The sequence below is a fragment of the Vitis riparia genome, chromosome 9 (genome assembly GCF_004353265.1).
Source record: "Vitis riparia cultivar Riparia Gloire de Montpellier isolate 1030 chromosome 9, EGFV_Vit.rip_1.0, whole genome shotgun sequence".
Classification (NCBI taxonomy): Eukaryota; Viridiplantae; Streptophyta; class Magnoliopsida; order Vitales; family Vitaceae; genus Vitis; species Vitis riparia.
The window spans coordinates 7,382,633-7,493,713 of NC_048439.1; the positions used below are offsets into that span (position 1 = coordinate 7,382,633).

A 111,081-nucleotide genomic window follows, 5' to 3' on the forward strand; every position below is an offset into this window, starting at 1 on the left:
AATCTCATAATGCTTTGGTGATCAAAATACTAACAAAAACACCAAAACTTACACATTTTGATTAGAATTGATTGAAAGGGGCCTTAACATGCTAATGGGGTTAAAAGGCACAAACTACTACTCAAAAGTGTTTAAAAGGATTAATTAAAAGCTATCAAATAGCACTTTTTGAGTAGTAATCAACCACCATCAGTCAACAGGAGATAATTTAAAATAGGTGAATAACGTTGCTGAGGTCTAATGTTCCTAGAAAATCTGCGAACTTCAGCTACAGGTGTACTCAGATCTACCTGTGAATTTACATTCTCCTTATCTTCTTCATCTCCTTTTTGGACAGTACTTCCAGTCAATTCATCTAAGTTGACAAACTCAGATTTCTTTTGATCTATCTGTGTAACATCTAACACTACAATTGACCTGTCCTTGTACATAACCTGTTCATTAAATATCACATTTCTACTTTTGATGATTTTTCTGTTTTGTTCATCCCAAAACCTATAGCCAAATTTCTCATCACCATAGCCAATGAAAAAACATATTTTTGACTTTGCATCAAGTTTACTAAGAGCATCAGAATCAATATGAACATAAGAAACACAACAAAAAACTTTTAAATGTGAAAACTTCACCTCTTTACCGCTCTAAACCTCCTCAGGAAGTCTGAACTCCATGGGAACTGATGGTTCTCGGTTTATCAGGTAAGCTGTTGTGCTAACAACATCAGCCCAAAAAGTTTTTGGTAGTCCAACATGCAACCTCATACTTCTAGCACGCTCATTGACAGTTCTGTTCATGCGCTCAACCACACCATTCTACTGTGGTGTCCCAGGAATGGTCTTCTCCATCCTAATTCCCTATGCAGTACAATACTCACCGAACCTTCCATCTATGTACTCTCTTCCATTATCTGACCTCAAACATTTTACTTTCAAACTTATTTCTATCTCAACCATGGCCTTCCACTTCTCAAAAGTTTCAAATACATCAAATTTATTTTTTAGAAAATAAACTCGTACCTTTCTGCTTGAGTCATCAATAAAAGTAATGTAGTATCTTGAACCTCCAAGGGATACAACTGGATAAGGCCCCCCACAAATCAGTGTGTACTAGTTCCAATTTTTTAGCATTCGGTGTCCTGCCAGTTTTCAAGAAGCTCACTTTTTTTTGCTTTCCTAAGATGCAACTTTCACACATGTCAAAATCAATAGACTTTAATTCTGGTAGTTTTCCTTTTGACAACAGCATCTTCATTCCTTTCTCACTCATGTGACCAAGTCTATGGTGTCATAAGCTTGTATCAGTTCTTGCATTAGCAACTGCAATTGTGTCTCTTGGACATGAGGTCATATACAAAGTACTAGTCTTCTTTCCACGAACCAATACCCTAGTTCCCTTATAACCTTCCAAGTACTACCAAAAAATAGTATTGCATGTCCTTCATCATCAAGTTGTCCAACAGAAATCAGATTCCTTCTCAGGTCAGGAATATGTCGAACCTTCTCTAGTAACTAAATAGACCCATTGGGCAACGATATCCAGACATCTCCCAGACCCACAACATCCAAGGCTGAACCATCAGCCAAATGCACCTTACCAAAATCACCTGTAACATAATTCTGTATGATTTCTCGGTGTGAAGTGGTATGAAACGAAGCTCCTGAATCTAAAATCCAATCATCAAGTGGACTGTCTACTACAAGAAGTAATGCATCTTGTACCTCTTCTGTTATAGCATTAGCAGAATTATCTTCATTCTTCTTCTTAGGACTTTTGCATTGCCTTTTAAAGTAACCTGTTTTCCCACAGTTCCAGCATTGTACTTGTTGGCTTGATCTAGATTTACTTCTGTTCTGATTAGAATTTCTGGATTTTGATCTACCTCGGTTTGAATTTTTGTCATTACATTTGCCTCTTGTCTCAAGATTTAGGGCAGAACCAAATCCTAAGGTTTCGTCTGCACTTCTCCGGCGTATTTCCTTAGCCAGAATTAAATCTCGTATATCATTGTACTTGAGCTTTTCCTTTCCCATAGAATTGCTTACTACCATCCTCATTGTCTCCCAATTGTTTGGCAAAGAAGCCAAGACGATCAGAGCACGAATCTCATTATCAAAATCAATTTCTATAGACGACAATTGATTTGTGATTGTATTAATTCATTCAGATGTTATGCTACTGATGCATTCTCTACCATCTTCAAATTGAACAATTTCTTTATCAAATGCACCTTATTGTTTGCGGACGGCTTTTCATACATACCGGACAAAGCCTTCATCAAATCTGTTGTGGTCTTCTCCTTTACAACATTGTGTGCAACAGACCTAGATAGAATTAACCTAATAACTCCTAAAACCTGTCTGTCAAGAAACGTCCATTCCTCAGCCTTCATACTCTCAGGTTTCGTCCCCAAAAGAGGCAGATGCAATTTCCTCCCATAAAGATAATCTTCAATCTGCATTCTCCAATACGCAAAGTCTGTGCCATCAAACTTTTCTATTCCAGACGCCTTTCCTTCTTCCTCTGCCATTGTTCCCACTCAAACCTAACCCTAGGCTCTGATACCAGTTGTAGGAAATTAAACCGAATTCCCATCCTGTGAGAAACAAAAAATAGAGAAAACAGATGCCAAAGAAAAAACAATCACACGTAGAAGACCGTATTTACGTGGTTCGGCAATTTACCTACGTCCACGGAGTTGCAGAGATATCACTATTATCAGGGAAGAATACAAAGTACAACCATAGTGGCTACAATATTTTCTCTCTATATATAACACAACAACCACACTACACTAAAAAACCCTAATTACAAAAGGTGGTTCCACAATGGGCTAAACGGGTCCAACAAGCCTCAGTAAATATAAGTTATACAACAAGGAGGAGATGATGGAATATAACAAAATGAGATGAGAATGGAAGAGGATACAAATGGTGAAAATAAGAAAGATGACAAAATGGAAATCTCTCCACATGGAGATGTTCTTAAGCAAGTGTTAGTGTTACAATATTTTTTAACTTGTGTAAACATTAGTGTTAACCCTTATATTATCATGTTATTAACCAACATTCTTATATATCATTAGGTTGATGATGAAAACTTAATGAATATAGATAAGGCTTTTAAACAATTGAGGACATAAGTATTTGATTTGTGTAATGATGGAAGTAGTAGTAGTTGTAAAAGTGTTTTCAATGAATTTAAGGCTAAATACACAACATTCAAACAATTATGTTTTTGCTTCAAGAGAAAAACATTTGAGAGACAAAGGGAAGAAAAAAAAAGTAACATAATTTCATGAGAGAGATCTTTGGAAAAGAAAGAAAAAAAAAAGAAAAAAAATAAAGATTATGTTGACACTTTTTAAATTGACAAGTACTTGAAAGAGAACTTGATTGGAAAAAAAGAAAGAAGAATCTCATAAATCATTAGAAAAAGTACACCTCGTTCATGAAGAAATTGTTGATTTATTGCCACTTCCAATGAAAAGGCAAAACGATGATAATGGAAAACTATATATAATCACAAGATGTGTATTTTTTTTTTTTTTTTTATGAATACTTCTTCATTGCATAATACATACATGTGTATTAATTAAATTTTCCTTCTTAGGAACTATTACAATCACTATGTCTTCTTCTCAATCACGTAATAAAAACACGTGCGTCCAAGGAGAGAAAGTTAAGTAGATTCAAGGTATCCCCAATTGTCCAAGATTTAGTGAAGATGAAAAAGAGTAAACCATGTGAGGTATAATACAACTACTCACATAACATTTTCTTGTTTGTCAAACATCATATTTTTAGTTAATATTTATCTGTTGTTTTCCATATAGTCAATCCCTTGTCCATTCGAGAAAACGTAGTAGATTCACAATCACTCACTATATTTGAATCTCTTGTTGGTGATTATGTTTTCAATAAATCATTGCTAATAACATTTGTAGTATATTTAACATTTTTAGTAAGCTTCTTTTCAATTTTGATCATGAACGTGGAGTTCGAGGGGATTTCAAGTCTTTTTTATTCAAGACAAAATTTGTTAAATGTAATAAGTATATATTTCATTCATATAAATTTACTGCTTCATTACATTTCATAACTATTAGTACACTTATTATGCACCATAGGTGATAAATCTTGAAGCATGCAAGCTTAATATTTTTTAGAGGTAAATTAAAAGGGATATGAAGTATAAGATGTTATCTACTGACGACATTTTAGTAAGCTCATTTCTTTGTTGTTCAGGTATATACAAAATATAATATACTAATGTTTATCTTATTTTATATGATCTACAAATGATTTTATATGGGAATCATGAAACTATTTTTAATAAAAATCATCTGTTGTGAGTAAATACATTACTGAATTGGACGACTGTGAGAAGGTTAGTAATAATTTCCAGTATCTTATTACATATATCAAACTTAGAGCACATGTTGTTTTTCAGTTGAATAAAGTTTGATAATATAAAATTTTTCCTCCTTTGCAGCTATACATTCCAATGCATGACAATTGTCCCGATCATTGATATTTATGCATAATTAATTTTGAAAAATGTAATATCCAAATTTTTATTCTTTGTCTTAAAAAAATTGGAACAACTTTCGATATAATATAATGAAAATAATGATATAATTTCAAACTATATTTTTCCTTTTTTTTTCCTTATATATTGCACATTTTTTAAACATTATTAACACTTTAATATTCAAGTAGGTTCAATTCTATCAAACGTTCTTCAAGGTTCATGAATTAGGGAAAGATGTCTTCCAGTATCGCACTAATTGACCATCTTAGGTTCCAACTCAAGATAATGGGGCAGTTATAATATGTGAATGATTATAGTATTGTTTATTTGAGTTATAATGATCACACTCTTTTATTAAAATACTTTTCCTTTATTATATTTTTATTAGGTGGAATTGTGAAATCCATGTGATTAAACACATGCAGACATTAGAGTATTTGGATCATATGAAGGCCTCTACCATAACAAGTTCCTCTCAAATGTATTGGCAAATAGCAATTGATTTAGTGCTACATGAGGGAAACAAAGAAAATGAAAGGATTTTGGCTACTATATGTACAAATACATCCACAAGAGCAATAAGAAGATCGTTATTATGAAATTTGTTTTTCCTTTCATCTTTGTCATTTTTATTTCCATATATGGTCATCTAATTGCATAGGAAGAATTAGAAACAATGGAAGACCATATAGGGTTTCTCATAGGTAGTAGTATGTACCAATTGAGGAATCCTCTACCGATAGACCTTAGGCAATCCTTTAGTACACATAGAAAGTGGATTATGACTTGGTTAGTCGAGGTTAGTAAAGAATTATCTCCTACCAATTATCAATTCTCAACTTTCTTTTATTTTATTCTAACAATTATGCAATAGTATCCTTAAGATTAATTATCAAGGTTTTGAAAACTAAACTAGACCAATCGGTTCAATTGGTCAGACCATCGACAAGAAGCCTTTTTTATCTAATTGTCTCATTTGAACCGTTCAGTTATTGAACTAACCACAAACCACCTAAACCAACAATTGGACCAGTGAATTGGATGAACCAAATGGTTCTTCAAGAACTGAATGGTTTAATGACCCTCATTTTCCCATTCAAAATTACCCTCTTAATCGTTGCTCTCTAAGTCTACAACATTCACCTCTAGTTTGCCAGAAGGGCAATGTTGGTGACTAGCTAGCGTAGTGAGGCTAGGCGGGATGGTGAGAGAAAATGGATAGTAAGAGAAAGAGAGAAAGATATTGTGACCTATGAGAGAAATGTTGAAATGAAAGAAGAAAATAGGGGTGTTAGCCAAAGTGGTGTCAATAGTGGTGTCATCGACGATGACCGACAATAGTGGAGATAGTGAGGGTCGATTGTGATGAGGTGTGGTGGGTATAGTGAGGGAAAAAAGAAGAAAGAAAAGAAAGAGAAGAGAGAAGAAGGAAAAAGGAATAAGGGAAATGATGGTGGTTGCTAAAAAGAAAATATAGGTCTTTAAGACTTATTCTAAATTAACGATGAGGATTGAAGCTTAAAAATGGAAGGTGCATATTGGTTCTCTAAATATGGGTATAAAAGAATGAGCTTGGACCTTAGGCCAAAGATGGATAAAATAAAAAATAAAAAAAAAACCAAAAAACATAGAAAATGAAAAAGCCTAAAAACCAAAATTAGAAATGGGTTTGAGACAATTTTTTATGTATATATATATATATAATTTAAATATATTTATATTTATCTTTATCATTTAATTTGACATGTGAAATATAAATAAAATAATATTAAAAAAAATTAATTATATATATTTTAAATTTTTTATAATTATTTTTTATTTTATATAATATATAAATTATATATTTATGATGTCATCAATTCGACTATGATGCAACCACTAGTTCAACAAGTGAACTGTGAATCGATAACTTTTTTGGTTTAATGACCAGTCTAGTTTTAAAAGCATTGTTAATCATTAGCCTAAGTTATAATGAAAGAAAACACAAATCCCCATTTTGAATTAACCTAAGTTATTTGAATAAGGAATAAAAATAACCATGCACATCATTTTCATGCTGAGTATTGTTTAGGTCCACACCATGACATTCTCTTCCAACAATTTCTTCATAATGTTTAAATTGTTGTACTTGTACATTTACACTCCATGGTTATAATCTATACCACCAAGTTCATTGCCAATAATTTTAGATTATTATATAAAATACTTATCAAAATGTGAGAATGGTACATTTGTCACTTGACTAAAATCCATAAACATGTTAGGTAGGTGATTCCACATATGTTCCATTCTCATTCCCTGCATTTCCACATTTTAAGTCATGTAAATTGAGGTATTTTAAAAGTTTATTAAATCAGAATGGAAGTCAATTGTACATGACCTATAGTCGAAAAGATGTCACATGAACAATTCCATGATTCCATTTGAATATGACATTGGGAGGACAAGTTTGTTTCCTGCACCATAAGCATAATGCAATCTAAACCATTATGTTAGTTAGATATCTAACTAAAGATAATTTTTGACATTTACGAGCAATGGATAAAAGATTTAACATATCATATCATCATCGTTAATAGTACTAGGGATCCTAAATTGTGGACACTTTCAAATAATGTAACCCATTCTTTTTCATTGACTACATTGTCTTACTTTTTGAATATATGATGTGATTTTGCTTGGATATGCTTTAGTTTTTATGCTTTGTTGCTAAATTTTTCACTTTCAAATTAATATTATAAAGCTCCTTTATTTTCATTGTTAAACTTTCAATTTCAATTTTTACTTGTAGAAGACAAGTAGAAGATTATGAAACATAGTAAGAGAGTTTTTAGTATGTAGAACTCAATGGACCATATCGTATCATTTTCACAAAATGGTGACTTCAGATTAGACTTTGCTAACTTTGTCCACTTCTTCAAAGTGCATGAACTAGGAACCTCTTTCAAATGTTCAACCTTCATAACAAAAACCATGTGAGAAGAAGGGATGTCAATTTACTCAAACATCATGCAAGAGCATTTTAATGTTACTATCTCTAGCCAAAATTGAACTTCACATTTAGAGTTTGGGTGTCTAAACTTAGATAATGTGTATGTTCAAATGTATCATTGTTTATTACTTCATTGACAAAGAATAACTTTGTATTCTTCATCTTCTTGTGAAATTTGAGGAACGATTCCTTAGTGAAGACAATAGCAGCATGATTTTCAAATATAGTTCATTTGGTTGAAAGAACAGGTGAAGAATTGTTAGTCTCAAACTCTACTTTGGCCTCGTTATGGCTTATTCTTATTATCGCTCTATCAAATTGTTTTACAAACTCATAAAGTCTCAAATGAATTTTCAAGAATCAATTTAGATAAACATTCATATTCTCACACCTTTGTGTGCTCCTTATTCCTTAAAAAAAAAAAAAAAAAAAAAAAATTCCCCACAAACTTTTTCATTTAGCATAAAGCTTCATAACCCAATGATCTTCATGAAGACCTAATTTTCCCACCATATCATGCCAAGTGGTCGAAATCTCAAGGATTTCCTCTCATGAACATGCTCTTTGTAAAAGTTGATGTGAAGTCCTTAATATGCACATTCATGAATGCATTTCATTGGAGATGTCATGCACACAAGCGATAACACCCACCGGGAAGGACTTTTTTTTTTTTTTTATCATATTACGCATTGCTTTATCCCCATTAGTTACAATAAAAATAGGTTTCTTGTTCATCATTGCTATAAAAAAATGTTTCCAACATGCATTCATATGTACTAATACTTTCATCAATCAATAGCGCACAACCAAACACTAAAGTTTAGTAGTGATGGTTAACACCAACCAAAACAACAAGTTGCTTCTCATATCCATTGGTCCGATATGTTGTATCAAATGCCAACACATTTCCAAAACAAGCATAATCCAATCAAGAAGTAAAATCGGCTCAAAACAAGTTTGCTAGCCAACTTTCTTCATCAACATTGAATCGATATAAAAGGAAGGATCTACGTTTGTCTTCTCACACAAGTAATTCAAAGCCTTTTGTACATCATCATCTTTGATTTCAATTCTACACATTGCATCAACATGATTGTATAGATCTTTCGATGTGAGACCAACATGTCTATGTCCTTCTTATTGTTGCATCATATAATCCATAATTTAGCTAGTTATAACACCAACTTTATGCATTGCATGAAGTTGAACCTTATTCGAATTACTTATTACCTGATGAGATCGAAGAAATTATGTATCAATTGCATCAACCAAATGATGATTATGGTCTCTCCTAAACTCTTTAACAATCCATTTTTCTAATTTTCTACTAAAACCAATACGGAAAGCAACTTGACAACCAATTCAAGTCAATAATCTTGGGTCACATTGTCGATTTTCATTTTGAAAACACTTTGCCAATCGATGTCCTTCTTTAGAACATACCCAATTTCAAGAAATGCTATCTCCATTCTTATCTCATTTCAAGTCATCTTTTCAAACACTAAATCCGGTCACTTTAGCGAACATGTTGTGAAATGTTTCTATTTCATCTATACAATTGAATTCTAATTTGCACACTTTTTCATCTGAAATATCATTCAACACCTTCTCATTCAAATTCTGTGTCATGATTAGAAGTTCCACCAATATATGGATCCTCATGAATTTCATCTTCAAGATCGGTTACAAATTCTTGTGTCTTTCTTTTCTCAATGTTCTATAGTATCAAATAAAATTTTCAAAATTAGAAAATATTACAATTTGGCAATATTACATTAATGACCATGGAAGGTATTTCCATGGTTTTTGGTTGGCCACAAAATATTGGTTCTTTAGCTGGTGTAGTAGCTAGCGATTGCACTTTAGCTAGAGCAAGCGGATTTTAGCGGTCGACCGGTATTGTCACATATAAGAATATTATTTATAGTGGGTAGCGACTAAGAAAAAACTTGACCAATAGAGTTATATTGGTTGACCGATATTATGACATATATTTTCCTTAGATGTAGTGTCTAACAGTTGAGAAAAAACTTAACCAATAGTACTATAGCAGTTAATCGGTTTATGTGACCATGAAAATGCTCTTGTGGTAGTGACGGGTTGCTAAGTTTTCTTCTATACCGATCGAGAAATATTCCCAACCAGTACATACTACCAGTTTTGAGTTCATTTAAATAATATATATATATATATATATCAAATTAATAAACAATATGCATTTGCAAACTTGAACACTAATAAATACCAAGATGTAAATTATAATTGTTAGGACACTGAGTCTTGTTTATATATTGGAAATTTTATTCCAATTTATGTTTGGTCATAGAAGTATTTTTAGATAGTAACTTATTATCCATTAAATATCAAGGATTGTTGTTCATCCAACTAAGAAGTCACAGGTATGTCGAAAAAGGTTTGACTTATGGCATATAAAGCTTATTTGAGATATAAAATATTCATTATCATTTTTGAACTTAAAATGTTTTAAAATGATTTTTTCAAAAAGCAGAGGCCGCTCAAGCAATCTAAGTCCGCTTGAGCGGTCATGATAGTCTTACTAAGTTTGGAAACATATTTTGGATGAATTTCACTCAAACTCTAATTTGGAAACTTGAGATACCGAAATCCTTATGGCTTTTGCCTATAAATGCCACCCTTATAACCCTTTGAGAGTTAGAGATCAAAGATTGGAAAGATCATAGAGATCTTAAAGTGTTGGGAGACCTCTTATCCTTTAAAGGTACTCTTTGCAGAGAAAGCCTAATTTGCTACACCATTCTCGTTCTCTCATTCAATGATTTGATTCTTTGAATTGTTGGTTGAAGATTGTAATCTCTTCGAAGGGACCGAAGGATCTATTAAGAAACAACAGGTAGTTGTTATGTCGAGGACGTGGATCAAGTTGTAAGTACTGGAGAGTAAGTCTTTAAGGTAAAACGATCAAGTAAATTCTTATGATTTGATTTCAAATAGTGGATTTAGATTCGTAGGTCTCAAACCTCGTGATTTTTTTATCTCCACAAGTTTGTGGGGTTTTTTCACATAAAATCTTTTGTCTCATTGTTTATATCTTTTATATTTAATATTCTGTTTGAATTGCATAGAACAAGTTAATTTGATTATCCCTGATATTTTTTAGGGCAATCCTAAAAGGTTCATATTTATTTATTTTTGCTTATATTCTGATTAAATATATTAAATTAGTTGGTTAATTAGTTGTTGAATTTGTTAGGTTGGTTATTCTGGTAGTTATTATTATTTTGTCTAACATCTCATAGGAAATAATTTAGATATTAATAATTATATTATTTTATCCCTAACCAATTACAAGGTATCCCTATAAAAGTTAAAAATCATATTTTTATTTATACCTAAATATTTTGGGTATAACCATTTATTTGTTTGGGACATCCCAGATATATCTTGGGGTAAGAAAAGTTGGTTATAATAAATAAATATTGTTTTAGGGATATTTCAATAATAATAAATTTAACATTAGGAATGATTTATTTTCCCATATTTAAGGTAAGAGATAATTATTATAAAAATAAATAAGTTACCCATCAAAGATGTTAGCATATGTATGGCGAGACATTAATCTTACCTTGATAATAAAATTTTCAACTTTAAGATATCTTCCCTCACCAAAAATATCTTATAATTTTTCCATTCACCACTTTATTTTGAAACCTTTTTCTTTGACATTTTCCATCTCCTCTAAAATCTTTTTCATTGTCTAAACTACTAATCAATTTATATTGGTTGGTAGACGAATTAAATAGTGTTTTTAATATTCTATCACATTTAGCAAAAAATATCTAAATAGGTACAGTTGGTTGTTGTATATACTACTTTTAGTGTATTTTGTTAGGTGACATCAAATTTCAAATCTAAACAAACGAAAAAAAAAAAAAAGTTGTGGGTTCATTGGTAATGAGAATTTGTAAATTTTATTAAATTATTTCCATCATTTAGAGTTGGTGGAATTTATGCCTAAAAAATTTTGAAAACCAAAAATACTAAAAAATAGGAAGGGTGCAAATAAATTAATAATACAATTTCAATTAATAATTAGTACATCACCATTTTAATTTGTAATAGTAAATACTTATGTCAATTTATTTAATTTATTTTTCTCAAGGTCTTAGGTTTATCATTTTATATCATAAAATAAATAGTAGCTTCTCTTTCACAAAATTTTTATTTTTACAAAATATTAAACATTTTTCAAATTTTATAAAATTATTTCTAAAATTATATAATTGGTTGTCATAAAGATCATAACTTTTGTAGTTGCATGGGATTATAACTTTTATAAAATTATTCCTTTAGAAGTATATATATATGTATGTATATATTTGCCTCAGCTTTACATGTGCTACTTTACTATTGGTGCAAAATTATTAGGATAGAGCCTTTAAAAGCATGACATGATGTAATAGGTTTGAGATTTGTTATTTATTTAATGATATTCCAGTTTTACTTTTATTTATCCTTATTTCATATATTGTACTGTATAAGCATTCTCACATAATATCTTTTACATTGTACGTGATTTGGGTGTATTAAGAATTGCACAAAAGATCCAAGTTACGGGTTCCTTGCAAATAGATGACTTGGTTATAACATGTTCGTGGGTCTAAGCAACTCATTAGAGGTTGTAATGCACCACCTCCTTATTAGAGGGATGGTTCGCCTTAGCTATTGAGATGGGTTTCTCATAGTGAGTGGACTAATGTGTATAGTTACACATTGAATATGACCTATGGTGAGTCATGACTTAAGACTATCAAGTAATCATGACCTTACCAAGTTGTTTCATTATGTTGTTGCTCAACCTTAAGAAAAGATTGAGTTTGTGCTAAAGTTAGCAATGACTTTAACCTACAAGTGAGATCATAAGTTGATTATATAATCCTTATGGATTGTGTCACTATTGATGAAAGTCGATAACAATAAGTATTTTCAATAGAGGCACCATGATATCTCATGGGATTGACACAGAGTATCCTCTTTAGTGATCTAAAGGAAATCCCTTAAGTGGAACTTGACATAGAATCTTTGAGAGTTAAGACATGTTAGTTTAATACACAATATGAGGATTTGTAACTCTGGGATAGTAAAGATAATCTTGAAAGGTTGATAGTTTTCACCTTATTAGACTATGAACACCAATTCATAGAGAGACTAAACACAATAGATAGTAGGTCACAAACTTGAGCATATAGTATCTCATTCTTATTTACATAGGATACTAAAGTTTAATGGATTCTATGTAATAAGATATTGGATCAACTTCAGAATTGGATTATGAGGAAGTCAGTACTCCTATGGGTCCTAATGGTCCTTGCTTTAAACTTATATACCTTATTGGCATGGGTTATGAGAGTTGGATTGACTTTAAGTTTATTTTTGTGCATAAAGACATTTTGGTAATTACGTAAGGTTGCATAAGGATAAGTGAACAAAGTCTTTGGATTAGATTAATTGATTAATTAGTAAACCTTGTTGAGTTAATTAATTGATTAGAACCCAATTTGGGTTAGATTAAGTGATCCAAGCCCATATGGGCTCAAGTCACTTAAGCCCAATTAGGAACCTTATAAATACCCCATAGTTTGTGTGCTAAGGAACGAGGTTGAGTCATCGGGCGGAAGATCATGGGTTTACAAGACTTTTGATAACATCAAGTTGATTCTTCAATACTTGGGTTTAAGGTTTTGAACCATCCAAACCTAAAGGTTATTACTTTAACCCTAAAGATCAATTTTATTTTATTTTATTTTTTAAAAAAAATGGTATTACTTCTATTAATCAAATCTAAGATGCCAACAAAAATGGCGGTACGATATCAAAAAGTAAATTTCGATACCATAGAACAACCCCACATACAAAATGGTTCAATGGCAATCTTGATCTATGTCTATTGTTTTCAAACTTCAAATCAAGTCAAAGATTCCACCATCTTCAAGGCTTCAAACCGAAGATTTCATCATCTTTAAGGTTTCAAATCGAAACTCTTTACACTTGATATATCAATTCAAGGGAATCTTCAACAATCAACCCTCAAAAGATACCACACCTTTAAATCCTTTCACAAAGTTTACAATTGAAAAACAATAACTCAACAACATCCTAGCAACAAACTAGACCAAATAACTATAATTGAAAGCTAGATTGCTCTATTAGCATTAAATTAGGTCTAAGCGCCTTATATATAAGTTTCGACCAAAAAATAGTCATTAGAGCATATTTCAGAACTTTAATTGATTAATTTTAAGAAACACTTTTTATTCTCTTATAAACACTTTTAATAAAAACAGTACCAAACGTACTAATCCATTTGGCAGTGATTCTATAAAATACTTTTAATCTTTCTAACACTTAAATTTTTTTATCATTCAAATGTTAGAAATGTTAGAAACGTTTTCTAAAATCACTCTCAAAAATACTATAAAGCTTGTTCACTAACCTTAAGTGACATAAGACACTTAGAATTCATTTGGTAGTGGTTTTAGAAAACGTTTTTAGCTTTTCTAATACTTAAATGACACAAGTTTTGAAATGTTAAAAATGTTAAAACACTTCCTAAAATCACTACCAAACATACTCTTACAGGTGATAAAGACACGGCTATTGGGAAAGGAATAGCCCCAACTGATTGATACAAGACATAGATATTGGGAAAGGAATAGCCTCAACAGGTACCGGTAACTCAAACGATTGAGCTGGGACGCTCAGCCGAAGAACACTGCCAAAAGGGATTTCACGCCAATTGACCAGTCCCCCGGCCACTTTGAAGTTTTGATGATTTTCAATATTATATCTCAAACCCAAGGGGACAAATTGGCAATGGAACTCCTTACCAGGCTTGAAAAACCGTTTTTAAAAGCACTCCTGACATATTTAGCTTAGGTTTTTCTTCAAAATATTTTTTATCCAATTTTCTAAAAATACAAAAATGATTTAAGAAATTTGAATGAATCAAGGTGCAAACAAATGGATGCAATATAACACGAGCCTAGTGCACCAATCAACGTCACAAAAACATTTCCTAAGAAATCTTTAATCTGCTGTTATCCTCATCATGCGTTGATTAATCTTCGTTTGGCCCTTAATTTGATGAAATTCTTCAAAAACTAAAAATTCAGGAACTTTTAAGCCCATTAGATTAGATTAGATTAACCTTGTTTTGTGTTCATCAAAATACGACCCAAGAAGCCTTGGGCTAACAGACACTATTTATTCCATGAACAAAATAAGCATAGCTTCACAGAATTGCGCCTCGTGCTACTGAGTCAAATAGCAAAGCTCCGGAGCATCTGGGCAAACACATCATTCTCCTGGTTCTAGATACTCACCAAGAACTCACAGTTTATTAAAATGTACCATTGTGCAGAGAGTATAACAAAATGAATGAATGATGGAGAAGGAAGAGTTACATAATTACACTGCCACCTCTAATCTTAATCTTATCATCAAACACAATCTAACTGCACAAAACCTGCATAATTACCTTGCTATCTCCAACCTCAACCTCATTCTCTCGGCCCTTGGCCCTCAGCCATTACTGAGAAGAAATGGCCTGCCTTCCTCCTGGTTTTTGCCAGTACATCACTTCGATATAGCTTCTGGGTTGGAGAGGAATAAATCTGAAGTTTCTCTGGGCAGAGAGCAAGCACTTCCTTTCCAACTGCAGAAAGGAAAATGTTTAGAGAACCTCCATCTCATTTCCAGATACATGCATTTAAAAAATATAGCATCTGACTCATACTTCCTAGAACAGTTGATTCATTTCTGTTGGCCGATAAACGATTGAACATAGACCCAAAAGCCACTTCATGTCTCATCGGAAGGTCCGGTACTGGTACGATAACTTTACCAGAAAAATAACACAAGTAATGGAGTTAGGCAAAAAGAGAGGCAAAGGTGATGACTTTGATAGCTTCAACTTTCTGAATCAAAACCCAAACCAAAATCATATACATGTGGAGTTTCCAACTCGTGAAATTCAAGCAAAGAGTGCAGAGATTCCAATAAAAATGCACCACACACACAACTTGAAGATATCATGTGTTAGATGCCCCAGAAATCCAAAAGATGCCGACCTCTTTTTATTTTTTAGCTCTTCCTAATCCTTCATCTTTCCGTGTAAAGGCACCAAAACTTTAAACATATCCACCTCGTAGAGTCTCTTTTAGGTATTCATATGCTTCCAGATTTCCATAACATAGCACTGAAACACCATCAAAAAATAATTTGTCCTATGTAATTCTCAAGAATATGGGAAATACCAATTCCTCGGAAGAAAGTGGATGTTTGTTCAACCCAAGTCAAGTTCTTGTCTTCACATTCAACCTGCAAAAGATTAGTTCAATGGAAAAATATTTTTGTATCAGACTACTACACACTGCAAAAGCACAGATTAAAGCAGCCCTCAGTATGAGATTGAATAAAAAGAAATGGATTTAGTTACAGGATCTTGCACCTTCATATTTTAAGTTGTTCAGGCTTTTCTTCGACATTGTGAACTCTATTCAACGATTCATCAAATGCTTGCAATGCAATCTTGTAATGGTCTAGCGAAATTGCCCCTTCCTCCACAACTTGCAAGGCACTTCTATATAACTGATTAAACCATTGCACTCGGTCAGTGCCATCAACATTATTGGAAACATGATCAGGAATATATAAGCGCTTGTAATCCTTTTTCCATCGTGACAAAATGTACTTGGAAGGTATCTCCTCCACCCCATTGAAATTAAGTACACACAATGCATGCCGACACAAATACCCATAAAAATTAAAGCAACTGCAAATGCAACGAACTTCTGCTGCTGCTCTATTGTACAGAACTTCAAAATCCCTGATCTCCCTCCTATTCCCCTCACCTAGAACGCGCTCCTTGACCAGAAATATTATTATCGGTCCATCAACATGCAGCTGCGTTGTACTAAAACAAGAATACATCTCCTCCACCTCGAATTGGAACTTTTTAAATATTTCTCTTGTGTACACCTTAGAGAGTTGCAACTCAAAAAAGCATCGAGTTTTCAAGGTGGGGCCTGAGTTTCTCGACTCAATATCAGCCAGTGCTTCTTCCTTGTGCTTCTTTTGCAGGGCTAATTCATATTTATCAAGAAATTCTTTCAAAGGAGTCTGTTTGTGCACATATCTATCAAAAAAGGGATTCAGGGTCTCACCTGGCTGTGAAGAAGACATTCCAGCAAAATGCGTGTCTTTTAAATAAACTGGAGCCCATCTAGCTCGATCTTCAAACAAAGACCGAAGCCACTCATGATCACTAACTGCAAAGCGCTGAATCAAAAATCCCCATGCTGATTCAAATTCAATCACTTTTAAACTTTCATAAACTGCTTTAATTAGTGCTTTTCTAATTGCATCATAGTTACGCAGTCCACCCAACTTCTCTGGAACCTTTTTCATGATATGTGACAAACCAAAACGATGATGCGATCTTGGAAACACCTCTGCAATTGCATTCTGCAAAGCCTTGCATCTGTCTGTAATAATAGTCTGTGGAGTCCTTCCAGACATACATGTAACCCATGCTTTGAACAGCCAAACATAAGATTCTGACGTCTCACCCGCAAGTAGACCACATCCCAGCAACACAGACTGGCCATGGTGATTTACTCCAACAAGGGCCACAAGTGGGATCTCATATTTGTTTGACAAATATGTGTTGTCAAAAAAAATCACATCACTAAAGTAACCACATGCAGCACGAGACCTAGCATCAATCCAGAACACATTCCTCAAACACCCCTCATCATTTAGATCCATCAAGTAAAAGAAGTTTGGATTCGTCAACTGCATACGGCAGAGATAATTATAAATGGCTTGTGTATCACCTTTTTTAAGGTTCAACTGATTGGGATGATCAGAAAAATTTCTGACTTCTTTCACATTTGAATTTAAGCTGGAATTACCTCCTGCATCAATCACAAGGGCTCGGTACAACTTGATTGTCCGCACTTCTGCATCCGAATTTGACTGCAACTTCCTTTTGGTTCCACTGCTCATCTTCTTCATTGACTTGTAAATTTTTGCACCTAATAAGTGGTTGTGCTCAAGGGTAACTTCGAGAACTCTCCACCTTTTGGAGTCAACTAACCTCATCCTTATCATTGCAGGACAACCAGTTCTTGTTTCCTTCCGTAAGCGATTGACATCTTTAATTCTTTTGAAACCCTGGCTACTGCAACAAAGCACTGCACCATATTTTTCTCTACTATTTCTCTTGAACCATGAATTTTTCACTCTAACACGAAAACCCACCTCCTTGGCATAGCAATTATAATAGTTGTAAGCATCATCATATGATTCAAATTCCATACCCACAGCAGGTGCAACAAATTCTTTCCTTCCTTGAGTCAAACCATTTTGAACAACTAATTCTGTTTTCTCACCATCTCTTTCTTTCTCAGTTTCATTGCCTTCACCACTGGGCACTTGCTCACTGCTGAGAGAGATTTCTTCCATCTGAATTAAAAACCAAACACCACAAATAAATAAGTCTACAGAAAACGGTTCTGAGCACAAATTAGAAAGATGATGGAGAGTAAGAAGCAACTCACAAACCAAAACCTTTGTCCCAATATACAACCTTTCAAGGCATAGGATCACCTTTTCAGTCAAAATATCTCATCATATAACATGATGTTGTCCCTTCAAATCATAATATGAAATCATAACTGCCAACCCAAACGTTTTAGTTCTGGTTCTACATATTTTCATTAATTATTACATATGGTTCTAGTCAAGGGTGTGGCAAGGCTTTTGGTAAAATATATGCTTATATGATTTTTTTTTCATTAGAAACAAAATAGTATTAAATATGGATAAAGAAATACATAAGAAGAATATGGAATCCTCCCCAAATTTACAACAAACTAATAAAAAATTATTAAAAGTTCCAATATACTAAGGAGACCTATACATCAGTATAGTACCACATGCAAATATACACTTCTATGTAAATATCATATTTGTACTGAATGGATCCAGAAACCACTTTCAAAACCCCACTTCAAGAAATCTTTATGAAAACCATAGCTTAGGTTGCACTCATGTGAGGACTTAACCCAAAACCTCAAGCAAAATGCCAGGAAGGAACATGTCCATATGCTAGTTTTTCATGTTGTGCTGGTTCCACTAACTCAAAAGCGAAAACAAATTAGGTTTGAATTGGTTATTATAAAGATCTGAGGCTGTTTCCTTTCCATGCCATTTCCCAATAATCAAATTCAACACAAGGGGCATTTCACAAGATAGTTTAACTTAAATGGAACATACCCCATCAGTCATTTTATTTAGATACATCTTACACCAGTGGTGATAAAGATTCCAAACCCAGAAAAGCACACATCCTACATAGCAGTTTAGCAGTATGGTATGTAAGCTTGAGGCTTGGCTCAGTATATGATTCAGAAGGGCAAACTCAAGAAAAAACAACTTCTAGCTTAACTTTTATTAATGAGCAGCATCAGCATGATAATCCTGAGTGTCAGCCTGCATTCCAAACTCCCAACCCATCCGTTAAACCCATAGAACTGCTTGTAAGTCTCACAGGCACAAGCCTGAAACTACACAAAAGGAGGTGACAGCTAAATACTATTGGTCCAGACACCCAGTGGTCATCCACCTTAAAATTTTATATAAGTTCCTACATCCTGTCCCTTTTCCAGTCAGTTTATGTAACTTCACCTTTTTTCTTTCTGCTTTTATTTTTAATATATATTAGTTAGGCTAACAGGTAGTATTTCTTCCATTAAAGAATCATCCAGATCTTCCATAACAAATTTGCAATGAAAGTGGTAAAATTTCCGACCTAATTCAAATAGACTTAAGCCATTTTATGCAATATTTGCAAAAATAAGCCGTTTATACACCAAGTTTCATAGGAGAAGCATTTTGGAAAAACTAGCATTAAATTTGATTTTATTATCCCTTTTTATTTATTACTTTTTTTTGTTCTGCATTCAATTGGGAAAACAGAAAGACAAAAAACCCTTTCTTCATTCAATAGAAAACACACCATCAATAATCAATTGTTCTTTCTCTTCTTTTGCCTCCTGTTAGTCATCAGTCTATTTCACATAGCAATCTTCTAAGAAGGCTTCACTAAACTCTCCTATTGTGAGCTGCACAATTTCACAGGACCAAGAAGGCCGTTGAATCCTCGAGAACAGTTGTCAGAGGGCGCAGACAGCTTTGAGGAATTGCAGAATTATGTAATTCTTATCACATGAATCAGTTAAGGAGACTTCTCAAATCTTTATTAAACCAAAATAACCTAAAACATGAAAGGGCTCAAAAATCTCTTTCCTTTTCTATTACTTTCCTCCGTTTTCTTATCAAACAAACAAAGAATTCACCACCCAAACTACAAAATCGAATAAAATTTCGCGTCAAAACGCGAACCCTAGAAAAGAAAAAGAGCATGAATAAATAAATCGATACGAAGGAAAAATCTACAAAATTGAGAGAAATTATGTAAGTTGAAGAGGAATTTACTGTGATTCTGAAGATAGGATCCAGATACGAGGATCCGTCAACGAGAGATTTCACGGTGGCACCGGAATCGGAGTCCGAGGTGGAGCAGGGGCCGGAGAGTGGTGGGGGTGCGATGTTGGAAGCACGTGGCCAGCCGGAGGATTTTTTTTGGATTCGAGCTCTGGCTAGAGTTAGTCCAGTGGCATGGCCTTTGTGATTTTGCCACGTCAGCATCAAATTAAACGTCGTATCACTTATACTTTTCGCCTCCCATATTGATTTTCCATGTCATCAAAATAAATATTTGGGGACTTCATTTAGGCAACGGGAAAGGGGAAATAAATAAGAATTGTGGAGAAAAGGGAGAAAAAAAAAAAAAAAACTCCAAAGAAAGAGAAGGAAAACAAAAATAAAAAGAACAAAAAAATGAAAATAAAAATTAAATAGGGCGAAATAATTTTTTTTTTTTAAGATATTAAAAAAATTGAAATTAAAATTATTTTAATGGTAAACAATACAGTTATCATTTTATGATATTTAGGGTCTTTTGAGCATGTTTTTTTAAATTTGTTTTTAAAAATTATTTTTTTATTTTTTTAAACTTAAAACCCGTTTTTAAAAACAAATTTTAGAAAACGTGATCAAATAAGATCATATTTTCTTTTGATTTTTAAAAAGTGATGGAAACAACTTATATTTATTCTCTAAAAATTATTTTCTATTTTATTTTATTTTTAAAAATTATTTTTTAAAAATAAGGATCAAACAATATCAAAAAAAAAAAAATTTAATTTTCTATTTTTAAAAATAAAAAACAAATTTTAAATTATGCAACCTAATTTTAATTGAATTAGGAAATGGAAAGTTGATTGATTATTTTTTGTTTATTTATATTCAAAATAGGAGCTATAAACCTTTTTTAAAATAAAAAATATTAATAAATTCTAGATAAAAAAAGAAAATTAGAAAAATGAGGGAATAAATTAAATAAGGGAAATTATGTAGCCATACACCAACTACAAAAAATATGAGATTTTGAAACTTTATTTTTTCTTTTTTAATTTTGGTGTAAAATGGGAAAAAAATATTGTCTATTCATGCACTCCAATAGTGCTTTCAAATTTGTTCCACAATTATAAAGGACAAAAGTACACACCAATTTAATATCACCTATTGACAACTACATATGTATAGACCCCCTCGGGAGTAGGGCTCCCTTTTTTTTCCTAACCATCTCGAGGATGAACTGTTGGGGCGGCGAGAGAGGACTGATGCGTGGGTTGCTTTGGGCGGCCAGATGGGACGGAGAAGGGGCTGCTTTGGGCGACTAGAGGGGACTTACGGAGACAGCTGCAGAGGAGGACGAAAGAGGGAGGCTGGAATTTGAGAGTGGCGTCTGAAAACAGAGCGAGAAAACTAAGTGGAAAAAGAGGTGGGAGAAAAACAAGGATTGAGAGAGAAAAAGAAAGAGAGTCGGGTGGAGATCTTCGATTCCAGACTGAGGGACTTTTAGTTGGGAGAAAAACAAAGAAAATGGGGATTTTTCAGGGGCTTTTAGGGGAGGATTTTGGGGAGCTGGAGTGAGAGCTGAAGAGGGAACGAACTTGTGCTGTGGAGGAGAAGGTAGCGAAATACTAGAAATCAAGCATCAGGTGTAGGTATACTTCATCTTCTTCCATTTTTGCATTATTTTCTTCCATCACTTGTTGACATTTGAAATTCATTTTGATGATTAAGGATGGTTGTTGGGTTTCTTCTATTTTCTTTCATTTCCATTTATAGGGAAGGCATTTAAGCTGTGTTATTCAAATTTTAGTTGGTAGTAGGTAATCTGGATTTTAGTGGCAACTTTTTATCATCTTCCTAGTTTTCTATCAATGAGAGTGAATGAGAGAGATGGCCTGGAGTGCTGCTACACGCACCTCAGAACGCCAAACCTCACAGCCAAACCTTGCCTTCATAAAATAAAAATAAAATAAAAATAGAAGAAGGAGAAGAGGAAGAGGTGGCAGAAAATATGATCAAAGCGATGTTTCCATGCGCTCCAGTTCAAGGCTCTGCACTGCAGCAGATAAGCTAGTTTGTGCGCATCTGGACCTTTCGTTATTGATATTCCTCATGGGTATGTTGAAAATGAGGGCAACATGTGTGAAATGAAGGCTCTCGGAGCCATTAATGGTTTTTCTTGCTTGGGAATATTTTATGGCAGTAAAGTCGATGGAGGACTTTTGATGGGCCATCCATGGGGCACATATGCCCATACACCTTTTTTAAGCCTTTATGCTCACACGTTTTCACCAAAAAAAAATTTTTTTTAAATTAACTTTCAAAAATTTTGGATCTTTAGTCACTTCAATCTTCAAATTAATTTTTCAAAAATTACAATTTCCAAATTCAATTTTTTTTTTTAAGGATTCCATTTTCAAATAAATTCCCAAATTTTCATTTTTTAAATTTAATTTTTTTAAACCTCAATTTTTAAGTCTAATTTTCAAAACTTTAATCTTCCAAAATTATAATTCTTAAATTTAATTTTCAAAACTCCAATTCTCAATTAATTTCCAAAATTTCAATTTCTTTCAAATAATTTCCAAAATTCCAATTTCCACATTTATTTATTTCATAATTATTATTTTCGTTATTATTATTATTATTTTATTTATTTATTTATTTATTTATTTTTAAAATTCCATTTTTAAATACTTTTTCAAAAGTCTAATTTCCAAATTCAATTCCCAATTTCCGAAATTCCAATTTTCCAATTTCCGAATTTAATTTCAAATTTCCAAAATTCCAATGTTCACATTTATTTATTTAATAATTATTATTTTCATTATTATTATCATTTTATTTATTTATTTATTTTTAAAATTCCATCTTTAAATACTTCTTCAAAATTCCGATTTCCAAATTAATTCCCAATTTTTGAAATTCCAATTTTCCAATTTCCGAATTTAATTTGCAATTTCCAAAATTCTAATGTTCACACTTATTTATTTAATAATTATTATTTTAGTTATTATTATTATTTTATTTATTTATTTATTTTTAAATTTTCAGCTTTAAATACTTCTTCAAAATTATAATTTCCAAATTCATTCCCAATTTTCGAAATTCCAATTTTCTAATTTCCAAAATTCCAATGTTCACATTTATTTATTTAATAATTATTATTTTTGTTATTATTATTATTTTATTTATTTATTTATTTTCAAAATTCCATCTTTAAATACTTCTTCAAAATTCCAATTTCCAAATTCAATTCCCAATTTCTGAAATTCCAATTTTCCAATTTCTGAATTTAATTTCCAATTTCCAAATTTTCAATTTTCACATTTATTTATTTGATAATTATTATTTTTTCTATTATTATTATTATTTATTTTTAAAATTCCATCTTTAAATACTTCTTCAAAATTCTGATTTCCAAATTTAATTCCCAATTTTCGAAATTCCAATTTTCTAATTTTCTAATTTAATTTCCAATTTCCAAAAATTCCAAATTTCACATTTATTTATTCAATCATTATTATTTTCGTTATTATTATTATTTTATTTTATTTTATTTTATTTATTTATTTTTAAAATTCCATCTTTAAATAATTCTTCAAAATTTCGATTTCCAAATTTAATTCCCAATTTCCGAAATTCCAATTTCCAAAATTCCAATTTTCACATTTATATATTCAATCATTATTATTTTCGTTATTATTTATTTATTTATTTCTAAAATCCCATCTTTAAATAATTCTTCAAAATTTTGATTTCCAAATTTAATTCCCAATTTCCGAAATTCCAATTTCCAAAATTCCAATTTTCTCATTTATATATTCAATCATTATTATTTTCGTTATTATTTATTTATTTATTTCTAAAATCCCATCTTTAAATAATTCTTCAAAAATCTAATTTCCAAATTTAATTCCCAATTTCCGAAATTCCAATTTTCCAATTTCCGAATTTAATTTCTAATTTCCAAAATTCCAATTTTCACATTTATTTATTATTATTATTATTATTATTATTATTTTATTTATATTTAAAAACTCCATCTTCAAATAATTTCCAAGATTCCCATTTTCATAGTTCCAATTCTCAAATAATTTTCAAATTTCAAATTTCTTTCAAATTTAATTTCCAAAATTCCAATTCTTAAATTTACTTTTCAAAACTCCAATTCTCAAATAATTTGCTAATTTCTTTCAAATTTAATTTTCAAAGTTCCAATTCCTTAATTTAATTCTCAAAACTCTAATTCTCAAATAATTTTAAAATTTCCAATTTCTTTCAAATTTAATTTCCAAAATTCCAATTCTTAAATTTAATTTCCAAGACTCCAATTTTCAAATAATTTTCGAGACTCCAATTGTCAAATAAATTTCAAAATTCCAATTTTCTCTCAAATAGTTTTAATTCCACTCAATTCTCAAATAATCTTCTGTTTCTCTTGATTTTATATAAATACGAATGCAAATTTTCATAATTTCATAATAATGGAATTTGTGAGACTAATTCGTGCAAGATATATTTGGCTTTGGTGGGGGCCCCACATACGAGTTTTCTCTTCTAATTGTCAATTGTTATGCTTGATGAATATTGCCTAATCTTTGCCTTGCTCTTTGATATGCATGTGATGATTTTATATTTGAGCTAACCCTGTTTCCATGATAGCGCACTATTGATTGTTGTTAAGGTACGCTCTCACTTCTACTTCATTTATTTATTCGTTCTTACACTTGATTTGTTTCGTTATTCAATCATTGTATTGGTGACCATTGATCTCCTAGTTAATTGTCATGCTTGTTTCACCCTACTTAGTAGAGACCCGTTTTTAGGGACTTAGAGAGGTGCTTCGGTCTCTTTACCATACCTTCCCAATAAGTAACCTAACCCCGAACCTGACTTGAGTTTTCACAGACCTGTTTTTCTACGTCAAGAGTCACACTTAGGGTTTTTCTTTCTTATTTTATTTTCCCTTTAAAAATAAAACAAAAATAAGTGGCGACTCCAAGTATTTTCTAAATAAAAAATAAAAAAATCATATTTCACATTAAATAAATAAAAAACGAGTTTTGTCATCGAGTGGAAAAGCATCGAGCAAAAATGCAGGGTTCACAAAATGGCGACTCCACTAGGGATGCTAGAGGGTCAAGCTTGAACTTAAGATGAGGCAAATGTGGCATTTGATGGGTCGATCAGTGGGTACTTATCTCTTGATTACACATTAAGAGCTCTTGATATCATTGGATGCATATTTGGTTATCATATTCATTTGGGACATTGACATCCTGATTATGATGATTGATTATCTTGTTTATCTTACATTATGACTTTGATCTTGTCATGATTGTTCCGCTCACCTCACATGTATAGACTTATTGTTGTATATCATTTGACTTGACGTGTTGATTTCCTTGCTTGTATATTGTCTTGATCATCTTTGAGCATACTGTCTTTATCACTTTTCGTTTTGTGTTATGTATTCTTGTCATAGCTTGTGTGTGGTCATGGATGATATATATGCGCTTTACTTGACTGCTTATTGCATGACCACCCTTCTTCTATGTGATTGCATGTCGTTTGTCCGTGTGGGCCACATATCTATCCCCTTACCTCCAACCCTCTGGTTTTCGATCATTTCTTTCATTTTGACTCTCACTTTTATAAGTGTGAGGCCTGGTGTGTGCTTGTTTCTCTTACCGAGCTAGAGGTTAGGAGTAGGGTCTAGCGACGGACTATATCGATGTTTGGGAGCATTCTAGAGGAGACCGACACATTGATGTTGATTGGAGTCCGATCGTTGAAGACCTGTATAACCTAGAGCTAGGTTTCATGGATATTTGTGCGACCCATATGTTTTCTCTTATGCTTTAGCTTCATAGGGTTTTCGGATGCACCCACACCACTAACTGTGCACTCTAGTCGACCACTAAGTGTTGAGAGTTTTGAGAGATTTCACCGTAGGAAACCCCCTATTATGTCGAGATAGTGCATGAATGGAGGTGATGACCACCTTGCATGGAAGCGCCTTGTCTCTTCGGAGGCGTGCAGAAGGTTGCGTACAGTCGGAGGGTATGATCGTTTCTGCTATGGATCTTTTAAAGTCCACCTATCTCCTTTTAGAGCCACATTGACCTTGTAGGTTGAGTCTTAGACCTTTCAATCAGGATTTCCTTTCCTAACACGTGGGTGCATCTGTTGGTTTTCAAAGCCGGTTCAGTAGTGATAGGTTTAGTTACCTTCGTAGTAGTCTCTTATATATCTGCTCAGGATTGGATATCAGTTTGATTACTTTTAGGTTACCTTCTGGCATATTTGATAGACTTTCCTTGTAGAGCTTCCCTTACCCCGTATATTATCTAATATTTCCACTATTGTAGGAACATTGATACGTTCAATCTAGATTCGACTTCTTGGATCTGAGTTGGGGGCAGATTGATCAGAGCATTTGACCCATCAGACCAGAGATTAGATCAAAGAGATATGGATTCATAGATAGTTACCGTTGACCAGTTTGTTGCGGCCATGGCTTCGATTCAGGAGGCTATAGCTAGCCTCGGTCTGAGGCCTAGGAGGTCCCGCCTCATGATGGCCCCCAGTATGACCCTACAGTGCCACCACCCTCTTCACCCAGTCAGTCAGCACCATAGGTTATACCTTTCACTCTGCATAGCTAGACCAAGGTTGCCCCGCCTCCTGTTATCGTGCCCACCTCGACCTTAGAGGACCCACATGCTCGCATGGATAGGCTTGAGCAGAGGTTGAGGTAGTTGAGGACTTCAGATAGAGCTGTTACTTGGGAGGATTTTGATGGAGCACCAGTGACCAGTTTATCGGCCAAGTTCAAGATGCTAGAGATCGAGCGATACATAGGGATTGGATATCCCCGCATCCATTTGAAGCTTTACAGTACGATCATGAGGGTCCATGGACTGGACGAGACCCAGATGATTATGTTTTTCCCTATGTCCCTGAGCGGTATGGCACAACGATGGTTTACTTCATTGGATATATCACGCCGCCGAACTTGGGATAATTTGGCCAATAAGTTTTTTAGACAATTCGTATTTAATACTGTCATTGACGTCTCGATGAGAGAGTTAGAGGCATTGAGACAGAGACCAGAGGAATCGGTCACCTCATTTATCTCCCGCTAGAAGGAGAAGATTTCGCAGGTTATTGATAGACCATTTGAGAGGGATCAGATCAGCATGATTATGAGGAGCTTGCAGTCTCGATTTGCTAGGCACTTGATGGGATTTCCTCATACAGATTTTGGATCTTTGGTACAAACCTTATATGGTATAGAGAAGGGCATAGCCAGAGGATTATAGTCCAAGTCTTCTCCTTTTAATTCGAAGGGGAAGAAGCCCTTAGGATGATAGAGACTAAGAGATGTGAGTGCTATCGGTTCAGTAGGGCTGAGACCTCCTAGACGCTATCAAACAGTTGGGAAGACTTCTGGACTCTACTACCCACCATCGCCTCGTGTATAGTATAGGCCACGGGCACCTCATCAGTCATATGATCAAACCTACATGCCTCCTGCATTGGCACTGCCTCACCACACAGCACAGGGCATAGAGAGGCCTCATGTTTCATATTCTGCCACAGTGCAGCCATGTTATACAGCACAATTTGCTGCGAGACCTACGACATCTTATCCCAGTCTCAGATCTCAGCAGACCTCTGCTCTTTTTGCTTTGAGGACACAGAGACAGTTTTCACAGTTAGGCATTTCATTGAGTCAAGCTCTTCCGAAGCTTACAGAGGCCGGATTGTTGACAACTCTCACTCCCAGACCACCACCTCAGCCTATTCCGCCTCAGTTCAGGATAGACCTACACTGTGTGTATCATCAGGGACCAAGACATGAGACAGATCGTTGCACTGCTCTGAGACACACCATTCAGGATCTGATTAATCAGGGTGTGGTCCACTTGGGTCAGCCAAGTGCAACCACGAACCCATTACCGACTCATACTACACACGCGGTTCCCCCTCCGACCGATAGCATGCACTCCATCGACTTCGCCGAGCTTGACGATTACATCCACATGCTGAGTTGGGATGAGTCAAAGACAGAGCCCATAGTATCATACGAGATTTATGAGATAGGTAGAGTGACTTTGGGCCCTCGGATGTCCACACCATTCAGACTGGTCCTTAAGGCAGCATCAGTACCGACGACCACTGTCGAGCCATTGACTTTCCCACATTACAGTGTTCGGACTCCATTTGTTTTGATTCCGGATGTTGATGAGGTTCAGGCACCGTATGTTGATGTTTCTCAGACTTCATATGTCGATGATGTTCACACTTCAGATGTACAGTATGTTATCCGTGGGGTAGAGTGGTACGACAGTAGCCCCCCACAATCGTCAGACCTGTGGAAGAGACGTCCTCCCAAGATGAGGTTAGGAAAGAGGATGATGAGATTCTGAGGCAGTTATAGAGCACACAGACTCGTATTTCTATTTAGAGCTTGCTGGCATCTTCCAACACTCACGGAGACGCATTGATTCGAGCATTCAGCTAGATCAGAGTCGAGACTACCACCACCCCGGAGAGATTGATTCACATGGTGACGGTTGGCAAAGCCACTTGCATAGTATTCTCTGATGATGACTTGCCATTGAAGGGTTAAGACCACACACGTCCACTTTATATATCTGTCAGTTGTTCAGGTCGTTGAGTCACATCTGTCCTTCTGGACAATGGCTCAGCCTTGAACGTCTGTCATCTGGCCACTACCATCGCCCTTGGCTATGCACCCTCTGACTTTGGTCCCTCCACTCAGACAGTTAGAGCATACGACAACACTCCGAGGAAGGTCATGGGCACTCTAAAGATTGAGTTGTTGATAGGTCCGACTACTTTTCCCATATTGTTCCAGGTTTTGAGGATTCCTACGTCCTTCAACCTGCTTTTGGGTCGACCTTGGATTCACAAAGCTAGGGCTATTCCTTTTTCCCTTCATCAGAAAGTGAAGTTCATTCATGATGGTCAGATTGTCATAGTGCAATCTGTGAGAGATGTGTTCATTTCTGTTGAGCCAATGCTTCAGATTAGTCATAGTGATGACGACTTATTTTTGACTGGATTCACATTCGACGAGGTACAAACCCTGGAGATGGAGGATTTTTGCCAAGACTTAGTGGCTATGTTGTTTGACTAGCATGGTTGCACGGTGGTGCTCGATATGATGAGGAGTATGTCTTATCTTTCCGGCATGGGATTGGGGCAGCATCAGCACGGGCCTAGTGAGTTCATGGCTATCCCTGATCACGATGTACAGTTCGAACTCGGGTTCATCCCCACTGAGGTCGATTACATATATATGGCGCGATTGCGCAAGAAGAGAGTGAGGGCTTGACTGACTCATACTCTGTTTGATTATCATGTTTACCCGTACTTCTTAAGCTTGGAAGATTAATTTGTGAGTATGTCGAAGCCACAGACCCATTCAGACGGGATCATTGGGGGACTCAGCACTACTCAAGAGGCTGAGTTTCAGCACCTTGTCCATCAGCTACAGTTGAGTGATGGAGCACCTAGCACTTCGACATCTGCGTTGGCTACCCCATCATCTCCAAATCGTAAGAGCCTTATGATGCTTTATTTCCCGGATGAGATTAACAAGCACGGAACGTTTGCCTAGATTGGAGACATAGTGGATGGAGCTATCCCACATGACGAGTACGTTGATGAGATGCTCGCGATGAGCATGAGCCAGATTGATGGGATGATTCAGCCCGAGCTCGCTTCACTATTTGATCTTTTCGAGGTGTCCACTATCGAGGTTGCCAAGGAGATCCAGACTACCCTTGATCTGGAGTTTACAGAGGATGATATAGTTGTTGATGGTTTATTTGATGCCCTTATTGGCCTAGTTGAAGGAGCGTCCGACTTTGTGGACCCACCTCTTTCCTTTGATGTTTTGTCGGGATCTGTCTCCCGTTCTGATGATGTTCATGACTCTTCATGTATGGATTTGAGCATTTCTGAGTATTTGCCTGTCTCTCATGATATTACTTTATCTGCACCATCTTCACCCACATCACAAATATTTGATATAGATGATGAGATTGCACAACCCGATTCAGATGATGACTCATCTTCTGCTTCTGATTCAGACCCCATTGATCAAAGAGTTTCACTTGCCACAGGAGACGCTGAGATTGTTGATTTTGGTACAGCAGACCAGCCGAGGGAGCTAAGGATTAGATTGGATTTGTCTACAGATGAGAGGGATGGCCTCGCCCGGTTGCTCAGATCGTATTTGGATGTTTTTGCATGGTCCTATGAGGACATGTCGGGCCTTGATCCATCCATAGTCCAGCATCACTTGCCACTTCTGCCCCATGCCAGACCAGTTAAGCAGAAGTTAAGGCGATTGCACCCTCGTTAGAGTTTGCAGGTGAATGAGAAAATCCAGAAGTAGCTCATTGTAGGATTTCTATCTATGGTCGAGTATCCTGAGTGGCTGGCCAATGTCGTCCCCGTTCCCAAGAAGGACGACAAGGTGAGAGTCTTTGTTGATTTCCGATATCTCAACAAGGCCAGTCCTAAGGATGATTTTCCTATTCCGCGCATTGACATGCTAGTTGACAGTACGACAGGTCATTCGATGTTGTCCTTTATGGACGGATTTTCCAAGTACAGTCAAATTCTAATGGCTCTAGATGACATGGAGAAGACGTCATTCATTACCGAGTGGGGTACTTACTACTACAGAGTGATGCCGTTTGGTTTGAAGAATGCAGAAGCTACTTATCAGAAAGCAGCAACTAATCTATTCCATGACATGATTCACTGGGATGTTGAGGTTTATGCAAATGACATGATAGTGAAATCCCGAGATAGAGTAGATCACCTAGCAGCCTTGGAGAGATTCTTTAAGAGGATTAAGCAATTTAGATTGAGACTGAATCCCAAGAAGTGCACTTTTAGAGTGACTTCTAGGAAACTGCTAGGATACCTGGTTAGTGAGAGAGGTATAGAGGTAGATCCAGATAAGATCAGAGCCATCCTTGACATGCTTGCGCCTAGGGCCGAGAGAGAGATCAGAGGCTTCTTGGGTAGACTTCAGTACATCAGTAGATTCATTGTCAGATTGACAGACATCTGTGAGCTTATTTTTCGACTCTTGAGGAAGAGTCAACCTACCGTTTGGGATGATCAGTGTCAGTGCGCATTTGAGAGGATCAGAGAGTACTTGTTGTCACCTCTAGTCTTAGTGCCTCCTACACCAGGCCGTCATTTACTCCTATACCTGTCGGTTTCAGACGTAGCCTTGGGTTGCATGTTGGCTCAGCTCGATGATTCGGGTAACGAGCGAGCTATTTATTATCTGAGTAAAAGGATGCTAGATTACGAGATGAGATACGTCATGATTTAGCGCTACTGTTTGGCATTGGTTTGGGCTACTCGGAGTCTGAGACATTACATGACCGAGTATTCACTGCACTTGATATCTCGTCTAGATCCCTTGAGATATTTGTTTGATAGGTCTGCTTTGGTCGGACGACTCATGAGATGGTTAGTACTTCTGACGGAGTTTGACATTCATTATGTCACTCAGAAGTCTATCATATGGAGCATTGTTGCAGATCACTTAGCCTCATTACCAGTTTCAGATGGTAAAACGATTGATGATGATTTCCCAGATGAGGATGTTGCTGCTGTGACTAGTCTGTCAGGTTGGCGCATGTACTTTGATGGTGCGGCTAACCATTCTAGATACGGGATAGGTGTTTTGTTGATATCCCTTCACGACGACCACATTCCTAGATTAGTTCGTTTGGCATTCTCAGATCGACATCCTGCCATGAACAATATCGTTGAGTACGAGGCTTGCATCTTGGGATTAGAGACAACTCTTGAGCTTGGGATTAGACAGATGGAGGTGTTTGGTGACTCCAATCTGGTATTGAGACAAATTCAGGGCCAATGGAAGACTAAAGATGTGAAGCTTAGGCCTTACCATGCATATTTGGAGCTACTGGTTGGGAGATTTGATGATTTGAGATATACACATCTGCTTAAAGCGGAGAACCAATTTTTCGATGCCTTAGCTACTCTAGCTTCCATGATAGATATTCCTATAGATACCATTTTTCACTCTTTACTGATTAAGTCGAGATATGTTCCTGCTTACTGTTGTTTGATTGACGATGTAGAGTTGGATGATGGCTTGCCATAGTATCATGACATATACCATTTTTTGAGACTTGGCACATATCTTGAGGCCGCCACGGCCAAGGATAAGAGAGCATTGAGACAGCTAGCCGCCCGATTTGTGATATGTGGAGAGACATTGTACAGACGATCAGCTGATGGGATGTTACTATTGTGCTTGGATCGTGCCTCTGCCGATCGAGTGATGAGAGAGGTTCATGTGGGAGTTTGCGGACCACATATGGGAGGGCATATGTTAGCCCATAAGATCATAAGGACTGGCTATTTTTGGTTGATCATGGAAATAGACTGTTGCCAGTTTGTTCAGAGATGTCCAGAGTGTCAGATTCATGGGAACCTCATTCACGTACCCCCTTCAGAGTTACATGCACTGACTTCACCATGGCCATTTTCAGTGTGAGGTATAGACATTATTGGGAAGATTTCGCCGAAGTCTTCCAGTGGTCATGAGTTCATCTTGGTCGCCATTGATTACTTCACGAAGTGGGTGGAGGCTGCTTCGTATGCGAGATTGACATCATCTAGGGTCGCTAGTTTCATCAAATCACACATTATTTGTCGCCACGGAGTCCCTCATGAGTTGATTTCCGACAAAAGAGTACATTTTAGAGCAGATGTTAACACTTTGTTATAGAGATACCGTATTCAGCATCACAGATCGTCTGCGTACATGCCGCAGACTAATAGAGCAGTAAAGGCTGCGAATAAGAATATTAAGAGGATCTTGCGGAGGATGGTCGAGACTTCTCGGGATTGGTCAGAGAAGCTCTCTTTTGCATTGTCGACTTATCGGACTTCTTTTCGCACCTCTACAAGAGCCACACCTTACTCCTTGATGCATGGTATGGAGGCAGTGTTACCGGTTGAGATTGAGATGGGTTCATTGAGGGTAGCATTGGAGTAGCAGATTCCAGAGGCAGATTGGGCTTAGGCTCGATCAGACCAGCTCAATCTCCTAGATGAAAGGAGGTTGAGAGCAGCAGACCATGTTCGTGCTCATCAAAGGAAGATGGTCCGTGCATTCAAAAAGTGGGTTAAGCCTAAACTATTACAAATAGGTGACTTGGTTCTAAAGGTCATCAAGGGATTGATCAGAGATCCCAGAGGGAAGTTCAGACCCAATTGGAACGGACCTTACTTCATTAGGGAGTTGACCCTAGAGGGCGCCGCATGGTTAATGGATCTAGATGGAAACCGATTCTTGGAGCCGACCAACGTGGATCAGCTAAAGAGTTATTATGTTTGAGACCATGGTCGCAGGATGGGTGGTCATCATTTCGGTTAGCCATGTACCCTTTCACCCTTTTTATATATAGACCATTGCTAGCCCATTGAACCTTGCATGTGCGTTATAGCTTTTCTTTATTATAGCCTTGCTCGTTTTTTTTGCACCGGGGTGGGGTCTCTTTAGTGTATGCATGCATTGTTTGGGAGTCTCATGAGTCTTGGACCTATAGGTGCATCTTTCTCTTATTATTTTTTCCTACAATCACATTACTGCATTCCATCATATCTCATTGGTTGTGTTCTTCATCTCTTATTCTTTATTCTATCTACTGCTTGTTTTGCTTTATATTCTCTTCACCCTGAGTGTTGATCTTCCTCAATTCATTGCATGGAGGATAGTCACATCATTCCCGCTATCTATTCTACGGACACTGGCTCAAAGATTCTTAGTTTGAGAATGTCATCTTGTCAAAGAGAGTTTTTGTTACCTTAACACTTGAGAGTGTGTCTATCCATTATTGATATCATCTTTGGGGCTTATTTTGTTCATGTTCAGGGTGTGTACTGTAGACCCCCATTTAGGGCTCGTTTTTGTGCAGCCCAATTTTGCCAAGTGTCATGATCTCAAGGAGCCACGTGTCCATGCATGGTTGGTTGTTGAGGAATCAGATTGGTGCTTTTGGAGTGCCAATGGAAGGGTGACACGTGGAGGAGCATTCTAGAAGGTTCCTGCAGGCCGTTAGCAAGAACGGATGAGAGAGAGGAAAAGGATTCTGCAGAGTAGTGGGGACTTTTGTTGGCTATTTCTGCAGGGATTTGTGAGAGGGGCAAATCCGGGAGGAAAAAGGGATATGGGCAGGTAGTTTGTTTTAGGGAAGGCTGCAGAGAGCTTTTAGAGGAAAGCTTTTTGTTTGGCTGTGGGGGGGAGGTATTCGTTTTTTTTTTTTGAGGAGGCTACCAGAGGGAGCTTTGGAGGGGAAGTAGAGCTTTTTGTTTGGCTGTGAGCAGAGAGCTTTGAGAAAAGGAGCTGGGGTTTGGTTATTGTTTTTGGGTGAGAAAGAGCAACTGGAGGAGGCGGCGGAGAGGTGATTTCTAGGCTACTGGGGAGAGGATTCAGGAAAGAGGAGAGGATTCTGTTTGGAGATATTCTCTGGTCTTATATTGCTGAGAGAAGAACGTAGGAGATTTTTGGAAGAAGAGGAGGTCCTGGAACTTGAGGAGGGGTATCTCTTTCGCTTTGGAGAGCAAGAACTTGGGAAAGAGTATCTTCTGGTACGTTTGGGACGGCTTCTTGAACTCTTCTTACTCACCTCCTGTTTTCCTTCTATATTACATCTTCTCTAATCGTCTTTGTTTTTCTTCTGATCATTGGTTGATTGTTTGGGTATGAATGTGATGCTACATTACTCTCTTCTCGTATTTGTTTATTTGAATATGGTTTACTCTCATTTTGATATTGGTTTCAAACTCTCCTGAGGCACTACTAGTCTGAGAACCCCTGGATTCTCAATATGAAAAGGGATCCCACCTAATGCTTGGCTCACTTTGTTTATTCTGTTTTGGGTATACTATGTCTTGTTTTGCTTCCATCTCCAATCCCGATATCTTAATCGATATCCTTGTTTATGGCTCATATTTCTGCATCTCCTTTGAACTGTTGGTTGTGTTCTGATCTGTGCTTGAGGAGAGAGGGTGGTGCTTTGGCTATTTGCCGCAAACTCGTGATTCCCAGCGGATGGGATGCATATACATGCTACTTTGGGTTATGGTTTTGGCTGGCCGATGTGTGGGAATTATAGCTGCAGAAGTAGTGTTCAGTTGATCCGGTTTATCTTTCATGGAGTCCTCAGGCGAATCAATTTCTCCTTGGCAAATGGGGTTGTAAGGAAAACGGCAGATGTTCCCTTCGAAATCGGGCTTTAAATGGTAACAGGGTGCCTATTTTGGAATAAACCACGTCCTTTAGTGGTTGTTATGCATCTGGGTTTGCCTCTTGTTTTGTAGTCATGGCCAACAAGAGAGTGTAGTGTTGCCATGCAAATCCCCTGGGATTGAGCTTTTTATTTTCTGGAAGAGTGACTCGAGGGTGAGAGGTGAGAGAAAGCTGAGGGAGGTGAGAAGGAAGCATAGCAGAAGAACAGAAGAGCCTGCTTGCTCATTTCTGCAAGAAAGAAGCTCTTCTAGGAGAAGAAGTTGACGCATGGGAAGCAGGATCATCAGCATCAGCATAGAGGCAGAGGATACCCTAGGCCAAGAGTTGAAGGAGACACGGCGTGCTGTGCCTGAGAGCGGATGATTAGGAGTCCGTACTTTCTGTGAGGATAAGAAGCAGCAGGAGAGAGAGGCTGAGGGCACTCAACCTCCAGCACTGCGCCGCTGTCAGATATTGCCGGCTTGTACTACTGCTGCAAAACCCTACAAATTCCGCCACTCGTTTTGTTGCAGTTCGGAACCAGAAAGCACGCAAATGAAGGAATCAGGCATGATAGAGGAACAGCTTGGGATGGACGGTGAAGCCCAGGAGAAGCCGGAGACCACGTGTGAGGCGGCGAGGATGTTGGGCTCCAGCAATGCGGTGGTGGTGTTCAGCATCAGCGGCTGCTGCATGTGCCACGTGATGAAACAGCTGCATTTTGGTCTTGGAGTAGGACCCACTATCATGGAGCTCGACAAGGAGAAGTATGGCTCCGAAAGGCAATCCGTCCTGTACCAGCTCGCCGGCGGCCAGCATTCTGTCCCGGCTGTCTTCGTAGGTGGCAAGTTCTTAGGCGGTATCGAAACTCTCATGGCTTGTCACATTAACGGCACTTTGGTCCCTCTCCTGAAAGCTGCCGGAGCTCTCTGGCTATAACTTCATCATCACCGGAATATCCAACTCCCATTACTAAAATTTCCCTATTATAGTGGCCACCTTTGATTGGGCCATCTTTAGGACACGTGACTCACCTTATATCTTCATGCATGTTTTCAAAAAAAAAAAACATATTTTCAAAAAGAAAATCTCACTTTCAGGTGATTTTAAGCCTTAATTTTTCTTTCTCTTGTTTTTTTAAATAAATCTAGTTTTGATAAATCAATTCCAATCATTTTCCACTAATCATGCATCTTTTACGTTATTATTTATTTATTTATTTATTTATTTATTTATTTTTAATTTTTATTCATATTTTCATTCATTTCACCTTTTATTATTATTATTATTATTATCTTCTTTATTATTATTATTATTATTTTATCCTTGTTGTTTTTAAAATAATCCCTCAAATCCCAATTTTCAAATAGTTTTCCAAATTTTAAAATTCTTCAAACAATTTTAACTTCTTAAATTTTTCATCCTTAGACACTTTTTGTGGTTCTAAATACCTTATTTTTTAAATAAAATTTGCCGCCATTTTTCTTCCCGGCAAGCCTTTTTCACATGTTATTTGATTTTTTTTTAAATGTTTTAAAATAAACAAAGATTATTTTCCGTAATTCCGAATAATAGAATTTATGGAATTAATTCATGCAAAAATAAACGGGCTTTGGTGGGGGCCCAACATCAAATTAATTTTCTTTAAAATAAAATTGAGTGAAATGACACATGCGCTATTGATGATTTTGTATTCAGTTTAGTGACATGTATGCTATATCTTGTGATCTTTATTCTGTACTAATCTCATTTTCATGATAGCGCGTTGGTGTTTGCTGCTAAGGTACACATTTCCTCTCACTTTGTCCATCTCTCATGCATGCTTTGATTCTCGGTGTGTAATCATGTTGATATTCATTGATTTTCTCATTGATTTCCATATCAACTTCATCTTATTAGTAGAGACCCGACTTTAGGGACTTAGAGGGGTGCTACGGTCTTTACCGTACCTTCCCGATAAGTAACCTGACCCCCGAACCCGATCCGGTTTTTCACAGACCGCCTTTTCCAAAATAAGGAGTCACACTTAGGGTTTTTCTTTCTTATTTTGTTTACCCTTTAAAAATAAAACAAAAATAAGTGGCGACTCCAAGTCATTTTCAAGCAATAAATAAAAATCAATTTTTCAAATAAAAATCGAGCTCGCCATCAAGTGGGAAACACATTGAGCTCGAAATGCGGGGTCCACAGTACATTTATATATATGTAAAAAAAAATGAAAAAATGAAAAAAAATGAAAAAAAAATGAATGAAAGAAAAAGAAAAATAAGCACATGTGTGTATATGCATAGCATTCTCCATCATTGAGCATGTATATTGATATTTGAGGGTCATTTTATCAAGTATGTTTGTTGGTGAGAGTTCGTATGTGAGCTTTTTGAGATCCTCTTTTTTTTTTCTTTGTATTCACTTTGTCGTGTATTTTGAGAGTGAGATGAGTGCCCTTCTCTTAGGAGCTTTGGGTCATTGTCACTTCCATCATTACATTCATTGCAGATGTGACTTCACTTCATGTTGGATTTGAGTGGATCATCACTCCTTTTTGTACTCTTTGTTTCACCATCATTCTCATTTTTGCTTTTGATTCATCATCTTCGTTTCACCCCTTGTTCGTACCTTACAGCGACCCATTTCGGGTTTGATACTCCCTTTACATCATCATTACACATCTCATTATCAATTTGATTTGCTTCATTGCCTCATTATTATTATTATCTTCACATTGGGCATTTCGAGTCTATGTCTCACAATATTTTCTGTACATGTTGCATTTCACACACGAGGGCATGGGTTTTGATCATTGGGTATTTGAGCCTAGTTTCCCTTCATTTTTGTTACCCTATCACCCTAGCCTACATTACGTCTCGTGTCTTAAGACCACCCTAAGGCCATGGGATCAAATGTTGTCTTCGACAGCCCCTACTTGGATAGGTATTTGAGATTTGGTTGATATTTAGATATCATCATGCTTCTTCTTCTGGGAGACTCCTCTTTGATGTTTAGATCTGATTCAGTTGTGCATATGGATGATCGGGATTACCCATTTGATGATAGATGATTGGATGTCACCTGTTTTTCTGATCTATCACACATCTGATGCCCTACTAAGGCATATTCTGTTTCGAATGAGATTTACAGATCTTCATGGGGTTGCATGCTTATCTCCACTTACGAGGTACACACTGAGATGAGGACTTGTTCGTTATTTTATCATGATCCCTTGGTAGAGTCTTTCTTGAGCCACCCAGCCAAGCCCGTATTTTTCGACATTTAGATGTCGTCATACTTCTCCTTTAGGATACGTCTCTTTTGATGCATGGGTCCGATTTAGCTGTGGATTTGGATTACGAAGATCAAATACTTGATGATGGATGATTTCATGTCATCCGATTTCTGACCTACCATATATCTGATGCCATACTAGGGCATATTTCCGTTTCGGTTGAGATTTGTAGATTTTCATAGAGCTACATGCTCATCTCCACCTACGAGATACGCGCTGAGATGATGACCTATTTGCCATCTTATCATGATCCCCTAGTGGAGCCTCTCTAGAGCCATCCAGTCATACTCATATTTTTCGGCGTTTGGTTGTCATCATGTTTCTCCTTCTGGGTTATGGATTTGGATGACGAGAATCGCGCTCCTGATGATAGATGACTTGAGGCTATTTGATTTTTCCGACCTATCACACATCTAATTCCATACTAGGGCATATTTCCTCTTCGGTTGAGATTTGTAGATCTCCATTGATTGGCATGACCATTTCCAATTACGAGATGCACGTTGGGCTGATGATTTGATTTCATTTTACCTCGATCCTCCTATGGAACCTTTCTTGAGTCATTCGGTCAAGCCCATATTTTCTGATGTTGTCATGATTCTTAGATGTAGAAATCTCAGATGCATAGACTCCTCCATCATCATTTCAGTGGAGTACAGGTCGGATCTCCTATACGTCCCCATTGAGTCATTCTCAAGTTATCAGGACAGATCGGATGCCCTAGTTGCTATATTGGGGCATATTCCTCCCTCTTTCAATTGTGGAGATGATTGTTTTCTCGGAGACTTGTTACAATCCACATTACTCAGTCGAGAGATGTTTATTCACATTGATGGTCACAGTCTCGATGATGTTTGCCGAGATGAGCCTTCAGCAGAGCACGACCTGAGAGGTTTGACTGCCCCACTATCCATGACTCTCCAGTAGATTGAGATCGTAGTAGTTACCCTGGCGAACTATTCTCTTGTGACTCCCCAGTGAATCATTCCTTAGATACGATGACCGATTTCCCCTTAGTTTTGGTGTTCAGAGCCATCATCACCACCGCATCTCCAATTTGGCATTCAGAGCCGCATCTCCAATTTAGCGTTCAGAGTCACTATCCCTTCTCAGTTTAGGCGTTCAGAGTCACCGTTTCTTCTCAGTTTGGATTTCAGAGTCACTATCCTTGCACAGTTTAGCGTTTAGAGCACCGTCTCTTTTCAGTTTGGAGTTCAAAGTCACTATCCCTTCTTTTAGGATTTTAGAGCCCTTTTTGTTCATTTGTTTGGTTTGAGCGAGTTTATGTTTTTACTAGCGTTCCTTTGGGGGTCTCTTTTGTTCTTCAGTAGAGTTCACTTCATTCCACTCACTATTCACACTTTCTTTTCACTCTAGTGTTCATATTCCTTACACTCGTGAGCTCTATTGAAGATGGGCATATTTGTAGACCCCCTCGGGAGTAGGGTTCCCTTTTTTTTTTTCTAACCATCTCGAGATTGAGCCGTTAGGGCAGCGAGAGAGGACTGATGTGTGGGCTGCTTTGGGCGGCCAGATGGAACGGAGAAGGGTTGCTTTGGGCGACTAGAGGGGACTTACGGAGATAGCTGCAAAGGAAGACGAAAGAGGGAGGCTGGAATTTGAGAGTGGCGTTTAAAAATAGAGCAAGAAAACCAAGCGGAAAAAGAGGAAAAAGATGTTGGAGAAAAATAGGAATTAAGAGAGAAAAATGAAGAGAGCTGGGTGGGGATCTTCGGTTTCGAACTGGAAGACTTTTAGCTAGGAGAAAAACAAAGAAATGGGATTTTTCAAGGGCTTTTTGAGGAGGATTTTGGGGAGCTGGAGTGAGAGCTGAAGAGGGAACAAACTTGTGCTGTGGAGGAGAAGGTAGCGAAATACTGGAAATCGAGCATTAGCGCTTAAGCGAATCCCACTAGATGTAGTCCCCGTGTACTTTATCTTTTTCCATTTTCACATTATTTTCTTCCATCACTTGTTGACATTTGAGATTCATTTTGATGATTAAGGATGGTTGTTGGGTTTCTTCTATTTCTTTTCATTTCCATTTATAGGGAAGGCATTTAAGCTGGGTTATTCAAATTTTAGTTAGTAGTAGGTAATCTGGATTTTAGTGGCAACTTTTTATCATCTTCCTAGTTTTCTATCAATGAGAGTGAATGAGAGTGGATGAGAGAAATGGCCTGAAGCGCTGCTACATGAACCTCAAAACGCGAAACCTCACAACCAAACCTCACCTTCATAAAAAAACAAAAAAAAAAAGAAGTCAATGGAGGACTTTTGGTGGGCCATCCATGGGGCACATATGCCCATACACCTTTTTAAAGCTTTTATGCTCACACGTTTTCACCAATTTTTATTTTTTAAAAAATTAACTTTCAAAAATTCTGAATTTTCAGTCACTTCAATCTTCAAATTAATTTTTCAAAAATTACAATTTCCAAAATCAATTTTTTTTAAGGATTCCATTTTCTAATAAATTCACAAATTTTCATTTTTTAAATTTAATTTTTCAAAACCTCAATTTTTATTTTTAATTTTCAAAACTTTAATATTCCAAAATTATAATTCTTAAATTTAATTATCAAAACTCCAATTCTCAATTAATTTCCAAAATTCCAATTTCTTTCAAATAATTTCCAAAATTCCAATTTCCACATTTATTTATTTAATAATTATTATTTTTGTTATTATTATTATTTTATTTATTTATTTATTTATTTTTAAAATTCCATCTTTAAAAACTTGTTCAAAATTCCGATTTCCAAATTCAATTCCCAATTTTCCAATTTCCTAATTTAATTTCCAATTTCCAAAATTACAATGTTCACATTTATTTATTTAATAATTATTATTTTCGTTATTATTAATATTTTATTTATTTATTTATTTATTTTTAAAATTCCATCTTTAAATACTTCTTCAAAATTTCGATTTCCAAATTCAATTCCCAATTTCTGAAATTCCAATTTTCCAATTTCTGAATTTAATTTCCAATTTCCAAAATTCTAATGTTCACATTTATTTATTTAATTATTATTATTTTCATTATTATTATTATTTTATTTATTTATTTATTTTTAAACTTTCATCTTTAAATACTTCTTCAAAATTCCGATTTCCAAATTCAATTCTCAATTTCCGAAATTCCAATTTTCCAATTTCCGAATTTAATTTCCAATTTCCAAAATTCCAATTTTCACATTTATTTATTTGATAATTATTATTTTCATCATTATTATTATTATTTATTTTTAAAATTCCATCTTTAAATAATTCTTCAAAATTCCGATTTCCAAATTTAATTCTCAATTTCCGAAATTCCAATTTTCCAATTTTCGAATTTAATTTCCAATTTCCAAAATTCCAATTTTCACATTTATTTATTCAATCATTATTATTTTCGTTATTATTATTATTATTTTATTTATTTATTTATTTTTAAAATTCCATCTTTAAATAATTCTTCAAATTTTCAATTTCCAAATTTAATTCTCAATTTCCGAAATTCCAATTTTCCAATTTCCTAATTTAATTTCCAATTTCCAATATTCCAATTTTCACATTTATATATTCAATCATTATTATTTTCGTTATTACTATTTTATTTATTTATTTATTTCTAAAATCTCATCTTTAAATAATTCTTTAAAATTCCGATTTCCAGATTTAATTCCCAATTTCTGAAATTCTAATTTTCCAATTTCCGAATTTAATTTCCAATTTCCAAAAATCCAATTTTCACATTTATATATTTATTTATTATTATTATTATTATTATTATTATTATTATTATTATTATTTTAAAACTCCATCTTCAAATAATTTCCAAGATTCTCATTTTCATAGTTCCAATTCTCAAATAATTTTGAAAATTCTAATTTCTTTCAAATTTAATTTTCAAAATTCCAATTCTTAAATTTACTTTTCAAAACTCCAATTCTCAAATAATTTGCTAATTTCATTCAAATTTAATTTTCAAAGTTCAAATTCCTTAATTTAATTCTCAAAACTCTAATTCTCAAATAATTTTAAAAATTCTAATTTCTTTCAAATTTTGATTTCCGAAATTCCAATTCTTAAATTTAATTCCCAAGACACCAATTTTCAAATAATTTTCGAGACTCCAATTGTCAAATAAATTTCAAAAATCCAGTTTTCTCTCAAATAGTTTTAATTCCACTCCGATTCTCAAATAATCTTCTATTTCTCTTGATTTTATATAAGCACGAATGCAAATTTTCATAATTCCAGAGTAATGGAATTTGTGAGACCGATTAGTGTAAGATAGATTTGGCTTTGGTGGGGGCCCCACATACGAGTTTTCTCTTCTAATTGTCAATTGTTATGCTTGATGAGTATTGTCTTGCTCTTTGATATGCATGTGATGATTTTATATTTAAGCTAACCATGTTTCATGATAACGCACTATTAATTGCTACTAAGGTACGCTTTCACTCCTACTTCATTTATTTATTCGTTCTTATGCTTGATTTGTTTCGTTATTCAATCATTGTATTGGTGTCCATTGATCTCCTAGTTAATTGTCATGTTTGCTTCACCTTACTTAGTAGACCTGTTTTTAGGAACTTAAAGGGTGTTTCGGTTCTTTATCGTACCTTCCCAATAAGTAACCTAACCCCCGAACCTGACTTGGTTTTTCACAGACCTGTTTTTCCATGTTAGGAGTCACACTTGGGGTTTTTCTTTCTTATTTTATTTTCCCATTAAAAATAAAACAAAAATAAGTGGCGACTCTAAGTTTTTCTAAAAAAAAAAAATCATATTTCGCATTAAATAAATAAAAAAACGAGTTTCGCCATCGAGTGGGAACGTATCGAGCTAAAATACGGGGTCCACAATGTGTCATTTATTTTTATTATTTCTCTCACATCAATATATCTCTCTTACCACTTGTCATGTTCCCATTTTTTTTCATCTCCTGCCATCATAATCCATTATCACCTATTATAGTTTTTATTATTATTTCTTTTTTTTCATTTATATTCTTTTTAATATGCTCGTGTATTTTCACATAAAACTTCTTTAATTTTAAATTATTTTTACTCTCTAATTTCTCTATATTTATTGACTTTAATTATTTTTTGACATATTAAACTTAAAATGATAATATATAATAAATAATTAATATAACAAATTAAATGAAAACAAAATATATATAATGGACAAAAATGAAAATAGTATCCCACAAATAATAATGATTTTAAATATTAATTATAATAATACATTTTATAAATTAAGGTTTAAATTTAAAAATTCCATTTTATTATTTAGAAGTTTATGATATAAGATTTTTTATATTAATACTAAACAAAATATTTATTTATTTTGTAAATTCTATCACATGTAAAAGTAAAAATATCATTGTAAACTATTTTATTATTTACATTATTTTTCTTTTAACTTTCATTTTAAATTTATCATATCAAAATCACAATAAGTGATGGTGCTTTTATCATTTTTCTTATGATTTTAAATTGATTGTGGATCTAACCTTTTTTTTGGTTAAAATCTTTAATTTTTAATTAAAATAAAATATAAAAGAAAATATATTTTTCATAAAAAAATTGTAATTAACCTTTTATATTAATTTCATAAAAAATAGGTACATCCTTAAAAAAAAAAAAAGGTAAATTAATCCTTAGGAGAACCGACTATCATACTTATCATGGTGTATATATTCCTTTGGAACCCTTGATAAGTAATTGGAGGTATTTGCCCACCCCAAAAAGAACTTTGGGATCCTAGGTATATCCATTCTTAGAGGAACCAAGACCCCTATTTTCATTTTCATGGTTCATATATTCCTTTGGGGACCCTTGAGAAAGAATTAGAGGTTATTCCCCACCCTAAAATGGACATCGAAACCCAAGGTACATCCTAAAGACAATTTGGTACATCATTTATAAAATTTGGTACATATTTCATAAAATTTGGCATATCCTTAAAACAATTATGTACATCCAATCCATGAGTTACCAGGACCTCTATATTATTACCCGTGGTTTGTTTATTTCTTTAGGGATCTTTAGGAAGTAATTAGAGGTCGTTCCCTACTCCGAAACAAACTTTGGAACCCTAGATACACCCTTAAGGAAATTTTGGTGCATCGTTAAGAAATTTTGGTACATCCAATCCTCGGGTTATCGAGACCCCTATCTATCTTCCCATGGTCCATATTATCCTTTGAGGACCCTTAGGTAGTGATTGAAGTTCATTCCCCACATCAAAACAAACTTTGGAACTTTTGGTACATCCTTTACAAAATTTGGTACATCCTTAAAAATATTTGGTACATACTTGAGCTATTGAAACCTCTATCTTATTACCCATGGTCCGTTTATTTCTTTAGGGATCTTTGGGAAGTGATTGGAAATCGTTCCCTACTCCGAAATGGACTTTGGAACCCTAGGTACATCATTGAGAAAATTTGATACATCCAATCCTTGAGCTAACGGAACACTTATCTCCATTTCCATAGTCCATTTCTTCCTATGGAGACCCTCAGGAAGTTATTGAAGGTCGTTCCCTACCTCATAACAAACTTTGGCAACATTGGTACATCATTTACAAAATTTGGTACATCTTTCACAAAATTTGGTACATTATGAAGGATGTACCAAATTTTGTAAAAGATGTACCAAGGGTTCCAAAGTGCATTCCGAGGTGGGGATCGACCCCCAATCACTTTCTTATGGGTTCCAAAATGAAATCATGGACCATCAATGTTCAAATTGGGGTCCCGGAAACAATAGGATCAGATGTACCAAATTTAATGAAGGATATACCAAAATTTGTGAAGAATGTACCAAGGGTTCCAAAGTGCATTCCGAGGTGGGGATCGGCCCCCAATCACTTCCTTACAGGTTCCAAAATGAAATCATGGACCATCCATGTTCAGATGAGGAACCCAGAAGCAACAGGATCAAATGTACGAAATTTAATGAAGGATGTACCAAATTTTGTGAAGGATGTACCAAGGGTTCCAAACTGCATTCCGAGGTGGGGATCGGCCCCAAATCACTTCCTTATGGGTTTCAAAATGAAATCATGGACCATCCATGTTCAGATAAGGGTCCCAAAAGCAATAGGATCTGATGCACCAAATTTAATTAAGAATGTACCAAATTTTGTCAAGGATGTACCAAGGGTACCAAAATGCGTTCCGAGGTGGGGATCGACCCCCAATCACTTCCTTATAGGTTCCAAAATAAAATGATGGACCATCCATGTTCAGATGGGGGGTCCCAAAAGCAACATGATCGGATGTACCAAATTTTGTAAAGGATGTACCAAGGGTTCCAAAGTGTGTTCCGAAGTAGGGATCGGCCCCCAATCACTTTTTATGGGTTTCTAAATGAAATTATGGACCATCCATGTTTAGATGGGGGTCCCGGAAGCAATAGGATCGGATGTACCAAATTTAATGAAGGACGTACCAAATTTTGTGAATGATGTACCAAGGATTCCAAAGTACGTTCCGAGGTGGGGATCGACCCCCAAAAGCTTCCTTATGGATTGCAAACTGAAATCATGGATCATCCTTGTTCCAATTGGGTTCCCATAAGCAATTGGATCGGATGTATCAAATTTTGTTAAGGATGTACCAAGTTTTGGGAATGATGTATCAAGGGTTGCAAAGTGCGTTCCGAGGTGGGGATCGGCCCCTAATCACTTTCTTATGTGTTTCTAAATGAAATTATGGACCATCCATATTCAGATGGGGGTCCCGGAAGTGATAGGATCGGATGTACCAAATTTAGTGAATGATGTACCAAATTTTGTGAAGGATGTACCAAGGGTTCGAAAGTGCGTTATGAGGTGGGGATCGGTCCCCAATCACTTCCTTATGGGTTCCAAAATGAAATTATGGACCATCCATGTTCAGATAGGGGTCCCGAAAGCAATAGGATCGGATGTAACAAATTTTGTGAAGGATGTACCAATGGTTCCAAAGTGTGTTCTGAGTCAGCCCCCAATCACTTTCTTATGGGTTTCTAAATGAAATTATTGACCATCCATTTATTTCTTTGGACAACCTTAGAAAGTGATTGGAGGTCATTTCCCACTTCAGAACGAGCATTGGCCCCTTTAGTACATCATTTACAAAATTTGGTACATCCTTAAAAAAATTTGGTACATCCAATTCTTGAGCTATCAAAACCGCTATCTTATTACCCATGGTTTGTTTATTCCTTTAGGGACCTTTGAGAAGTGATTGGAGATCGTTCCCTACTTCGAAACAGACTTCAGAACCTTTGGTACATCCTTCATAAAATTTGGTACATCCTTTATTAAATTTGGTACATCCGATCCCATCGCTTTCGGGACCCCATCTAAACATGGATGGTCCATAATTTCATTTTGGAACCCGTAAGAAAGTGATTGAGGATTGATCCCAACCTCAAAACGCACTTTAGAACCCTTAGTACATCCTTCAAAACATTTGGTACATTCTTCACAAAATTTAGTACATCTTTCACTAAATTTGGTCCATCCGATCCTATCATTTCTGGAACCTCTATCTGAATATAGATGGTTAATAATTTCATTTAGAAACACATAAGAAAGTGATTGGGGGTTGATCCCCACCTCGAAACGCACTTTGGAACCCTTGGTACATCATTCCCAAAATTTGGTACATCCTATCCTATTGCTTATGGGGACCCAATTGGAACAAAGATGGTCCATGATTTCATTTTGGAACCCATAAGGAATTTTTTGGGGGGCGATCCCCACCTCGGAACACACTTTGGAACCCTTGGTACATCCTTCACAAAATTTTGTACATCCTTCATTAAATTTGGTACATCCGATCCTATCGCTTCTAGGAGTTCCATTAGAGCATGGATGGTCAATAATTTCATTAAGAAACCCATAAGGAAGTGTTTGGGGGTCGATCCCCACCTCAGAACGCACTTTGAAACCCTTGGTACATTCTTCACAAAATTTGATACATCCTTCATTAAATTTAGTACATCCGATCCTATCACTTCCGAGACCCCCATCTGAATATGGATAGTCCATAATTTCATTTAGAAACCCATAAGGAAGTGTTTGGGGACTGATCCCCACCTCGGAACTAACTTTGGAACCCTTGGTACATCCTTCATTAAATTTGGTACATCTGATCGTATTGTTTCCAGGACCCCCATCTGAACATGGATGGTCCATGATTTCATTTTGGAACCCATGAGGAAGTGATTTGGGGTTGATCCCTACCTTAGAACTCACTTTGGAACGTTTGGTACATCTTTCACAAAATTTGGTACATCTTTCACAAAATTTGGTACATTCGATCCTATTATTTTCGGGTCCCCTATCTAAACATGGATGGTCCATAATTTCATTTAGAAACCCATAAGAAATTTATTAGGGGTCGATCCCCACCTCGGAACACACTTTGGAACCCTTGGTACATCCTTCACAAAATTTGGTACATTCTTCATTAAATTTGGTACATCCTTCATTAAATTTGGTACATTCGATCTTATTGTTTCACGACCCCCATCTAAACATGGATGGTCCATGATTTCATTTTGGAACCCATAAGGAAGTGATTGGGGGTTGATCCCTCCTCGGAATGCACTTTGGAACGCTTGGTACATCCTTCACAAAATTTGGTACATCCGATCTTATTATTTCCGGGACCCCCATTTGAACATGGATGGTCCATCATTTCATTTTGGAACCCATAAGGAAGTTATTGAGGGTTGATCCCTACCTCGGAACTCACTTTGGAATGTTTGGTACATCTTTCACAAAATTTGGTACATCATTCACAAAAATCCTTCACAAAATTTGGTACATCCTTCATTAAATTTAGTACATCTGATCCTATTGTTTTCGAGTCCCCCATCTAAACATGGATGGTCCATAATTTCATTTAGAAACCCATAAGAAATTTATTAGGGGTCAATCCCCACCTCAGAACGCACTTTGGAACCCTTGGTACATCCTTCACAAAAATTGGTACATTCTTCATTAAATTTGGTACATCCTTCATTAAATTTGGTACGTTCGATCTTATTGTTTCAGGACCCCCATCTAAACATGGATGATCCATGATTTCATTTTGGAACCCATAAGGAAGTGATTGGGGGTCGATCCATACCTCGGAACACACTTTGGAACGCTTGGTACATCTTTCACAAAATTTGGTACATCTTTCATTAATTTGGTACATCCGATCTTATTGTTTCCGGGACCCCCATCTGAACATAATTGGTCCATCATTTCATTTATAAACCCATAAGAAAGTGATTGGGGGTCGATCCCCACCTCGAAACACACTTTGGAACCCTTGGTACATCCTTTACAAAATTTGGTACATCCGATCCTATCCTTTCTGGGACCCCCATCTGAATATGGATGGTCCATAATTTTATTTAGAAACCCATAAGAAAGTGATTGGGGGTCGATCCCCACCTTAGAACGCACTTTGCAACTCTTGGTATAACCTTCACAAAATTTGGTACATCCTTCATTAAATTTGGTACATCCGATCCTATCGCTTCTAGAACCCCCATTCAAACATGGATGGTCCATAATTTAATTTTGGAACCCATAAGGAAGTGTTTAGGGGTCGATCCCCACCTTGGAACGCACATTGGAACCCTTGGTACATCCTTCACAAAATTTGGTACATCCAATCCTATTGCTTTTGGGACCCCCATCTGAATATGGATGGTCCATAATTTCATTTAGAAACCCATAAGAAAGTGATTGGGGGCTGATGCCCACCTCAAAACGCACTTTGGAACCCTTGGTACATCCTTCACAAAATTTGGTACATCTTTCATTAAATTTTCTACATCTGATCCTATCACTTTCGGGACCCTCATCTGAACATGGATGGTCAATAATTTCATTTAGAAACCCATAAGGAAGTGTGTTTGGGGGTCGATCCCCACCTTGGAACGCACATTGGAACCCTTGGTATATCCTTTATTAAATTTGGTACATCCGATCCGATCGCTTTCGGGACCCCCATCTGAACATGGATGGTCCATAATTTCATTTAGAAATCCATAATAAAGTGATTGGGGGTTGATCCCCACCTCGGAACGCACTTTTGAACCCTTGGTACATCCTTCACAAAATTTGGTATATCCGATCCTATCGCTTCCAGGACCCCCATCTAAACATGGATTGTCCATAATTTCATTTAGAAACCCATAAGAAAGTGATTGGGAGTCGATTCCTACCTTAGAACACACTTTGGAACCCTTGGTACATCCTTCACAAAATTTGGTACATCCTTCATTAAATTTTGTACATCTGATCCTATCGCTTCCGAGACCGCCATCTGAACATGGATGGTCCATAATTTCATTTAGAAACCCATAAAGAAGTGTTTGGGGGCCGATCCCCACCTCGGAATGCACTTTGGAACCCTTGGTACATCCTTCACAAAATTTGGTACATCATTTATTAAATTTGGTACATCCGATCTTGTTGTTTTCGGGACCCCCATCTGAACATGGATGGTCCATAATTTCATTTTGGAACCCATAAGAAAGTGATTGGGGTTCTATCCCTACCTTGGAACGCACTTTGGAACGCTTGGTACATCCTTCACAAAATTTGGTACATCCTTCATTAAATTTGGTACATCCGATCCTATTGTTTTCGGGTCCCCCATCTGAACATGGATGGTCCATGATTTCATTTTGGAACCCATAAGGAAGTTATTGGGGGCTGATCCCCACCTCGGAACGCACTTTGAAACCCTTGGTACATCCTTCACAAAATTTGGTACGTCCTTCATTAAATTTGATACATCCAATCCTATTGTTTTCGGGTCCCCCATCTGAACATGGATGGTCCATGATTTCATTTTGGAACCCATAAGGAAGTGATTGGGGGCCGATCCTCACCTCGGAACGCACTTTGAAACCCTTGGTACATCTTTCACAAAATTTGGTACGTCCTTCATTAAATTTGGTATATCTAATCCTATTGCTTTCATGACCCCTATCTGAACATGGATGGTCCATGATTTCATTTTGGAACCCATAAGAAAGTGATTGGGGTCGATCCCCACCTCGGAACACACTTTGGAATCCTTGGTACATCCTTCACAAAATTTTGCACATCTTTCATTAAATTTGGTACATCCGATCTTATTGCTTTTGGGTTCCCCATCTGAACATGGATGGTCCATGATTTCATTTTGGAACCCATAAAGAAGTAATTGGGGGGCCGATCCCCACCTCCGAACACACTTTGGAACCCTTGGTACATCCTTCATTAAATTTGGTACATCTGATCCTATTATTTCCGGGACTCCCATCTGAACATGGATGGTCCATGATTTCATTTTGGGACCCATAAGGAAGTGATCAGGAGCCGATCCCCACCTCGGAATGCGCTTTGGAACCCTTGGTACATCCTTCACAATATTTGGTTCACCCTTCATAATGTACCAAATTTTGTGAAGGATGTACCAAATTTTGTAAATGGCATACCAAATTTTGTAAATGATGTACTAATGTTGCCAAAGTCGATTATGAGGTGGGGAACGACCTTTAATAACTTCCTAAGGGTCTCCAAAGGAAGAAATGGACTATGAAAATGGAGATAAGTGTTCTGTTAGCTCAAGGATTGGATGTATCAAATTTTCTTAATGATGTATCTAGGGTTCCAAAGTCCATTTCGGAGTAGGGAACGATCTCCAATCACTTCCCAAAGATCCCTAAAGGAATAAACGGACCATGGGTAATAAGATAGAGGTTTCAATAGCTCAAGTATGTACCAAATATTTTTAAGGATGTACCAAATTTTGTAAAGGATGTACCAAGAGTGCCAAAGTTCGTTCCGATGTGGGGAATGACCTTCAATCACTACCTAAGGGTCCTCAAAGGATAATATGGACCATGGGAAGATAGATAGGGATCTCGATAGCCCGAGGATTGGATGTACCAGAATTTCTTAACAATGCACCAAATTTCCTTAAGGATGTACCTAGGGTTTCAAAGTTCGTTTTGGAGTAGGGAACGACCTCTAATTACTTCCTAAAAATCCCTAAAGAAATAAACGAACCATGGGTAATAATATAGAGGTCTTGGTAACTCATGGATTGGATGTACAAAATTGTTTTAAGGATGTGCCAAATTTTATGAAATATGTACCAAATTTTATAAATGATGTACCAAATTGTCTTTAGGATGTACCTTGGTTTCAATGTCCGTTTTAGGGTAGGGAATAACCTCTAATTCTTTCTCAAGGGTTCCCAAATGAATATAAGAACCATGAAAATGAAAATAAGGGTCTTGGTTCCTTTAAGAATGGATATACCTAGGATCCCAAAGTTCTTTTTGGGGTGGGCAAAGACCTCTAATTACTTATCGAGGGTCCCAAAGGAATATATACACCATGATAAGTATGATAATCGGTTCTCCTAAGCATTAATTTACCTTTTTTTTTTAAAGATGTACCTATTTTTTTATGAAATTAATATAAAAGGTTAAGTACAATTTTTTATGAAAAATATATTTTCTTTTAATTAAAAATTAAATATTTTAACCAAAAAAAGGTTAGATCCACAATCAATTTAAAATCATAAGAAAAATGGTAAAAGTACCATCACTTATTGTGATTTTGATATGATAAATTTAAAATGAAAATTAAATGAAAAATAATGTAAATAATAAAATAGTGTTACAATGATATTTTTACTTTTACATGTGATAGAATTTACAAAATAAATAAATATTTTTTTTAATATTAATATAAAAAATCTTATATCATAAACTTCTAAATAATAAAATGGAAATTTTAAATTTAAACCTTAATTTATAAAATGTATTATTATAATTAATATTTAAAATCATTATTATTTGTGGGATAATATTTTCATTTTTGTCCATTATATATTTTGTTTTTATTTAATTTGTTACATTAATTATTAATTATATATTATCAATTTAAGTTTAATATGTCGAAAAAATAATTAAAATCAATAAATATAGACAAATTAGAGAGTAAAAATAAATTAAAATTAAATAAGTTTTATGATAAAATGTACGAGCATATTAAAAAGGATATAAAGGAAAAAAAGAAAAACAATAATAAATACTATAATAGGTGACAATGGATTATGGTGGCAGGAGAGGAAAAAAAAATGGAAATGTGACAAGTGGTAAGGAGGATATATTGATGTGAGAAAAATAATAAAAATAAATGACGCATGTACTTATTAACAAGTGATATTTATTAAAGGGACAATTGTGTTTTCAACTCATATAGGCTTGATAATTAAAGTAAGGTTCTCCAACCACCCATAATTGATTATAAGGATATGAGATAGTAATAGACAAAAAAGCCCACTTGACTCATTTTTTGTCTTTATTCTACCACTCTTCACATGCCACTATTCTTTCTTATTTAACCATTTTTTAATTTTTCATTATTTTTTTAAACTCTTTTATAAATAATTGAAAAATCAACATTATTTTTTATTTTTAAATTATAAATAAAAAAATTATATTAATGATTCAAATACTATTTTGGAAAATACTTTCTAAAAAAAATATTAATTTAAATAAATAAAAATTATCTTTTACATTTATTTTTATCTTTTACATTTTAGAAGTAAATAATTTAATGATAAAAATTTATTTAAAATAAATATATTCACTATTTTAATTTTTTTATACTAAAAAGTATTTTAAAGTTTTTTTTTTACTATTATAAAATAAAAAGTTTAATTTTTTTTTAATCTTCTTTCTTCCTTATTTTAATAACTTTTTAAATATGACTTTTAGTAACAAGTTATATGAAATATTACAAATTTGTTTATTAAGGATTTTTTTTAATGATTTGAATTAATTGAAAATTTATTGAAATAAGAAAAAGAAAAAGAAAAAGAAAGAGGATGGATGGAGAGTTTTTATTTTAAGTATTCAATTAAAATGTTTTCATATGACCTAACTTTCGAAGTGGATTATATCAATACATAGTAGAGATTGAATTTTTCTTATATAAAAGGGTTGAAATGTATATTTACTTATTTTAGATGAAAACAAGTAGTTAAAAATTATATAGATTATATTTAAGTTTGGTTTTAAAATATTTTTCTAGTTTTTATTTTTTATTTTTTATATTGTCTCTTTTTGAAAATATGTTTAATTAAAAAATAAAAACTATTTTTTAAAATGAAAATTGAAGACCTTGTTTAGTACTATTTTTTTTATATGAAAATAAAAAATAATAAATTTTATTTATTCATTTATACTGTACAATTGTATTACACTAACTGTACAAAGGAAATGTACTAAGTGTACAAAGATGTACAAGGCTACCCTTTGTGAAATATTATAATCGATTATGGGTCATTCCTTTATTTTTCTTATCACTCACGAATTGTACACATATGTCATGCACTTTATTTAATTCCAGCATGGAAATTATGATATTTTCCCCAATAATAATATTTGGAGAAAAAAAATTGACCTTAAATCATCTACCATCTTCTCAACTAAATCATTGGAAATATGGTTAAACACTTCTACGTGAACACATAACTTAGAAGTAATATAAAATTTGTGTCATTGTACAAGGGTATTACACTAACTGTACAAAGGAAATGTACTAATTGTACAAAGGTGTACAAGATTACCCTTTGTGAATGATTTTAATTGATTCTAAACTACTTTTTTATTGTCCTTGCCACCCAAGGATTATATACCTATGTCATGTACTTTATTTAAGTTTCACATGAAAATTCCAATATTTTTCCCAATAATGATATTTGGGGAAAAAAAAATTAACCCTAAGTAATTAGTTTTAAAATTAAAAATATTTGTTATAATTATAGTTTTGAAGATTTCATGATTTTTATCTTATTACTTTGAAAAAATTGCTTTAATAAGAAAGTATTTATTTTAATGGTTTTAAATATTTAAATCTTTATTCAAAAATATTTAGGATTCGTGTGAAGAGCAATTAGGTAATTTTGGAATGGAGAAATTTTGAATATTTTTGAAGACTTTAATTCGGTCAATTATCCTATTTACACTTTCAAAATTATTTTCCAAAAACTAATAAACACCATGTGTCTAAATTGCAAGTTAGAAAAAAAAAATTAATAATTTTTTATGAGGTATTTAAAAAGTATTTATTATATGTTCTATAAATTTGAAAAAATATAATATTTGATGATATCTAATTTACAAGTTAGAGTAAACAAATAATACTAATATTTTATGAGGTGTTTAAAAATTATTTAATATATATGAGAAATAATATAAGTTTGAAATAAAGAATGATATTTATTATATATTATGTAAGTTTTCAATGTATTTAAAAAATATTTATTATATATTATGTAAGTTTGAAAAAAAGAATAATATTTGATGAGGTATTTAAAAGTTATTCACTTCAAAAATACATTTGGTAATAATAATTTTTAACCATTTTTCATATTTGATGAAGAAAAATGATTCAAGTTGGTTCCACTATTAAATAGGTGAGAGAAGGCAAAAAGAGTCAAAGAGAGAATGAGAAAGGTGAGGTGATTGGTTAGTTTTTTCATTTAATAGTCAAAGGTATTTTAAGGATTTTTTAAAGACAATATCTTTACTCTCAATTTCCACTCTTTTGTTAAGTGTTGGGCTTAAATATGAAATTTATATGGACCATACATTAATTTTTGGTTTTTCCTTTATTAAATTGATGTGTACTTTGTCCTTTACTTTTGAAAGTAATTATGAAACACATTTGAAAGCACTATTGGAATGTATAAATATACTACTTTTTCCTATTTTACACCAAAATTAAAAAAAAAAAAAAAAGTTCCAAAATCTCTTTTTTTTTTTTTTGTAATTGGTGTATGGTTAGATGATTTTCCCTAAATTTTTAAATATATCAACAAAAGGCATGAACTTATATATTTAAAAATCATTTGAAAATTTTTTAAATATGAGGATTTTTTTTTATTTTTTTATTTTTGATATCTTAATTTTTTACCTCCTAATAAACTTATCTTAATTGTTCAATAAACTCAAGAATAAATGAAAGGGGAATTAAATAAGAGAGACCAAAAGAAAAGAATATTTCAACTGCATATGACCAGTTCAGCCTTACAGAAAGGCTTGCACCACGGCTAATTTACAAGGCCTCATGTACAAAAAAAAACACCTCAACGAAGATGAACAGGCTGTAAGGACAAAAGCAAAAGGCAGTTTCTGGGCACGCATGGGCTGTGCTTCACTGAAATGATTCTGGAATTGCAGGTCCCAGTAAGAAATTCCTCTGTTCTGTAATGCCTACAATGACTGTAGAGCAAAACCTGAACCCATCACCTTCCCAAAAACTTTCAAAATCATTTCACTGAAGCACCCTGAAGCTCGCCCAGTGAGCTTCGCAGACAAAAGACTGAAATAACAATCGATGCTATCATGAATTTACAGCTTAATATAGAAATTTAATCATACATGCTTGTCTGCTGCAAGTCGAACCTTATTCAAAGATTCTTTAAATGCTTGCCAAGCGACCATGTAGTGATCTTGAGATGTCATACCTTCCTCGACAACTTGTAATGCTCGTCTGTACAGGTGATCAAACCACTGAACTGGGTTCGTGATATCAACATTGTTGGAGCCAAGATCTGGTATGTATAGACGTTTGAAATCTTTCCTCCATCGTGACAGGATATATTGAAGTGGGATTTCTTCCAGACCATTGTAGTTGAGTACACACATTGCGTGTCGGCATAGATAACCTTTGAAGTTAAAACAACTGCAAATGCATCGAACCTCAGCTCCTGCTTTATCATACATAACTTCAAAGTTTCTAACTTCCCTCATATTTACATCACCTTCACGTTCTTTGACTATGTATGTGACTATGGGCCCATTAACATGGAGCTGTGTTATGCTAATACAAGAAGACATCATCTCAATCTCGCCTTGGAATTTCTCAAATATCTCTTTTGTGTATACATTAGAGAGCTGTAACTCATAAAAGCATCTTGTTTTCAATGTGGGGGTTGAATCTCTGGACTCAAAATCATCAACAGCTTCCTTTTGATGCCCTTTTTGTAGAATAAACTCGTACATGTCAAAAAATTCTTTCAAAGAAGTCTGTTCATGCACATAACCATTGAAAAATGAGCTCATGGACTCACCCTGTTGAAAAGTGGACAACCCAGCGAAAAATGTGTCTTTTGAGTAGACTGGAGCCCATCTTTCTCGATCTTCGTACAAAGTTCGAAGGCATTCATGACTCCTGATTCCAAAACGCTGGATCATATCTTCCCAAGCCAGTTCAAACTCATCAATTTTTACAGAGTCATAAACTGTTCTATTCAATGCTGTTCGAAATGGTTCATTTTCCTGCAAGTCTCCCAATTTCTCAAGAATTCTCTGCATGACATGTGACAAGCAAAGACGATGGTGTGCCCTGGGAAACACCTCAGCAATTGCACTCTGCAAGGCCTTACACTGGTCTGTAATGATAGTTTGTGGAGGGCGTCCTGACATACATGTAAGCCAGGCCCTAAATAACCAGATGTATGTCTCTGGTGTCTCATCCGCCAGCAACCCACAACCCAGTAAAACAGGCTGCCCGTGGTGATTTACTCCAACAAATGCCAAGAGTGGAATTTCATATTTGTTTGACAAGCACACTGTGTCAAATGCAACCACATCGCCAAAGTACCCGTAGGCAGCCCTAGACCTAGAATCAATCCAAAACACATTCCTCAAATGCCCATCATCACTGAGATCCATCAAGTAGAAAAAATTTGGATTTGTTAGCTGCACCCGACAAAAATAATTATAAATGACTTGTGCATCTCCCTTTTTAAGGTTCAAGCGCTTGGGCTGATCCGTATGATTATTAATTTCCCTTTCACTAGAACTTGAGTTTCCATAGCTCATTGCATCTAAGGCGGGTGTTCGATACAACTTGATTGTTCGTACTTCTACATCAAGTGTTGGCTCCACCTTCCTTTTGGCCCCAGCATCCATCTTCTTATGTGACTTGGAATTTTGAGCCCTTTCGGGATCAAATAAATGGTTGTGTTCTAGCTTCACTTCGTCCACCCTCCACCTGTTTGATTCCACTAACCTCAACCTTATCATTGCCAAACAACCAGTTCTCGTTTCCTTCCTTCGACTATTTGCTTCTTTAATTGTTTTAAAACCCTCACAATTGCAACAGAGTACTGCACCACGCTTCTCTTTGCTATTACGTTTTGTCCATGAGGATTTCACCCTGATAGCAAATCCCAGTTCTTTAGCATAGCAATTATAATAGTTATATGCATCATCATATGACTCGAACTCCATCCCAACAACTGGTGGGAGATAATTCTTCCCTTGAGACATGCCATTCTCTCCATCAACTATTCTTGTATCAAAATCTGTGACATTTTCATGGTCATTGCCTTCAATCTCAAATACTTGCTCACAATCATTGTCAAGATCATTTCCTTCATTCTCAAGCACTTGTTCACACTCATTCTCAAGGTCATTGCCTTCATTATCAAGCAGTTGCTCACTGTTTTCAGAATCTTCCTCCATCTGGAATAGAAAAGAAAAAAATATCATCAATCCCAGAAAAGGATAGCATTAATAGGATGAAGCAATAAAAAAAAAAGCCACAGAAACAAGATATATGAACCAACTTGCTAGCCTTCACAACTTTTTAATAATATTTTGCACAGAAAGTAGAAGAAGAAAGCTGTTCAGATAGATCTTTAAGGCAGCTTGGGGACAGACCAGCTAAAATCTTAGAGGCAGTCCAATGCTCACCATATACTACATTGATAATTTACTAGCACGTGCAACCATACAAACAATCTATGGTGGCTGGTCACTCGGATGTGATGTTACAACAAAATTCTGTGCACTCACTCTGGCATCCATATGAATTGGACCAATACCAACCACTCATGCTGGCCTTTGCTGAGATTGGACCCATCTGTGACAGAAGTTGACTGAAGGAGAAACGGGGTTTAGGCATTCCATCACAGGCTGCCCATAGAAGAAGTATCACTCAAACTTAAATCATCATTTGTTGACTTAACCCCTACAGAAAAGGATTATTAAAACCTAAATTGATAACCAATTTCTAAAATAGAGGATAATTAAGGTGTCATTTGGATACACTTTTTTTTTTTGGTTTTTAAAATTAGAAAATGATAGTAACTCATATACAAAATGAAAGAAGCTTTTTTATACTAATCTTAAAAAGGTAGTGACTTTTAAAAACTACTAAAAAAATTGAGGCATTAAAAAAATTTTACTATCTTAAATTTTAAAAAAAATTAACAATAATTTTTGAAGGCATAAGTCCATACTTTTTATATAAGAGTCACCATATTTTATATAGAAGTTCCTGCTATTTCTAATTTTATAAAAAGAAAACAGGGAGTTTATTCAGACGGGCACTAAATGTGCCAAGTGGACCAGCCTGCCTAAAGAAAAGGAGCCATGTAGAAGCCCTGGAACACCTGTAATGCATTCAAAAATGTTATATGAACTTTACAATGTGTTAGAATCAATGTTTGTGTGTTTCCTTTCTGGTCATTGCAGTTCTCTAAGCTTCATTTTATTATTTGTACTATCTTGGGAAGGATCTATGATTCTAAGTCTTTCAATGCTACTCTTATTTCAATTCTTCTACTTCATGCCAAGATATAACAGCCCCTTTTTCATAGAAATTAAATTTAAAAATAATTAGGCATTGACAGACAACCTAATAGACTTACCCTTTATTTGGTTCTTGGAAAATTTAAAGGGAAATGCAGGAAAAGAAAGTAGAGAGGATAAATAGAAGCAAAACAAAGTGAAGGAAAATAAAAAAAATATACATATTTAAAGTTAATAAATTGTTTTTATTTGTTTCTTCAAACTCATCTCACTTAATTTTATTAATTTTGATTGTATTTGACTTTTTGTTTTGCATTTAATCAACCAAATATGAGAAAACCATTTTCCCTAACATTTCCTTTTTTCTTTCATTAGTACTTTCTGGCTATGAAACATAGCCTTAAATTTCACTGCATTGAATACAAACACTGCACTTGTGCAAGAAGAAATCGCTTTTCCCCTTAACATCACAAGTTTGGGTAGCAGAAAAAACGAAAGGAAATGAAAATGATTCAAGTTACTTAAAATTAGATTACTTTCTCAAGCCACAACGTTTTCCTTTCCTTCCCTCATTCTCTCCTGGGAACAGCAGTGCCTTAGTGCACCTACTTAATCTGGATTAAAAACTATCAGTTTTTTTTTTTTTTTTACAGACAATTTTTTCTCATCAGAACTCAAATGCACCGTTTGGTTGCTGAGAAAGTGTAGGAAAAGAAAAAAAATTAAAATTTTGAATTTTAAATTGCTCAAAATGAGCCAATGCAGCTGTTGAGCTTAATTTAGTCAATTTGTTAATTATCTTGGAAATTAAACCAACCAAAAAATAAAACATAAAAAGTTCAAACCTTCTCATCTATTCTGTTTTCTTCTCTCTGCTTTTCCCAGCAGCCAAACAGACGGTATGCTGTTTTCTACTCATCAGAGTTTACCGAAATTGAAAATGGTATCAAAAAGTAAACCCTAAAATAGAGTGTACAGAGTAATGATAATCTCACACATAGAAACAGGAAATTTGGGAAACAGTAGGGAAAAACCAGAAGAGATCAGGAAGGGCTTACAGTGATTTCGAGATTTGGGTTTGGCGAAAGCGGATCGTCGCTCGGAGAAAAGGTGCTACCGTCGGTCATGGTGGCATAGAGGTTCACACGCCTTCTGTCAACGTAAGAGAGGTTAGTTTTACCCTAAGCTGCTGCACTACTTCTTTTTTTTCAGTTTGAGTCCTTGCATTTTGTTATATTTACACAATGGGTTTTTTAAATTTTAAAAAGCCCAACTAAGACAATTTTTTTTTTTAACCGAATGAAAATTAAAAAGAATTTTAATATTAAAATTAATTAGAATTAAACATAAAAAATTTATATTTAATAAATGATTAACTTTTTCAATTTTTTATCATTCATATAAAAAAGTGGTGATTTATTGTATTAAAAAAGAGTTAATATAAATTAAATGTAAATATTTTTTTATGTAATTATCTCTTACCATGTAATTAAATTATTAAGAAAAAGTGAATGAAATAATATTAGCTAATAAAGAACTTTTATTTTTGTCTAGTTGTGTCATATAATAAAAGGCGGTACACCAGGAAAAAAAAAAAAAAAAACACTTCAATATCCCATTTATGCAACAGATAATTAAGTATTATTTATCGTCATAATTTCTTAGTTTTGAATTTTATATATATTAATTAACTAAAATAAAATTATTACAAAAGATTAATTTTAATTATTGTGTATTTTATATAATAATCAAATATAAAATAAATATAATTTTATAAATAAAATTATCAATATTTTTAAAATAAAAATACTTATACATGTATCATTATTTCTATTATATCATTGAATACATCCTTAGATGAATTTCTATAAAATGTACTTTTAAATTATGAATATTATTATTAAATGTCATACATTATGTCACACATATATCGATTTATTTAATAAAATAACCTCAAAATGTCTATTATTACTTTTTATATCATTCTTAGAAAAAAAATTTAAAAATTTTCATGAGTTTTAATCAATTTCCATCTCACCGATAATTTATGTTAGAATATCCTCTAATACTTCCTAATATATCTCAACGTATCAATAAAATCAAGTTACCAACATATTTGTAAAAACTGATATTTTCATCCTTAGTTCTAATATAGGCTTGGAGTTGGTAGTAATCCCAAGCTACTTCAAATTGTCCATGAAGTTTTAGCTTAACCAGAACCGATGTTCAAAGCACTTGATCAATTTGGAAATGAGGTAAACTAAAAAGTATCATATTACCCGATTCAATCAAACAAGAATTTCATTCATCATTTTATTTCAATATTTACTAAAAATATGATATTAATATATGGAATATTGAATGCATATCTTGTACTCTTTCTAGATGTGAAGAAAGGATTCAGTGATCGGGCGACAATCACAACTAGATCACAAATGGTCCCTAGTGAGTGTTATTTGTTAAAAGAAAATTAAATTTATTATTATTATTATTATTATTATTATTATTATTATTATTATTATAGATTTATAATGTAAGTATTCATACCATCAACAATTTGGTTGTAGTTGAATAGTAGTTCATGCATGAAAACCATACGTGTACATTAAGGAAGTTGGTCATCAAAGTTTTATAACAAACTGTACCATTTTCCACCTATGAGAGAAATTAGAGTATATTCACTCTCATCCACACAAAAGAGCGAAATCATTCAGCTTAACCCCAACTCCAACAATTAGTTTTTTTGTTATTATAACATGAAACTAAAGCAACACAATATGGAGACAAAAAATGATGAAGTTGTTGGGAAAGATTACCTTGATCTCCTTGACATTTCAGTGGGTGGATAAAGAAGAGGAGAATCAAATGCTCCAATGGGTCATGCCTTTACACTTAGATGATGACATTAGAAATCTTGATCTGTGAGTTACCACTCATGCTCAAGAATTAGGTGTTGATGTTGAATGAGTGTCATTCGAAAAGGTTCATAGCGAGAGTTTCAACAAAGACATAATGGATTCATTTTAGGAAGCATTAAATTCCCAATCTTCGATTAATTCCATAAGTGTTGGACAAAGTAGTAGACGTAGCACTATTGATACTTCTACTTCTGGTTATGATGTTTTAAAAAGAGGTGGAATTGATGATGAAGGTGATGATAATGCAGGAAATGATGGAGGGGATGTTGGGCAACAACAACAAAGTCAATGTCCAAGAGCTTATTCACTTAAGAAGACAATTTCACGTACTGCACACAAAATAAAGACAGTGACTCTAGAAGATTTGGTCCAAGTGTAGGAGCTATTAGGAAGCTGTATAAAGGAAGAGAATTGAGGATGACACCATTTAACGAGAACTAATTTTCAACTAGTTTTGAGTCCAAAGTATAAAGACTCAATTTAGTAACTCATTGAATAAGACTAATATTTATCCTCCTTATATGATGGGTTATAGTCAACTTCCTCAAAATTATGTGATAGGTTTAAGTTTAACCGATGAAAACTATGGTATGTCTAACTATTCTCCTTCTACACAAATGTTATACCACATTCCATATCAAATGTAAGGAAGATTTGAAATAATCATATAAGTGCACCTCCAATATCCCATCCATGTAAAGGTAGCGGAGATGACTCAAGATATCAATGCATGACATGTTGAGAATTTTTAATTGATACTATCGAGACTCGATGAGTTGTTACCAATATTGCCTCCAATAAGATGAAAATCCTTCATGAGGCAGCAAGGAAGACTCAAGATACCAATGTCTGACATGTTCAGATTTTTTAATTGATACTATTGAGACTCAATGAATTGGTACCAATATTGTCTCCAACAAAATGGAAATCCTTCATCGAACAATTCCATTGAACCACATCGATTATCATTTGAGTACTAAACAATCATTATAATGTAATATATACAAAATATTAATATTTAATAAGATCAAACCTTTAATGTAACTTAATAATGAATGTACACTTACAAAATTCATATTTCTTATTGATCAACGCAATATAATTAAATTTAATATTACAAATTATATCATACATATATCAATTTATTTAATAAAACAACTTCAAAATGTCTATTATATTTTCTATATCATTTTTAAGAATTTTTCCAACATTTCCATGAGTTTTGATCAATTTTTATTTCATCGATATTTTGTGTCAAAATATCCATTTATATTCCCCAATATATTCGTAAACCAAGTTGATGACATATTTGTCGAAACCAATATTTTTACCTTAACCTGAAATCATGTTTTCATACTTGGAAAATTGATCAACATGAACCTATATGCCACCTGTGGAGGTTGATGAAAAAATCCAATCTAACATGACTAAAATGAGAAGCAGGGTATCATATATTTGCTATTGTAATTACAATAAGCTTCCTAAAAGCTAGCTAGCTACACTGTTCAAAGAGGAGAATATGTCTCCATCATTTTTTGTTTTAACAAAGGAATTAAGCTTTGGTAAGAAGTTTTTTGCTACTATAAGTAGTAGGATAGCATCTGGATCTCCTATAAGATGAAATTAAAACCAAGGAAATCATCTCAACTTCCTAGTGATTGGCAAAGCACCAAGAATTCTTTAGCCAACTCCCCATATGCAGTTTGTATTACAATAAAGGGCATGCTCCTCATATATTGAAGTCCAAATCTGAAGCCAATATGAGCTTTTTTCACCCCCTCAATCTACTTAAAATCAAATGAAGTGGAAACAAAATTATTGAAAACTTAGAATGCAAGTCAATAAAATCTTCCAAGAACACGGTTGCCATCAGATCAGTTCAGGTGATGCTAACCTTTTGTGCCCATTTTCATTATCCGTAAGAATGCTCATTGCTCATTACATCTTGACCTGCAGATTGCCTTCTTCCGATCCACAGGGGAATTTCTAAGCCACTACTACTGCAACTCTAGAGAGCATGAAATTGCCACATCTCCTTCATCTCAACATCTTAAAGGAGGGAAATCATAAAGGATAAGAGTACTTGAATTGTTTGTGTGTTGTACAATTCAAACCAAAAAATTATCAACAGATGTCTATATATAGATATGATCCCATAAAAATGCATGTTGGGGACAATGAAATTGAATTGAATAAAGTCAAACAAGCCCATGAATGAGAGTGCATCCATTCCATTTGCATTATTTCTCCTTATCATCTTAAATGCACAAAAAGGAATTTTTACTTGATATAGGGCAATATATTCACTATATGAAGTGCAGCAACTGCTAAAAAATAAATAGAAATAAAAATTTTAAAAAAATCCTGCAGTAACAGAAAGTTCTAGCACCACTGAACTGTCTTTCTTCTTTTCAATAGAGGCATCAATGAGGTAAATATTAAATAAGGAAATAAGAAATGAACAAGTATGGTCTATATCAAATGCTAAATAGACAACTAATGATTTATTCATCATTGCTAATTTTCTAGTTTTATACATCATGCTTTCCCTTCCAATACAAGTTGATTGGTCAATGGACATTGAGCAAGAGCCTTCTAAAGGAATATCCTTTCAGCATGACTCCTCTTCTTGTTGCAAAGTGAAGACACTCCTCTTTTTGTTTGTTGGGACTTGCAGAAAAGTGGGGAAAGGCTACTTAAAAAAATAAGATAAACATCCATATTTTTCTCTTAAGAACCTAATGTTCATTAGTTCCAAGGGTGTAAGTCCATCCTTATTCCTAAATGAGATAAATTATTTTATTCTTCTTTAATGTAGTATGGATCGATATTATGGGCACTAGCCTCACTTTCTCCCACATGCCTACCCTTATTGCATCTTTTCCCTTGATAAAGTTATCCCCACACATCAAATGATAACATGAAGCCTGAAAGCCTTACTGTGCATAATAGAATAGATATGAATATAGACAAAAGTGACTTTCTGTATCTTCTATTATGCCATTATCATTTTCAAAAACCATAAAAGTTGACTAAAGGAGTAATGGCAAGAATAAGGAAAGTAGATAGGATTGGTCAAGGAAACCTTTGATCATACATTCGAATAAAAATATATTAAACAAGCACCTAATAAAAGGTGGCATATTCAACATACAGATTAATCATACAAGAAACAAACAACAAACAACAAACAACAGAAGAAAAAAAAACCCATTGTCCCCAAAAGATGGCTCAACCCAACCCAAACCTATTAATAAAATCTAGAAATAAAAGAATTCCATCCCCAAGAGATATATCTCATAATGAGGCGATTTCAAAAAGATAACTTTAAGACATAGGCCTGGTCGCTCTATCATAAAAAAATCCTTCAATTCCACCTTTTAAATAAGCTCCAAAAAGATACTCAAAGAGGCCACTTTTCACACTTTCCAGTTGCATCCTTGAAGTTTCCTTTGCAACTCAACAGTCTCCTTCACTCAAGAATGAACAAGAAAGCAGTTTAGCAACTTCTCTTCTTGTTTGCCAGCCCCCACCAAAGCAAAAGATGATTAAGAGTAAAGCTATTTTCCCAAGCAAAGAGCATTATATTTGCAGGCACAGAGCCAGAAAGGAGGAAGAACTAAAAGAAAAGGGTTGTGTAAAAGGGATTTAGTAGTGAAACCACAATTTAAACCAACCTATCTCCTTCCTTTCCTCTCTAACCCCCAAAATCCTGAATATAATAAAGGACTCAGCTATCTCAAACTTCCAATCAGCTAACTCAGATTTCCAATCAGCACAGCTGTTTTTCACCAAATTGGCAGCAATACTGAACAGACTCGGAAACTAATCCTTCAAAGTAGACTCTGTCATTGCCATATATACAATGGTAAAAGAGGGCAGACTACCTACAGGATAAACAACCAAAATGAACTTGAAAGATCCTCACTGATACATGGTTTACAAAATTTTCAATGTTGGTATTCTAGGGTTTCTCCACCTCTGGGACCTTTCTCAATTATCAGTTCAGGAATGAACCTTCCATTGCCGTTGCAGACAGTCTCTGCGCATCTGAGAGATGGGAATTGGAGGGACATGATTTTCAAACTTTGGGTCCCGCCGACCAGACTCCAGCGGGCCATACGGACCATCGTGCTGGCCCAGCCCATGCAAGCCCAATTGGCAGCCTAGCATGGCTCCTTAACCCGTTGGCCATTGTATCCTGTGCCAATGGACTTGTTAGATAATAATAATAAATAATAATTTTGATCTTTTTTTTTTTTTTTAAATGTGATCTTAATGACTATCATAAGGGGTGCAACTTGGGTAAACTTGCCCGTACTCAACCCAACATTGGGGTGGGATTGGACAATCATTTTCAATACTCAAGTTGAGCTTGGGTTAGGTTTTTTCAATCCGAACTTAATTTAGGTTGGATTTAGGCTAAAGTTTGGACAACCCGAGCCTAACCTGAACCCAATTTAATGTTTTTTTTTATAATATTCATAATTTATCTTATCATATATAATAATACTCATTTTTGTTTTCCATTTTTAAAAAAAAATATCAAATTATATTATATCATATGTTTTTTATTATTTTTAAATAATATATAAACTTATGTTGATTTTTTTATTATTATCTTGAAACTTTTATCATATATTAAAATAATATTATAAATAGATTTTTAATCATGCATCCCTACCTATCCAAGTCTAACATGAACAACCTAAACTCAACCTAAACTTAAAAAAATGATATTAGATTGAACTTGGATTGCATACCTCAGGTTAGAGTTCGGATTGAATTAAGTTCAAGTTTATTATTTCTTAATTCAAATTAGGCTCAAGTCAATTATTAACTCGATCAACCATCCAAATTGCAACCCTAACTATCACTGTTAAAATAGCCAAATGGTATTGGAATTCCAATAATACTAGTTAAATGCTTTGTATATACACCATTTTTATTGAAAGCACTATTAATAATCCAAGCTTCACTGCAAAAAAAAAAAAAAAAAAAAGAGTAATAAACTTAAGTCTTATTTGTGTACCAGCAGAGTAGAGTAGCAGCCAGGGGCAGCATTGACGTAAAAAATGATTTTGGTCAGAGAATAGGGATAATGCATATGTAGTTTATATACATTAGAAGACATGAATAAGCAGACAAACACATTGATTAAGAGCGCCTTACAAAAAAAAACAAAGAAAAAGAAAAAGCCACAACTGAAAACAATCTATACAAGGAAAGGTTTTGACCCCCAAGGGATGATCCCAGCCCAATCAAAAATTTGAATTTCTGTTGCTGTGGTCTTCCATAAGCACCAAAACACGCAGAGGGGTCATGTTCCATTTCCATATTCTTCTTCGTCTTTTCTGCAGTTCTGACTGACTTTGGGAATAACCACCAAAAGTCAGTATTTGGAAGGAGTACACACCATTTCACCTGATGAAATAGAATAAGCAAAATAAATTATGGATGGTAATATTCTAAATTTCTAATAGGCAAAGCTTATATATGCGAAGGAAAAAAGCTTTAAATTTTTCATGTCTACCTTTAACTGGTGCTCAAGACTGTATAACCAAGCATTTTCCCATTCACACCAGTTGAAAGGACACGCTACGCGGTGAAAGTTACTACTACATGTTTAAATACCACAATCAAAAAATCAGTTTACATGATCTTCGCTCTCTATGTCCAACTTGCAGGCTGGCTTAGCCTTTGAATTTTTTATTTTTTTTATGACCGAGGAACCTTCAATGGCAAAGCCCTTAGAACTCTTCATGGGGATCCAAACTTTGGGGTGTTGACAACCCTGCAGCAACCAACACCAGATAAATTCAAGGTATCATCAGTGACAGGATTCAAACCTAGGACCATGTACCAATTACTGGGACTACACTTCCCAATATTCACCCTGACCAACTGGATTACCCTGGCAAGTAACCACAGTAGCAGTCAAAACAGCACTAGAAATCTAGCTGCCATTCACAGAAGCAAACTGTGAATCAGAGCATTTTCTTATCACATTCCAAAACCTGTTTGCCAGGACAGGTCTAAAGCCTTTTTTATTATACATCTCTTTTTTCCAAAAGCAACTCAACAAAAAATGGAGAGCATTAAAACTTCTCTAGAAGAAAAACAGATACATGGAAGCCCCTAAGAAAATTCGTCACCTTGCCCTCTTGACCATCAAAAAGCTAAAAGCCCAATCCATCTTAAACTGAATAATGAAATTATGTCTCCATGAGCATTAGCAAGTGCACATAAAAATCTAAGTCCTATTTGTTAACTATTCTCCAAAATAGGTTTCTGTTTTTCAGGGGGGAAAAAAAGGAAAAAAGAAATCAGTTTGGCAATCAGAAAACAGAAAATATATTCTAATTATAATCAGTTGTTTTATAAGGGTTATTTTGATATATAATGGGACAAATATGAAAAATTACTAAAAATAAAAGTTGAAAACATTTCAAGTCTCCAAATAGACCTTTGTTCTAGAAAACATCAGAGATTTTTTTCTGAAAAACTGTTCTCAAAAACCATATTTGAGAAAGGTTTTCGAAAATGTTCCCAAACAGACCCCTAGCCTCCAATCCCCTTCCTGAGACCAAGGGACTTTAATTTCTGCCTCCAACATGTCTCCTCCAAATTCACATGGTGAAACCCCAACATTGCTAGATCTTCCACCAAAAGATTCCCCCACAAATCTCCCCATCCTAAAATTTGATCTCCTCAAGAGATTGAGCTTTAGAACTGCCACATCCTAAATAGTTCCCAATTACACTTTTCAAGAACTTCAATCTGGGCCATCATCTTTCTGGAACTAAGAGACTTAGAGATGCGTGGAAATCTGTAGTCAACCTCCCAATCTTTTGATCATGCTCTATACTCACCCATCAAGCCACATTTTTCAAATCTAAGCAGGGTTTTAGAAGAGCACAAACTGCAACAATCAAGGAGGGCAAGCCTAGGGTTGAAAAGCCTCCCTAACCTTCTACCCAGATAAAAGCACATCACCTAGTAAGTCCATCAATTTGAACTCCTCTAGAAAAAATGAAAAGCCTCTAATAGCAGCACAGTCCCCAAACAGTTATTCCTTTTTTGAGGAAGCAATCAACAACAGTCACCTCCAATTGACCACAATTCATTCCATAACCCCCAAAATGAAGCTAAGAGGGCCATATACACCAGAAAAAAAAACCCACACAGAGCCATCATCATTACATCTAAAATGACATGACATTGAAAAAGCATCCACTTCTGGTCCAATAATTCCAAGATCCTCATCCCATAATACCACAATGCCCCCTGCAGAGTCCTGGGCATCCAAAGTGCCCCAACCCTAGAACAACTCCACCCCATACTCCGAACCACTCCCTCAAACATACATACCACTTTAGTTGCCAGCTGACAAACCAAGTGCATTTTTTTGCCAAAAAGCTCTGCACAAACTTTATTATGCCCCTAACCACATGTTCTGCAACATGATTTCTATTCACTTGATCAAATAAAAGGTCTCAAGATGATTAAGTTTGTACCTTCTTTTGAAGCACTCATTTAGGTGTGGAAGGTGCACGGTGTTCCAGAAACTTCCATGGAGGCTGCAGAGCATTTGGCAAAGGAATCCCATTTTCAAGTATGCCCTTAACCCACTTAACCTTGTTTGCAAGTTCCTCCAGATCCAAAATTGCAGCTTCTAGTGTGTCAGAGTGCATGGAATTCAAAGCAATGCTTCCATCAGTTCCCATCTTCCTTGAGGACCCACTATTACCGCATCGATCTCTTCCACCAATGGTCCTTTCTTCTGAAGTATATCCAACGTGTGAAGTTGAAACACTATCTGAGGAACTGGTTTTTCCAATGCACATATCCCCTTTGTGCAAGTCCATTTTTGTTTTGAGTGTCTGCTTCCTCTTTTTGGAGTCAGCAATGTTAAGAGGTTGCTCAGTCATTTCTTTTTCTGGAGAATGCTCCAATCCATCAGGAGGTGGTGACGAGCAATCAGAAATATGAGAAGAGAAGGATGGGTTGAACTTAACCGATGACCCAGCCCTACCCTGTGAATCTGTTCTTCCTTCATTTTCAGCAGGAACTGCACCAACAATGATCCAATGTCAAGCAAGTAAAGCTCATTTATGAAATCATGTATCTAAAATAAAAAGTAACATAGCAGGAAAAACAGAGACAGAGCTAGCTAAAGATAGTGATTATGACTAACGTTTATTTCAAAAAACACATTATGGTAGAAGTAGATATCTAAGATCAAGAAGTAACATGAGCATAATAATGCATCAAAATGACAGACCCTATAAAGAGTAAATGTTTAGAAAATCAGGTATTATTTTAGTTCCATCATTTGATCTACAGGTCAACCAACAAACTAAAACCTCCACATGATTCTTAATATTATGAGCTTTGTAAGGAATCTAGGAATATTGTTTATCCTTAATTTAAATATTAATATTTATCTATTTATTATTAGTTTGAATTAGAGTAGGAGATAGAGTTTGAATTAGAGTATAAGTTTATTATTAGTTTGAATTAGAGTAGGAGATAGTGTTTGAATTAGAGTAAAATTCAAATGTATTTGTATATAAATATTCTTCATCGTCAATGAGAATATAATAATAATATTTTCTCTATCTTTTTCTTTCTCAATATGGTATCAGAGCTAGAAGAAAAGAGGCTAGAAGATCCATTATGATGAACTTTGAGTCACCAAGGGCTAGAACAAAATTTGATAGTTCTGCCCTTGTTACTAAGGGGTTTGATCAAGAAGGAGAAAAAGGGAATTCTAAGAAGGGTGATAGACCATGTTGTGACCACTATAAGAAACCCTAGTGTTGAACTACCAATCTTTATAGCTTAAGCTTACAAGATTTTGGTTCAATATGCCTATCTTGCTCCTTAACACCCTCTCTCGCGTGTGGCCCCATACCCACATGTGGAGAGACATAATTTGGATTTATATCCAACAAACAAATAAGGGAAATGCAAATTGCGGAGAGGTGGCTAGAACCCACGACCTTCCACCAAACCAAGCTCTAATATTATGTTGAACTACCAATTTTCCCAAAATCTTAAGCTTGCAAGATTATGGCTCTTGCATAACATGCTCCTTAACACCCGGCATACTTATGATACTTGCTAGAAGATTCACGCAAGCCATCAAACTGGAAGAAGAAACCTGGCGAGGAGAGTCGTGTCTACCAAGTCAGAAGCGACAAAAAGGGGCAACAACCTTCCTTAGAAACATCTCCTTTTACTAAGGATCAAATAGAGCATTTGTAGAAACTTCTTTAATCTCAGGTCTCTTTAAATCAATTCCCTTCTTGTTCCCTAGCCCAAAAAGGTAATCATCTTCCTACAACCCTTGTTAGCTTTGATTCAAATGGTCAATGGATCATAGATTCTGGTGCAACCAATCATGACTGATTCTTTAAATCTGTTTTCTTCTTATAGTCCATATGTAGGAAACACAAAAATAAAAATAGCAGATAAATCACTTTTGGCTATTGTTAGAAAAAGATCTATCAAAATTTCCTCACTTCTTACACTCCAAAATTTTCTTCATGTTCATAATTTATCTTGTAATTTATTGTTTGTTAGTAAATTAACCTCTTATTTAAAGTGTCAAGCTAATTTTTTCTCATCTCGGCATGAATTCCAAGATTTGAACTCGGGAAAGATAATTGTTAGTGTTAGACAAAGTGGAGGACTTTATCTCTTTGAAGATGGAATCAAACTAGATAGACAAGCTCAGAATACTTGTTTTGAATCTGTTTTAGTAACTAATGAAAATAAAATAATGTTATGGTATTTTAGGTTAGAACATCTCAATTTTCAATATTTGAAACATCCATTTCCAAAACTGTTTATTAATAAAGATCCATCTTCATTCCATTGTGAAACTTGTGAACTTACAAAGTGTCATCGTGCATTTTTCCTTCACAACCCTATAAAGCCTCTAAACCCTTTTCTGTAATGCATAATGATGTTTGGGGACCTTCTAGGATTGACACTTTTTCAGGAAAAGAGTGATTTATCACCTTTATAGATGATCACACAAGGGTTTCTTGGGTGTATTTGCTAAAAGAAAAATCAAAAGTAGCATAAGTGTTCAAAATTTTTCACAAAATGGTTAAAACATAATTTCAAACAAATATTCAAATTTTCATAACTAATAATGGAAAAGAAAACTTTAATCAATTGTTGGGAAACTACTTTCTAGAAAATGGCATAATACATCAAAGTTCTTGTGTTGATACACCTCAATAAAATGGAGTGACAGAAGGAAAGAATAGACATCTTTTAGAAGTTACTAGATCACTTTTCTTTTCAACAAAAGTTCCTAAATATCTTTGGGGTGAAGCTATTTTAACCGCCACCTATTTGATCAATAAGATGGCTACTAGGGTTTTAAAATATCAAACACCGCTTGATTTTTTCAATGTGTTTTCCTACTTCATGGATTTCAACAAATTTACCTTTGAAAATTTTTTATTGCACTGCATTCATTCATGTTCATAATCATAACCGTGGAAAATTTGATCTTAGAGCATCTAAATGCATATTTGTTGAATATTCTTCAACACAAAAAGGGTATAAACGCTTTGATCCATGTACCAAAAGAATGTTTGTAACAATGGATGTCACTTTTTTTTAAACTAAACCTTATTTTAGCCATGATCATCCTTAGGGGGAGAATAAAAGTGTAGATTTTGTTCCTAGTGAGGTGTTTGAGTTAGACCAACCATTGTTAGTTCAACAATAGTTAGAAACTCTAGGAAAATTCCTAGAAAAATCTCCAGAACAAACAGAAAAACAACCACCCATGCTTGATGACTCAATTGGTAGTAGAAAAACTTAAGGAACAAATGATCTAGCTATTGAAAATGTTGGACAACCCACCTTAATGCCAACACATGATCAGGATCATGAAAATACTAAATTCAATGAAAATACAAGTAAAAACAATCAAGAGTTTCGCGTCTACTCAAGGAGAAATTGTATTCAAAGGATGGAAGAACCTATTTTTACAAGGCCATGAATCTATCTTGAAAACAAATCTAATCTCACCACTTGAGAAATGTAAGCCTCCATCTAAACCATGTTCTTCTTCCAATATTAATCATGAAGAGTCTCTTAGTGATCTTGATGTCCCTATTGCATTTCAAAAAGGTATCAAGTCTTGTACTCAACATCCTATGTCCAATTTCATGTCTTATAAGAATTTGTCATCTTCCATGGTCACATTTACCTCTCAACTTTCTAGTGTAGAAATTCTGAAGAATGTAGAGAATGCTCTAAAAATTCCAGAGTGGAAGGAGGTTGTTCTTGAGGAAATGAGGGCCCTTGAGAAGAATAAGACTTGGGAGGTGGTAACTCTACCAAAAGGGAAGACTACTGTTGGCTAAAAGTGGGTGTTCACTACCAAATATAATTCCGATGGTTCTCTACAAAGGTATAAGGCACGCCTTGTTGCTAAGGGATTTACATAAACATATGGGATTGACTACTCAACAACTTTTTCTCTCGTTGCAAAATTAAATACAGTCAAAGTTGTTTTATCAATTGCTACAAATTTGAATTGGCCACTACAACAACTAGATGTTAAAAATATATTTCTCAATGGAGACCTAAAGAAAGAAGTGTGCATAGATCTACCCCTGACTTTGATAAAAGGGTGGGTTGGCTCAAAAGTTTGTAAACTACAAAAGTCATTATGTGGCCTTAAGCAATCTCCTCAAACTTAGTTTGAGAGGCTCACCCGCTTTATGAAGAAAATAGGCTCTTGTAAAGGACAAACAAATCACACCTATTTTTGAAATACTCTCTAAAAGGTAAGTTTTAATGGTTTATGTGGAGTGACATTATTTTAACTAAAGATAATATGGTTGAAATGAATCATTTGAAGAAGTGCCTAGCTGCTGAATTTGAAATTAAAGATCTTGAAGCCTTGAGATAATTTTTTGGAATGGATGTACCACGGTCAAAGAAGGGAATTGTTGTTTTACAATGAAAATATATTCTTGATTTCCTAAAGGAAACATGAATGAGTGGTTATAGACCTTCAGATACCGCTGTAGATCCCAATGTAAAACTTGGAAAGGTAGAAATTGGGGTTCCGATAGATACTACCAGGTACCAAAAATTGGTTGACAAGTTGATTTACCTATCCCACACTCAACCGAATATTGCCTTTGCAATTAGTGTGGTAAGTCAATATATGCATTCACCTTTTGAAGTGCATTTTGAAGTAGTTTGTAGAATTTTAAGATGCTTGAAGAATACACCAAGAAAAAGACTATTTTGTAAGAAGAATGAGCAGCGAGAAGTTGAAGTATACACAAAGGCAAACTGGGTTGGTTCAATAACTGATAGGAGATCACCCTCAAGGTATTGCACATTTATCTAGGGAAATTTGGTCACTTGGAGGAGTAAAAAACAAAGCATGGTAGCCAGTAGTAGTGCAAAGGCAAAATTTAGAACAATGACACACGGGATTTGTGAAGTGTTGTGGCTTAAGCATGTCCTAAAAGAGTTGAGACAACCAATAAGCTACCTTTGAAGCTTTTTTGCGATAATAAAGTTGTACTTAGTATTGCACATAATCTAGTTCAGCATGATAGGACTAAACATGTGGAGATTGATAGACATTTTATAAAGGAAAAACTTGAAGCTAGTATTATATGCACATCATTAGTTCCAACTAACTAGCAACTAGCTCACATCCTAACCAAGGAACTTTTTTTTTTTTTTTTATAGGAAACGACAAAGGGATATATTGATAGAAAAAAGAAGTACGAGAGAAGGATGAGGAATCCTCCCACCAAAGAAAACTAAACTACAAGAATACAAAATCAAGAAAATACAATGAAAAAACGAACAAACCCTCTAGATTAGACCAGCCCAAAGGAATCACACGCCGCTAACCAATCAAGTTGTAACACATTAAGGGGAGTCCCCTTAAAAACCTTGGAACAAAAAGCCCAAAGACAAGCAAGGAAATGAATAGAATCCCAAAGATTCTCTTAATTCCTTGTTTTATCCTCAAAAATCCTCGCATTTCTTTCCCGCTACACAACCCAAATTAAAGCAATGCACGCAGCATGCCACAAAACTATCCATCTCTTAGATAAACCAAAACCATTGTAATTGATGGACAGCATGTCGGAAATGCTCCTCGGGGGAACCCAACCCATCTTGGCTAACTGAAATAATCTATATCACAACCCCATCGTCAAAGAACAATGTAGGAAAAGATGATCTGCTGATTCTCCATGCCTCATGCACAACTTACAAATATCAGGACTAAGAGCTTTGTAGGGTTTTCTCAATTGTAGCAAGTCATTAGTATTTACCTTCTTGTGTGCCACCAACCAAACAAAGGACTTGACTTTGAAAGGGACTTGAGAATTCTAAACGAACTTAGTAGGGAAAACTGGAGGAGAACCAGAACAATGGGATTAGGCAAGAAAGAAAGATTTGACTATAAAAAACCCTGAAAAAGATAAAGACCAAGATCTCGCATCTGAAACCGAAAATGATAAATGCAAACAATCAAGTGACCGCATGAGGCCTTCTAACCAAGGGACTTCATAGACCAATTTTTGAACATCTAACAAACAAGTTAGGCATGATTGATATCTATGCACCAAATTGAGGGAGTGTCGAGAATCTAGGAATATCGTTTATCCTTCATAGAATATAGAGTTTTAATTAGAGTAGAAGTTGACTATTAGTTTAAATTAGAGTAGGAGATAGAGTTTGAATTAAAGTAGAAGTCTACTGTTTATTTGAATTAGAGTAGGAGATAGAGTTTGAATTAGAGTAGAATTCAAATATATTTGTATATAAATATTCGTCATCCTCAATGAGAATATAATAATCATATTTTCTCTATCTTCTTCTTTCTCAATAAGCTTTTTTATTAGGATCTTATTTTTTGAATAATTTTTTAGCTTTTTATGAGTGGTTGTGTGATGAATCATATACATGATTGTATGCTTTTTTGTTTGTTAGCTCTGATCATATTGAATTAATGTTGTTACCAAGTAACATGGACAAAACTAGTTTTAACGTCACTTGGTAACAAAATTAATTCAATATATAATATCCTCCATAACCGTTTCAACTTGACTAAAAAGTTACACCTTCTCACACATCTTAAATAATCAAGTTGCAAATAAAACCAAGGATCAGATCCTTGCTTATAAGCAAAGATGTAGTTTAACTAGATACTTATTGCTTTTGAAAAATTGGATTCACAATCATTCCTTTGAAAATAATTATGGATATTTTACTAGTTGTCGACATTGATCACAAACTATGCCAACTTTTGCTGATCACAACAGCTCCATGCAAAACCAAAGGGCCTTGCACGGCATCCAATCTTTCAAGGGCATCCATCCTCGTTTTCACAGTAGAATGACTGCTATAAGCACAAATAGCTGGCATATAATTTGAAGCTGTAACTAGATCTCCACATAAGTTACAACAGTAACAGGACCAATTGCACATGACCTACCTTTATCTCTTATCCAAATTGAATGTTCATATCAAAATATAACCACATCAAAGGATTGGAAAGCAAAGATAAGGAAAAGTGAAAGGCAGCATTCAAGAATAACTTCCCTATGAAGTAATTAAAAACATGGCAAAGCCATGTCTTTAATCTCGGTTGCCACGTTCACGTTCTCTTAAACCCTTTACATAGGACTAGAGATTTGAGCTCGTGTCAAACTTTATCAAGAAAGTAGAATAACTCCAATAACAAGTTGTGTAGCTTTTTATTGCCCACAATTTATTTTATTCAGTTTTAGAAAGCCCACTCACTAGTCGATCTAGGTAAAAACTAATGAAGATAAATAAAATTAGATTGTGGAAGGGAAATATTTTCTTAAAAAGAATGCAGAAGCAAGATCCTGGAGCTAATCTCACCATAATTCACTGGCTTAACTAATTGAGCACAACAACGGCCAGTTTCACTCTCCTGCAGCCACCAAAGAGTGCAAACAATTAAGCAATGAAAAGAAGAAGCATCTATGCACAAGATTAAGGTATCTGAGCCATACAAGAACAGAAGAATCATAGATGTCCACTGGAGTCATGAAATTAAGTTTCATAAGCTACAAAATGGTAATAGAGCAAAAATAATTACTATAAGGTGAATTGTTGATTTATCCATCAGAAAAAAGTTATCAGATGCATTTTTTAAATTGAATATGTGATGATAATCCATCAAAAACACTTTTGTTTCCAACTTTCAATGTGCAACAGTGAAAAACTAGAGTATGTAGTATATAAACAATTATTGTTTACATAAGCTTAAACTTATTGCCCACATGATTGAATAATATAGGTATTCGAACATGAACTACCTCACTGAGGACCGTATCCTCCTGAACGAATAAGAGAGACACCAAGGTCCTTCCCTTGCTAAAGAAACACATGAAATAACTACTATAAAATTCTCTTCCAGTAGAGATTCCTAACCCCCGCTATGTAAGCCTTTCAAATTCAATGGTCATCCTGAATCCTGCGAGTTTGAAGAAAGCATACACCACCTAACCCAATGGTTTTTCAAAAACATCCCCAATGCCAAATCAACCCAGTTTCCCCAAAGCACAGCCATGACTTGAGCTTAAACTTTTCTATGGGAGGATTAGCCCAAATCAACCCAGTTTCCCCAAAGCACAGATATGACTTGAGCTTAAACTTTTCTATGGGAGGATTAGCCCACCAACACTAAGCATCTCCCATCTTCTCTTATCTGAAAAAAGCTAAAGAGATGGGACTGAGCAGAAGTCCTGAAAATAAAAAATACTGAAGGAGATTATAGAAGCATGAATCTACCCTATATATCACCCCACCTACTCCTAATCCTCAGATGTCCTGTTTCCCTGTCCAGCCAAATCACCCATACCAAAGCAAGGGGAACACTTGATTATGGTATTGTGCCTCTTTCAACCCTACCAAATCCATCAAAAGAGTTACAGAAAGACTACCAATACCCTTAGGGGTTGCCCAATGAAGAACTTAACAGGAAAATAAGGCTCAACAATAGCTGAAAAGAAACATAGGAATGAAGAAACAGATGGTCAACTAATTCTCCATTGACCACACATAAAACACCTCTTCCGAGGCTGATGACCTTGTAATGCCTTTCAATTTAAAGCAACTGCTTAGTCTTCACCTTCTTAACGTCTATCAGCCACATGGCTTTGACCTTAAAGGGAGCTTTTGTCCACCTAATAAATTTAACCAGAAGAAAAGCAGTTGGATTTACACTAGACATAAGGAATTAAAGCAAAAATCTAGAAATAAGCATGCCTCCTCTATCTAGTGCCCATATGTTTCATTAGAATCCAAATTAGAAAAGGAACAAGTCCAAATATTGGGTAGGGAAGCAAATTTAGTAATTTCTCTATCATGAATTTCTCCAAAAAATTGACTCTCCAACTGAGAGAAAGAGAACGGGCATGACTTGAGTTAATGATAGCCATAGAAGAATTTCTTTGGTTGCAAGGGGTGAAATGATCCTGTTACCAAAAGGCTTTCCTAGAAATATATTCTTGAACCATTTCTAACAATGTATCTAACATGAAGAGAAAACAGAAGTGCTAAGAAATGGCTTTCCAAGGAAAATGATGAGAAAGACCAGTAGCCTTAAGTTAGCATCCTATCCATTTATCTGCAACCTATATTTACTTTTTAATGACAAAGTGCCTCAAAGAATTATATTCTATTGGAAACCATCACAGCCACTGAGCAAGTATAGCCCTATTCCTCAAAGAGACCTCAATTCCTAACCCATCCTCAAGATCGAATTTACACACATTCCACAAGGTTCCTATGACCCAACCAAAAAACCTACATAGAATCTGAAAGATACAAGCAATGAGATATTATTCCATTAATTATCTTTCAATACTCCAACAAAAAGATATATATATATTGATTGTTATCAGAACAAAGGGATTAGAATCAAATAATATATAAATGTAAAACATATGAACAGTTGATCAAGGCCAACCAGAATAAAAATAAACAGATAAGAAGCAAACAGAAACAAATAAAATAGACTATATGCCTGAGACTGCACAGTTTTGATAACAAAAAATGGGAAGAAAAAACTACGCAATAAAAGCAAAATTTTGAGTTTCAAAACACATTTTTTTGTAGTAAGATGTTCCCCCCTATTATTAGTTAACAGTAATACTGTAACACTCTTATTCTATCCCTGAAGCGATATCCAAACAATAGATTGGCTCTAAGATAAAACAATACTGATTCTACAAAAAATAAAAATAAATAATCAAATACATGAAAAGATAACTTCATAGGATTATTGACGTTAAAAGGAGAACAGAAAGAAGATGCAAATGAAGGAGTAAAAGGAACCCACCATAGGACTAGGTACTTTCCAACCATATGATGGTGACCAATCTAAAGATGGTCGTAGGTCCTTGCAGAAAACTTCATATGACAAGCCTTCACCATTAGGAGGCGGCAGCAAGTCGATCTAGAAAAACAAGAAAAGAAAAAAATAAGTTGTATATAGCAAAGAACTTTTTCTCAAGTTTTTTAATCAGTAGAAAGCATTATGCATAATGTTGCAAATAGACGGGGATAAGTCCTATGCACAAACTCTGTAAAGTATTTTTGTTTATCCTTGATCACTAGACTCAACATAGGTGGTCCAAGCAAAGTCTATCAAGAAATCTCCACTTTCATCTAACATAGTCTTTCTTGTTGGTCTGTGCACATCAACAATAATTTACTATAAAGAAAGTGACTAATTCCTAATTGTGTATTTTGGATGTCACTTATCAAGGAGATCTATAGAGTTCAAGGAGTTTCCTTCAGCACCATTTGGCAAGAATGAAGTTCAGTATGCCTCCCTATTAGGAAAGTGGACTTACAGGCTTTGTGGGTTCCTTCGCCAATCGGTGTTTGGAAGCTTAATTTTCATGGACACTTCACAGGTACTAAGGATTAGATAAGTATTAGAGGACATACTCAATATTGTAAGGGTGAACATTCGAGCTTTTCAAAGAAAACCAGGTTTGGCTAGCTATTAAGGTAGAAATACTTGTTTTCCTTGAGATTGCATAGTTGCAATTAGGTAGGATGTCATCAATCTATCACAGATATAATCATTGAAGTAAATGATATGGATCTTTGTTGGTGATTAGGTTGCTTTTTCTCTTGAAAGCTTAGATCAACTAATCAATACATGAATAGGCTGGTCGAGAGAAGAGCCCATCCTCTTGTTGAATTTGTTAGGGGTCTCATGCTTCTTTGAGATTTGATGCTCTCCTCCAAAGCCAAAGACTTTTTACAGCAAAGTCGTTTGTTTTTCCTTTTCATTTTATACTCTTGTACATTTTTTACATTTTCTGAAGGATTTCCAATCCTTTTTCTAATATAATGCCAAGAGAGAAGCCTCTTCTGTAGTTGATTTAGAAGGGATCTCATGCTTCTTTTGAGTTTTGATGCTTTGTTTCCTTATGCATGAAAAATTAAAGATTACTACTTCCTTTTACCAAATAGAATACAAGTATTGTTTCTTATCCATTTATGATGTAATTTCATAGGGTTTGACCCTTTCTATTTTACATGGAGCCATTCTCCTTGACTACTTGTGGTGGTTTTTTTAAGCATCAATCTATTTTTTCTATTTTGACGCTAAGCTTGTACAATTACAGCATAGTTCAACTCAACCCAACTCAAAAAAGCTTTGAATCCCAACTACTTGAGGCCAGTTGTAAATTCTTCCTCGCCATTCAGCTCTATCTAAAGTACATATTCTTCATCAAGTCATACAACACCGTCCTTATGAAAAGCATTCACCATCTTGGATACCAGACCATAGTAAATGACTTTTCCATATCTTGTCCTTAATTGGTCCCTTTCACTTTCTTTAACATGCATCCATTTTTTATTCTATCTATTCTTGTATAGACACTAATCCATCTCAGCAGCTTTATTTCAAATAACAATCATTTTCTAGACGATGTTTCTATGTATGTTAAACAATTTTCTGGTATTTCTAGATTAGGGCAGAAGAATATGCAACAACATTCACAGAGAGACAGAGAGCGGTGGCAAAAATTCTATCAATATCATGGTAATTTATTTAATAATATTTTCAAAAGTTTGACATCTTTTCTTCCTTTTTTTTCTGATCAGAAACAAACACATTTTCATTAAAAATGAGGTACAAAGCTGATCAAAATAGAGGAAAAATAATACTCCCCATAATACATCAAAACAACTCAATATTGCTATTTTAACCCTTTGGATCTACATGTAGATATCCAATCAAGTTGAATTATGTTGAGGGAAATGTCTTGGGAAGTTGTAGTAGTAGAAGCCCAAAATGATGAATAGAAGTAGACTAGATCTCATCATTTTGGTAGACCTCCACTTGTTCCTCCAAGATCACTGTGTTTCTTTCCCTCCAAACCATTCAAATCCATGAAAGAAAGTGATTTGTCATATCACTTTGCCTCTAGGAGTATTCTTCAAACCCTTAAAAAGAAATAGTCAACATGTCACTAACACATCTAGGAGGAACCCAAGCCAAACTAGCTAGTCTGAATAGTTTGTGCCATAACTCCAAAGTTGTCGCATAATGTAAAAACATGTGATCTATCAATTCTCCACTACCCATACATAGAGAGCAAACATTTGGGCCAAGGGATTGTATCATTATGCTATGTAATGTTGTCTTGTATCATTATGTTATGTACCTAAGTTTCAGAATTACTATATAACATGAATGCCATATTGAATGAATCACTAAAATTTGTTGGTTAGGTAGTTAAATTTGTGGAAAGTCAACCTCTAGATTTTGGTTCACTTGATTCTGGACTGATTGGTAAAATATAAATGTCCCAGAAACAAGTTTTTCTCCTTGATTTCCAAATTATGATTTAGGAATTGTATAGCTGCAAATCTTCCTTTCCTAGGTTGTTCCCATTGTATTTTTATAAATGATATATTGTACAATTTTATAAGAGAAAATAAAAAAATATATTCAGAATTTGCACAACATGATATCAAAGCACACTCAAGATATATGGGTATCCTCTCGCCAGCAGTTGGGTTTTTTCCCATGTAAATCATAGGTGTGGTTCTCTGCACCACTATTAACCCTGCCAGTTGGCCTTCATTACTGACATGGGTTTGTCATTTGTGTTTGGTTTTCACCTTCATTTCTGACACACGAGTTTGATATCTCTCTAACTTAATTATTATTTAATAGAAGAATGTCAGAGATGACTCAAGATGTTAGCTTTGACCTAGCCACCAGTCAAACTCAAACTCAAGGTGTTACAGAAAATCCTTTTGCATATATAACCCCACTCATAACTTAAATCAACAAAATTTCCTGCAATGGTCAGAATTTGTTAAGATTTCTATGAAAGGAAAAGGGAAGATTGGATTCTTAGATGGCTCATTGCAAGCACCGAAGACTAATGATCTTGCATATGAAGCTTGGGATCATGAGAATTCTATGGCTTTGTCTTGGCTTGTTAACTCAGTGGATCTAGACATAGCCAGGCTTTTCTCTACTTATCCACTGGAGAATTGTGGGTGGTTGATATGGAGACCTATTCGAATTTGGGAAATGCAACTCAATTGTATGATCTTAAATGTCAAACACATGAGACAAATGGTGGAAATACAGCAACAGCATACTATAATATAATGAATTGGTTATGGCAAGAGTTCAATCTCAATTATGATAGAGATTGGAATGGAGAACTGATGCTGACAAGTCCAAGGAGATGCAGAAAAAAGAACAGGTCTTTGAACCTCTAGCTGGTTTAAAATCATATTAGATCAAGCACATGGACAAGTTCTCAACAAAGAACCTCTTCAGCTACTTAGAGTGGTATACCTTTGTTAGAAGGGACAAATTGGAAGAAGGGTGATGGTGGGAAGAACTAAATATTGAGAATTCAATCTTCATTTCTACTAAGTCATATGCTTCTGTTCAGGCAAGTGGGCAGAAAAATACAAATAAGAACAGGGATGAAAAAGAGAACCTGCTGTGTGAGCATTGCCATGAGTCGAGACATACAAAGAACACCTATTGAAAACTACATGGCAAGCCACAAAATTGGAGGAAAGGTGACAAGTTTGTTGGACATAATAGTAGAAGCTTGCAGACTGCAGCAGAAAATGCTCCAAATAGTTTAGGCCCTGTTTGGTAATTGTTTTTTAAACCAGTTTTTTGTTTTCTAAAACAAAAATCAAAATACGTTTGACAACCAAAAAACATAAAATAGTTTTTTGTTCTTAAAAATAAAAAACCTAGTTCTTTTCATATAACATTTTTTAATTGTTTTCACTTGTTTTTTTATGGCTATTTTAAAAAATAATTATACAAATATGGAAAATGATTAAAAATAAAACGCTACATATAAAAGTTATTTTAAAACATATTTAAATATATAGAAAATAAGTTAAAAACATTTGATGTTCCTAAACAAACTTTTTTCTGCATAACATCATAGAACAATTTTCAAAAACTGTTTTTCAGAACTATTTTTAAAAACACTTCCCTAATAGAGCCATAGCTATTAGTGTACAAAAACAAGAATCAAATCTCTTCACCAAAGAACAGTCGAAACACCTACAAGGGTTTATACAAGTCAAGCACAGTTCTCTTCTAACCCTTCTTCCTCATCCAAACCAGTTCAAATAGGCAATTTTTAAACAGTTTTGAATGTCACCTCGAGATTCTATCCCTTATGTTGATGTATCAGTTTAGACTGACAATTTTATTCTATTACATATTGATTAGATGCGACATACTTCCTTGAGTCTTATTACTTCAATTTTACTTTCGGATTGCTTCAAAGTCAACTTTAGACTCATTCAATCAATTTCTTTTGAAGCATGCATGCATTTAAGGATTAGTAAAACTTTTGGAATGACTAAATACAAAAAGGTAGGATGGAAATTACTTTGTATTTCCTATTTGGTTTCTAACTGTAAAACACGTTTTTGGAATGTTTTAAAATCGAGAAACTCTTCAAAATTAATTCCTAGGGTTTTTTTTAAGTATATATAGGTTATTTTTTTATTGAAATTTTGAGGGCTTCAAAACTCTAGAGAATATAGTCATTCTTTGAGCTTGTGCCTCAATCTTTCAAACCTTTTAAGATCCTTCTTGAAAACACCTATCAACCATAACAAAGGTCAAAAACTCACACTATGTAAACTTTGGTAAGAGCTTCAAGGGATCCATTAGAGTGCACAAGTAGGTGTTATGTCAAGGACATGGAAAAGGAATATAGGTGTTGATGGTATAAAACCCTAGTGAGTAGATGCATCCGATCAAGTAAAACTAACACCATTTGCTCATATTTTGGTGAATTATTCAACAAGTCAAGAGATCATTCATGGTTTCTCACACCTAAGGATGTTAGATGGTTTTTCCATGTTGTAAGGTTGTGGAAAGCAATCACAAAGCTTGGGCCCCTCGTTAGCTCTAGACTTTCCTTTGTGGTGGGTAATGGACAGAGGGTGAGCTTTTGGAAGGACAAATGGTGTGGAACTACACCTTTGTGTGATTCTTTCCCCTCTTTATTTGCCTTAGCTACTCCCAAAGAGGCTTGGGTGAAAGATGTTTGGATTGTTTCACAAAGTAGGGAAATGGGAGGAGATGGAACCCTCGCTTCTCTAGGCCTTTCAATGATTGGGAAATGGATGAGGTGGAGAGGCTACTGTTATGTTTGTGTGGGAAGAGAGTGAATTTGGGTGAGGAGGATAGGGTGCAGTGATTGGAATTGAAGGACAGAAACTTCTCGGTAAAGTCTCTTTACAAAGCCTTAGAACCGGACTCATCAGTTTTTTTCCCAATAAAGATAATCCGGAACTCTTATGTGCAATAAAAAATAAGCTTCTTTGCTTGGGAAGCTTTGTGGGGAAAGTTCTAAGTTTGGACCAAATTCAGAAGAGGAGCTAGGCTTTAGCAAATAGATGTTATTTTTGCCAAGTGCATGAAGAATCCATTGACCATCTTCTTCTCCATTGCGAAAAGACAAGGGATGTGTGGAAGTTGTTCTTTACTTTGTTTGGAGCGTCTTGGGTGTTTCCTTCCTTGGTTAGGGAAACCCACTTGGATTAGAATGGGTCTTTTGTGGGTAAAAAAACGTAGGACAATTTGGAAAGCAGGCCCTTTATGCTTGTTTTGGTCATTTTGGAAGGTAAGGAATAGAATTGCCTTTGAAGATGGTGTGTTGTCCATCCAAAGGCTGAAAACTTCTTTTGTTTACTTACTTTGGTCTAAACAATGGTCCTTCGACGTTAATGGATTTCATTGATTGGGTAGGTTCCTGTTGAGGGAGAGGTTGTTTTTTGTATATCTTGTTGGACAGTTTTTTGTTTTAGCTCTAAAGGGGTGAGTGTCTCTTTCCTATACAACTTGGGCCGTTAATTTAGCACCTCTTCGTAATACAATACTTTTACTTATCAAAAAAAAAAAATGCTTTTTCCATGTTATATCTTGTATTTATTATGCATTTGGAAATCTTGTGCATAGGATCAATAATATATTGATTGTAATTGGATAATTGGAATAAAAAAAATTAAATTTGGGGTTAATTGCTTGGACTACCTATTCTCCCCCCTCCCCTATAGGTAGTTTCATGTATCAAGACAAAATTTCTTTCATCTTAGATCATAGATTCAAGTAGAACAAATCATGTGTTGTGCATCAAGTTTATTTTCTAGTTATGTTATTTGTTTAGGTAGAAAGTTAAGATCGTTGTTGATTCTTTTTCTACTATTATTGGAAAGGGTTCTATTACTATTTTTAAACCCTGACCTTAAATTCAATGTTGCATGTTCCTCACCTAGCTTATAATCTTTTTTCAATTAGAAAATTGATGGAAGATCTTAATTATGCGGCTAAATTTTTTCCTACTCATTAGGAATTTTAAGGCTTGTTTACTCATTGGCAATGCTAGAGAGGTGAACTCTATTACTTCAAGAAGGACCTAGATATTTTTGGATGTTTGTCTCAAGCTACTGATATTGGTGCTTTTCCATGTTGCAAGGATGAAATTAAATTAAATTGCTGCATCATGGATTAGGACATCCAAGTTCTCCAAATTTGAATGTTTTGTAGAATAAAAAGGTTACTTGTTTTCAATGTGAATTGTGTAAATGGTCTAAACATTATTATACTTATTTTTCTATCCAAACTTACAAACTATTTGAACATTTTTCACTCATATATAGTGATATTTAGGGTCCTTCACATGCGACCAATGTATCAACAGCAAAGTGGTTTCTTACTTTTATAAATGATCATACCTATGTATGTTAGGTCTACCTTATCCAAGAAAAATCCAAAACAACCATAGTGTTCCAAACCCTTCACAAAATGATTCAAAACTAATATCAAGCTAAACTTTAAGTTATTCCAATAGATAATGGAGGGTAACTTTTTTTTCCTACCTTGGTTACTTACTTGAGTGAGAATGGGATTGTTCATCAAACATCTTATGTTGATACCCCCAAACAAGATGGGATAGCTAAGAGGAAAAATAAACATTTACTTAATATTGCTCGGACTTTGTTATTTACCATGGGAGCACCAAAATATTTGTCAAGAGAAGTTTTCCTAATAGCCTCTTATCTCAACAACAGAATACCTACCCAAATCCTCAATTTTAAAACTTGTGTACTCTCTTAAACTCGCTTTTCCAACATCCCACCTAGTCAACATTCTTCTAACAAATGCTTATAGTGGTACAACATTTGTTCATTTCCAAAAGCATCATCAAGATAAGTTTGATCCTAGTCCACTTAGATGCGTCTTCCTTGGCTATTTTTCCACTCAAAAAGGATATAAACATTTTCATCCTCTAAGAAAGATTTTGTTACTATGGATGTCATTTTCTTTGAGTCACAATCCTATTTCACCCAAAGCCTCTCTTTAAGGGAATAGCAATAGTGTGCAAAATCATTTTTGGGATGGTGAGGTGTTACCAAGACTTGTTGCTAATCCTTTTCCTACATTATAGCCACCTTCCACCTCGCTTATGGCCAAAACTAACCTAGAAAAAACTTCATCTGTTGATCAGCTACTTATGGTGGGGAAGGAAACTGAAAAATCCAATGAGTTGCAAGTGTATTCTCAAGGAGATAGGTTGAAGAAAAATGGTCAATCTTTTGATCTGAACATGGTGCTTTTAGAAAACATATGTAATCTTGGGAGCTAATGACTCTTTGCTTTGCTAGAGAGCTATTGAATGCAAATGGGTGTTTGCTTTGAAGTATAAGGTAAATAGATCAATTGAAAGATATAAGGCAAGACTTGTAGCAAAGGGCTTTACAAAAAAGTTATGGAATTGACCATCGAAAAACATTTGCCCTGGTTGCTAAGATGTATTCAATCAAGATACTGTTATCTCTTGCTGCAAATCTAGAATAACCACTACTTTAATTAGATGTAAAAAATGCATTTCTTCATGGTGAAATGAAGAAAGTATATGAATCCCCTACCTAGTTTTAAGCAGATATACAGAAATGGAAAGGTTTGTGAGCTTAAAAAATCCTTTTATGGTTTCAAGCGGTTGCTTAGAGCCAAGTCCGAAAAATTTACATAATTTCTTTTCAAATATGGGTATGATCAAAATCAAGATGACCATACCATAGCTTTTAGACACTCTAAGGATGGAAAGAGAACTATTCTTATAGTGTAAGCACATAACATATCTTGAATGAAAACAATACACATGAGATGGAAAATTTGAAGCAACTTTGAGCTAAAGAGTTTAAGACCAAGGATCTTGGTTTTTGGTAATCAAGGTTGCAAGATCACAAAAAGAGGTTGGCATGATGGGGTGTAAACCTAGTGATACTCTGATTGAGAGAAACCATAGGCTAAGAGCTCGTGTTGAGAGCAAACAAGTTGAGAAAGGTCGATATCATGGATTAGTTAGGAAGCTAATCTGATCAACTTATATGAGACCTGACACTATTTTTGCAATCAATGTAGTTAGCCAATTTATGTGCTCAACAAATGAAGCTCATATCAAGGTAGTCTTTGAAATTTTGAAAAACTTAAAAGGCACACATGGGAAATGCCATCTGTTCTCCAAGAAAGATCGAGTTTTTTTTTTTAGTTTTTTTTTTTTTGGATAATCGAGGAACCTTCCATGGCTAAGCTCTTAGGACTCTCTATAGGGACCCAAACCTTGGGGTGCTGACCACACCTACAATAACCAGCACTGGGTAATCCAAGAAAGATCGCGTGTTAGTAAAGGCTTGTACAAATGCATGTTGGGATGGATCCATTGATAATAGGAGGTCTACTTCAAGGAATTACATATTCAAAATGGAGGAAATCCAATGACTTGGAAAAGAAAAGGGCAAGTAGTCATAAGCTAGGTCAAGTGTTAAAGCTAAGTTTTGAGCAATTGCACAAGGAATTTGTGAATTACCATGGCGAAAAATTCTTCTAGCAGATTTAAGGATGAAAAAAGTGAATCATATGAAGCTAAATTGTGACAAGGAGACAAGTATTAGTATTGTTCATAGCCTAATCTAATATAATGGAACCAAACATGTTGAAATTAATAGACACTTCATCAAGGAAAAATTAAAGAGTGGTTCGATTTGTAATCCATTCATGACAACATAGGAACACTTAGCAAAAGTTCTCACAAAAGGATTGTCATATCAAGTGTTTCAATCTTTAATAAGGAAAGTTTGGTATGATAAAAATCTTTGAACCAACTTAAAAGGGAGTGTGAAAAGTCAACATCTAGATTCTAATTTACTTACTTCATTCTAGGATTTTTTATTTTTTTTTCTTTCATCAAAAACAAACATATTCATTAAAATGGATTAAATGAACAAGTGAATGATGAGAAATCCTTCCTAAATTTACAAAATCTGATAACAAATAGAGATGGAGAAACCTTCTCAAGTACAAATCAAAAGCGTGCCACGAGAGACAATACAAAGAAAAGCGTATCAACATTCCTTTGGGTTTCATACTACTACAACAAAAAGTCTCGAAGCATTCCTCCCCTCTTTTTTATTTTAATCCTTTCAATCTACATGACAAATTCCAATCAAGGTGAAAAACATTAAGAGGAATGCCCTTGAAAGTTGCGGTAGTAGAGGCCCAAAAAGACAAATAGGTAGAGGCTCAAAAAGACAAATAGAATTAACTTAGGTCTCATATCATCTCTGAGGTCCTTCACTTGTCCTCAAATAGCCTTGCATTTCTTTCTTGCCATACTAACCAAATTGATGTAACACAAGTGATTTACCATAGAACTTTGCCTCTAATAACACTCCCTAAACCTCTAAAGAAAACAATCATCATGTCATTGATACTTCTAAGAGGGACCCAATCCAATTTGGCTAATCCAAATAGCTTGTGTTATAGTTCCAAAGTCATCAGACAATGTAAAAAAGGTGATCAATGATTTTCCACCTCTCATACACAAAGCATAATGATTAAGAGTGATGGATTTGAAAGGTATTCTTACTTGAAGCAAGTCATTAGTGTTAACCCTCTTATTAGCAATTAACCAAGCAAATGTCTAGACCTTTAATGAGGCTTTTGATTTCCATATGAATTTTGCTGGAGCAAGAAGATTTGGAGTTAATTGAGTGGATAAGGCCAAGAAGAACAATATTATTATAAATAAGCCTGAAGACGATAATGACTAAACTCTCATGTCTAGGGAAGACCATGAGAGTTTCACACAAGTAAGAATGAACATAAGACTCTCAAGATACTCCATCTCTGAGTCAATGAAGTTTTGCCAAAAGTCAAAGTTCCAAGCAAAAGGGGAAGAGGAGCCAAGGATAGATGATACAAGAGAATTTCTAATTGACACAACTCTACAAAGATTAGGAAATTAGGAACTAGAGGTCAATGCGCCCCCCCACACACACACACCGAAAACAGATCTTCATCCTTTTAACCCACAAAAAAACGAGTATGACCGAAGAAATCCTAGAAAACCTGAGTAGTGACCTTCCAATGGCAACAATGCAACCACCTAAGTAAACTGTTGAAGTCAAATGTGAGAAATTATACCAAATGATAGGATTTGTATATATAGTAGTAGTCCATTTGACAAATAGCATAGAATCTTCTACAAAAATTTTAGAAAAAAAATTTCAACCATATCTGAGACTTAGGGAACAATCATAATAATAAGCTCACATCAACACACTCCATAATTAGGGCAAACAACTGGATCAGTTAAGGAATATTACCTTAACTTTGTCATAACCCAATAGTTGTGTCACTCTTCCAGACCAATAACAACCATCAGTCCACCAATCTACCTCATCCCCCACCTTCCAGACATCATTGACTAAAACTATCACTTCTGTGATCGTATTGATGTCTGGCTTTTGACTTACATGATAGATGGGTGGAAAGCAAGGGCGTAACATCAATTGCCTTCTTTTCTCCTTCGACTTGCTCTTAGAAATTGGGGGCTTTTGATATAACTTTGTCCAATTTAATTCTGCACAGATGCATTAAAAAGAAATGTGCACATCATGCAATACTAAAAATGATAAAATTTCACATAAATAGGAGCATAGTACTCACCCATCCAAGTAGTCCTAGCACTATAATTTTAGGAAGGAAAAAACTACCACCTTTTATATTAATCGAGTATTTGAAAGGAAAATATTAAGGCATTATTTGGATATACTTCTTTTCCTATTTTTAAAAAACAAAACATGATAGTCACTCATATATAAAATACACAAACTTTTTAAGACTTATCTTAAAAAGATAATGATTTTTAAAAACTATTTAAAAAATTGAGACGTTAAAAAATTTTAATTGAGATCAAATTTTAAAAGTAATTTTTCAGGACATAATGTAAGTTCATACTTTTTATATAAGAGTCATTATATTTTATATAAAAGTTATTACTGATTTCTATTTTCAAAATAGAAAATAAGAAGTGCATCCACACAAGCACTAAGTTTTCCACCTTTTTCTACTCACTAACTATAATTTTATTAAGCAAGCACAAGCATACGACTTTTTAACAGTTCAATATAAAATCCATCAACTATATGGCAGCAGAATTTTATGCGCTAAAATTATCAAAGTACCATATATTATGCTTTGATAAATCTCGAGCAAGTATAACCTAAATAAGATAAATCATTAGGATATGCTAAATTTATTACAATTATAACCTACAAAAGATAATTCATCAATGCAAAGCAACAACTAGAGAAGACAAAACCATATAGCATGCTTACTTTCATCAGGAAAATCGATATACTCCAAGACATGGCCAATGTGACCTTTTCTCAAGCTAATCTCCTTTATCTGAAGAAAAACATTGACATAATGGTGGGAAAATTTCTGGTGTTAGCAAAAGATTATCCCCAAATCAAATCACCGGTAATAAAACTCACAAAGAAACAACCACAATCTCAAACATAAAAATGAGAGGATAAGTTAGATCTTTCATTAAACAAAAACCACAATGACACTAGGCATCCTGCAAGGACATGCCACACAGCATTGGACTTGGTGATTGGTAAAAGCAGGTGCCATCCAGATCTAATCTAGTCCAGTAAAGCAAGTGAGAATATAAGAATGTGAATTGGGGCTTGACATGGGAAAAGAAGTCCTAGAGAAGAATCAAATGATGGAGGTGGCAGCATATTAGAGAAAGAGAACAGTTAAAAAAAGGATAAAACCAATATGTACTCTATCAATAAGCCCAATTTCAATGTCGATCAGAATGGAGGAAAGTGGTTTAACTAAGGGTTTCATTGTCAATAGGGATAGGACTTGAGTGTCTCTTTTACAATTTGCAAATGACACCATTTTTCTTCTCAAAAGCCTCTCCGAAAATTCTACAAAACCTTAAGCTAATCCTTTTGGTTTTTGGGAAGTTATTAGGGTTGAAAATAAATTTAGAGTAGAGCACTCTTTCCGATATTATTGTAAGCCAGCAGTTGATTTCAGGCTGGCCACAATGCTTGATTATAGAGTTTCAATGTGACCACTTTCTTATCCGGGTCTGCTTTTAGGAGAGAATCCAAAGACAATAGGATTTTGGGATCTAGTGGTTGATAGAATCTCAAGGAGGTTGGATGGGTGGAAAAAGGCTTTTTTGTCTTTGGGGGGAGGATAACCTTAATTTAGTCCATATTTGACTCACATTCCTAGCTATTTTCTCTCTCTTTCTTTTCAAGATCACAGCATTCGTGGCCACAAAGATTGAGAAAACGCAAAGGGACTTCCTTTAATCAAGGACTAGGGATGGCAAGAGAGATCATTTTATCAATTGGGACATAGTGTGGAAGCCAAATGCATTTGGAGGTTTGGGGAGAGGGAAGACTTCTTTGAGAACTAATGCTCTCTTAGGGAAGTGGCTACGAAGGTTCCCTAAGGAAAGTTGTGGTCTTTAGCATCAAGTTATTGCGAGCATTTATGGAACACATCCTAATGGATGGGATGTCAACATTTTGGTTAGATGGTCACACAAATGTCTTTGGAAGGCTATTACACAAGTCTTTCAGGAATTTGTCCCACACACCTGTTTTATGGTGGGGAATAGGGAGAGAATCCGATTCTAGGAAGATTTATGGTGGAAAAGTCAACCTCTATGTTCCCAATTTTCAAAACTCTATAGATTTATCTCAATGAAAAATCTCAACCATCCTTGGTAATTCCTACTTATATTCTTGGAATTTTAACTTCCACCGCAATCTCACTGATAATGAAATTGATTCTCTTGAAAAAGACTTATGTCTTCACTTATCTCAATGCACTTATCTCCCTCCGTTGTAGATTCAAGGGTTTGGTCTTTATCCTCCTTTAGCCTATTCTCAGTAAAATCTTTCTTTTTGGTCTTGTCCCATTCCTGAAATCCAATCCCATTCTTTTTGGCTAATTTTGTTCAGAAATCAAAATCCCCTCAAAGGTTAAGGTCTTTGCTTGGTTAGTGGTGCATAAGAAGGTAAATACCAATGACTTGCTATAGGTGAGAAGACCCTACAAATCTTTATATAAAGGAAGTGGAGAATTGATCAACCATCTTTTTCAACACTGTGCATTAACTTTGGGGCTTTGGCATAATGTCACGGACTTAGTCGTTCACTAAGCTCGTGCGGCACTTAGACAAGCCAAGACGTTTGATCTTGCTAAGTCAGCCTTGCTCCTTCAATGCTTAGCTTGCTAGGCTAAGACACTCGCGACTCAAAAGCCTAGGAAGCTTGGTAGGCAACTCCTTAAAGAATGGAAGCTCTATTAACTTAAGAAAGCCTTACAAGTGCTTGGATGCTCACTTCCTTGGTGCCTTGGCCAAATGAGGCCCTCACCTATTTATAGGCACCAATGGTACTCTCTGGAACCTTGGAGGGTTCCTTACAACTCAAGACTATTCTAGAATGTCCTACACCATTCTAGGTACAAGCCTATATACAAGTATATACAAGAGTCTTCTAGATTTCTCTAGAAAGCCCCGGACTCCTCTCATGCCTTCCACCATGGTGTAGAATTGTGTGGATTCCTCCAGGCTTCTCTAGAACCTTCCACTCTTCCCACTCTAGGAGTCTCCAAAAGCTTCCTTGCTCTATATAAGGCCATGGGGAGGCTCATTTGAATCAGCTTGTGACACTCTCCCCCACCTATGCCGCAGACGTCCTCGTCGCGCCTTCTGCCCAGAACCGCTTGATCTGCTCCTGGAACTGCCATAGTGCCTCTACTGGCTCCCAACTAGCCTCGCTTTCTGGTAGTCCCTTCCACTTCACTAAGTATTCCGTAGCAGGAGGTACCCCTCGTCTCTTGATGACCTTATCTGCGATGACGTGTTCTACCTCCTTATCATAGGAGGTCACGACCGCTGTAGGTGCCCTCTTAGACAACCCTCGGCTTGGATCATCCTTGTCTCCGTGATAGGGTTTCAAGTAGCTTGCGTGGAAGACAGAATGAATCTTTAACCTCGGGGGCAGCTCGACTCTATAGGACACCTTGCCGACCTTCCCAAGTATGGGGAAGGGTCCTTCATACCTCCTCACAAGGCCCTTATGCACCGGCCTTAGGGACTTGAATTGCTGAGGAAGGAGCTTGACAAGTACCATGTCTCCGACCTTGTACTCCGTGTGTCGTCGCTTCTTGTCAGCCCACTTCTTCATTTTCTTAGCGGCCTTGTCCAAGTATGAGCGTGCTATGTCAGTTTGCTCGTGCCACCCTTTTGCGAACTTGAAAGCCGCTGGACTTCTCTTAGTGTAGCCAATCGTTAGAGTGTGAGGAGTTAACGGTTGCTGCCCTGTGGCTAACTCGAACGGGCTCTTATTGGTTGCCTCACTCCTTTGCAGGTTATATGAGAATTGGGCTATGTCTAGCAGCTTAGCCCAATCCTTCTGATTGGCACTCACGAAATGCCTTAGGTAGAGCTCCAGTAAGGCGTTCACCCTCTCAGTCTGCTCATCCGTCTGTGGGTGAAAGCTTGTGGAGAAGTGAAGCTCCGAACCCATAAGCTTGAAGAGCTCCGTCCAAAACTTCCCAGTGAAACGCGGATCGCGATCACTGATGATGAACTTTGGCAACCCCCAATACTTGACTACGTGTTTTAGGAATAGCCTCGCTATCTCTTCCGCAGTGCAGTCAGTCGGGGCTGCTATGAAGGTCGCGTACTTAGAGAACCTATCCACCACCACTATGATCGACCCACTGTCTTCCGACTTGGGTAGCCCGATGATGAAGTCCATGGTGACACTGTCCCATGGACGCTCTGCTATGGGTAGTGGCTCCAACAGGCCTCTAGGCTGTCGTTGCTCCACCTTGTCTTGTTGGCACACAAGACAAGTCCTCACATAGGCCTCAACCTCATCCCGTATCTGAGGCCAATAGTAAGCCGACTCAAGTAGTGCCCTTGTGCGTCGTTGCCCAGGGTGCCCAGCCCACTTGGTGTCATGGCACTCCTTTATCAAATTTCGCCTTATGTTCCCCCACTTAGGCACGTAGAGTCGTCTCCCCTTAGTGTAGAGTAGGCCGTCCTCCACCCAGAACCGCTTAGTCTTCCCTTCATGAGCCAGGGCGATGAGGCTCTTGGCCATTGGATCATGTTGCAGTCCCTCCCTTAGAAGATCCATTATGTCTTCTTGGGGCTGACTCGTCATGGACGCTAGCTCGGCTTTGCGACTTAGGGCATCGGCCACATGATTAGCACTTCCTGGCTTATACTCCAGCGTATAGTCGAATTCGGTCAGGAAGTCTTGCCACCTAGCTTGTTTAGGACTCAACTTCTTCTGTGTTTGTAAGTAGCTAGTGGCCACGTTGTCGGTCTTCACTATGAAGTGAGACCCTAGCAAATAGTGCCTCCAGGTGCGCAAGCAGTGGACGATAGCGATCATCTCCTTTTCCTGCACCGTGTAACGCCTCTCCATGTCGTTCAGCTTGCGACTCTCAAATGCGATTGGGTGCCTTTCTTGCATAAGGACTCCCCCAATAGCAAAGTCTGAGGCATCTGTGTGTACCTCAAAGACCTTGGTGTGGTCGAGTAGTGCCAACACTGGCTCCTCAGTCACAGCCTTCTTCAGATCCTCAAAGGCTTGTTGGCACATTTCATCCCATTCCCATGCCTTATTTTTCTTAAGAAGATCAGTGAGTGGAGCGGCCCTTGCCGAATAACCCTTTATGAACCGCCGGTAGTAATTAACTAAACCAAGGAAAGATCTGAGTTGAGGTACCTTGGTTGGTGGATCCCATTCTTGGATGGCCTTCACCTTGCTATCATCCATCATCAGCTTGCCATCTCTGATGCGATGCCCAAGGAAGCTCACTTCCTCCTTAGCAAACGAACACTTCTCCTTCTTCACGTATAGCTCATTCTGCCTCAAGATCTTAAAGACCTTCCTCAAGTGCTCTACGTGCTCCTTTAGAGTGTTACTATAGATGACTATGTCATCCAAGTACAACACCACGAACTTGTCCAAGTATGGGTGGAAGATCTTGTTCATGAGGGTGCAGAACGTTGTTGGGGCATTGGTGAGTCCGAAAGGCATCACTAAGAACTCATATGAGCCATACCTGGTCACACATGTAGTCTTTGGCTCATCTCCCTCCACAATCCTGACTTGGTAGTAGCCTGACCTTAAGTCCAGCTTTGTGAAGTACCTTGCCCTTCCAAGTTGATCGAACAAGTCAGCAATGAGCGGGATGGGATACTTGTTCTTCACCGTCACCTTGTTGAGTGCCCAGTAATCTATACACATTCGTAGGGACCCATCATGCTTCTTCTGAAATAAAACCGGCGCGCCATAGGGAGCCTTGGATGGTTGGATGAACCCCGCATCTAGCAACTCCTTGAGTTGTCTCCTTAGCTCTTCCAACTCGGGTGGTGCCATCCTATATGGCCCCATAGCAGGGGGCTTGGCTCCTGGCTCTAACTCAATCTTATGATCTTCCTCTCTTCTAGGAGGAAGTCTCTTAGGTAACTCGAGCGGCATTACGTCCTTGAACTCATCAAGGACCCCCTCAATTTCCTTAGGCATGGGTTCTCCCGACCCATCATCCCTTTCTTCCCTTAGGGTGGCGAGGTAGGTCACCACTTTCCTCTTTAACCCCTTCTTTACTTGCATAGTGGATAGCATAGGGGTCTTGAGCGTACCTTCAGTGACCGTAGGGACCATGCATGGTTTCTCCTCCTCTAGGATAGCCATTAAGCGTAAGAAAGGTAGTGGCACGGCCTTGACCTTCTGTAAGAAGTCCATTCCTAGCACTATCTTGAAGTTGTCCATGGGTGCCACTGTGAAGTCGACCCTTCCTTCCCATGTGCCGATGTGCATAGTCACCCCGCGAGCTACCCCATGTGATGGCTTGGCAGCTGAGTTAACTGCCTTGAGCCATCCTCCTTCCTTGAATGCTTGGAGCTCCAGCCTTCTTGCCTCATCCTCCGAGACAAAGTTGTGAGTGGCACCTGTATCCACCAGGGCCTTGGTGGCCTTCCCGTTCACAAGGGCCTCTACATACATCAGCCCTTTGCTTTGAGGCGTCTTAGGCATCGGCTTGGCCTTAAGGGCATTTAGGAGCTGCAACGATCCCACTTTAGCATCGCCTTCCTGCTCCTTCTCCTCAATCATAGCGTTTAAAGCCTTCCTCTTAGGGCAATCCCGTGCCCAGTACGGACCATCACACAGGAAGCAATTGGTCCTGGGCATGAACTCCTTCCGCTTGTCCTTGCCTTTGCCATCCTTGCCACTAGGGCCCTTGCTTGACCCTTCCTTAGAAGTATGGCCTTGCGACCTCTTGTCTCCCCCACCTTTGGCCTGGTTACCCTTTGGTGGTGGCTTGGGCTTGAAGGAGTCTCCCCTTCTATAATCCACCAAGGATTTGGCTACCGCCATGGCCGTGGCTAGGTCTTGGACACCACGTCTCCTCAACTCTTGCTCAGCCCAACTTTGTAAGTTGTCCATGAAGTTAAACAGTAGCTCCTCCTCGGCCATGTTAGGTATCTCAAGCATAAGAGTAGAGAATTCTTTGACATATTCACGGATCGAGCCCGTGTGCTTGAGACGCTTTAGACTCTTCCTTGCTAGGTAAGCCACGTCTTCGGGATAGAATTGCCTCTTGATCTCTCTCTTAAAGGCGTCCCATGTGTCTATGGTGCACGTCCCTCTCTCTATGTCGGCAAACCGTCGACGCCACCATAGAGTAGCATTATCAGTGAAGTAAAGGGTCGCGGTGCGTACCTTAGTGGCTTCATCCGTCAATGCAATTACCTCAAAGTAACGCTCCATGTGCCACAAGAAGTTGTCCAGCTCCTTAGCATCCCTCTTGCCACTGAACGTGTGTGGCTTGGGCACCTCCACTCTTGGTGCCTCATGAGTGGCCATGACTCATGCTGACACCGCAGTCTTGTAGATGGCCAGCTCTTGACGAATTTCTTGGTCTCGGACATCCATGCGTGCAGCCAAGGGCTCCATCCTTGACTCCACACTAGCGAACATGGTCATGACCTTGTCTTGGAAGGACATGAACTCCTCGTGTGACACCGGCTAAACTTGTGAACCTAGCACGCCCTCGCGAAGGTCTTGGATCTGCTCCCTTAGATCCTCTATGCCCTTCTCCATGCCTTGCTCGATCAAGTCCACCCCTTCCCGGGTGTCCGCCATGGCTAGCTCCACCTTGGCTAGCCTTGCCTCCATGTTGGCTAAGGCGTCACGAGACTTATCCTTCCTGCCTCGGCCCCGTGCGGTATGCTCCATCTCCCGTCCACGGGTTTGCTCGCTAGTCTCCTCCACGTTAGAGCCCGACATGCTTCCTTTGCTATGCCCACCTCGTAAACGCGCTCTGATACCACTTGTCACGAACTTAGTCGTTCACTAAGCTCGTGCGGCACTTAGACAAGCCAAGACGCTTGATCTTGCTAAGTCAGCCTTGCTTCTTCAATGCTTAGCTTGCTAGGCTAAGACACTCGCGACTCAAAAGCCTAGGAAGCTTGGTAGGCAACTCCTTAAAGAATGGAAGCTCTATTAACTTAAAGAAAGCCTTTACAAGTGCTTGGATGCTCACTTCCTTGGTGCCTTGGCCAAATGAGGCCCTCACCTATTTATAGGCACCAATGGTACTCTCTGGAACCTTGGAGGGTTCCTTACAACTCAAGACTATTCTAGAATGTCCTACACCATTCTAGGTACAAGCCTATATACAAGTATATACAAGAGTCTTCTAGATTTCTCTAGAAAGCCCCGGACTCCTCTCGTGTCTTCCACCATGGTGTAGAATTGTGTGGATTCCTCCAGGCTTCTCTAGAACCTTCCACACTCTTCCCACTCTAGGAGTCTCCAGAAGCTTCCTTGCTCTATATAAGGCCATGGGGAGGCTCATTTGAATCAGCTTGTGACAATAAGCTCTTCAATTTAGCCAATGGTTTGGTGTTGCCCAAGAATATTGGAGACATGATGATTATCTCTTTTAAAGGATTGGGAAATTCAATCTAAAGCAAGACTCTTTGGCAAATTGCTTGCCTGACTATTCTTTAGATTGTGTAGTAAGAGAGAAATGCTAGGATTTTTTAGGAAAAGTGGAGCATGGAAGGGACGTTGTGGAATCTACTTCATTTCTACTCCTCTCTTTGGGCCTCTTGTACTGTCACTTTTAGGGGAGTTCCACTTAATGTTATTCAACTAAGTTGGCTTTCGTTTTATAGTTCAAAAGGGGTGGATAACATTGAGAGGAGTTGATTTCAGTTTCTGAGTTATTTTGCGCATGCTTGTATGTATAGTGGAGGAGTCTACTCTTACTTTCATCAAGTTTTGTATTTTGTGAGAAGGATTTCTCATCCTTCTCTACAACTTTTATCAATATGAATCAGAACTGAAATTAGATAACGTATCTAAAGTTTTCCAAATTCATCCAAGGGATGCCCAACAAAAGTCCACTCTTTTCAAAGCCATATATGTGTGTTTTGAACATGACACAGCTCCATTGTAGAAGTTTCTATAATGCAAAATTCAAAAGGTAGAAGATCAAAGCAATTATATGCTAGGGCAGATAAGTAAGAGTAACTAAAACTAACTTAAGGTTGCCATTTCTATTAATGCGCACCATTGTCCATAAATTTTTATATAATGTGATTTGCAATATAATTTCAGTGAGCTTCAAAAGCATTCTATTACTTTAGTAGTCTGTAACATCCAAATCTATGAGGCCTTGTTTTCAAAGAAATCTTGATAGTTTACTGCTAAGGTGTTCATGCACCCCTCTTTTTGGGAAGCAACTTGGGAGAAGATCCTAACTAATGAAAACCAGCTCAAGTGGAGGGGATGGTCTTTGGTAAATAGGTGTAGCTTAAATAAGGCCAGTAAGGATTGGCAAACATATTTTAATTCATTATGATAAAACACAGATGCTTTGGGATTTGTTGCTCTTTTTTGAGTTGGTATGGTTGCAATTTACAAAAGTGACACATGAAAGTTGGAAAATGGTTCCCTATGCCTGTTTTTCAGTACTTGGAGAGTAGAATGGCACAAGGTTGAAAGAATAGGAGCTTTCTGATCCAAAATTAAAAGAGACTTTTCTCAAGTCCCCCTTGGATTGGTCTACAATTCCCTTAAGGCTTGTAAATTTCTCTTTGTTGGATTTTGTGAATAGCTTGGATTTGGATCAGGATGTAGCCTCCCTGCCTTTTTTTTTTCCACCCTGGGGTACTCTTTATATACTTTGCGTGCACATGGGTTTCACCCCTTTTGTTAGGTGCTCTTTAATCTATTTATTATCAAAAGAAAGCCCCCATAGTGAAGAGTAATTCCAACTGGAGAAAGAGAGAAAAATGCATTTTATGCATAATATTCCTGATGAAGTAAGCACCTTTGGAAGTGGATCTATTTTACAGTTGGAAAAGGTATACCACATATTAGAAGGATTATGAAAAAAATCAAAGTTTTGATCATCAACAAGCATTAATGTTCTTTCATAGGCAACGAGTGGGACTTAGTGCAACACTCTAGAACCAATACAAGACAGAAATAACAAATAAATAAAAAAAAGGAAGTAAAAATAGAAAATAAAAAATAAAATCATAGATCAAGTTTCATCTTCATTTGTTCCTAGTTTTGTGAACCAGAAGAACTTGGTTACATGTACATAAATTAAATAAATAAACAACTTAGACATAGATTTTAAACTCCTGCATTGATAATATCATAGTATAACATATAGTTTCAGAACAAAGACTCGCAGAATATCAAACGTTAGTGAGCATAACATAGATACCTTGCATCGGAACCATGCACCACGAAAACCTTGAAGAAAAGATCTAGCTTCAGCAAATTGCCCAACTTTAAAAGGTAGATGATCATACTTGTCCATGATGACCTGTGACCTGTCAAACAAAATATATCGCCAGAACACACAGATTTCTATATTTAGAAGCTACTTCACAAAAGAAGAAATTAAAAAGAATAAATGAAGAAATTAAAAAGAATAAATGAAGAAATTAAAAAAAAATAAAGATTTTATAATCGGTTCTTGACAAATATTTCTCCACCCCTTTCCTCCTATTTTTTTTTTTTTTTTTATGAATGGTAGGTTTTATTAAGAAAAGAAAGGGAGATGGGAAGGCCATCCCACAAGATCAACAAAACACAACAGACAAAAATTTTAGCACTAGAACACCAAGAATAACAAACTTAAAACTCCAATCATTTTAAAAGAGATAATTTATTTTAACATGGTTACTGTTTATTCACTGAAGACATTTTTCAAAACAGAATAGTTTTTTGATGTTTCAAAAGCTCCCATAAATTGATAGATAGGACAATCAAGACAAGGAGTCCTTCAAACAGAAAGAGAAAAGAAACTCCTATCCATCATTGTAAATAAAAAATATAATAAACAAATAAAGAAAAGCAAACAACCCCTCCACAAACAGACAAAAATCCATAGTAGGGGAATAAATCCTCCTTTCACCAGAAAGTCCATTTCCTTGGTAGCATCTTACAACACTCATGAAATCAAAGCAAACTATAATCCTCCACCTCTAAAGGGTGCATCTCCATAGATCCATAATGGCATAACCCTTTTCCTGACCTACTAAATGACCATCAAGGCATAACCTTCCACTGTATCAATTCCCCAACCTTTCAAACATAGCCAGAATCTCCACCTTCATAACAATCCATCTCTATTAACTTTGTATAAGCTAGGATCATGTCCCATCAAAAAAAGAACCTAGATGGTGCCCACATAAATATTAGTAGAAACAACTCCACTATCTAGATTATGAAAGGCATGATATGGCTAAAAACAATCTCTCAGAGTATGGTTTAGGAGATTTATTTTTTTTAGATAGATAAAGAAAAGATGTATATAAAGAAAAAAGGAGACACCAAAAACAATGCCCTCGGAGTATACAGGAAGTATATAAAAGAAGTCAAAAGGCTCAAATCAGAGGAGGAGAGATAGAAACAAAAAACATCACTTGTCCTTACTTAGAGCCTAACCAATCAATGAAGGTTACAAGCGAAAAATGGTTCAAAACTATAGACACCCTAATCCAAGCCCAAAGGTTACATATAAAAGAATTTTTCAATCTTTGGAGCAAAAGCTCCTCATTACCAAATGCTAACATATTCTTTTCCTTCCATACTGTCCAAAATATACATAAAGAAGTCATTTGCCAAGCCTTTTTACGAGCTTTACCCACAAATGACCCATGTCACCCAAGAAGAGTTTCCTTCACTGAACAAGAAAAAATCCAAGACACACCAAAGAGGAAGAAAAGAAGATTCCAAAAAGTCCGAGTCTTTGCACAAAGAAGAAGAAGGTGATCCACCGTCTCTACTTCAGAGAGGCATAGAAAACAACTATTTGTCAAAAAGTGCCCCCTCCTTTGAAGTTGGTCCAAAGTTAAGACTTTCCCCCAAGAAGCCTCCCAAGCAAAGAAAGCCACCTTAGGAGGCACACTCGCTCTCCAAATACTACCACAAGGGAACAAAGGAGAATCTCTGGGTTCCAAGATAGAATAAAGAGACTTGATCAAAAAGGTCACACACCTCAAAGTTGTCAAAATCACTCTATCTTCCACATCCCTGTGCACCCTAAAAGCTTGGATCTTTTGCAGAAAACGCACCACCAACTCTACCTCCCAATCATTAAAGGCCCTTGAGAAAAGAGGGGCCCATCCACCCCCATCACCATCAGGGTTCCAAACATTCACCACCCAAGCTTCCTTATACATAGAAATGGTAAATAAGGAAGGGAATGACTCACAAAGTGGCTCATCTCCACACCACTTGTCCATACAAAATCTCACTCCCTGCCATTACCCACTTGGTAGGCCAACCTACCACTCAAATAATTCCACTCCTTCCTAATTGCTTTCCACAATCCCACACCATACCTCTCACTTCAAGGGAGCACCACCCCCCATCCTCTTCACCAGACTTCTGACTAATGACTTGCTTCCAAAAGGCCCCTCTTTCATTGGCAAACCGTCAATTCCACTTGCTTAAGAAAGCTATATTCATCAGAGAGAGATTTCTCACACCCAAACCACATTTCCTTTTCTCCAAGCAAACTGTGTTCCACCTAACAAGATACGGTTTCTGCACAAGAGCTCCACCACCCCAAAGAAAATCCTTCTGAATCTTCTCCAATCTCAACCTCACTTGTCTTGGCATGCAAAAAATGGACATGAAATAAATAGCCATGCTCGACAAAGTGTTTCGAATTAGAGTGAGTCTCCCTCCTTTTGAGATATACCGTCTCTTCCACATTGCTAACCTTTTTCAAAATCTCTCTTCAAAGCCATCCCACACCGCCACTGATTTGAAAGGGGGCCCCAAAGGAAGACCCAAATAGCGGGAAGGGAGACCACCCACTTTACACCCCAACTCCAAGGTCAAGTCCTCTATATTATGCACCCTACCCATCGGAATTAACTCACTTTTCTCCAAATTGATTCTCAAATCTGAGCAAGCCTCAAACCACATGAGAAGCCAGCTTAGATAAGTCATCTGGTCTTGAGACGCCTCACAAAACACAAAAGTATCATCAACAAATAACAAGTGCAAGATCAAAATCCCCTCACCACTCCTACCTCTCACCGTCCAACCAGATGAGTAGCCCCCACTAATAGCCCTCCTCAGTGGACAACTAAACACCTCCATGGCTATCACAAAAAAATAAGGTGAGAGGGGATCTCCTTGTCTCAATCCCCTTGAACTTTGGAAAAAACCAAAAGAACATGTTGAAAGAGAGAGAGAGAAAGAGAAAACTTTAATTCTCATTCATCTATTTAACTTCTTACAATAGAGAAATATATATATACAAGGTTAGGTTGAACTAACTACCCTATATGTGACCTATATTAAGAAAGGAAAGAAAGATCGTACACTATAAATACATTATATTCAACACTCCCCCTCAAACCGGAGCATATATGTCATATGCACCAAGCTTGTTACAAATGTATTTAATCCTATGACCTCTGAGAGATTTAGTGAAAATGTCTGCTAGTTGATCATTTGAATTAACAAAACTTGTAGCAACACACTCTGATGCAATCTTCTCTCTAATGAAGTGACAGTCAACTTCAATATGCTTGGTCCTTTCATGAAAGACCGGATTGGATGCAATATGTAATGCGACCTGATTGTCACAAACTAGCTTTATCTGTTCATCTTTTCCAAATCTCAATTCCTGAAGGAGTTGTCTCAACCATATGAGTTCACATGTTGCCAAAGTCATAGCTCGATACTCAGCTTCGGCGCTTGATCTGGCCACTACATCTTGTTTCTTACTCTTCCAGGATATTAAGTTACCTCCAATAAAAACACAATACCCTGAGCTGGAATGCCTATCTGAGGGTGAACCAGCCCAGTCTGCATCTATGTAACCAACAATTTGGGTATGGCCCCTGTCTTCATACAACATACCTTGGCCTGGTGTTCCTTTAATATATCATAGAATGCAGATCACAGCATCCCAATGGTTATCACATGGTGACTGTAGAAATTGACTAACCACACTCACAGGAAAAGAGATGTCTGGTCGAGTGATGGTGAGGTAGTTCAGTTTGCCTACAAGTCGTCGATATCTCCCAAGATCTCTTAGAGACTGCCCCTGTCCTGGTACAAGTTTGACATTTGGATCCATAGGAGTGTCAACAGGTTTACATTCTAACATACCTGTTTCTTCCAAGATGTCTAAGGCATACTTCCTTTGTGACATAACCACACCTGAACTGGATTGATCTATTTCAAGTCCCAGAAAGTACTTGAGTTTGCCCAAGTCTTTGGTTTGAAAGTGGTTGAAAAGGTGTTGCTTTAGTCTTTGGATACCCTCTTGATCATTGCCTGTAATGACAATGTCATCAACATAAACTACCAAATAGATGCACTGGCTTGAAGAGTTATGATGATAGAAAACTGAATGATCTGCTTCACTCCGAAGCATTCCAAACTCTTGAACAACTGAACTGAAACGCCCAAACCATGCCCAAGGAGACTGTTTCAAGCCATATAGAGAGCGGCGTAACTTGCACACTAAACCAGACTCCCCCTGAGCAACAAAACCAGGTGGTTGCTCCATACACACTTCCTCGAGAAGTTCACCATGAAGGAAAGCATTCTTAATATCCAACTAATAAAGAGGCCAATGACACATAGCTGCCATGGAGAGAAATAAGCGAACAGAAGCAATCTTGGCAACAGGAGAGAAGGTGTCACCATAGTCACAACCATAAATCTGAGTATAACCTTTAGCAACCAAGGGTGCCTTAAGGCGATCAACCTGACCATCAGGACCAACTTTAACTGTGTAGACCCAACGACATCCAACTGTAGATTTACCAGGAGGTAAACAAGATTCCATGTGCCATTGGAGTGCAGAGCAGCCATTTCATCAACTATTGCCTGTCGCCACCCAGGATGAGAAAGTGCCTCTCTAGTGCTCTTAGGAAGAGAAACAGACGATAAAGTAGAGACAAAGGCAGAATAGGATGAAGATAATCGATGGCAGCTCAAAAAATTATAAATAGGATGAAGATTACAAGTAGATCGGTTACCTTTCCGAAGAGCAATAGGCAAATGGTCAGTAGATGACAGGGTCGGAGTAGGAGAAATCGGTGGGACAGGAGGTGAGTCATCAGGTACCTCAGCTAAAGAGAGAGGAGGAGCAACAGCATGATGTCGATGATGATAAACCTGAAGAGGACGAGAGAGCGCATCTAAAGGGGGGGATATATAGGGAAGTGTCAATACTTCAGAAATGGGAAGAGATTCAGAGGATGAGAAGAATGGAGAGTCCTCAAAAAAGGTGACATCAGCGGAGAGAAAATAACAATGAGTGTCAGGGGAATAACAACAATAGCCCTTCTGAAGTCGAGAGTATCCCAAGAAGATGCATTTCGTAGCCTTGGCGGAGAGCTTGTCCTGTCCAGGTGTGAGAGTATGAACGAAACAAGTACAGCTAAAGACACGAGGAGGAAGGAAATAAAGAGGTTGGGTACGAAAAAGGAGGGAATGAGGGATTTCGTTATGTAATATAGATGAGGGCATACAATTAATCAAGTAACAGGCTGTAAGAACAGCATCCCCCCAAAAACGAAAAGGAACATGACTATGAAGAAGGAGGGTACGAGTTGTCTTAACAAGATGTCGATTTTTACGTTCAGCAACCCCATTTTGTTGAGGAGTATGAGCACAAGATGACTGATGGAGGATCCCATGTTGGGACATAAAAGAAGTAAAGGGTGTAGAAAAATATTCCCGAGCATTGTCACTGCGTAACACTCAAATAGAAACATTGAATTGTGTTTGGATTTCAACATAAAATTTTTGGAAAATGGAGAATAACTCAACTCGATTTTTCATTAAAAATAACCAAGTACATCTTGAATAGTCATCAATGAAAGTGACAAAATACTGAAATCCTAAAGTAGACGTGGTCCGACACTGACCCCAAACATCAGTGTGGATAAGTTCAAAAGGAAACTTTGCCCGATTATTCAAACGCTTTGGGAACAAGACACGAGTATGTTTCCCAAGCTAACACGACTCACACGCAAATGATGACAAAGTGGAAAACGAGGAACCATCTTTTGGAACTTGGAGAGACTAGGATGACCCAGACGACTGTGAATGAGAAGAGGAGCATCGGTGGAAATGCAAGCTGCAGGAGATGAAGGTGATGTGATGTAACACCTAGTACTAATGAATTAAATAGGCAATAATGATTATTTTAGTACTTAACTTTAAGCTTGCTTAATTAGATGTTAAAACTAGTTTAGTGCTAATCATGTTTAATTATGAATTAAACTTTGATTAAGGTTAAGTGGGATTAGTTAATGATCTAAGCATGCTTATTAGGTTCTTAGGGATTAATTAGGGTTATGAAAACCTAAAGGACTAATGGGAAATTATGGGTTTTATTTTTGATAACTTGAAGGACTAAAGTGCAAAATTGGGAAATTGGAGTTAGTGGAATGCCACCTTCTACTTGGGTGGATTGGTGGCAGCCATGTGGGCTGCCACCTCGTGCTTGGGTGCATGGAGACCCTTTATAAGGGGGCTGCAGCTCGTTTTGCACCATTTCACCTGCAGCAACTTGGGTTAGAGAGAGAATCTAGAGAGAGAAAGTGTAGATTTGAGGTAAGCAAGTTGTTTAATTTTGTAATTTTCGTTTATTTTGGTTCCTAATGGTATGTTGAAAAGAATTAACGGTAAAAAATTGTGTAAAAGTTGAGTATAATTAGCTATAAACCCGTTTTAGTTAAAAAATCACAATTAATTAAAGATTAAAGTATTTTAAGTTAAGTATTTTATTAATGGTAAGATCAGCATAAATCTTTGTTTAATTTGGTTTGATTGAAATATAGATTAGTAAACATGTGATGAATTGGGTTATTTGGACACTTGGGATTTGTTAATAGGTTAGGCTTTAAGAAAATCAAAAGAATTAGTATTTGGTAATTAATTAGGGAAATTAATATGCATTGTAAATATTGTTTAATTCAATTCAAATTTGATCTGAAAACACGTAGGATATAGATTAGAGAATGTGAGAATTAAAAATTTGCAACAATAAACTATATAAATTTTCATGGTTAGGAAACCTAAATTATGTTGTTTCATTTCAGTTCCTCGTAATAGGCAAAGATCGCCTACTTAGAAGAAACACAAAAAGGAAGTCGGTGTAAGGTAGGGAATTTTATGCTATTCTATGGTGTATTTGATTTCTTTCCTTGAATTATTTGTTGGAATTTCATGTTATTTCTATGATTTCATAAAATGTTTTAAAGTGTCATTGCATCTTGTTTTATTGCATTGAAATGTTACCATGATATTGGAACGTGTATTGGTATGAAGATTCATGGTTTGTGTTGTCGAAATGGTTCATGGTGGGGTTGCATTGCAAGAAGGATATGGAGTTATCACAGATGATATTCAGATAATTGATTGCTGGGAGGTGTTTATGTGATGCTACAAGCATTATCAATTGATATATTGTTTATGTGGGACCGTGGGTCCTTGGGTGAAAGTCCCTAAAGCCCTCGAGGAAGACACTCCGATGTGGGTGTATGGGGTTGGTCCTGCCCCTGGGTTTTAGTCCCTAAAGACACGGGGTTGGTCCTGCCCTTGGGTATGAGTCCCAAAAGACACGGGATATGACTTGCCCTTGGGTGATGTCCCAGAATAGTCATTATTATATTGATCGAGTTTCTTGTGGAGCATTGTATCTGCTGTGTAGATTGTTGGGAGTCAGCAATTTATCAGTTGTGAAAGGATGGATGGGGAAAAGCAATGATGAAACCAACAAACACATGCATACATGTTTGACATGATTACACATTTGTTAATGGTTATGAAATGTTTATCATGCATGCTATTAACGTTTAATTCATGGTTTTTAAGGATATACTTAGGATGGTTATAAACTTTCCTACTGAGTTGTGAACTCACCCTATCCCTTCCACCTCTAGATGCAGGTCAGAAGACCTATGCAGGAAATAATGCTTGAGCAATGCTTTACTGTGATTGGATGCTATTTGCTCATATTGAAAGTCTTTTGAGGCCATGCCTTTTGTATCAAGACTAAACCTTTTGTACGAATGATGTAATGTATATATTTGTCAGATACACTTGTAGTATGGGCTACCCGTAGTAAGCAATGGGGTTTGGTATATGTAAATTAATGTTGTACAAGTTTCTTTTGTGAAACAAAACATATTTTGTTAACTTAATAGTCACAATGTTTAATACAGGATGTACTCTTTATAACAGGTTTTCCATATTCTCTTTTTGAACAAATTCAAGTAGGAACTCAACATTTAAATTTTTGAGAGCACTTATACTGTATTTGAGTATCAATTGTTTAGTTGAAGAATAAATAATAATAATAAAAATAAAAATAAAAATTGGGGTGTGACATGTGAGGTGATAGAGGCCTTGAGACTCACGCCCTATGCCAATCGTCTTCCCCGTACTCCGGTCCTGCAAGATCACAGATTTATCAGAAAAAGAGATAGAATAGTTAAGAGTGCGAGTTATTTTGCTGATGGAAATAAGATTAAAAGGACACTCAGGGGCATAAAGGACAGAATGGAGAGGTAGGGAAGGGAGAGGATGAGTCAAACCAATACCTTTAGCCATAGTTTGGGAACCATTAGCTAAGGTAACAATAGGTACAGCAGAGATAGTAGTAATAGAGGAGAAAAGGTGTTTATTACCAGAGATATGATCAGATGCTCCAGAATCTAGAATCCACGGGCCAAGAGAAGGAGACTGAGTAAAGCAGACAGAGACATTACCGGTCTGGGCAACATAAGCAACAGAAGCTGATGTGGGCTTGATATCGAAGATAGGCATCATAATCACTACCAGTAAAGGTGATACTCTGAGATGTGGAGCTCGCAGCGGAGTCAGGTCGAGATAGTAGAGGATCAGATGACTGAGCAATATGGGCAGTGCAAGGAGGTCGTCCATGTAACTGATAGCAACGATCTCAAGTGTGACCAAGCTTATTACAATAGGTGCACTGAGGACATTGTCCTCGACCCCGATTGCCACTACGTCCTCCTCGAGAGTTAGTTTGAAAGGCTAACACAAATGAATCTGAAGGACCATCAGTCGACAAGGTCTGAGTAGAGGAGAGGCGTAAGAGACGAGCGATCACATCATCCAATGATGTTACTGATGAACTAGCAAGAATCTGATCTCGGATAGACTCAAGATCTGAACGGAGGCCAATGAGGGTTAACACCATAAAAAACTTGTCAATCTGTATTTGTTGAGCTTCAGCACCATTAGTGAAGGGCATCAAAGTTAAGAACTCCTTAAGAGACGCAATCCGGCCAATACAAGTAGACAAATCCATGTCCTGCTATCTCACATGAACAATATCAAAAACCACCTTATAAAATCGTTGAATATCATTCGTGTATAATCCTATAGCCTGAGTCCAGAATTTAAAGCAGGTTTTGTAGGCACGAAGATGATGTAAAATTTTGAGATCAACAGATTGTCATAATACGTTGCATAATTGTGCATTGATTTTCTTCCATTACACTTTGTCAACATCAAGTATAGCATCCTCAGGTGTAACAAGATGATCCTCATAACCTTATCTCATAAACCAGAGTTCCACGGACGCTGACCGAGAGAGATAATTCTCACCACCAATCAATTTTTCTGATGTGATAGTAGGAGATCCAAAGATGACGGATGTAAAAATAGGATTTTTAGTCGCCATATCCACTTCACCTGAGATTGAATCACATTTGGATCGAAGAGAGCCCTAAAGGGAGGTCGGATCACAGCTGTGGAAGAAGAACCTGGTATATTGAGACCCAAACAAAGGAGAAAAGTGACTGGAGATGAAGAAGAGGCCTTCCCAAGGCACACACAGGTCTCGGCCAAGGAAGGGAGCTGTCGTCGAAGGCCGGAGAAGGCGGAAAGAAGACCCGCAGAGGCTGAAATGCCAAAAAAATGGAGAAGCAGGGTTCGGAGAGGACTGACGGAGGCTTAGAAGTGCAAGACGACGCCGGACGAGCCTGCTAGTAGAAGCTCGACACCGGAAAGTGGGCCACGCGCCCTCACGTGCCAAAGCGTGGGATTCAGGCCGCCGGAGAAAAGTGGCACGTGGGTGGGTTTTTGGCTCCAGTGCTTTGAGAAAAGTTGCAGATCTCCTCTTTGCGCTCCTGATGATGTGGTCGGTGTCAAAAAATATCGCCGGAAAAAGTCACCGGAAAATTGTTGATCGTGATGAGGGTTTTCTGGCTACGATATGGTTGACCGGAAAGCTTTGGGAGATGGAAAAGGTGACCGGAATGAAACACGGTCACTGGACGGATTCCCATAATTAATTACACGGGTAAACCGGAAAGCATAAGGTTTTCTCCCTTAGCTCT

General features: G+C 36.0%; 3 protein-coding genes and 1 long non-coding RNA gene across 11 annotated transcripts; 1 reads left to right on the forward strand and 3 right to left on the reverse strand.

Moving 5' to 3' along the window:
- Nucleotides 1-14,845: 14,845 nt before the first annotated feature.
- LOC117922340 (protein FAR1-RELATED SEQUENCE 6-like) lies at nt 14,846-20,240 on the reverse strand. 5 transcript variants are annotated; one of them, XR_004652478.1, is made up of 4 exons: nt 20,063-20,240; nt 16,011-18,028; nt 15,817-15,880; nt 14,846-15,215 (listed from the first exon to the last, which is right to left on the reverse strand). XR_004652478.1 is itself a non-coding variant. In XM_034840454.1 (3 exons), the coding sequence occupies exon 2, from the start codon at nt 18,026-18,028 to the stop codon at nt 16,013-16,015; it is 2,016 nt and encodes a 671-aa protein (XP_034696345.1). In that variant the 5' UTR covers nt 20,063-20,240; the 3' UTR covers nt 14,846-15,880; nt 16,011-16,012. The 5 variants fall into 5 exon arrangements, 1 of the variants encoding a protein (XP_034696345.1); XR_004652477.1 differs by having other exon boundaries at nt 14,846-15,398; XR_004652476.1 differs by having other exon boundaries at nt 15,460-15,880.
- Nucleotides 20,241-55,714: 35,474 nt separating this feature from the next.
- LOC117922726 (protein FAR1-RELATED SEQUENCE 8-like) lies at nt 55,715-60,436 on the reverse strand. Of its 4 annotated transcripts, XM_034840932.1 has the most exons (4): nt 60,341-60,405; nt 60,128-60,242; nt 58,443-58,719; nt 55,715-58,211 (listed from the first exon to the last, which is right to left on the reverse strand). In XM_034840932.1, the coding sequence occupies exons 3-4, from the start codon at nt 58,443-58,445 to the stop codon at nt 56,115-56,117; spliced, it is 2,100 nt and encodes a 699-aa protein (XP_034696823.1). In that variant the 5' UTR covers nt 58,446-58,719; nt 60,128-60,242; nt 60,341-60,405; the 3' UTR covers nt 55,715-56,114. The 4 variants fall into 4 exon arrangements, with proteins under 4 accessions (XP_034696823.1, XP_034696821.1, XP_034696824.1 ...); XM_034840930.1 differs by lacking the exon at nt 58,443-58,719 and having other exon boundaries at nt 60,128-60,193; nt 60,341-60,436; XM_034840933.1 differs by lacking the exon at nt 58,443-58,719.
- Nucleotides 60,437-67,197: 6,761 nt separating this feature from the next.
- On the reverse strand, nt 67,198-109,757 carry LOC117922561. Its single transcript, XM_034840708.1, has 9 exons — nt 109,402-109,757; nt 109,132-109,165; nt 100,944-101,052; nt 91,469-91,538; nt 90,455-90,711; nt 79,590-79,706; nt 77,123-77,174; nt 69,718-70,271; nt 67,198-67,624 (listed from the first exon to the last, which is right to left on the reverse strand). Exons 1-8 carry the CDS (start codon nt 109,655-109,657, stop codon nt 69,733-69,735), a joined length of 1,434 nt encoding a protein of 477 aa, XP_034696599.1. The 5' UTR covers nt 109,658-109,757; the 3' UTR covers nt 67,198-67,624; nt 69,718-69,732.
- LOC117922562 lies at nt 107,199-108,717 on the forward strand. Its single transcript, XR_004652496.1, has 3 exons — nt 107,199-107,323; nt 107,812-107,872; nt 108,655-108,717. It is a non-coding gene; the product is annotated as an uncharacterized LOC117922562 (long non-coding RNA).
- Nucleotides 109,758-111,081: the final 1,324 nt, after the last annotated feature.

Coding starts and splice junctions, on each gene's coding strand:
- LOC117922340 (XM_034840454.1), bottom strand. CDS start 18,028: ATGGAAGAAATCTCTCTCAGCAGTGAGCAAGTGCCCAGTGGTGAAGGC.
- LOC117922726 (XM_034840930.1), bottom strand. CDS start 60,409: ATGACCGACGGTAGCACCTTTTCTCCGAGCGACGATCCGCTTTCGCCA. Junction 60,194..60,340: donor ACCCAAATCTCGAAATCACT/GTAAGCCCTTCC, acceptor TCTGATGAGTAG/AAAACAGCATACCGTCTGTT. Junction 58,212..60,127: donor AAAACAGAATAGATGAGAAG/GTTTGAACTTTT, acceptor TTTCTATTCCAG/ATGGAGGAAGATTCTGAAAA.
- LOC117922561 (XM_034840708.1), bottom strand. CDS start 109,657: ATGGACGACCTCCTTGCACTGCCCATATTGCTCAGTCATCTGATCCTC. Junction 101,053..109,131: donor GAAGACGATTGGCATAGGGC/GTGAGTCTCAAG, acceptor TTTGTTTGACAG/GTCACAGGTCATCATGGACA. Junction 90,712..91,468: donor TATCGATTTTCCTGATGAAA/GTAAGCATGCTA, acceptor GCATCTGTGCAG/AATTAAATTGGACAAAGTTA.